This window comes from Drosophila montana, unplaced genomic scaffold (assembly GCF_035044405.1).
Source record: "Drosophila montana isolate Dmon_TW-CO22-7 unplaced genomic scaffold, ASM3504440v1 contig_3733_1, whole genome shotgun sequence".
Lineage (NCBI taxonomy): Eukaryota > Metazoa > Arthropoda > Insecta > Diptera > Drosophilidae > Drosophila > Drosophila montana.
In genome coordinates this window covers 4136429-4272296 of record NW_026998620.1, presented here as the reverse complement: position 1 = coordinate 4272296, position 135868 = coordinate 4136429, and the positions used below count along the sequence as shown (strand labels likewise).

The window sequence follows — 135868 nt, the reverse complement described above, 5'->3', positions numbered from 1 at the left end:
GGTGCAATTTGCACGCATTTCGAGTGGCCGCAGCTGCGCCAACCAGTTTAAACGCCATTGGTCATTTGCAACAGCAGCAGCAGCAACAGCGGCAGCAGCAGCAGCGCCAGCCATTAAAATGACATAGAGCCAAAGACGAAACACGCACGGAACGGATTCTGGGAGCTGCAGCCAACTGTTCCCAAGTGCCTAGACATGGATCGCATTAGCCATTCTGCCGGGCGTGCGCGCTGCCGGCGCACAATTATTAACCCAAACACATTGCCAAAACCTGCCCGGCATCTGTATGCGCATGTGTTAATGTGCGGCACAATTAAATTCAAATTAGCACAAAAACTCACTAATTGTCATTAGCCGTTAAATTAAGTCCGTTTATTTGTCTTAATTCACTGTTTGTTTGCTCACGAATCCAAAAACACAACAATCACAAAGTAACAATAAGAAAAAAGCGCGCGCTTTTCCAACACTAGTCTTACAGCGCAGCAGCGCTTATCGATAACTCCAGAAGTCGACTTATCGCTGTTATTTGACAGTTCTTTTAGTACATCTGTAACATTTGAATATGCAGGCTAAGATGTCCTCTGTTAAAATATCCATAATTATTGTGAATTTATAAGTAATTAAGTACTTTTGGCCATGATACTCCGTAAAGTATGCAATTATCATTCGCCAATATATATATTAATTTTAAGGGTAAATTTAACTCATACGTAATTTTATTTAATTGTACTTTAACTCAAAATTAGAAGTGGTGGGTAATAAGAGCCAAAGAGCGAAATCTAGTATTAATTATGAGTGTCGTACAAGATAAATAACTAATTTTAAAAAGAAAAGTTTTAAATGTGTGATAGAGAAAATGATATTTAAAATTGGTATGGTCATTCAAGAGTTTCATCAACATCTTCAAGATTTGATCAAGGTTGAATATTAATAAGTTATTCGCAAACTTTATTTGTAATTCATAGTAATAATTAAACAATTTTTTTTATATTATTTGTATTTTTAATTTTAATTACTTTTACTTTTACCTTTAATATCAAGAGCCTGCGGCTGGCTTAGCTCAAAATGAAGACTACATCCAGGCAGGTCTTATCTGTTTTGAAAAGTCGCAAAAGCAATCACATCGCATTGCAGTCAGTCCCTTTTAACTGCTTGCAAATTTATGTCTCAGCTTAAGAAAACACTAAATGAGTGCCACGCATTTTTTTATCGCAAGCGGCCGACAACAACACGGCCGTCCCAGGGCCCAACAACTAATTAGACATGTTAAAGAACTTGTTCAAGTTGTTGCTGTTGTTGCTGTTGCTGTGGAACTGTGAACTGTGCTGGGCATTAAAATGGTAACACCCGACCGAAAAGCCAGCAAGCAGCAAACACATTTAAAAATGCTCAAGTTAATTAATTGCGCAACGAATGCATACGCGGCCAAGCAGCCAGGGCATAGGACACGTCGGTAACGACCAAGCCCAAGCCCAAGCCCAAAGCCAATGACTTGATTTTTGCAGCACGATAGGAGGCCAGGGGCCTGCCTGCCTGACTGCCTCGACTGCCTGCGTGAGTTTCGCTTTCATTAAACAAATATCCAAACACTTTTGCCGCTGATGCGATGACACTGATTAGCATTATTCCAACAAGCCGGCTGGGGTTCCAGTTGGAGTTGGAGTTGGGGCCTCCAGGAGCCTCCGTTGGGAGCGGCGACAAAAGGTCTGCCAAGGCTCAGACTGCCAATTGCTGGGCCCGTTGATTTTGGCACACATTTTGTTAATATAAAAATAAACTTTGTTTGCCTCCGATAATTGGCGAAAGTTAACAATTGAAACAATTTTTGTATTAGCAGCCGCATAACGAGTTGGCATCATTTCGGGACGCGCCTATTCCCCCGGACTTCAACTGTGGGCAACTTCATTAGGGCTGCCACGCCCACCAGCCAAGAACGGCAACAACAATCAATGAGAGATGATTAATTGATCAGTCGAATGCTGGAAGAAGAATAACAAAAAAACTAAAAACGTTCAAATTAAGGCAGTATATAAATGTGAGCCAATTATTAAAACTTAATTTTGATGTAGACACCAGCACCAGACGATTCCCAATTTCACAGCCTCCTCAGCGGCACCAGGCTAATGAGCCGCATGCACTTGGCTGCCAAAACCAATGTTGATGCTATTGTTGTTGTTAGTTTTATTGTTGTTGTTGTTGCTGCTGCCATTGAGCCGTACACTAACTAATCAAGCTGTTCGGGCTGCCAACTTTGATGCATTTCCCAAATTGATGCCCCAGATTGATGGGCATGCGGCGCTGGACGCTGGACTCTGACTCTGACGCTGACTCTGGCTATGCGTCTCTCTGACATATGCAAAACATTTTGTTGAACGCTGGCGGACAAAGCCAGTACAGGCTATGCAAACAAATGAGCTGAAAATGCAGACAAATGACTAACAAGAAGGTGAAGAAGTTGCCAGCCAAGATGGCCGCCGCTCCGTCTAGCCGACACAAATGTGCGCTACACCAAATAATACACTCCAAATTCTCAGAGCGAACAAACCTATTAGATGATAACGTCCAAAGACCAAACCATAATGAATCGGCCCACAATTTAGCTCTAATAGGCGGACACTCTTCTTGAGCCTGCTTTTCCAATTTAAAAACGTTGTCGTTGGATTGAGTCTTGGTTCATTTATCCCAATCGCAACTTATTATTAATTTTATTTATTTATTTTATATATTTATTTAGTTTTGCAAAACTATCCAAATATTCGACACTAAAAAAATATTGTATAATTTTCCAAATATTTTGAATATCAGAAAATCAAATAACATTTTTTGAAAAAGTGCTCGTGGATTTAGATTTTGGCTCGGAAATTTTTGTTGTCAATTGATTTGGACCTCCGGTTCGGTACATGTTTCTTGAATTTCAAAACGAATTTTAAGCCCTAATTAATCTTTTAATTTACTTAACAATTCGAAAGTTTCAGTTATTTTTTGAGACAGCGCTATTCCATAGTAAACAAAACTTAGGATCAGGCTCAATCAAAATTTAAACACATTTCCCATCCCGATGTCGAATTTGGCCTTATTTGATATTGTTTTTTTTTTTTTCTAGAATTTAGCTGCAGACTGATTAAGCTACTAAATTCATAAGCTGCTTTTTTTAAGAAAAAAAATAGCAAAAAATATATTTTGTAAGCGAATTCAAATTATTTCAGAATTTAAGGCAAGACTCAAGTAAATAAAAAATTATAAGGGATTTCACAAATTCACATTTCAGCCAAGCTGAAGCCTCAATGCATATGCCCTATAGCGCATAGCGTAGCGTGTGTAGCGCAACACAAAATAAAATAAAGATATACAAACATTATTTCAATTTGGTTGTTAGCCGAACTCGTATTGAACTGCGCTAAATTAACCGCAGGCATTCATTTTGGGTTTCGTGTCCAAATCGAACCGAGGTTCTATGGCAGCGAGGCATTTTGATGAGTATTGATGAGTTTTAATAAATTGCTGATGAGTTTTCAAGCGCGCTCGGTTTCCCAAGCACAACAACAGCAGCAGCAGCAGCAGCCGTAGATACAGATACAGATACAGACACAGCAACAGCAACAGATACGGATACATCTGCTCAATTCTGCTTCTACTTGTTTTGGGTATCTGTAACGACTGTGGGCACATAACAAGCCTCAACGCCTTACAACATTTGAGTGATGCGTTTTTGAAAGTGGCGTCGAATTTCTCAACCGTGAAGCGCCATGCAGAGCAGCGGTAATTGAGACGCTGATGCTGATGCCGATGCTGATGCCGATGCCGATGCCAAAGCTGTTATCCCAGCTTTGAGCGCAGAGTGGCCCGGCTTGGAGCGTGGTGCGTGGTGCAGCCGTGTAGCCGTTTAATTGCCGCCATTATTAAACTCATTTATCGTGTTTTAATTTTAACGTTGAGCTTCACCAAGAGAGCAACGGCAACGGCAGCGGCAGCAGCATCAGGTGTCTGACGGCAACGGGGCTTCACTTCGGTTGCGATGGGCTCCTCTTGCAGATGCTTTGGTATAATTAGCGTGGCCGACGGCTGCGTCCACTGCAGCTGCCATGATTTGGCGCTGATGCAGCAATTTACAAGAAAATTATGTTGTTTGCTTAATTAATAAAAGTAGTTTTTAATAGAAAGCCATTAGGCGAGCAGTCGAGCAGTCGAGCAGCCAGGCAGGCAGGCAAACGAAAGACTTAGGCAACAAACTTGCCGCTTGATTGATGAAAATGTGCGACAATCTTAGCCAGAAATCACGCTTAAATTATGTGCAAGCTTACCGAAAAAAAACGTGGACTTTAGCTCACCTGACCAAATTTGAGCGAAACTCTTCCCAGTAGCTGTGCACTCCAGCAAATCCTTTTCTTTCTTTTTTAATGAAATCCGGTGCGATGTCCGCGTTGCCCGCACGTTATTTATGTGCACTGCACTCGCTGTGCTCAGCGTTTTCACGCCTCTTATTTATGTGAGGGTCGCCGAGCAAATGGTTCCCATGCCCAACACTTGCTGGAGTTGGACTGCATATCGCTCGCCTACGCGGACCTTGGCCATTTGCCTGCTCTGCCAACTTATCATTAGGCAACGGCTTTTCGGTATACATATCTGGTGTTGGCCAACTAGCTACAAAAATAAAACATAATTAATGGTCGTGTGTCACACTTTCGAGTTCATCAGAGTCGCGGGCAAACCTGAATTTCCTTCATCTGGTTTTCACTGTAAGCGGATGACGTCCGCCAAACTGTCGCATAAAATAATATAATTAACATAATCATAATCAACAAAGTATAAACGTTAAATTGAGGCTAATTACTTTATAACCGACACTCAACTGCGAAACATCGTCCACGGCGATGACGACGACGTCGAATTAAACAAAAAACATGCTCACTTGTGGCAAACCCGTTTCAATTATGGAGAATCAAGCGGACTAGCGAGTGCTCAACATAGGTACAACCTCAACCCCGGCCCCAACCCCGTCCCCAAGCTCCGGCCCCGGCCCCGACACTGGCCCCCAAGCTCCGGCCTCCGGGTCTCTGGTGCTCGTCAACAACTGCCCGCCAACCGGATGGGCCAGAAGTGTGCGACAGTTTCACATGAGTATGAGATTTGATTTCATTTTCGTCCAAATGGAGCTATGACCACGTTTTTAATGTCCGATTGTATAAACTGCAACTGTGTGATTATAATCCATTACAAATACACACAACACGAAATGCATACACTGCCAGAAATGGGGGGTACTCAATTGTGCTTAATTGTTTTAAGAGACTTTTTTCTTTTAATATATTGTCAAAGTTATTAATTTATTAATAATTTTATTTTTGTAATTAATATTAATATAATTTATTATGTAGATTAATACTTCATTTTAATATTAATACTAATGCAATATTTAATATTATATTATTATTATTATTATTATTATTATTATTATTATTATTATTATTATTATTATTATTATTATTATTATTATTATTATTATTATTATTATTATTATTATTATTATTATTATTATTATTATTATTATTATTATTATTATTATTATTACTATTATTACTATTATTATTATTATTATTATTATTATTATTACTATTTTTATTGTTATTAATATTAATATTCTATATTATTATTAATATTATTATTAATTACAAAAAGTCTAGGATGCCAACGCGAATGTTGTTCCGATAATTACCTTAAATAATAATTCAAATCAATCAGATAAATCAAGCATTAATAATCTGATCAGTAAATCAGCCAATAATCCATTAAGTTTCCGCCCACTTCAAGTTCATTTTATTAGCCAAATGGCATAAGCAAAATAATATTAAATTAGGCCAATATTATTGTTTTTGCTTTTAAAATACTTTTGCCTTATAGACATAAAATGTTTATTTTAATAGAATAACTTATTTACATTTAACTTACACAATTTGGATAAAAATGTTTTTAGTTTGTATCCGTGTTATTATTACCCGACACAGCTCTTTTTTTTTGTGTATTCATATTTATATTATTTTATAACAAGATTTAACTATAAGAGTTTCAACAATTAACTAACAATTTTTCCGCAGTGAAATATGCAGAGACGGTAGCCAAAGAAATGTCAGCTAGTGCAACTGTTTAGAGACCGACTCCTCGCATAAGCACATTATGGCGGCTAGTTGGCAGAGCTGAAAAGAAGTTAAGTTAACTGTTTTAAGCTTTTTATGACAAGCTCATGAATTCGTGTGCAATTGTAAATGCGCCATATAATTTACAGATAATTATTATAATTACAGGTTATTTTTCAGTTAACATCCGAGAACTCGTATTTTCTGTTTGTTTGTTGTTGCGGCTGCGCGTGGTTGCCTAGTTGTTGTTGTTGTTGTAGTTGTTGTTGTTGTTGTTGTTGTTGCTGTTGTTGATGCTGGCCGAATGCCCGCAGGCGTCTATCAAGTTTTATTTGCTGTACCAGCAATTGTTGCTGTTGTTGCTGTTGTCATTGCATATGTATAACTAGCTGGCAATTAGCTGAGATTTCAGCTTCAAAATTATTATCAAAAATAAACATTTTTACGCTTTAATTAGGTTTTTTAATTAAGCATGAAATTATGTGCTTAAGATCGTTGCGCATTGCTTAATACGAAGTTGGTCAATTAGCTAAATGCCAGATCAAGTAAAAGTGTGCCCAATTTGATGGATATCAAAACACTTAGGCAACGAACTTTTCAAAGAAATCTTAAAAATAGAGTTGAACCAAGAAGCATGAGGATTAAGTTTTAAAATTAAATTAGTTTTGCTAGTATAATCCATTGGCATTTGAAAATTGTAATAAAATTGGAAATTAATTTTGAACCCCGACTATTGGCTTAATTAAAATGATTTTAATCGCACAACGGCTTGGAGTACGTGAGTCATTTAGTTACTCCGCTCATTTTAGCTCATCTCATAACTCCAGGGCCAATTATGCGTTATGGTTGTGGCATGAAAAAAGAGCAACAAAAGCTGAAATATGTTTGCAGTGCTCATAAATAAATTTGGCAGTCAAGAAACAAAACAGCAAAAACAAAAAAAAAACCACTCACAATCTATGGACGTTCCAGGGCCGGGCGCGATAAAAATCGCTGGCAATTTGTTAAATTTAACGATTTTCAGCACAAGCGGAACAACAACGATGAATACAGCGAAAAACTGTGCCGAAAGTTGGCCAGCCGCCGCCTCCTGCTTCGACTGTTTTATGGCCAAATAAATAATTAAAATGATGCGTGGTGTTAAGTGCCGCCACGTCTTTGCCCAAAAAAAAAAAAACTGGACAACAGTGCAAATGCAGAGCCACACGCAGCGCGTTCATTTCTTTTGAAAATTTGTCATAAATTTATAGCTTTCGCGCGGGTTCACTGTACCTCGCCGAACTGGGTACACGGCACGTACGCACTCTGACACTGCCCCCGGTCCGGGCTTAATTGCTTGTCATGTGGCACACATTTCCAACGCAAATTGGCCGCCAGATAGCCAAGATCTCTGTCGCAGACCACACAACGTTCCATTCTAACGCTGGCAAATTCGTTGCCAAATTTCAAACTAACTAGGCCTATGTAGGCCCAACTGCTCGTTGCGGCACGCCCTTTAACGTTGAGCTGGTTTCTGGCCAGAACGGCAATTAAAATTAACCGCGCCGTGTTTTTAATGAACCAACTGGGCAACATTAAACTAATATGCTTTATGGCCGCTCGAGTTGTCCGGCGAATGTCACTTGCTGCAGCTTCTTGTCTTTGGGATCTTTGAATCTGGAGTCCAACATGTTTTTTTATGATCATGTGCTCGTGAAAACGCAACCCGATGTCGGCGTTATCACTTTGCATCGCCAGGGCACATAAAAACCTTAATCAGCGCTGATCTACGGCTCACTTTATCCTGCGACCGACCGAAGCAGCAAGTGACACGTCTAGGAAGTCTGTTATGAGGTTTCCAAGTAAATTCTGTCAAATTCTGTTCATCTCTTTTATATGGGAATCGACATTAAATTGCCGCAAAATGGCCCCCAAAGCATGTTGCCGGATGAATTATGTGGAAATATTAAGGCACGTGAATGAATTTCATAACGAATGAAAGTTACCTAAGAAATTTCTGATTTCAGAAGGACAAATATTGAGACAGCAGATAAAAAACAAATATGAATGTTCGGGAGTGTTCGACTAGAAGATATGCTCAACCAAATACCCTCTAAAATCGAACTTCCTACTACAGATTCACATAAAACTGTCCATACACATATATACACAAAGGGTGTATATACCATGGCTATACCTCGATTTTTTTCAATATTTCGGGAAGAAAGTTATCAGAAAAGTTAAATATTCTGGATCTGTGTATACGAAGCTGGGATCTCTAGCTCTTAGAACCATAATATCACAGATAACAGATATGCTCTTAAAACTTAATCTGAAAAATCTATCGACTCTTATCGATAATGTGGAAGCAGACCATGCTATCGATAATTGACAACAACCTTGATCTGCGTGTGTCATAAGGAGACCTTACCTTCCAAATATAAATTTTCTAGCTCTTTGATAGTCTTTTATGGTCTTTGAGACCGACGAACAGACAGATAGAAAGACAGACAAGGCCAATTTCATCTCGCCTCTTCCTTCTGCCTGATAAATACATTTGCACAAAACCAATATAATTTTTCCTCTCACTCAATGAGTTCCGGTTATACATATGTGCTTGCCTTGTAATTTATTTATATTATAGTTCTAAACTGAAATTAGCCGAGGAGTGCCAGAATTGATGTCAGTAAGCTATTAATATTGTCCAGCTGTGGACTTAGCACCGACAACAATAAAGTGCCCAATGCGTCAAGCGAGAGGACCTTAAGTACATCTTGTAGAGTGGCTACCACGGCGTCTTCAAGGCAAACAACCGGCTGGAGCAGGTTGCCGCCCACAGTTCCAACCACGCCGAGAACATCGCCGACTGCACCCGCTCCAGCTGTGGGTGGGATCACGAGGTGCATCGACAGCTGCCAGTGATAAACCGAATCCTGCAGGATCAAAACAAAAAACTACAATTCACCAGCACTTACCACAAGCAAAATAACATACTTCAAAATGGCAATCATATTTAAAACAAAAGGGAACTGTCTTTTTTTTAGACGACTTGCCGTATTTATAGGCCATTTACCACTAATTTTTACAATGTTATGAATGTCACGATTGTAATACTGTCACGCCTAGATAAGAAAACAAAATGCAATTTGTGGAGAATAAACTTTCTCAGTCATCTAGAGCTAATGTAAATTCAAAGCGAATACTTTCCGATATCAGCTCCGAATGCCAGATTTTATGGCTCTATTAGCGGGCGTCTCATGAAGATCACGCAAAGGCCACCAGAGCTCATAAAGTTTACTACCTTCGGCTCCAGCTGATCCGCACATATAGAGTCATCTCTTTCCCGGGCTGTTGTTGTTGTTGTTGTTTCTGCTGCGAATAATTTTTAGCATACAACATAAATAATATTTTATTGGCAATTTGGTTGGAAAATTAATGTGCATACAGTTGGCAACTTTGGTAATTTATGCAAATAAAACGATCGTAAATTTGGCATTAAAACGCTTATTAAATGATCGTTTATTAGCCAAGGCCCAAGCACAGAACACTTGCGAAAGGATTAGCTTGCACCGCGCCCTCCTCGCCCTGCCCCCCCCCCCTCTGTTGCATGCAACAAGGTTGCGATTTGTAGCAGCCGCATAAATTAAGTGATTAACAGAATTGTTCCTAAATGTTGGCAGCTACTTACAAGATTGATATAATTTACGAGCCACAGACAGACTGAGAGCGAGAGGGGGAGAGCGAGAGCGGGCGAGAGGGGGGAAGAGCTATTGATATATGTACATATGTGGCTGGGCTGCACTTGATATGTGGCTCATTGGCCGGGCAAAAAGTGTCTATAACTTCTGGGAAATGTGGCCGGCTGGCTGGCTCGCATATTGTATAATGTATTAGCTGGCGCATTGTGTGTTAATTTGACAACGACAACAGGCTGGCATTCCTTGGGAACGGCGGCAGCAGCAGCAACAACAACAACAACAACAACAACACTTTGCCGCCATGGCGACAAACGAGCCTTGTTGCTGTCAAAAGTCAGAAATATAACCATATAAAATCAGTCGGCATGACCATTGAGCTGCTCGCTGCTGTCTCAGCTTCTCCCTCACAGTCCGGCCATCAGCATCATCATCAGCATCATCATCATCATCAGCAGCATCAGCATCATCATCATTATCATCATCCTGAGCATCAGCGCAACAGGATTAGCAAAATTAATGCGGCAACCGCTTTAAAATATCTCTTTCCCCATCTCTCTCTCTCTCTATCTCTCCTTGCCCAATGAAGCTGCGATCCGAGCTGTCAGCGCTTGGAGTCCTCAACTTATCAGTCCGCAATAATCAAACAGTTTTGCTTCTCTCATAATACGTTTAGTATTTTCCACGCGTTGTTGGCCTAGCTGAATTTCACAGGAAAGTTAATGGCACTTGGAAGAATCCGCATTTCATGTAATTTGGCCTAACTGAGTCGTATTTGACAGCTTGGCTAGAAAAACAAAAAAGGGATAATCCAGAGAAAACTTATCTTTCTAATTCTCTGCAGAAAAAAACAAAATGTTGACAATCGCTTAACATTTTTTTATTATTATTGTTATTATTATTATTATTATTATTATTATTATTATTATTATTATTATTATTATTATTATTATTATTATTATTATTATTATTATTATTATTATTATTATTATTATTATTATTATTATTATTATTATTATTATTATTATTATTATTATTATTATTATTATTATTATTATTATATATTATTATTATTATTATTATTATTATTATTATTATTATTATTATTATTATTATTATTATTATTATTATTATTATTATTATTATTATTATTATTATTATTATTATTATTGTAAAATCATAAAATATAGACGAATATGCATTCAAAAATGCTTATGCAGCTTCTTATAGATGCAGCACTTCTTCTTAATCTTGCGAATACGACACACTACTCGGAATATATAGTATAAGTATGGCAAATGTGTGTACTATATGCCAAAATACAAGGCCCTTACTTCAAAAATGAGTTTATTTTTAATTTTGGTGTAAGGGGAGGTGTGGAGGGAGGTGTCCAAAAAGTAAAATATTCATAATCTCTTTATATAATGCATTTTGTCGTATATACTCTCGGCATACATTTAGTATAACTAGCTCTATTTGTTTTTGAGTTACGCTTAAAAAATTAAATCAAAATCGATGTTTATCGATCATTTGAAAATGTGACGAGATATCGACAAGAAATGACAAACTCGTTTTGCGTATGTTATATCTATTTATTTCAAAAGTCAACTCTCTAGTTTTTGTAGTATTTTTATGACAGACAGACGAGCTTGGCTAAATCGACTCAGTTTGTCGTCCTGTTGAGGAATATATATATACTTTATAGGGTCGAACATGTTTCCATCTGCCTCTTGCATACATTTGCACAAAGTCATTATACAGGCTATAACAACAATATTCGAATTACAATAATAGTAGTATTAAATAATCAGGTTTACTTCGCAATCATTTGAGATTTGTGCTGGGAATTAAGTTCCCTTTTTGATTTATGTGTGAAACTCAAAATAAAACAATTTGCAAGGGAAACAACGGCTTATAAGCTAACCTATAGCTTTCTTAAAGAACACCTTCAATGCAGCTAGATGCTTGGGCAGGTAAAAATGTCTCATTCATAATCGATTATTGTATTCGACGTCGTGTTCATTCAGAAAACAGTCACAGCTCAGGCGAACCACTCAAAAAGGGGACTTTGTTGGACGTATCTGCAGAGAGGATGATGGAGATGGAGATGGAGATGACTTAATAATTGAAATTTATCAAAATGAATTAAGTAAATCGTCTTTAAATTTTAAATGCCACATTAATTACGACGTCTTAGAGACAGAGAGAGAGGCATTTAAAGAGTGCCTGACAAATGAGCCAACAATTTATAACTACCCACCGAGGCAGTCGAGGGAAACGCAAAGATCTTTCGTTTCGAATTTATCACAGAAAGTTAGACAATGCAATCGACAGAGGGCAAACTGAGAGGCAAACCTTTTCAATGTCACAACTGAGGCCAATAAATTTTGAACAATTTTACAACGGCCAATTCATAAATTTATTAATGAATTAAGTTATAAGATAATTTACAGTTGATGCCGATCGAAACGCAATCTGCTGAACAAAATGATCATCACCGCCGATCGCTGCAATATATCAACTCTCGTCTCGACGTGGCCCAAGCCGCGACCTAATCGAATTGTGGCCCAAGCAGAAGCAGAAGCAAAAGCAGCAAAGCCACAAAACCAAAAGGCAACAACTACAGTGAATTCTTGGAATTGGAACCGGCCAAATGGGCAAGGGCTGCAAAAATTTAAATGAAGCTGTGCATCGGACTCGAACTGGAACTGGGAACTGGGAACTGGGAGTGCGGGAGGGGAGACGGGCTGTGGCCTGGCAACTGGCTGCAGTTTGTCTGCCTGGCTTATTGCTGGCCGATTTCTATGCGAGCAGCACATGATTAGCTGCGTTGGCTGCCTTGGTTCCATAATCGTTATCAGCGGCACCATCATCGACAACAGGCTTGGGTTTTTGCATTTTATTTGATTGTTGTTTTTTTGTTGCTTATAAATTGGAATTTAAAATTAATTAAGTTGTCGTTTTGCGCTTTTATCCAATTTATAACTAATATGACACCGATTATACGAAATATGTTCGCTAATTAACGAACAAACACCGCAGCCTGACATACACCATAGGTGCCCCTCATCTCCCTCTACCTCTCCCCCTCCCCCTGCCCCACCAGCCTGACACTGGCTGGTCATCTAACTGGCCAGCAGCCAAGGCAGACAGACAGGCAGCAGCAGCAGGGTCCACTTCTGCCTGGCTGCGATCTTTGGATCGTGTCCGCGTGCTCGTAATCTGCTCGCTGAAGACGCGTTGTAAATTGTCTGACAAAGCTTATTTTATTAATTTAAGCCATAAGCGTTGGCCTCGTGTTGCCGTTGTTGTTGTTGTTGCCGTTGTTGCCGTTGTTGTTGTCGTTGTCGTTGCTGCTTTGGCTTTGGCTTGTTTGTTTGAAGCTCCTTTTGCATACAACACGGCCAAAGCATCGCCAATTTATTGCGCATCGTAAAAAGCCGTTTGCGTTTTAATAAGCCATGCCAAACACGCGGCGGCTGTTCCGTTCCGTTGCGATCTTTTGGCTCAGCGATTGTTAGCAGCAGAAGTGGAAGAGGCGTCGATGTTGACGACGTTTTGGTCATTTGGCTTTAACCAGTGGACAGCGCATTGGCCCAATGCGAGCCTAAACTCTCTCACTGCATTCCACGGCATAACGAATTGGACTGGCTTTGGGTAATCGAGTGTGTATATGTGTGTGTGTGTGTGTGCCTGTCGAGCAATTGGGCAATTGAGTGACATTGGTTTATGGAGACAAGGGGACGCATAACGGCATTTAATGAACAGCATTATGGCCAAGCCAGTGTTGGCCAATAAACATAATAAAGTTATTGTCAGCTAAGACGGCGGCCATATAATTGAGTTATGACACTTGTTAGTTGTCAATCAGCGTCCTTATGCGAGGAAATGGTGTGCATTTGTTACCTTAATTGAAACTTAACTTAATACAACAGAAGAGAAAGAAAGAGTCGTAATTCAATATAGGAGCCGTACTTATTTACTTTTAATTAAATATATAAATGAGCATAATCCTTCTCAAAAGAGAATTGTGATTTAATGGCCACAAGTTTCATGAGTTTATTTTATTTGCTAATTAATTTTTTAGGAATAAGGAACCGTAACTCTTGCATTGCTGATATGACTTTGATTCGCTTTAGAACACTCTCTCTCTCTCTCTCAATCCCTCTCTCCTTGCTCTTATTACACTTTCTATATCATAGACTTCTCCCTGTTCTTGTCTCTCCGTATATCAAACATCCTGTCGTTCTCTTAAAAAATGCGATTCTATTCGATTTTCATCATGTTATATCTACAGATGTTTCTTCTCTCTCAATCTCTCTCCCTGCTCTTATCACACTCCCTCAATTTCCTTTAATCTTTATCTTTCTCTCTCCCATTCCCTCACTATCCTCCTCTTTTATTTTGTAATCTCGCTTAGTCTTACTTACGATCTACCTTTCTGTTTCCACCTCTTCTCTTGTTGCATTTCTATCTGTCTTTTACTCTTCCTTACTAAACCTCAAATTCCGTAAGCATTAGTTTATTTTGTTAATATCGTCGCATAAAATGGCGATATTTAAGACAGGGAACGTATCTCACTTATTCACTCTCTATCTACCTCTTTCTTTCTCTATCTCTCTCTCTCTCTCTCTCTTTCTCTCTGTCTATATGTCTCTCTTTCTTTATCGCTCTTTCTTTCACTTCCACTCATGCTCTGTCCCTGTATTTGTCTTTGTCACACTCTCCGTGTATCAACTACCCTGTCTTTATCCTAACAACTGCCTTTCTATGCGATTTTCACCAACTTACGTTTACAGATGTTTCTTCTAGTTAAATAAGCAGCTGACCTAAACCTGACCTCTAAAATACAATTGAAAGCAAATTGAACCTGCTCAATGTGAAGACAACCTGATTTCAGATTGGAAAGCAATATGAGCTCTGCCCTAATACTTGGCCATAACAGCATAAAAATAAATATGTCAAAATTAAGTAGGCAGCCACAAATTCACACACCACCAGGAACAGCACAAATCGACAATAACAACAAGCTTGCGATAAGCTGGCCTCAATGGATGAACCACAAAACAAATGTGGAAGGGAGAACACGAAACTCTTCCTTGGCAGCGCATGTTGTTGCCGAGTGAGCGCCCATAAAAAAGGCGTTGAAATCAGTAAAAATAGCCATGGTTAAGAAATAGTGCTGCCAGCTCTGGCGTTCAGAGCAAACAACGCTTTGGCATCAAGATGGGGCCATTGGCCAGTTGGCCAGTTGGCCAATGCAGAGAGGGCCGAGAGCTAACAGGCGCGTAGAGTTTGTAAGGACGAGATGGGCGCAAAAATCGTTTACAAATAAATCAGAAAGCGATAAATAAGGATTTTGTCTCGTAATAACTCAGCGGGAGCCATTTAACATGCAATCATAACGAATCGATGCTGAACGCTTTAGCGGGCCCGGGCCCAGGGATATGCAGCCAGGAGCATGGGCACGGGCCAGGGCCAGGGGCAGGGAAAGGGGCAGAGTACGGAGCCAGCAACACGCTTTCACACCAGGCAGCCGAGTTGGCAAGTGTGTGTCGAATTGTTGTTGACTTGTTGCAGTTGTCGGTGCTTCTGCTCGGTACATGCCTCTACTGCTGTTCCCATCCCTGAAGAGGGTATATTGGTTTTATGCAAGTGTATGTAACAGTCGAATAAGAGGCCTCTCCGACTCCATAGGGTATATATTTTCTTATCAGCACAAATAGCTAAGTGGATCTTGCCATGATCTTGCTTCGATATCACAGACTATAAGAGCTGGAGAATTAAAACTAATTTTCGATTTCCAGATTAGGTTTTTGTGACCATATCTTAGAACTTATAAGAGCTAAAGACACCATAGATCCAGAATACTTAACTCAATTCTCAATTCATCAGCCAGTCCAAGATGGCAAAGAACTGGTTTATTTAGTACGCCTTGGCTTATTCTTAATTTTATATGCCACATTTAAGCCCTGAAAATATCATAAAGATCGAACAAATGAATTTCCCATAATGCTGGATTAAGAAATAAATACGCACAGGAGCAGCTTTTTGTGCCTACAGAAAGGGGTTCGAATAATCCAGCTTAGAGTATCTACCAGTCGTGCACTTCCGTCTATAGCACTTGCTAGTTATTGTTGTAGTTGTTGTTGTTCTCGCGCCTCTGGGCATGGAAATAAAGTTGCAAACAGGAACGCAAAACTTGTGGCCTGTCCCATCGTCTGAGCCCTTAGCACAATGACAGAGGCGTTCGTGGTTTTTATGAGCAAGGTTTTTTTATTATGCCTGCCCCTATCAGAAAACATGCCCAAAAACATGCACTTGGCTGCACTTCATAATTCGACCAACGACACCAAACTTCCCATTCCCATTTCATTGGATTCTTCCGATTCGGCTGTGCATGTTGAGACTGCGTAAGGAACAACAAGCTGGCTTAATTATGTTGTAAAACAATCTGCCCACATTTGGTGTACAAATCCTGCGTCCTTCGACTCTAATAACTCTTTGGCCGAGGTAAGTAGTCAAAATTACTAAAGCCCAGCGTTGACGCTATGCCCACAACAATGGCTGCCAGACACGCAGCCGAGGCGTCTACACGATTTTCCATGACTAATTGCCAGAAGTGTGTCGCAGGAAAAGCGGCCCACTAACGACCCGGTCGAGCCTCAGCCTGGGCCTGGGACTGGGCCTGGGACTGGGCCTGGCCAACTGACAGGTGAGCTGCCAGGCTGACTTGGCTTATGGGGTCAGGCACGCATACGTGTGCATAAAGGACTTATCTCGATGCAATTGCAACGGCAGTTAACCTGGCTAACAAGAAATTAAATTCCATTACGCGCTCGTAAGTCAATTGCTCAGCACTGGCAATGGGCTCAGGTTTAAGTTAACCAACACACGACAGCGGGCACATTGGTACAAATGCATTTAAATACAAGACTTTCTTGAAAAATAAAACAACTCAAGAGTTTCTAATTGGCAAACGCGTTTACCAATCAGAAATCATTTAGCAAAGACAGGAAGCGAATGTTAATTAGAATATATTTAACTGTCTGTTAATTAGAAAAAATTTAACTAAATTTTTAAATATTTTCTACTTTTTTTAAAAAAATAGTTTTGATGTTTAAAAAATATTATATGTATTAAAAAATTTGATTCCACTTAGAGTTATAAAAAATTAAGAATTGTTTCTATAAATTATTTTTGTTAAAGAGAAATTATAAATAATAAAATAAAGAATGATAGGTAAAAAATATAAACTTTACCTTATCGAAAAATATATATCAGATTGTAATAAATAAGAAAATTTTAATTTTCAAGCAATATATATATTATACTGAATGTTTCTTGAATATAATATGAGAGTAAAAAGTAATAATTATTCATGATTTATTTGTACTTTATATTATTTCGGAATTCTTTAAGTCTACGATAAAAAAAAAAAAACAATATAAAAACTATTTAAATATAATACTAAATACAACATTTTTTACTTTACTTTTCAATCCAAGCGAATAATTATATTTTATAATTTAATAAAATGTTTTTTATAAAATATTAACTAAATTGTACTATTTTAGTATTTTCAAGTAAAATATTCTTTATTCACAACAAATAATATATAAGTATATACACAATTTTTTAATTTTTTACTTTTCCTGGAAAATTTTTTTTACTTATCTTTTCAATCCAAGCGAATAATTATATTTAATAATTTAATAAAATGTTTTTTATAAAATATTAACTAAATTTTACTATTTTAGTATCTTCAAATAAAATATTCTTTATTCAACGAATTTGTATGCCATTCAAAGTACAATTTCTCTAATCGTTGAACCACTGTGCAGTCGGCCCAAACGCACACAGCTAATGAAGAGGTGGTAATTTATGTGGCTATATTCACCTGTTCCTAGACACGTTTTAATAAGCCAGTGACTGAGCCATGAATGGGAACGCGCTGGCCAAATGGAGACGTAGACATGGCTAACCTGGCAGGTCTTTAACGTGGGTCTAACAGCCTCTAGCTGAACGTCGAGTCTGAGCCAGAGCCAGAGTCAGAGCCAGAGTCAGAGCCGCGGCCAAGTGCAGGATTAATTAATTGCTTGCTGCTGCTGCTGCGGCTGCTGCGGCTGCTGCGGCTGCTGATGATGTCTGCGGCACACATGACGTATACGTGACATTTGAGAAATGTTCAGCCGCTTAATGTGCGACATTTTGTTTGTTTTTACCAACTGCTAACAACTTTTGGCAGCCTGCAGCAGGCCCGAATGTCAACTCTTCTCTCTCCCTGCATGGCTCTGCTTTGCATATTGCGCAGCCAACTTATAATGATGAGCATCCATCGCTCCATTGGGCCAGACGACAGCGTTGTCAAATGACTTGCGTAAATTTATCGTAAATGCCATCAACGGTAGCGACTCGGCCAGCTCCCTTCCGCATTCGACATGCGTTTGGGCCAGTTCGTTTGGAGAGTCAGTTAGTCAGCTTGGGCCAGCTGAGCTAATCCTCGTTAATCCTTTCGACTGCACGGCTGCACATAAATTTAACTCCGTTTTCTGGTTGTAGTTGTAAAGGTGTCACCCCGCCCCCGCAACAGGTATACATATGATATGCTAATGAAATGCAGCGCAGTGCGAAGCTCCTTTTGAGCCCTGGGCATGCGCCACTCGCACAGCGCAATTTGCATGGAAGCTCAGAAAATGTGCAAAACGAGAATTCAACTTGAACGAGTTGCGTGTTGTTCTGGTTCCATCTGCAGCGCTTGACACATTTAATTGGAAGTCAATTGCCGGGCAGGAAGTACGATTTGTTCAAAATGCCAAATGTATGTTGATGGGGTTGACACTTGTGCATATATATATCGTAATAATCCGAAAGTAAACCCTTTCCCAGTTGGCCAATATATATTTGGTATTTATATCATTCGCATTATTATTAATAAATATAGAAATATAAGATAAGGCTAATTGACAAAAACTAGTTCCTCTTGGAGATTATCAGTCAAATTGAACTAGTTCTTTGTTTTCTAGAGAAATATTCAAAAATTCCATTTATTATTAGAAACCTAGCAATTTTTAAATAATTATAACTATATAAATAAAAATAAATAAATATAAATAAAAAAATGTTTCGCTAATAAATCTTGCAAATTAAACCTTTTCCCAGTTGTCCAATATATATTATATATTATATTATATTATTATATTATATTATATAAAGAAATATAAAATAAGGCTAATTGATGAAAACTTTTGCTCTCAACTCGGGACCTAGTCCCTAGTTGGAGATTATCAGTCAAAATGAACTAGTTCTTTGTTTTCCAATAAAAACCTTTAAATTTGTTAATAATCTTATAAAATAAAAGAAATGTCTCTCTAACAATTCTAGTCCCTGTTCGGGCGCAATCGCCTGCTGTAAAATGGTTTCCTAATTCTAAGCTCAAAATTGTTCCTAATTTTTAATTGTATTAAAAAATATCAAATTATGAACATTAGACAAATAATTGTTAAATAATTTTTTTTATTATTTCCAGCTAGTTTGAAATTTCTGTTGTTCTAGCTCAAAAATTACCCTAACATATTATCCAAACTGTGCGCCTAGGCCAGGTCGTACGGAACGGCGGCAAACGGCGCTCCACTTGAACACACTTGGGTGACATTCAATGGAGCTTGGGCTTGTAGTTTGTGTCTCATTGTCATGCCCAGCTTATTGATTGGAATACAATGGATCCTTAAAGTGTGCTTACAAGCGCCGTAACTCAAACAAATTGCAGCCGCCTGCAAACGCCTGACTGAGTCGGAGAAGACAGCGACGACGACGACGACGACGTGGACGGGGAACGACACTGATCAACAGGCGCGGCGATGTGGATGCACCAGGCAGAAGCAGCCCAGGCCCGGTCTGGGCCAATGCGTTTTACATGATGGCTACACGACAAGACAGGAGCGGCAAGCCGGACGGACGGACGGACGACCTGCTGGACTGCCAGCTTAACAAGAACACGATAAGCCCGCGCCCCAATGTTGTTCTTGTTGTTGTTGTTGTTGTTGTTGCTCTTTGGCTGCTTTAAGTTATTCCAAGCTCGCCACGAACACACGGACCAGAGGCGCTACTGACGCGCTTATGTTAAATTTACCAAACAAGCGATTTGTATGCAATTTCGCGATCGCCTCATCCAACGGTCGGAGCGGGGGGAGGGGGAGGGGGTTCGGACTGAAATCCAAATCCCAGCGAGACATCATGACGTCGTGGATTTGGCGAGGGCTGCCATGGCAGCTATTGCTATTGTCTTGGGTTGTTGTCGTTGTCTGCCTCTCCGTCTGCGCCTGCGTCTCAGCCGCTGCTCCCCTTCCCGATCCCGATCCCGTCGCCTTTGCCTTCGCCTTTGCCTGTGCCTGTGCCTTTGCCGTCGCGATGTCTAGTTTATTGGCGTGATTTTTTATTTGCATTCGAAATGTTTGCCTGCTGCACTCAGCGAGTTGTTGTTGTTGTTGCTGCTGCTCCTGCACGTGATGTATGCGACGCGGCCGCCCGGCACACAATTGCCATAAGTTTGTGGCCGCTCCGCAATTATTTGCGGAATTCCTTTTCGAATATATATTGACTCTGACTCTGACTCTGACTCTGACTCTGACTCCCAGTGCAGCAGACTGCCAACTGGCGAACTGGCGGACGCCTTACGTGCCAGTGTGCATGTCCACCGGCTGCGCCACGGACTAGCTCTGACAGCCATACAAGGAAGCTTAACCCAATGCCAGCTCTGCGTCGTCGCCGTCGTCGTCGTTGTCGTGGATTGGGTTGGGTTGGGCATTTCTGGTCTCGCTTCGATCGCTGCCAACCGCCTGCTGACGGCTTGTGGTTTATTCTTCTGTTCATTTGTCATGCATTTTCGGTTTTTAGTGCATTTTTTAAATGCATGCAATTTGTGAAGTGTTTGCCAAAGCGTGAATTGTTGCTGCTGCAAATGTGATTGAAGAATTGTTTGATCATCAAGCTCTAAAGATTGATTGATTGACAAAACAAGTGTGTTGATTAATAATCGATGAGGGTAGCTTGAATACGCAGATCTTTAATTAAAATTATATTCATCCTCCATTTCATCTAATTTCATTATCTAAAAATCATTCTATTAAAATATAAGTTTTTGCATTTTTTCAAATGAAATTTTTAATTTTGGACTATTCTATATATATATAGGAACAATCAAAGTTACAAATATGATATTTGCTCAACTTTTGAGAGAATGAAAGAAAGTTTCTCAAAAGTAAAAAAACTCCTAATTCCGAAATTACTCCTAACTCCTAATTACTCGACATGATCAAAATAAGTAATATCCATTCTTATCGCTTTTTGGGAAATCAGAGAATTTATTGACAATTTAAAATAAACGAAACCTGCAAATTTATACCCTCTAGCTCTTATAGTTATTGAGATCAACGGGCTTACAAAAACTGTCGGAATGGGAGACAGCGAGATTATCGAGCATATCTCTATATACTCGGCTGTTGATGGTACGCAGGAAATGCCGCCTTCTATTTATAATATAATACACTAGCAATCGAATATTATATACAATCGGAACCAGAGTTACATATTTATATTATTAAAGCTTTCCTTACTTACAAAGGGATTTCCTTTGGTAATCAAATGATGAACTTTAAGCGAAATGTGCATTGTTTATTAAGTTTATTTGGTTCTTTCTTAATATTTTCTTAAGCTTTACAGAATGATGAGTAAGAATATCATTTAATTTAATTATACATTTAATATATATACATTTTTGGTTTAATGTAGATAGGTATCGCTTACTATTCCACATCCATTAACAAAAGTACATTATTTTATTCTAACTTTCGTTGGTTTATTTATTATTCCAAAAAGAGATTATTTAATGCTGATCCGTCGAGCTAAAATAAATTGTACATATTTTTCTTGATGTTGTAAAATTAAAAAAACATAAACGTTTAAATTCATCTAATGTCAGATCGCCACACATTACTATAACAATAAAATAATAATTAAGACCATAATTTAAGCTGTCAATTGCTGTTGAATTCCACAACATTTTTTAATCTGACAAGGAATATGTGCTATTGATTTATTTACGCAAAACCAATTAGACTCTCATAAATTTGAAAACTAATATATATTAATAATGTAAAACAAATGTGACAAAAACTATACACAAACAGGAATATATACTTTATGAGATCGGAGATGTTTCTATCTAAATGTTCCCAATATTTGCAGAAAATTATTATACCTATTTTAAACATTTTTAGGCTCAGGGTATACAAGAAACACTTTCGAAAATAAGAAATAGTTATTTATAATTTCAGATTATAATATCATTCTGAACTGGCATTTCTATTAACCGAGATTTTCTTATAAGGAGTGTCTACTGTACTAAATGTTAATTAATTAATTAATAATTAAAAATATTCCCTGGCCTGCTCTCCATTACCTAAGTTCCACCCCAACTGCTGCATATTCGTAGGACAACTATCAGATTTGGTTAAAGAAGCATTTCCAATCGAAATATGAAATTACAGCCATGTGTGTATCAAATCAATCCACCCACTCGCATTAACACCCGTTTTGCCAGATGCAATTTTCCAATTGCGGAAAAGCCAACGGATCACAACTGCGGCCCGGCTGCTTGGCATGCATAAAGAGGCGCCTCGTGTTCCACTACCTGTCCTGGCCTGGCCAACTCAATTGTGCAACTGCCCCAAGTGTCAAATTAGACAAAGAGCAGGCGCAGACTCAATACAAATTTGCAACTGGCAACTTGCAAATGAAATGCTCAATGCTCAGCCCGTTGCGGCTTGGCACACACGCTGCCGGGCACACAGGTAACTGGCGTCTAATTTTCCACGAATCGAATTCAGGTGAGGGGTGGCTTTTGTTCTTTGTTTTCGTTTTTGTTTTTGTTTTTGATTTGCATTTGCATTTGCATGTGGGTGGTCAGCAAATTGCCAGAACGTGAGCACAATTTTTAAATTAACGGCAAGTGGTTAGAACGGCAGCAGCAGCGGGCGGCGGACGGACGGACGGGCGGACGGACAAGCGCATTCCAACCACAAAACTGTTGCAATTAATTGCATAAAAAGTTCTAAACCGTCAGCATTTCCCGACTCCCCCCCCCCCCCCTACACCCAACTCCCGCTCTACGGCTGATAGAACGAACAATGGCGTCTACGACAACAACAACAACAACAACAAGCGTGGCCATAATCGGAGCCACATCGTCGTCATGGTCGTGCCTTTCAGTTTGAAACGTGATCGATAGACTGACTACTACTAGCCCGGGCCCTGGCAACATCAGCAGCAACAACAACAACAACAACAACAACAACAACTGCAAATTGGACTCTTTTAGCCGTAGACGTAGACGTTGCCAAATGTTTTTGGCCTTAGTCAAATTATGTTCTTTGCCTCGTTTGATAATGAAACTGCAAATTGAAGTCGTTTTTGCTGTTGTTGTTGCTTTTATACCCATTGCTAATTGGTAAATAGGGTATATTGTTTATGTGTAAGTGTATGTAACAGGCAGAACTGCATTAACAGCCGAGTAAATTGAGCCAAACGTATGAACACGTCGATCTCTGAGACTATAAAAACGAACTAGACTGGAAATTTTAGGCGTAGATCTCAGAGACTATAAAAGCTAACTAAACTAGAAATTTTAGGCGTGGATCTCAGAGACTATAAAAACTAACTATATTAGAAATTTTAAGCGTATCTCTTCCTATCCCAATTATCGATAACTCAAGCTGTTTCTAAGAAATCGATGAAAATCGATCAGAATAGAGTTATTTTCACTGGGATGTAGATTCTTGTTGACAGACTGAGATTATTATTAAAAAAAAAATTATGTACATATTTTTTATTATACACTTTGGTATGTACAAAATGTTCTATGCTATAATTATGGCCTGACTATTTTATAAAGATCGGACTATAAGCACCGAGGTTAATCAAGAATAGCCGTTGTCGCATACATAGTACTGGGATGAAATATAGAAAAAGAATTATATACCATAGCCTAGAACTTTGGTATGCACAACATTTTACTATTGCTATACTTAAGCCCTGACTATTTTATAAAGATCGGACAATAAGCACCGAGATTAATCAAAAATTGTCATTAGGGTACAAAATAAAAGAAGCCGTCAGCATAAAAAAATATATATAAATTTAGTATGCTATATTAAGGACCTGAATATTTTATACAGATCGGACCCCGAGGTTAATCTAAATTTCTTTCGCATACTTAGTATAGGGTCAAAGACAGAAAAATCCGTTTGAATCTGTGGGTATCTCCTAGTCGGGCATTTCCTACTAGAATATTCTTACCTCTGGTAGTTGTTGCTTTTGTTGTCGCTGCTTCATCTCAAACTGTTTGCTCACACCGTCTGGGGCAGCGATTTTGCGCATCGCTAATGATTACGTGTTATCGTGTTCATAATTTTGCATAAAGCTCTAATGACGGCCTCTGCTGGAGCGCAGTGTGTGCATCCAAGCCATCCAATCCAACCAAGCATGCATCCAGGCAACCATCCGTCCAACTATCGATCGATTCAGTGCTTCGGGTTATATGGTTTAGATCATGGCAGCGGACACTAACTAGGCTCATCATGGAGCGTTAACAAGCTCATTTTTTTTCAAACCTGACGTGCCGAGTGCCCAAGCGGACACGGGGAATCAGCGGACCGGAGTCGCGGCTTGGCCAATTTTGTTGCAGTTACCCCGATCATAAATCGTTAATAATGGCATTTATTGTGCTATGCAGCAAACACTTGAACTATTTATAAGCAAAGGCATTAATAGTATAAGAATGCGAGCAATATTTGGTGCCATAAATTAACATATATTATTGGCATAAACATAAACAACCAGAAATAGCCCATTTATGGGAGGTTAATATAGATAGAGCTCTCAAATTTGTACATTTTCGTTCTCATATACGATATCCAGCTCAAGTGTACTTTATTTAATTCAAAAATTGACGCATTTCATTCAAATCTTCTTATTTTTAGACATGATTTGCCATTCTTAATCTGCTACTTACTTTCTTAAATGACGCGCGCCTTTCTATGAGATTCTCATGCCCTTAAGCAACCACAAGAAATTACATTGCCCTTCTATGTGATTTTCATGAGATCAATTAAGGCTTACATTGATTCGCATATATATTAAAGTGTTCATAAAATAGTTATATTTTTCAAGTTCTGTTCTCTCTTTTACTCGCGTATTCCACTTTAGATTTCTACCTCTATTGAATACTATTAGGTATTTATTTCTTAAATAAGTGACTGCCAGGGAAATCTGATACGTCTGTGTATATTTAAAAGTTATGATGAAATTTTCTTTTAACATATTTCTGGTCTTCAACCTTCTGCTGTAGGTAACAGTAACACATTGTCTTAATTTTCACCAAATGATCGGAGTGACAATATCAACAAACAACATTGGATCTTTTTTCATCAGCCAATCAACACCTACAACAAAATAGACATAGCCCATAACCAGGGTAAAGTACTTTGCCACATTGTCCAAATGGATACGAACACGTTTATCCACGTTGATTGAACTAAATTTTCATTAACTGGACTGCCCGTAGACAAAACGTTTTCCCGCTAAAAAAAAAAACCTACTCGAAGCCGGGCTCCGAAACGAAGTCGAGAGCATATTAAATTGAATTTTTATAGTTCTCACAAGGCATGAAAATTCATGGAGCCGGGCATTGGGAACGGATCAGCCATAAAACTGAAATGCTCGCCACGATCAAAACTGCTGCAGCAGTGTGTGTGTGTGTGTGGGGGTTAATAAATGGGCAATCCCCCCACCCCTCCCCCTCCCTCTCTGAGAGGAGAAGCGCTGCTAAATTATGGTTATTTAAATAAACAGCACACGATTTGATTTGGCTGAGCAAAAGTGTTGCCGTGGCCGCGAAATGCGAGCGCCTTTTAAATTGGACAAGGGATCAAGTCTGGAAATTATGTTGTAGCTGCGCTGATCGTGCAGCCTGGCGCAGGCGATAGATTCGTCTTGGGGGTTGTGCCATCAGGCCATGATTGAGTAACGCCCAGGACTGGCACTGGGCCGTCTAATTATGACTCCAGCTGCTGAACGCTGATTGCAGCAGCCGCAGCAGTCGGAGCAGCCGGAGCAACCGGAGCAGCAGCAGCATGAATCCCGGCATCATTAGCTGATGAGCAGCGTAGACTCTGATGGCTTTTGATAAGCAAACACATAAAATGCAATGTGCGTCTCGGCCATACGGCACATGACCTTTTGTCCGCGCCAACTTTTGGCCAGTTCTCTCTCTCTCTCTCTCTCTCTCTCTCGCTCGGGCGTTGCGGCGTTTTGTTTATTTTGAAGCTATAATTTAAGCGGGTAATTGCACGCTGGCGGCCAGAATTTGTAACTAAACTGCAAATTAGCAGCCAATTCTCTGGCCGATTAATAACCATAATTATTGGCTCAAACGCTGACGAGCGAACGTCGCATCGCAGACGCAGCAGCAACAAAAAAAGACGATGCTGCTGGATCTGGATCTGGATCTTGATGTGGAGGAGCTCGGTTTTGGCCGGGCTCTGTGCAAATTGCGCCAACTCGGCCTGGCCAATTGCCAATTCGTGATACAGATACAGAGAGAGACGCGTATGAAGATCGGGAGGAGGCACGGCAGCAATTTAAATTGTGAGCGCGTCTGGCTTAATTACATAAAACTGGCAATACAATGCACGAGCTTCGGATCTGGACATGGCCGCCGGCGCACTCGTCATTGCTGGATCGGATCCTGGACCTGGTCCTGGTCCAGCCCTGCCTTGATGGGCATGTGTCTAATGAAGGGGTCTAATTAATGTGCGTAGCTTTTTTGGCTTCATCGGGGCAGTCGGAAAAGTGAAATTGCCTAACGTGTTGAAATGCAATGAGTCCAAGGGATTTGGGTAAATTGCAGCCAGCTTGGCCTGGGACCCAGGACAAATTAATAAACGTCGATGCCCAATTAAACTGTCTGCCGTAATGCACGCTATAAATTGCAACTGCATGCAGCCAGTACGAATAAAGACATCGCATTGCCAGTTGCCAGGTCTAAGGCAGCCAATTATCAATAAAATTATTAACTCTGCGCCGAGGTCAGAGAGACGAAGAAAAATTTACAAGAAATAATGGCTTTAGTCATTGAAAATAGGTAGCTATAACCAAAGGCTATTAAGGCAAAACCAAAGAAAATATAATTATACCAGCATCTCTTTTACTATTTGTATTCTAAAATTTCTCAACACAGAACAGCTAAGCACTGTTATTTTAATATTAAACAACTATATCCCCCGATAATGATTTAAAATGAAATTTACTTTTTACCTAATGATGCAGCAATATGCAATAAATTTTAATAAATTAATCTGTTCGTTATTTAAAAATATAAATTTAAAAACTCCATTAACAGCAGCTAGCATAACAGTCGAAATTCAATTTCGATATATTATCAAGTTTAACAGGAGCTGAATATTGCGTTAGCGACTCGCATTTGCGTTAACATGACTGGTTCTTGTCTTTGCTATGAATTTAGCGAACTTCACTTTGAAAAATGAGAAATATAAATAAAGTAATTGAAAAACAAAAACGTTAAATTCGCATGCTTTTAAATTTTCTTTTATTATAAAAACATTTATGTATATAAATAAAATTCAATTAGATAACAGCTGTCAATACAATATTTTGTTTTGTTATGCTTGCCGTTGATAACAGCTACAAATAAAAGATAAGCGATATCAAAACGGTACACGCCTTTGTTTAGAAATGACACAGTACAACAAAAATTACAATGTTACAGAAATGTGAAGAAAGGCACAAGTTTTTAGTTTCGAGAATTAACATCGAATGTTAGAAGTGGACAACTACAAACAGAGAACTAAGCGGTCGTTTGTGCTGAACGACAGAAGGCACTTTGACTTAACACGTTTTGGTGTAGATTTGTGTGATGGAAGGCTGGGCAGTTCGAGGCTGCAGCTCATCCACTAGACATTCTTCTTCATGGTCATCTCGTGTGCGGTGCGCAAGCGACGTCGCAGCTCATTGGGAAACCGTTCATAGCATTTCTTGCACACCGGCTTCTCATCGTACTCGTAGAATTTTGATTTCTGCGTCATTTTCGTATCGCACACGGAGCAGGCAAAATGATGCACGCACCACGCCTTGTTTAAAGCGGTGAAAACTAGAGGGAAAACAATTAAGATGTTATTTATGGGGATGTACGAATGGTGCAGAAGTTAACATACCATCTCCACCAATGACCTGGTTGCACACAAAGCACAGATTGCCAAAGAGCTGATGATAATGCGTCTCGCAGTATGCGAGACCGCGCTTCTCGTAGTGACGATGACCCAGGAAGGGCTTCTCGCACTTGGCGCACACGAAATGCTCGACGTGCCAGTGCTTGCCCAGCGCTGTAACCACACGCTCCTCAATTGGTCGACGACAGGCGCCGCAAATGGGAATGCCCATCTTGTCGTGACAGCGTAGACAATACAGTTCGTTCTGTTGAAATGAAAACATATATAATGTTTAAAATGATCAAATTGCAAGTATTGCTAGTACCCACCATATCGTTTGCGGCCAGGCCCGGGCGACTCTTGACCTCGCGCGCTGTGGCATCCAATTCTGTGCCGCAGGCCGAGCAATTGAAGTGATAGCCATGATAGACTTCGCCCCGGAAGCGCAACGGCTCCTCGTCAATCAAGCCGCTGTTAAATTGTGGATTAGTATGCAGTTAAAAATATTATAAAACACGTCCACTTACTGACACTTTTGGCACACATAACGACCTGTTATCTCGGCCTTCACCTTGGCATTGCATTCATGGCATAGCGCACGATTCTGGTTGCGTATGAAGCCACTGTCGGCCAACTCTTTGGCGCACAGCTGACAGCGGAAGCATTGTGGATGCCAGCTGGCGGACATGGCCTTGATAACACGCCCGATAACAAACTCACCGCACTTGTTGCAGCAGGGCGCAAATAGCACATGGAAGTCCCGTTCACAGTACTTGCGTCCCTCGAACTCGTAAAAAATGCCATCCTGAAACGGTCGGAAGCACTGAGCGCAGCTGTAAAATGGAAAGTAGGCAAACGAATTAGAGATTGACTTCTAATAACATTACAGTTAACTAATTGCATATGTGACTTCTCCCAGGAGACACTTAAAAGCTTTGCTGACGCACAGTTGTTTAGGGCGGGTGTCTCTTTTAGCTAATCAATTATTTTAGGCCTGATTTTCTTTCTTACCTATAGCGCTTTACACGCTTTAAGTTTCGTCATATATTGCTTATATTGACAATTTACTCTACAGGGAGTATATAGTATCGTGCACTTACACAAAGCACTGCGTATGCCAAAGCTCGCCGTTGGAGTTGACAATCTTTTCGGTGGGCTCGAAACCGTCGGCGCATCTCGTGCAATGCATTGCACCCAGCGACATGTTGATGGCCTGGACTCTGCAAGGTCACAAAAGAACAATTGAAGATTAGCATAAATATAATAAAGGGCAAACTCGATTAGCAAGCAGTTACACTTCAGCTTTGGAGTACATCATGATGATGGCTTAAGCGCACAACTGTAGGGCAGCGTATGAGAAAGGCAACTGGAAACGGAGACGTTTGGGGGACAAACACTTTGCGTGGCTGGCTTATCAAGTAAGCGAACAAGCATTGTTGACGTTGCTGAATCATATTTCTGACGAATGTACAAAAAGCTCTGCATTCCTTGTGAACTGAGTTTGGCAATGTACTAAAAAGTAGCTTTGGTTTGTAGCTTTTGCAGTTTGGGTGTAGACAGTTGAAGTGCAGTCGTTAAACGTTGCAGATGTGCGGAGGATCAGTAAATGGAATCGAGTATCAATGGATTTGCATGGTTTGAATTGCGCGCCACAGCAACAGACTCAATACGCACACACACACACGCACACACGTACACGCACAAATATTGCAATAGGTAAACAACACACAGATACTCAAATGTGCGGCGGCGGCGTCTATAAATAAATTTGAATGTTGCCATGACGTCATCGATGGAGTAAACATCTGGTGCTTTAATACCACGAAAATGCAGCTTGTGCAGACAAAAAACACCGTGCAGATGTATCACAGATACAACAAATATAATGATACGCATAATTACATTTAAAGTGCGTTTTACGATGTGTTTTTTTAACAATTTCATTTTGCAGCACCTTGACCAAATAAATGAATGATGCGAGCGAATATTTGGGTCACAATTTTTGCACTGGACCCCACATGGGCGTTATGATGATGTAATGTCGTTAATATTCAATTCAATGAAATGTTCTTCTGATTCGCTTACTGAACGGGCGGCATTTCTGGTAATTGGCTTTCACTTGTTGCAGCTCGCCTCAATCAATGTCTACGTACGCGTTCAACGTTTTTAGCTCACTGAAAACGGCAAACAAAATATCAGAAAAGTGTCTCTTCTGTTGATCAGTGTTGATAATTCAGCCATTTTCAGGCTGAATCCGGTTACTTGACTATATTTTGATGAGATTTTCTCTCAATTTAGCTTGTGCTGTTAGCTAAAGTGGCCAACACTTGTATTTGTGTTTGAAGCCAACAACAACAACACAGGTCTTGCCAAATTGGGCGTACGTCTCAATTTTTAATCTTTTACATTGTACATTTGATTCGTGCACATTTTCAATTTATGTATCAATTTAACAAATCTTTTTACCTATTAATGGCACAAAATGTTCAAAGCAATATTAGCTTTTTAATTAATATTCTCACTCAAGTATAAGTAGTTGGTAGAGTTGTATCGAAATTTTCGGAATATGTTCAATTGAGCGACTGGCTGAACGAACGAACAAAACCAACTAGTTCAACTAGTTCGTTTCTGTTACCTTTGTGTCATCTATGGCCCCTAAAGCACGACGTGCGTCAAATTAACAATGTTAAAAAAGCATCGGTCACTTAGCGGCAAAAACTTGGTTCTAGAACCAGAATAACACATTTATCAATGCATTTAATTATGTTTTTAAGTAGAAACCCAAATATGCAATTGAAATGCAGAATTATAAAAATTATATTTTTTACTGTATGCATTCATTTGTTTGTGAATGTACATTTTTAATATGGGTAAGCCAAGGGGTTAAATGTTCCTAACCAACCTACAAAATTGTATGTAAATTATATGTATCGATTTAAATTTCCGTTTGTTTTCAATATAGTCATGGAGACATGTCTTCATATGTTTTGTTATATATACGGACTTGTGTTACACAATGTAATGAAAGTATTTTATCATATTATTTCCTTTTTATTATATGTTTATTCATTAATTCATAATAAGCTGAACAGTTTTGAGTTTAAATAACGTTGTTAAATGGCCTCTCGAAATATATTCTTCGTATCAATACTATACTCATTTTGGTACTGTTAGCATGGTAAGTCTTATTTGTAAGTTATTTAATTTATTGGGCAATTTGATGCAAAACTAGATAGGTCCAAAAAAAGCGTAGCCTATTGGAACCGTCTTTATCTACGGGACTTACGCTAAGCAACTACAATTTAAATAAATAAATAAAAAAAATTTGCCGGGTTTCTTTTAAATAAAACCGGTGTTAATAACAGTTGAGAAAATGTAATGTCTTGTCGCTGTTTAACATACATGTTAAATATGACATATGAATTAGTGTGACCAAAAATCTTAAATTGGCAGCCGGAGAAAAAACGAAAACAACCGGAAAATAAAGCAAGAAAACAGCCGGCAATGGATCTCGAATTAGATATTATAGATTCCTTGGATGCACTTGGGTACAGAAAAGTAGAGCAGGAGACTCTGTGCCAAGCCCTAGACAGCGGCATTGGCAGCGGGGACTTGCGTGAACTGATTTATTGGCTAGCCAATCAATTGCATGTGCTGCGGAAGACCGACGAGCATGTAGCTTCTAGCAGCAAGGATCACAGCGAATTTGCATTCGAGCTATCGCTGCTATTGACTGAGCTGGGTTGCCCGTACCGCCAGTTTGTAGCGGTGCCCATGTCGGAACGTTTCCAAACGCGCACATCACTGCTGCATCTACTAGATTACCTCACCTCGGAGCTCATGGCCACGAAGATGTCGCTGAAGCTGCAGCCCGTCGAGCCGCCCAGTAAAAAATCCAAAACTGAGTCGCACCTACAGGAGACGGTGACACAGCTGACGGCAGACCTGCAGCTGGGCGAGCTGCCAAAAAACATCAATGCAAAGCAATTGTTCGAGCGGCTGACGCCTAAACTGGAACAGCGACTGAAGCAGACGAGCCCGGCGGTGATCAGTGAGCCATTGATGCGTACAAATAAACCCTTGACTGATGCTCAGTGGCGTGTCTTAGAGAGCATGCACAGAGATCTGGATGCGGAGTACAATCTGCGGCGACAAATGATGCTAACGCGATTGGAAGCGACAGTTCAAAGTTTTCAATGGTCCGAGAGCATGAGGACGCGTCAGGGCGAGATTGGAGATCGTTTTCAGCGTAAGCTCAAGGAGATTGAGAAGCTCCAGTATGGCGGAGATGATACCAACATTGTGGCGCTGCTGGCGGCGCGTGCGGATTTGGCGATTATTGAGAAGACGAGCTCAGCGAATGTGCGCAAGAATACGGCTTCGAAAATAGAAAAACATGTGATTGGCAATGTGCCGGATCGCGGTGGACGCGCTAATGAGCACGCGCCACCGCCGCCAGAGATGCCTTCCTGGCAACAGCAACGTGCCGGCGGACCCGGAGGTGGTGGCGGAGGCCGTGGTGGTGGTGGTGGCAACTTCCGTGGCGGACGCGGTGGCGGACAAGGTGGTGGCCGCGGTGGCGGACAAGGTGGTGGACGCGGTGGCGGACCTCAAAACTGGCAAAAACCGCAAAATCAACAGCCGTACCAACAGCAACAGCAACGAGAGCAATGGACTAACAACAGCGGACGTGTTCAGGGCTCTGGCTGGAATCCTCAAGCTGGGGCACGCGGCGGAGGTGGCGGCGGCGGCTACCACGGCGGCGGACGCGGCGGCGGCTACAATCAACGTCAGCAGGGGGACTATCAACGCAGTGATTTCCGTTAAGCTAAATAGACGACCGCATTGCAGTGTCAATTTCGGCGTGCGGTCATTAATAACTACCAAAATTGATATTTATTTACGATAGAACATTTCATAGTTTTTCCATTCTCCCTACTTGTCCATCACATAATTTAACATATTTTGCAAAAACACACATAAATGAATCCAAATGTTGATTGTTAATAGGGAGCAATTAAAAATAAAAACTATGTCATCTAGAACAAAAATCTCGCATGTCGTTTAACATTTGAGGTTAGCTTTTTTTCACTTTCAATTTTATTAATGCCGATCTAATTTTGCGTTTTGTTCGATTTGCCCTACCAAATTGTATGTCCGTCACACAGAGACGTCGATAACTGCTAAATGTTGGGTAAAAAAGGGGTATAAATATTTCTAAAATATATAAAAATATATAATATAAAAATAAATATTTCTAAAATATTTATTAACACTATTTCCACCAAGGTTTTGTCTATGCCTATTTCAACCAAAAGGTGTCTTTTGACACTTTAGCTAATAAGAGAGGTACAAATTTTCAAAATTAATCTCTTTTTATTTTTATTTGTCGAGGATTATGCTACTACTAAATTAATTTAACAATTAATTAATGAATTATCAAAAAGAAAATTTAGAAAAAATTGCTACTACAATTGCCTTCTCCCACGGGGGAATTCACGGCGCAGAAGGCGTCCAGGAGGTCACCTAAGGCCGTAATTCATTACGACTTTTACTTAGTTTTTATTTATCTACTTATTCTTAATACCTAACTTGATTCTAAGCGCATTATAGGACACTCTTGAGTTCCGATTGGCCCTTGTTAAAATAAAACTATATATATAAAGAAAAAAATAAAATAAAATAAAATACAAATTATTCAACTAAGAAAATAATTTCAAGTTAAAAATGGAAAAGGTGTCTTTTGACATCTTTGGTAGAAATAATGTTAAGTTTGGCTTTGGGAACAAGTAGTAGAGCTACGTCCATGGACAGGTAGCCAAGCATCAAACACGCGACACTCAATTGCCATTGAGCTCCAGCACAATCTGGTCATCATCCATCCATCCAGCAATTAACGTGTTCAATCAGCATGAAATCCGTGTCGAAGTCAACCGAACGACAAACGATATAGACGGGCCCACAGAGCGTCCAGTTCAGTTAGGTCAAAATATTCATAGAGAACGGAAGCTTTTTCCCCAGTCACATTACAAGTCCTCATAAACCGTTTAAAGCAATTAAGCGCCATGTTCCGCTCCAAGCCCATTCTGGCATTTATGCTATTAAATAGCATTTTTGTGCCTGGCAGCGCACAAAATTTGCTGGATCGCCTGAGACCCGTAACCGCGCCCGCGAATCTGACGCGCATCGATGATATCAAAGTGGTGTCCGGCACTAAGGTGAAGCGCTACGAACGGATGACCGTGCCGCTGGGTGGGATTGGTCCGGTTATTGGTGGCATTGGCGCTGCCGCGCTGCTCAGCCCGCTGTTGCACCCGCAGCCGGCATACCTGGGCTACGCCTATGTAGGTATACGCTTTTTTCTTTTACACAGTAATTAACAGATGCTTCTTTGTAGGTACCGCAGTGGCAGGCGGGCGCCAAGCTCATGGGCGAGGGCGAGTCGGCGTCTGCCGCCGGCATGATCAGCTTCCAGCAGCTGCCCTACAACAGTGACATCAGGGTGACCATCAATGTGACTGGACTGCCGCCCGGAAAGCATGCGCTGCACATACACGCATACGGCGATGTCAGCGAGGGCTGCAAGTCAACTGGCGGACAGTTTCCCAACAACTTCGTAAGTCGCAACTGTCTGTCTGTTCTGCTCGGAGATTCACATTTCCTCTTGGCAGCTGGGCAACCTGGATGTCAAGCCAGACGGCAGCATATCGGCCGTATTCATGAGCATTTACCTGCAGCTGTTTGGCTTCAATGGCATCGTCGGCCGCTCCGTGGTCATACACAGTAAGCCAATCGATTTGAACACGGCGCTCAATGCGGAGGTCTTCTCTTCCGCGCTGACCGTGCCCAATGCCTTGGCCTATCAGAACGAGGAAATGTCGGTGGGTCCACCCATCGCCTGTGGGGTCATCAGTCTGATGAGCACATCCAACACAGCCTCGAGCGGATCCCCCGCGCCAACCAGCCCGCCAGCGCCGCAAGGCGATGCCTAAACTTTTGGAAAATCATTTGAGCAGCTATTAAATAATAATTCATCAATTTTCATATTAATTCACAATTAAATTAAAAGTAATTTTTATAGGTAGTTAACTGTCGACAACAATTTCAGCTAATTTTGTGGAAAAGCACGAATTGGCACTGAAAGTGAACTTATCGAAATAAAAAAAATAAAATTAAAACTGAAAGTTAACACTTATCAGACACTTTAATCATCACAAACGGCTCTGAGCTTGGGTGTAGGAGTTAGGTCTTAGATTAAGGTGTATCAGGCTTGACCGACTTGCTCCACAGTGCTATTTGGGCTAGATATGACCAGCTGGGCAGCAATATATTCCTAGACATTACTGGACATGCCGCTAGACTCTTGCCTCCCCTCACATGTCTGCTCTTCAGCTCTATGCACAAATATATTTCGTTTTCTCGGAAACTATTGGATTTGTTTTAAACCAAAGACCCGAAAACAATGGGCCAATTATATTTTAAGTGAGTGAAAGACTGTCCACTTTTTCTCTTGTGATGCTAAAACAATTTTTAAGAGATGCGCCTGAATTAATTTAGTTTCCCTTTGAAATTGTTTTTTCAATTTTGGCTAATACCAAGCCAATAAACTTTATGTGCACTGCTCATTGAAAACTATTGAAATCATTGGAAACCGATTTAAATTTTTAGAACAAAGTATTTTTTTTCAAATTCAATTCTGCATGTCTTGAAGATTATGGCTTCCGCGGCTTTTGCGCCCGAGTCAATTCTTATTGACTATTCTATTCTTCATGATTGACCTGTGCATGATTATAACTTTTAATAACGTTTGTAATAAGGATATTAATTTTAAAGAATTCCTCTTGTAAAGAAAACCAGGTCCCTGGGTAGCAACATCCAATTTAAATCCAATTTCAACTTAGATTAAATTGAGCTATTGGCCAAGATACATTCCGATCTTTTTTTCTTTATATATAAAACTGTTTGTGCTAACTGACAAGCCGTAAGAGATATTATAAGGTCCACGCTAAGGCGGGGTTTCGGGAAATTTCAGCATTTGTTTACAACTTTTCGTTTACCAACCGATCGACCTCGAACTTTGTTCAAATTTATTTGAGGCGTGATTCCCCCTTTTCGAAAAATTCAACCCTCCTTGGTGGAAATAGGGATCAAAAATTTGGTGGCTGAAGTTACGGATTTAAATTCATTTCCAAGTATCTTTATGAAACATCCTTTGAGACATATTTCAAACTTTTCGCAAAGTCCAAGCCACTTCGTGTGTGATTTAAACATTTTTTGGGCGAAGTCTTAAATTTTGGCCGATCGGATTTTAAATTATTTTTAAACCTCTATTAAATAGAAATTTGACGAAAAAACGGGTTTGTTTACTATCCAAACGAAACGTGTTTATACATCTCACAAAATATATATATTTCGGGATAAAGTTTCGCATTACGGAACTAAAATGGGCCAAAAATTCGATGGACTTCAAACTGGTTTTAACATACCAATTTAAAAGATAACTTAGGACAAACTGCTCCACATCCTACGGCTAAAGTTAAAATTTGAAGCAAAAAACATTGGCCGGGAAATACCAGCTAGTTAATAATAATAAAGAGTATCTAAAAGTCCAGTACAATTGAGACAATCGTTCTTAGTCTCCAGCAAATTAAACACAAATAAAATGCAGCTCAGCTTTTATTAATGGCACGTGCTGCGCATGCCCAACTATTTGCGGACATCAAGTTTGGATTTCCAAACTTTCTTCGGGCGCTGCACTAGGCCTTCGGGCACAGTTGAAGGTTGAGTCTTGACATGATTGCTTGGAATAGGTGTGGGCGTGAAAGTAAAAGCCATCTAATCAGTGCGCTTCTTGGGGCTTTGCTATGCTGCTGCTCTCTGGACTTGGGACAGGCTCAGCTGCAGCCGAGTGCCAAAATTGACTGGATCACGTTTCCTTGGTCGCGCCACAACAGAACCAACAAGCCAACCCAGCTGGGCGCGGGCCTGCAGCTAAAGGACGACTACGATCCAGCGGATGTGTCCAGTTTCAGCGGCTTCGAGCGGCATCCCTGCCGTCGCGTCTGTCAGCAGGGTCAGTCGCAGAGCTGCTATTACCAGCTGGTGGTGCACAACTATCGCCGCCTGGGCGCCGAGTGCCAACGTTGCCAGTTTGATGAGCGTGCCTGTGCCGCGGAGAATTGCATCTACGGAGATGGCGTCTCCTCGCCTGTTATGGCCGTCAACCGCATGGTGCCCGGCCCGGCCATAGAGCTGTGCGAGAACGATACCGTGGTCGTGGACGTGCTGAACTACCTGAATGAGCCCAGCACGATGCACTGGCACGGCGTACACATGTCGCGCTCACCCGAAATGGATGGCGTTGCCCATGTCACCCAGTATCCGGTGGAGCCGGGCGAGGTGTATCGTTATGAGTTTCAGGCGGATCGCAGCGGCACCCTCTGGTACCACAGCCACGTCGGCTGGCAGCGCGGCTTCGGTGTGGCCGGGAATCTAATTGTGCGACAACCGCATCAGGCGAATCCGCATGCGCGTCTCTACGACTACGACCTGGTGGAGCACGCCCTCATGGTGCAGGACATTTTCTACGACTACAACATTCAGCAGGCGCGCAATATTCTGATCAATGGCAAGGGACGCAATCATCTGAGCCAGCTGCCGGATCAGGATGCCAGGCACCGCTACGAACGGCTGCGTGTTACGCCCGGCTATCGCTATCGGATGCGCATCGTGCTCAACGGCGTATTCAATTGTCCCGTGGAGTTCTCCATTGAGCAGCACAAGCTGCTGATCATCAGCACCGATGGCAACGACATTGTCCCCGTGCTGGCTGATGGCTTCTTTCTGACCTCAGCGGAACGCTTTGACTTTGTGCTGGAGGCGAATCAGTTTGCCAAAAACTATTGGATACGCGTACGTGGCTACGAGCAGTGCGAGGAGCGTAAACTATATCAGGGCGCGGTACTCAGCTATCGGGGAGCGGCTCGCAGCGAGCTGCCCCAGGGTGACATATTCGATGGTCAACAGGGCAGGGAGCTGGACGAACCTCCCACCTATATCAATGATTTCCGTTTCAAGCCCCTTAATGCATCGATATCAACATTACGCAAGTCGAATAAGGACAAGGATGTGGGCACTGTGTCGCTGCGCTCCGTGGAGCCGGTTCCCTGGTCAAGTTATACCAAGTTCTTAACACATTATTCCAGTTTGAGCATGCGGCAGGCACCAAATGGTGAACAGCTCTTCCAGATCGACGAGATTAGCTACAATTCGCCGGGCATCTCAATGCTGCAGGGACGGCATCTGTACCAGGACGATGGCTACTTTTGCAATCGCAGCTCGCTGGCCACGCTGGGACGCAATTGTGGACGGGAAGTATGCGAATGCGTGCATGTCATACGGCTGCCCGCCTATCGTCCCATTGAAATGGTTGTGGCCAACCATATGGATGCCACTCATCCCATACATCTGCATGGCTTCACCTTCCGCCTGGTCGGCCAGGGCGTGCTGGGCAGCTTAAGTGACCTGAGAAATGTGAGTCAGCCAGGTCTACCTTTAGAGAGCTTCGCTCTAATATTGCTTCCTCCACAGATACGCGAGCTGGACCGCCGTGGACGTCTGTCTCGTCTGCCGGATGACTATGCGGCCGTGGCTAAGGACACCGTGCAGGTTCCCGGACTGGGTTACGTCATTTTGCGCTTCATCTCGGACAATCCGGGTTTCTGGAGCTATCACTGTCACATCGAATCACATGCAGTGCAGGGCATGGCGGCCGTGCTCAAGATCGGCGAGAACTATCAAATAAAAAGCATTCCGGCTCGCGTGCGCTGTTGAATCACATAAATAGATCTAAGCAATAAATGGGAATATAATTATACCGTAATTAGAGTTTGTGCTCCACTTAAATTTTGGCAAATGCTATTGGATCGGGCGGGTCCAGAGGTAGTCGCTTATCGGCAGATTAGGCTTAAGTGCCCGGCAGAGGTCTTTAAAAGGCCTGTTCTATATATTTAGAGCGAACAGTTCCAACCGCAACATGGCCAGAAACCTCATCGTTATTTTGTCGTCTCTATGCATTTGGACAGTTGCTCAAAGTGCTCCTCCGGGTCTACACCCAAGTGTCTTTGAGGGCTCGGATTTCTACCAACTCTTTAACGATCCGGAGGGACATTTAAAATTGAACCCCAGACTGAAAACGGTAAGCTGCGATGGAGAAGCCAAAAGCCATATTTGAGGATAACAATAATATTTAGGATGATCGCATTAGAGCGCACGGATATCCGGGAGAACTGCATTATGTGCCCACCAAAGACGGTTACGTGATTGGATTATTTCGCATCCCCCATTCGCACAAGCTGCAAAATCAGGATAAGTATCGTCCCATTGTGCTCATGCAGCATGGCATATCGGGTAGCTCCGACAATTGGATCGCCATGGGTCCCGATAATGCCCTGGCCTTTCAACTGGCCGATGCCGGCTACGATGTCTGGCTGGGCAATGCACGCGGCAATACGTACTCACGGAACCACTCGTCGATGTCCACGCAGCATCCACATTTCTGGCGCTTCAGCTGGCATGAAATTGGCCACTTTGATATTGCGGCCATGATCGACTATGCCCTGAAAACAAACGGACAGGCACAAGAATCCATTCACTATGTGGGCCACTCGCAAGGAACGACTGTTTTCCTAGCACTTATGTCCACACGTCCCGAGTACAATGAGAAAATCAAGACAGCCTATATGCTGGCTCCGGTTGCCTTCATGAACAACATGGACAGCCTGATGGCACGTGCGGTTGGACCCTATCTGGGACATCACAATACTTACGCCCTGCTGTTTGAGTCGCAGGAGTTTTTACCCTATAATGATTTCATACTGTCTTTTACGTATAACACTTGCGGTCCGGATTCAAGGTTTCGCGACTTTTGCCGCGTCTTCCATAACAGCAGCACCGAAGGACGCTCCAACTCGGTGAGCCCCAAGCTAGAGTCCAATTGGAATCCAATATTTCATATATTTTCTCCATAGAGTGCTGTTGCGATCAATGCCTTAACAACTCCCGCCGGTGTGTCCACGGATCAGTTCTTGCACTACCTCCAGGAACAACAGTCCGGACACTTTAGGCGCTATGACTTTGGTAGCAAGAGAAATTGGATGGAATATAATTCGGAAGTGCCTCCGGACTACCCAACCAATCTAATTACGTGTCGAACTCATCTTTGGTATTCGGATAACGATGATATGGCCGACGTTGAGGATGTCCTGCGTTTGGCTGAAACATTGCCCAATAGGGAAATGCATCATATGGAGGATCCAATGCGGAATCACGGCGATTTCGCGACTAACTGGGAGGTGCGCAAATATATTAATGATCCAATTGTTAATATCATGAACCAATTTGAAGGGCCCCTCTAAACTTTTATTGATATGTAAACATTTACTGAGCTAACTAAAGTACATAATGCTGGATACTTTATAATTCCCTTTTAATGAATAGAATCAAGTGCATGTTTTTCAAAAGCAAATAAATATTTATTATTTTATGGACTATTCGTGGGTCTATAAAAATTGAGTTATGTACACACAATTCATTGAGGTAAGTGATAAGAGAAGCATTTTAAATCTGATAAGCGCGGGACGTACGTCATTTTTTTGAGTATATAATACTTGCTGGGAATAATAATATACAATAATAATAACAACACGCTTTCCTATTTTTTTTTTATACCGGTAAAGACGAATCTGAAGTAGCTCTTATCACTTTCCGTTTTATGTGTGAGCTGAAAGCTGAAAGTGATAACAGACGTAATGAATCCTGAGCTTGGTAAAAAATGAGTAGCATAAAGATTATAGAACAATTCAATTTCATAGCCAGCTCATAGTAATAAAGATATTGGGTTACGATTTTTCAGACTCGAATGTAAGTTAAAAGATTTTTTAAAATTAATTTGGTAACAAGTATTTGCTACAATTTGGATTTTATTGTGAATAGGATTATGGTAAAAACTATTAAAAACTAATTTCGAAAAAAACAATATTAAATTTATACATTAAAAAACATTAAAACAAAAACAACTCATCTACATATTTTTTTTAAAAAAATTCCAAATAATAAACTATACAAATGACTTTAAATTTTATTTTAATACCCAGAACAACTATTCTGGGTTTGTTATTTGTTAAGGTTTTCTACTGCTGACTGTTAAAAAGCAATGAAAAATAATAATATAATATATCATAAAATAAATTTTTTGTTGACTGTTGCATAAGTACTTACGTAAATTAAGATTTGACGAGATTTATTGAGCATACCAGTCTGTAAGTTATTGCAAAGAATCAAATGCTCATACTTATATTGTGATACCTTAGCCCCATTGAGTAATAAATATATTTATTTTTGTTATATTTATTATTGTTATTGAGTATTAAATATATTTTTTATTGTTATATTTATTATTGTTATAAATATATTGATTACTCAGTGGGCTGGCAACTAGCGCAAATTGCTAGAATAACTGTATACATGTACACACACACACATTCATGCGCGTCTTTGAATTCTATCAACAGCATTGCAATTGCGATTGTATTGTGTTTTTTCTTATTGGGACTCAATTTTTGGTGTGGGTATTAACTAGAGTTAGCGGCAAGTAGTGCGGTATGTTGCGAGTTCGGACCCTGCCGAGGAAACTATTTTTTTTTGTTTTGCTTGTGGTGGCTGTTGAGTAGAGGCGGCAGCAAGTAATGCGATCAGTTGCGAGTTCGAAGCTTGGGAACTTTTTTTTTTTATTTATTTTTATTACTACTAAAGCAAAGGAGCGCGTAGCGCGAGTCGCATTTGGAGGGTTTACGGTATCCCTTAGTCGGGTGCTCCCGACTAGAGCCTCTTAGTTGTTTTTCATTGTCGAGTCGCTTGTTTTGAATTTGGGATGTTGCTGTTTCTAATAGAAAAAGTTCTTCAACAGCAGAAGTAACGGTAGACAGCCGGTTGTTGTATTTGCAATTTGTGTTTGTAACCTCGGTATCTCGCATCAAGTATTTTGAAAATGAGCTTTTGAAACCAAACACGAAACGTGCGTCAGCTGTTTAAACCAGTGTTGCCAAAAAGATAATAGCTAAAAAATCACCCTTTACTTGGAAAGCTAGCACGTGTGCTAGAGGTCGACCCCAGTGTTCTAATTATTGAAAAGGGTGCAGAGGGGAAGGATACGATCCTGGCACTGACCACTAAGCTGGATGTCACCTCGTTTATTGCATCCGGCAATGACGCCAAGCAAAATGGCACCGGAATTGGTGATCATTAGTGCCCCGGCGAAATCGAACGTTCTTCGCTTTCTATGTGATTTAATAATTAATAATCAACAACTGTGTGCAATTAATATTTGATATTTTACCTATTAAAAATAAGGTCTACTCCATTTGACGAGATTTAGCGAGATTTATTGAACATACCAGATTGTTAGTTATAAAAAGGATCAAATGCTCATCTACTTTGATACCTTACCCCAGACACAAACCACAAGAATGCGAAAGCTTTTTCTGTGAGAAAACGGCCGTTAAATATTTATTTATTTATTTTTAAATCATGACGTGTATTAAGAGCGAGTGAAAATAAACAAAAGAAAATATAAAATTGTCGCAATATTAGCAATTATACACACACGTAAAAATAAAATATATATCCAATACACTTACAGTTCAAACAACTCCTTTTAACGGAGTTTAACATTTACCAACACTCCGCTCACATTTTGCAGCACTACTTCTCTTGCGTGGCTATATATATAAATGCGTATTTATACATATGTTCGCCAGAGTAGACACGGATCTACTTGAAGCAACAACAACGCCACGCTATCTCTCACGTGTATTTTTACTTAATTATTTACTGTGATTTGGTAGCCGCATATTTAAGTTTTCTGAGCAATTATAATTTATAGATACGCACAGTGCTACCATAAACAGGTAAAATATAAATCCGAAATGATAAAATCCATATGTAAACATTGTAAAATAGGGCATTAAGTAAATAAAAATATACACATTGGATAATAATATTAAGTGGATAACAAACACAAATGTGCAAAAGTTGGCCTGTATTCCAATATGTGTGTATGCAACTATTGATAAGAGAAATTTCCCGGCTTCCCGAGTTCAATGCACTCGCAATGCATTTGTGTGTACCAACGGATAGTATATACATACATTCCATTGCCGGTTAACTTGGTGTAGAGAAAAACCTGTTGCAAGGAAAAACTAGCCGAACACCTCTTGATACCAATTATTCCCGATGAAAACTGATGACGCATGAAAATTTGAGTTAACTTTAACAGGAAAAGATACGAATCTTGTAGATTGATGATGCCAAGATGACATGGTAACAATACCAGGCACAACGTGGTTTTATATACATATCAAAGCCCAATTTCAATTTCATAATAAACTACAATGAGACAGCAAAAAAAAAGGGCTGATAAGAAGAGATGAGTTCAGCGACTGCCTGACCCCGGGCATTCTGCCAGATGGTGTGAGCTAAACAACTCATTGAACGAATTATTTAATTGCGAGCAGGCAGCGGAACAGCACGAAATACGCACTGCACATTGACTCATTGGTCTTTAACTAATCCACAGCAATGTCAGCGAATAAGACTTACGAGCGTCCGGCCGACTTCATTGATCCTGGCCAGCCCTCAAAATGCACATGGCATTTGGGTACCAAGGAGCAGACGCCCCATACGCAGCGTGGCTTTGGCCACCACGAGAAGATCTCACCGGATATTTTGACAGTGATCGGCAGCACCCCAATGGTCAGGCTCAATAGTATACCCGCCAAGGAGGGCATCCAGTGTGAAATGTGTGAGTATGCCACAAGGGCACAGATTTGTATTAATGCAAGACAAGTGAAAAATATTAATTGTAAATTCTGTCTAGTATACTTTTTCCAATTGTGCTAATCTATTCGATCCGCGTATTTTTATAAAGCTTTTTTTTAATTTTTGCACGAGCACATGTTTCATAATTGCGACTGATTAACTTTCACTATCTCATGTTTATAAATTGAATGTTTCCTATAATTAATTTTGTTAAAATTCAACAGTCATTTTTCAAAGTAAACTTATTTCTGTTTTGTTTAATTAGATGCGAAATGTGAGTTCTTGAATCCGGGTGGTTCGGTCAAGGACCGAATTGGCTATCGCATGGTTCTGGATGCAGAGGAAAAAGGACTTCTGAAACCGGGCTTCACTGTCATTGAGCCGACATCGGGCAACACTGGCATTGGTCTGGCCATGGCATGTGCCGTAAAAGGCTACAAGTGCATCATTGTCATGCCCGAGAAGATGTCCAATGAGAAGGTGTCTGCACTGCGTACACTGGGTGCCAAGATAATTCGCACGCCCACGGAGGCGGCCTACGATTCGCCGGAGGGACTCATCTATGTGGCACAGCAGCTGCAGCGCGAGACACCCAACTCTATTGTGCTGGATCAGTATCGGAATGCTGGTAATCCGCTGGCCCACTATGATGGAACTGCCGCTGAAATACTCTGGCAGATGGATAATAAAGTGGATATGATTATTTGCGCAGCTGGTACTGCGGGCACCATTAGCGGTATTGGACGCAAAATCAAGGAGCAAGCTCCCAATTGTGTCGTTGTGGGCGTGGATCCATTTGGATCGGTGCTGGCGAGCCCACCAGAGCTTAACAAGACTGATGTACAGTTTTATGAGGTGGAGGGCATTGGCTATGACTTTCCACCCACTGTCTTTGACGAAAAAGTAGTCGATGTATGGACGAAGGTCTACGATGCTGACTGCTTCCCCATGAGTCGTCGCCTCAATGCCGAGGAGGCTCTGCTCTGCGGCGGCTCCAGCGGTGCCGCAATGTTTGCAGCTCTGGAGCATGCACGTACTCTTAAGCCCGGCCAGCGTTGTGTGGTAATCCTGCCCGATGGAATTCGCAACTATATGACCAAGTTTGTATCCGACAATTGGATGGAGGCCCGTGGCTTCAAGCAGCCAGTCAATGAACATCGACACTGGTGGTGGAATGTGCCCATATCGAAGATACAGCTGCCTAAACCAATCGCTCTGCTTAAGTCCGACTCCACTTTTGCTGATGCCATTGCGCTTATGAAGCAGCACCGTGTGGATCAGCTGGCCATGATAGACCAGAAAGATGGGTATGTTACATTACGAACAATCTGCTTCTTATTCCTTCCTAATCGCATGATCTCTTTGCAGCAGCGTGCTGGGCGTTGTGACTCAGGAAACACTCATGAATCAGATTGTCAGCATGAATCGCAAATTAAATGAGCCAGTGATTAAGGCCCTTAACAAGCGAATCATTCGTCTGACTGAGACTGAAATACTTGGCAAGCTAGCACGTGTGCTAGAGGTCGAACCCAGTGTTCTAATTATTGAAAAGGGTGCAGAGGCGAAGGATACGATCTTGGCACTGGCCACTAAGCTGGATGTTACCTCGTTTATTGCATCCGGCAATGACGCCAAGCAAAATGGCAACGGAATTGGTGATCATTAGTGCCCCGGCGAAATTGAAACGTCTCGCTTTCAATTATATGTAACTTAATATACTTAAACCCCAACAATTGTGTGCATTTAATATTGATATTTTACCTATTAAAAATAAGGTCCACTCGATTCGTATGTGTTTTCCATTTAGCAACATTTTGTTACTTTTAGCCCAAATCAATATTCGCACGTATTAGAATTTCTAATTTCTATATCATGAAATGTAGACCCTGAATATTGAATCTATTTTTTTACAGATAAATTTTAGATTGTTTTTTTATCTTTCCATGAGCATTATAGTAGGGTGCAGCCTTCCAAAATTATATATAAGCTTTATCGGTCATATGATATTTGCCTGCAAGAGTATTTAGTGTTCCATGCTTAAAAACAAGTTAGAAATTTTTAGTTGAGAGTACAACTAGAAGATACCCTGAAAATTCTTCTTCTTGAACTGTTTAGCATTTACGAGCAGCTACAAAATTTGTGACTCTAAATCTTAAAATCTAAGATTATATACTCAAAAATAAAATATTTTATATCGATTATTATCAATTGCTTGGAAACAAGGAACACTTTATATGATCTACTACATAATAATACTCTATAACCCCTACTGCCCGAGCAGTAGGAGGACCTACGTTCAAAATTTTAGGTCTCTTACAGGTTCTGAGATGTGGCTAGATCGACTCGACTATCGAAGGTGACCAGGAATATATTTAATTGTCTGCCTGTTACATACGCTTTCACAAAATCACTTTACCCTTTTTAAGCATTCTGAATGGGTTCAGGGTATAATAACGATTCTCTTTAGCAATCGTTTGAAACAGACATTCTGCAGAAAACAATTGTAACAATAATAAAACTCTTAGAAAATGGGTTTGGGTGACGGGAACTGAAATATCCACAACATGTTCCGTTCCCATAAATAGACGCCACAGAATGGGTTAGACTTCAGTTCGTAGCGACTGTTGGAGAAGTCATGACAATGATTGGAGTATTGGTTCTATTAGTTTCTCTGGCAACAATTGCCAATGCAGTGGACTACTGTGCTCTGCCCACATGTTTGGACAAGCACATTGCCTGCAACAACAAGGGAGTAAGTTGTTATCCTTATCAAAGGATATCCAAAGTAAGCGATTACATTTTATCCCGCTGCAGAACTTTAGTGAATCGTGCCCAACGGATGTCCGAGAAGTTACGATTGAGCCCCACCAGAAGTTGATCCTTAGCCTGTTCAATGAGCTGCGCAACAACATCGCCGGAGGCAAATTTGAAGGCCTTCCCAAAGCTTCGCGCATGGCGAAGATGGCTTGGTGCGAGGAGCTCACTCACCTGGCCCTACTCAACGTGAAGACCTGCCAATCGCTTCCCGATAAATGCCGCAGCACCGAACGCTTCGCATACGCCGGCCAAAATAATGCTATATTCAGTTATAGCGGCGCCGAGTCTGAGTACACCGATGGAGAAATTATCAAGGAGCAGATTGAGAACTGGTTCAACGAGCGCAACAATGGCTCTCCCGAAATTCTTGCTAATTTCCCCGAGGAGCTGCCCAACAAAAATTTGGCCAAGTTCACCATCGCCGTGGCCGAGAAGAACACCCATTTGGGCTGCGCTGCCGTTCGCTTTTCTCGTGATTACTACAATCACTTTGTGCTGACCTGTAATTTCGCCACAATGAACATCATTGGTCAGCCCGTGTACACTCCCGGAGAGAAGGCCACAGCCGGTTGCAAGAACCGTTATGGCGCTGCCTTCGACTATCCCAATCTGTGCTATGCCAAGGAAATTTATGACAACGAGAAGATCGTTGATAATATTAGGGTGTTTTAAATACAGGTTGGGTGACCTGAATATCTAAATGCACTGATATTATCAAGCCATATTTACCCATAATAAAAACTAATCGCAAGCAAAATAACAACTTATATTCAACTTTTATAGGTTTCTCTTCATGCTCTACATATACTCAAAGTATTTATAAATATTTTTCTTTTCAATATTCATCAATTTACATTAGCTAGTTTGTTTTGAAATTAGTACAATATTCAAAGACTTCAAATGAAATAGGGCGCATTTTTCTAGCAATCCCAAAGTAAAATGGATAAACATAAAAAAATAATAAGTTTCCAATTGATCTTAAATGATAATATACATAGCTAGATTAACGCCACAGCTTCTGTTTGCTTTGGGAATTCAAAATTAATAAGTTTCCAATAGATCTTAAATAATTATATACATGGTTAGATTTACGCAACCGATTCCGTTTGCTTCAATGCTTTAATGTGGTCCTCGACCTTTTTATGAGACTTGGTCGTCAAATGCTGCAAATAATGCTTCTGTAGCTTGAAACTCTGCTCGCAAATGTCACAGCTGCAAAATGGATTGATTTGTAAATATTAATATGCTCAAAAATTGATCAAATATTTTGCTGAAACTACCTAAAATCACGGCTCATTGTATGGACCATTTGATGGGACCTGCAATCGCCTTTGGTCACAAACGTTTTTTCGCAATAGTCGCATTGAAAAGGACGCAAACTGCCAGCCATATGTACTCTGTGGACACATTTGTTTATATATGAGAGTCTGTATCTCTAGAATATATTTTTTACTCACCTCTCGTGTGTGCTTCGGTTGCTGCAGTGCCGAAATGATTTGCCGCATGCATAACGACATGGATATGGACGAACATTGTCGTGTGTGCGCTGGTGATTGTTCAGTTCGGCTGTCGTTGAAAATGCTGCACTGCATAACTTGCACTTATGGGGTCGGGTACCAGAGTGACGAACAATATGGTTTCGGAGATTAAATCCAGTGGTGAAATTTTTTCCACACATGTGGCAAATATGTTGGTCAGCCTGTCCATGAACTCTTCTCTTATGCTTCTTTAGGAAATGCCTACTATGAAACTTTTGTCCACACTCTTCGCACTTGTATCCAAAATAAACTCCTATGCTCTTTAGATGTTCAACGAGAGGGGCGGAATATTTAAAATCGTGTCCGCAATGCTTGCACACAAATCTAAAATCATATACTTGCTATGTATAAAAAAATATATATCTCTATATATAAACAAACCTAGTATGAAGTTGCATGTCATGACACTGATGCATATGCATCTTTAGTAAATCCTGACTAGTAAATGTCAATCCACACTGATGACACTGGTATTTATGGTTTCTTGGCTCCTTTTTGATTTTCTTTTTAGCCGATGGTGATGGCGGCGATGGTGTTGATACTAAGGGTTGAACGTCTACTGCTTCATAATATTTTTCATCATCTGAAATGTCGATTTCTTCCAGTCGTTCTTCTTCTATGAGTAAATCCGAATTACTGGGACTGTGTGGCATATTGGACTCTGAACATGACATTATTTCTTGTTCGATCTCTTCATCCTTTACTTGTACTTTGATTAGGGCTTGTGTCTGTGACTCAATGCAAACTCTGCGAAACTTAGAAGCAATCTCCAGACTCTGCTGGCAGTGTCCGCAAATAAGGTCCGAAAACTCTTCATCTTGTTTCAGCTGGAAACAAAAATGAACGATTTAACCTATCATAAAAAGCTTTTCATCACACCGTTACTTACAATCAGATCTGTCAGCGCTTTGATTTGGCACAGAAGCTGATGGTTTTCTGGTTTAAATAAATTCTTTGCGGTGCGATGGTCTATTGTTTGCGCGCATGTTCTGCATACATCTTGCCTTGGACTCTTTGGATGAATTCTCTTCTGTTAAGAACCGACCTTTAGATATGCGATCAAATATAGACACAAGTGTGTAACATACATATGCGAGTTCCGAAGTCAATGAAACAACGTTAGCATCATCTTCAACATCATCATTATTGTCGTCGATGTCGGCCTCGTCATTGTCATCGCCGTTATGAATTTCGTAAGCGCTGTCCAAGTATTCAGCATCAGTATACTCGGTGTAATCATCCAATTCAGTGTTGGTCGTAGTAGTATCGTCTAATTGAATCGAGTCCGAAGATGGGCTAAAGTGTTTAAGGTGAAGTGGGCTTTCGTTGGGATCAGTACATCAAATACATACTTTCTCTTCCTTGTCAAATCCTGCAGGAAAGCCATATCATCGGCAAACTCCCATTGAATGTCTGGTGTTTCTAGGGGATCGGTTTCGCCTTCATTGTCCTCACCATCTATCTTAATACGGGTATATGCCGTCTTGCAATGGTAGCGGTAGCTCTGGCGCAACGAGCGCCAGGCGACCTTACATTCCTGTGCTGTTTATAGAGAAGTCAAACCAATTTTATGCAATGCTACTAGCTTAAATTTTAAACTTACGGTCTCGGCGCATTTCGGCACCGACTGACTGCCAAGCCGCTTTAATACTTATAAGATCGTTGTGTTCACTGTCTTTAAGATCCCAGAGTAGACGTCTCACCCTCACTGCAGCTATAAGCCGTGACTTATCCTCATTTTTAAAGCGAAGGCACTTCTTGCGATGAATACCACGACTTCTGATCATGTTGACAATTTTAAGGCGAAGGAATATGCAAATTAAAAATTCCCGCTTTACAGCCGACAAGCATGTAAATGCGGTATGCTCGTGTTGGACGGTCAATATTTGAAACAATTATTATTTCTATCAAATTGCAATATTTTATGTGGTTACAATCGAGACTCAACTAATTAATTCATTTTTATTAATTTTTTATATTTTTCGCTGTAAGAACAGCGTACGCTCCTTTGAGAGTAAATTTACTGGATAAAAAAACATTCACACAAAATGATAACAGCTGTTCAGTGTCATTGACAATCACACAGAAGCAATTGTTGTAATGTAGTCCATTGTGAACACAATTAATTATTTTTATTTATTTTTTTTATACAAAATAAACATATGTAAAACAAATCTTCAAAAAGGCACTTTAGATGTAAGGCATCTAGTCACCAGCGGTTTTGCTTTTATGCAGTTTGGTCCGTTGATGTAATAACAAATGTGAAGGTCGTAGAAACCATTGGTCGCAAGGCTCACAGCTGAAAAATAAATAAGTTTATGAATATACCCTGTAAAATATAATAATATTCGTACTGATAGTTTCGATGATTCACATGCACACGCTCGTGCATTTTTCGAACTGAAGTGGATGTAAAGGCTTTATCACAATATTGGCAAGCAAATGGCCGTTCGTTTGTATGAGTCCTGTAACAATTAAAAATGTATTAGCGTGGACATTTCAAAATATGCTTAATCAAACCTTTCATGAACTGCTTTGCTACTCGTGCCCCGAAATGTTTTGTTACAAAACCGACACGAATATGGTCTTGCGTTGGTGTGCAAAATCTTATGGCGCTGCATCTCGTTTTTGGTATAGTACCTGCTCTTACAAATATCACATTCAAATTCCTTTGTCCCTGTGTGGCGCAACATATGTAATTTTAAATATGTGGAACATCTAAATTCTCCGCCACACTGTTCGCAAATCCATGTTTTTGAACTTGTGTGCCTGTCACTAGGTTTTTTGGGTGTGTTTATTTTCTTGCACTTAAAGAGACGCTTACTTTGTATGGGAGTCTCTGATTCTTTGATGTGAATATGGCTTTCGCTATTTAATTTTATATTTGCCTGGTGTAGTTCATCATGGCTATTGTAACTTTCTTCTATAACACTTATTTTGTCGAAAGCTAACACTGTAGCCATATCCGTTGTGCTATTTATGATCTTTATTTTTTCCGCCAATAGTTTCTTATGAGTATCAAGGCAGCTCGCGCGAAACTTTACAATTTGATCCAATATGGATTTACAGCTAATGCAAATGTGTTCCGGCAGGGTGTTATCATCTTCAATCTGAAAATGTTTAAATAAGGAAAAGCGAAAAATAAATAGAAATATTACTTACCAGCATGTCAGTTATGTCTTCTATTAGAGTTACTAAATGGTAGCTGATTTCCTCGAAAAGCCTTGTGTCGAGCTCCTTATTTATTGTTGTGCCACAAGTACGGCAAAGTGTGCGCAAGTCATTCATCGTGTGTTTAATTGAAAACAAAAAGCATATCTACTTTTTAAAAGACGATTGTTTTTAATTTCCGCGCAAATAACAAATGGGTACGTAGTGCACAGCTGGCAGTCGTATTTTACAGCTGTTTCCAAAATTCGTAGGTGCACACAGGCCAATCACAATATTTAAATAGACAAACGAAACAAGATACCACAATAGAGGTGTATTTACTATGCTATTGTCTCTTATATATAATTTAGAATACATCTAATTAGAATAAAATCTTACCTTTTTTAATTACTGTTAACATTAACAGTTTATATTGTTTTTCATAATTTATGACATCAAATTAATTGCATATTTTTAAAATTCTACCATTTTTTGGGTGAATGGCATTTTTAGTGCATTTTAGAGACATTCACGTGTGCACACTTCTAGAATTTTAACTTTGTGTACGGAATACATTTAAAGAAATATTAAAGCGAAATGTCAATTCACTGCAGAACTTGTAGGGAACCGATTTTCAATCTCAAACCCAGAAACATTTTTAGTCATGAAAATGAAGATATTCGGCACAACATCCTCGCCATTACTGGCATTAAGGTAAACAACTTCATTCCGCGTCGGCGTCTTTTTATTGTGTAAAGCGTTTTGAAACAAACTATTATTTTTAGTTGTTTTATGATCCGTGCTTGCCTAGCCATATATGTTCCTGCTGTTATTTGGACTTAAGTCATTCAATGGCATTTCGAGAGCGCTGCTTAGAGTCGGAAAAGCAACTGGCGGCCGTAAAGAAAGAAGGAGCCACTAAAACCAAAGTGTTTGCAGTACACTCCAGGCAGATTGATCCATTGGATGACCAAGATCTTAGTGAAGATGAAATTAAATTTAAAAATGAATTCAACGACACACTTGACAACCCCGAAAATAGTACAGCCTCAGTTCGAAAAGAAGACAAATTAAAGATAGAAGAACGACAAAAACTGTCGACTCCAAGCCATCTATCGCCTCGAGTACGTCTTATGCGTTGTCGAGATCCAAGTGCACCTCGCCAAACAGCAACCCACCCCGCAAAATCAGTGCATACAAACCCGCCAAAGAATGGAATGCAGCCGTTTGGGTCATCGTCACATCCTGCTATAGTATCAAGGTATACGACAGCTCGGCCAACGGCATCTATAGCTCCAAGGCCGTCGAAGAGTATAAGTAAACCAGGTGTACAACAGAAATATCAACCACCTCCTCGCCATGATGAAGTAAGAAAACCATATAGATATAGGCCCCCGCCAGAAGAGAAGAAATATGTATGTGACCAGTGCGGATGGGTCTTCCGCGATTTGAGCAACATGAAGGATCATGCATTGCGACACTCGGGAGTAAAAAAGTTTGAATGCGAGGAGTGCCGCAGTAAATTTTTCACCCGGCCATTATTATTGCTTCATATACGTGTGCATCACAAAGGCGAGAAACCTTTTGTATGTAAATACTGCGGCATGGGTTTCCGCAACAGTCCCAGTCGCTGTCGGCATGAGCGGTGAGTAAAACACATAGTATATCTTTTTGGCATTTAACTAATTTGTATTTGAATTTAACCTTTAGAAAATATCATGCAAACGAATTACCTTTCGAGTGCAGCCTTTGTACCAGAACGTTTATAAGCAAAATAAGCTTGGAAAAGCACAGACTAGTGCATATCACTGGAGAAGCAACTCATAGGTATATTGTTTAAAATCTCTTTTAAATCTTTTATATATTTTTATTATTATTTTTTAGCTGCAAAACATGCAACAAGTCCTTTAAGGGAGCACAATATCTAAGAAATCATTACCTTACAAAGTTCCATCTGAGAAGAGTTAACCAGATGGTAAAAGATGATTTTGATGAATCGGAAATGACTACGATCAGCGATGAAGATATAGACTTTGATTTTGCCGATTCTATTATTGAAGAACTCGATGAATAAACCAATAACCGCAACTTTTTAATTTGTTTTTTGCTACACTATTTATTCAATTATGTATTGGTAACCTACTACTACAATAAAATAAAAAAAAACCCTTAAGAGCATTTTTATATAATACCTATTATATAATTTTAATAAATATAACATATAAATTCGACATTACCAGTTCAAATATTTTGTCGAGCTACACACTCGGCTGTTGTTATCGAAATTTCCATTTAGCCATTCACCTGTTCACAAAAAAAAACTTAAATAGAATAACAGCCCTGCTCTACCAAGAAGAAGGCTACCTTGAATTAACCCGAAAAACATTTGATGTAAACTAAAGGTTGATAAAATGTCGGTTCAATGCAGAACGTGTGCAGCGAAGATTTTTAATCCTAATGCCAAAAATCTCTTCGAGCAAGACGACAATGAGATATTGCTTAATATCGAAACTCTAACTGGAATCCGGGTAAACATTTGGCTCAACTTTGTAAGAAGATATGCATATGTACGTCTGATATCTGATTATAGTTGAATGAGGACCAGCATATGCCTAAGCACATTTGCACCTGTTGCCATTTGGACCTGTACCATTCGATAGCGTTTCGAGAGCGCTGCCTAAAAACGGAACATTATTTGCAGAATGCAAATCAAAAGGCGACGAAGTTAGACCCGCTAAATACAGCACATACAGAAGTTGGTTCAACAAGTGAAACATCAAGTCAACCGTTTAGTGCAATAAAAATAGATCATACAGATAATCACATACTGAAAACACCAGATGCAGAAATATTAGGTCGACACCCTCCGCAACATCGCATTCTTCGCGCTCGTAAACCAAATAGTAATACTAGAACAGAAAAGCGTATAAAGAAGCGCAGAAAATATTCCTATGTTCGGAATTTTGCTAAAACATCGCCTGTTACCATAGCACAGCCTGATCCAAACCCTGAACATCGTCAAGAAGCTGAAAGCTTAAAAACTTCACCACGCTGCAGTCTTAGCGATTGTGAACAGAGTCCTAGTATATTAAAGGAAGAGTCAAATGAATTGAATGCCTTTGACCAAAATGAAGAGTTCCAGGAAGCAGAGCTTGAAAAGTTGTATCCTGCACGCAGTTCAGCTAAGGTGTCCTCTGTTGCCGTGTCCTTGCCGGCAGAGGATAATAGCATTACGATCAATGCACAAAGCAAGAAGGATAAGCCAAATTTGAAGCCACCTGGGGATCCCAAGGTCTATATCTGTGACCTTTGCGGTCATCAGTCCACAAGTCCAAAAAACTTGGATATTCACATACTGCGTCATAAAGGTGAAAAGAATTTCGAATGTGAGGAATGTGGCGCAAAGCACTACTCCAAATACCTACTACAATTGCATATTCGCGTGAAACACCAAGGCGAGATGCCATTTGTATGCAGATATTGTGACCAGCGGTTCTATTCAGGCAGCACGCGTACACGCCATGAACAGTGAGAATTTAAAATACACCAATTTATAAATTTAACTGAATATTTGTCTTTTACAGAGTACGGCATATAAGAAGTTGGTCGTATGAGTGCAAGATTTGTGGCAAAAAATACAACACAAAATCGTGTTTGAATAAACACGAATTCCTGCACTCAGGCTTGCGACCATATCGGTATGTTTAAATAAAGATTTATTAGGTGTATGTTCTGAATGAAATTCTATTTTTCAGTTGCGAATTGTGCAATGTGGCGTTTCCACGAAAACCAGGTTTAAGGATTCATTGCCGCACAAAACAGCATCAAAAGAGGGCTAGCGAAGCGTTAAACAGTCAACTTGATGGCATAAAAGATATAGCGGTTCCTGAGGGAACTATTGTGTTTCCAGACTCAATAATAGTCGAACTTGATGTATAAATGTATATTGTTATAGCATATATAGTACCATCTGTTTGCCATTCACAACGAAACGTATTCAACAGCTGTACCTTTGCCATTCACATTTTTTGTCTTCGTTTGTATGATAATAAAAACACGCCTGCCACGCTTGGGTAGGGCAATTGAACTGTTAAAATGTCTACGTTAGTTTTGTGTAGAACATGTGGAGAAAAGATCTACAATCTCAATGCGAAGAACCTCTTCGATCGGGAAAGTTATGAGATGTTGGACAAAATCGAAACACTGACAGGAATCAGGGTATGACTGCGTTTCAAAAACATGGGTGTGGATGAGTTATCACGTTTTGTTTCAGTTAGATGATGATGAGGATATGCCCAAACACATTTGCGCCTGCTGTTATTTGGATTTGAACCATTCAATAGCTTTCCGAGAGCGTTGTATTAAAATACAACAACTTCTACATAGTGGAGTGGAAGCAAATGCAGCTGCACTAGATCCACTGAATACCGCAGAAGGAAGAGTTACACCTACGCCGACTAAGAGCAAAAAGCAACCGCAGCGAAAAATTGTACGTGCTCTCACGGAACCATGCCGTACCTCTCCACAAAATCAAATTGTTCGCGCACGCTCACCAAAACAACAATTGAGCATCAACACAAGAACGAGAGATTCTTCAGGTCAGCTTAGAAGACGTGTTATCATATTGGGCCGAGCACAGGAAACACACTCAGAGGCAGATTGCGATAAGACTATTAATATTTTAAGTCTTGCCAAAGCATCTTCAGTTGGGAAAAACAACCGCATTGCAATGGAGGAAGCTCAGCAATCAGCGTCAGAAGATTATGATAGTGCCACATCCGATGGATCCAGAAACAAAACAAAGTGTAATGCGAGTCAACCTGGTATAAGCAAGACCTACGTCTGCGACCAATGTGGCAAATGCTTTACAGATTCCAGCAATTTGAAAGTGCACATATTGCGGCATACAGGTGTGAAGAACTTTGAGTGCGAGGAATGTAACACAAAGTACTTTACACGGCATTTACTCAATTTGCACATACGCGTTAGGCACCAAGGCGAAATGCCATACGCATGCAAATATTGTGATCAGCGTTTCTTCACGAGCACCAGCCGCTGTCGGCATGAACGGTATGGGTAATACTGTATGTATTTGCATTGCATTGCATTACTATTATTGTCTTTCTTATGCAGTGTAAAGCATACACGGAAATTAACATATGCCTGCAGACTTTGCGGAAAAACGTATCTCACAAAATCCTGCTTAAATAAACACGAATTCCTGCACACAGGCGAACGACCATATCGGTATTGTTAAATTACGTTTTTAATTTCTCTATCGTTTACAAGCCGATATTATCTTTCAGTTGCGAAATATGCAATGTGGGATTTCCCCGAAATACGAACTTGAAAATTCATTACCGTTCAAAGCAACATCAAAAAAGAGCCACCGAGGCGCTGGATAAACAATTCAATATTATTGAGGCGATCTCCGATGTGGAATCTGACATTGATTCAATTATTGAAGATTTTGATGTTTAAAAAAGTTTTAATGTGACGCAGTCGAAAACAATTGAAAAAACACGCACGGCCAAGAAAAATATTTGACAATATTTATTTTTATACAATATATATTTTTTATACGTATTTATTTATATTGCAACACTATTATTAAAAAGAAAAATAACTAAGCTTAGTCAAAGTTGCTGCTCTTATTATCATCGATAGCCACAATATCCTTATCTGGTTTGATTAATTACAACTGTTAATATATGTACATATGCATGTCTCTATTGGCATATATATTGGTTTTGTTTTGATGTTTCTTATCAATGTTTGTTAAAATTGTATAAACTATTTAAAATTAAATAAACTAATTTAAATCAAGTTTCCCTTTTGTGATATGTGTATTTTTGTTTTCTGCAAAACGTGTAGAAACCAGATGCATGGCTGGAACCCAAAAAATCTTTTAAAATATTCAAATAATAAAACCTTGCCGGAGCATTTCGGGAGCGCTGTTTAATGAATGAATTTAATGAATTCTTAGCTAGGAATAAAATTGATCAGCTCATGAATATGATTATACGTTGATTATGATATGATTATGTTGTTGTAAATAGCTTTAAACCGAAACCAACTGGTCTCGCGAGCGAAATAAAAAATGTTGTGACTATTAATTTTAATACAATTTCAAAATACTGTTTCTTATTATTCAATTGAGCAGCCATTCACCTGGCTTTTGTCTAATATGCTATTCACAGTAAACGAAGAATTTTGTAAACAGAATAACAGCTCTGTCTATATGGCTTACAGGTGCCACAACATATAAACAAACCCAAAATAGTATTACAAATACCGTCTTATAATGTCAGTTGCATTTATATGCAGGACTTGTGGCAAACAGATCGACCGTCTCCACGCCAAAAACCTTTTCGCAGATAATGGCGATGAGATTTTGAAGAAAATACAAGCCTTAACTGGCATTTGGGTAAGGATTATTGTTTCGAAGCAGACACCAAAATGTATTCATTTGAATAAATTTATAGTTAACAGATGAGTTAAATATGCCAGGAATGATTTGCGCATACTGCCTGCTGGACTTGAAACATGCCATAGCATTCCGAGAGCGTTGTATAAAAACCAACACCGTTTTGATGCGTAAAAACTTGGAACAGAAACAGACCAACCATAAATCCATTTGTCCATTTGTCTTAGAGCATAGCTCTAAAAGCAATGACAGTGATCCGCTATCAAATGATAATAGTGGACTTATTGAGCTCGAGGATGGAGAAGAACTGAATTGCGATGAAACAGGGTCTGCATTTACCCAAAAGTCGCATAAAGTGCCACAGATGCCGCCCAGAATTTCACGCGTTTCGTGTCCGCTCCGTATTTGTTCAAGTGAAGATAAGAAATCTGTGCCGGATATTCATCCGAAAATTACATCTCATATTCAACCCCGGAGATATTTTTGTAGACAATGTGGCATGAATTTTGATGACAAATCAAATTTTAGCCGACACCGTCAAAGACACTTGAATGATACGACAGACGAAGAAAATATCTTTCAGACCGCTTTTGACTTAGCTGAGACTGTTTTTGATAATGAACAGTCTTTACCATTTGTGCCTAACACCCACAACTCTTACAGAGGATTACAGAGCTCCATCCAGACGAATGAAACAATTAAACCATCGAAAGCGAAAAAGAATAGAGTAAGTGAGATCCAAGAAGAGAGCTCACCGTCCAGCAGCGCGTCCCATTCGCCTAACAAGAGGATTAGGAGGTTGGGCAATTATTTCTGTGATCAGTGCGGCAGGCATTTTAATGATAAGGCCAACTTAAATCGACATCTGCAGAGGCACATGGGAGTTAAACAATTTGAATGCCAAGAGTGCGGACATAAGGATTACACACAGCATTTAATCAATTTGCACCAACGTATACAGCACCAAGGCGAAAAGCCTTATGCCTGTAAATATTGCGGCGAACGTTTTGCGAACAGCATGGCACGATTACGACATCAACGGTACCAATTATTCTTCATTTTACGTTTTCTTTATAAAATTTCGATTTTTCGCAGGAGCCACATGGAGTATTTGGAATCAAGTGCAGAGGTGCCAGCATTTACTTGTAAGTTATGCAACAAGTCTTTCAGAAAGAAAAGCATTTTGGATACTCACGCTGTCGTGCACACTGGGGAACAACCTTTCTGGTATATATAAATACACGAAGTTTTCTTGTAATTCTTATTGAACATATTTTAACTTTACAGCTGCGATATATGTAATGTGTACTTTAATCGGAAGTCAAGCTTACGTGCTCACTACCGCTCGAAGTTTCATCAGACAAATGCTACGCAAAAACTAGACAAGACTGGAGTTGATTCAGAATAAAAAAATTAAAATTGTTTTTAACCAATTGACTGTTTGTTATTAAATTACTGTTCCCGCCAGTTGGTAAGTTATCGGTGATTTGAAAAAATCGATCGCATATCGATAGCATACTGCAGGGCTAGTAGTTGTTTGCCAACCCTGGCACTAGGTCTGCAATGCGACGTCACAAATAAAAATAAATTATAGTAAAATGAAGTGTGCGGTGCAAAACTGCGCCAACAAGTTCAAGTCAAGACAAAAACACTCCCAGCAATTGAGTTTCTTTAGCTTTCCAAAAAACCCGGAAATTTTAAAAAAATGGGTTGCGTTTTGTCGCAAATACAACAAAGAGAAACTAAAGGCTCCTCTGAAGAGCGTCATTTGTAATGAGCACTTTAAAGAGGAGGATATCCAAGGAGCATTACAATTTCAAATGGGTTTGTCTTATTGTTTATAGCTAACTTAACCTTCGCCCATCAACTTTAATTGCGATTTGCAGGCCTGTGCTCAAAGAGAACGCTGAGACCAGGAGCCGTGCCTTGCATCAACAAAAACGATGAAAGTGCTGTTGAACGAGAGCGATCTGAAAAGCGAAAGAACAAGAAATTGGTCGCCGAGCTGCTAGAGGAGGCGGCAGCGCGAGAAGCAGCTGAAGCCAGCGGAGCAATTGTCATAGCTCCAGACTTTATCCGAAATACTGGCATTGTCTCTGTGCCCGACTTTGTGAGTGCTACTGGCAATGCCTTCATTCCATTTACACCGACGCCCAGTGAAAGCGATCCTTTAGCCGAGGAAAGGGCAGAGTTAGATTTGTGCACAAAAAGTAGCAGCAATAATGAAAAACTAAGTGATGAGATTAGGTGTCGCACCTGCTATATGCTTTTTGTTGTTGATGAAAATACTAAAGATCTTTGCGACGAAAAAAATGCTGTGATGTTATATCACATTGAAGTTATTACCGGCATTTGGGTGAGTGTCTTTTAATTTCACCAAGTTGAATATACAAATATTCGTATTGCAGGTCCAATGCAAAGAGGGAATGTCACCGTTCATGTGCTCAGGATGCGTCAATAATCTGCGCACAGCCATTGATTTTCGAGAAACATGTATCCGGGCAGAACTGCAGTTTACAGGGGGCAACGTTGACGAGTTTCCGACTATAATCAAAGAAAACGGCAAAGAAATTTTGAATGCACAAGATTCAGAGCTAGTGCAGATTTGTGAGAATGATGCAAAAGATGATTTTGTTTCGGTATTTCCGGCGGAAGATCAAAATGGTGAAACGACTGTAATTGAGCCTTTGTCCCTTGCAGCGGGACAGCAAACGACACTGACAATACGTTCATCGGCTGCAGATCCAAGTAGTATTGCATTGGGTGCACAGATTTATGAGGACCTTCTAAATGAATATAGGGGTAAGGATAAGCTTGCTCGTCCACGACAAAGAAAGGCAACGACCCAAAGGCCAAACGCCGTAAGAAATCGAAAACGAAAACCTCGGGAACCAAAACCGAAACGTCCAAAACGCACAAAAGAGGAAAAAAATCGTATACGTCGTGAACAAATCAGAGCCATGCCACTAAATCATGTATGCGATCAGTGCGGCGCCTCTTTTCGTGTGAGATGTAATCTAACGATACACATGCTGCGCCATACGCGGACAAAAAACTATCCCTGCTCCGAGTGCCCTAAGAAATTTTACGATGCCTATATGCGAAATATTCACATACGGGTGAGGCACAGAGGAGAACTGCCATTTGAATGCAATTATTGTCGAAAAGCATTTGGTTCATCTAACACACGTTATCTGCACGAAAAGTAGGTGAATCTTTGACACAACAAATTGTGCATCATTAATATACAAATCGTCATTACAGAAAGGTTCATGGAGCGTCTCCACGTATTCACAGGAATGTGAATCGCTTGAACAAACGAATTGAATTGTCAGATGAGCAACAGGAGCAGCAGCCGCAGAATGAGCAGGACCAAAAGGAAATTGTTCGGCACTTTTGTTCGTATTGCGACAAGAGCTATGCGAATAAATATTCACTAAATTGGCATAACAATCTGCACATCGGTGCCAAGCCTTTCAAATGCAAATTTTGCGATATGAGCTTTGCAGATCCCCAATCGAAAAAGAAGCACGAAATGAAGCACGATAGTAAACGTCCATTTGAGTGCGACATTTGTCTGAAGGGGTTCTATGTACGCAGTAAGCTAAAGGAACATGAACGTATTCATACTGGTGAACGACCCTATAGGTTTGGCAATTGATTGGTAACTTAATATAATTATACCTAACATATATATTATATTTGCTTTCAGGTGTGACGTCTGCAACGCTTTCTTTCGATATAAATTCAATTTATATTCGCATCAGTTCAGTAAAATGCATAAGGAAAATCTGCAAAAGCCGACAAAGATTGAAATCGTCGATGAATCAGATTAAACTAGGAATATAGACTATCAATTGTTTTAAGTTATGTAAAGTACACTGCGCATTCTTTTAATTAATTTTATTAAAAAAAATACTCAAATTGACTAAGTTTTTTTTTTTTCATGATATAGCATTCATATTTAGTGATTTCTTTTGTTTTAGTTGCGACTTTTTGTTTTTTATACGCGCGTTGGCAATATGATTTGATGAATTTATATGCTGGGTTAGGTTGCCAGCACGCAGAAACCATAGATCACAGACGTCACAGCTTTTAATAAAAATAGGACAAGTTTAAAAACTTTAACAAGGTTTTTAGCTAATTAGACTTACTGAAATGTGCGTTCACCTCGTTTGATGAGCTCCGTTTTTGACTGCGGCGCTCGACCTTTTTTGCAAGCCTCACTGTAATCAAGGTATTAAACATCTATGTGCCCCTTAGTTACATTTTACTTACCGTTCGTGGCGCACTCGCGAACTGTTTGTACTGTATTGTAGTCCGCAGAAGGTGCACTCGTAGGGACCTTCAGTGTGTTTCAGCTGATGGCGTCGCAGAAGGTGCAATGTGTAGCACTTTTCGTTGCATTCCGGACACTCGTAGTTCTTGGTGCCAGTGTGCCGCAACAGGTGCACATTGAGATTGCTGCCATCTTTGAATTGGCGACCACAGTGCTCACAGATGCAGGGTCGTGCCGATGCCCATTGTCGCTCGCGATCCACAATGCGTTTCGGTTGTTTATCGTTGGTCAGTTTAATGTACATAGTTCTCTTTCCCACACGCATTGTATACTTGCGGGAACCCAGTTTAGATTTTCTATGTGGATCAATGTGCGCTGGACTCTTTGGGTGTAATTCAGGCTCGGCTTGGGTGGCAGCATGAGGAGATGCATCAATATCCTCATCAAAAGATATATCCGCATAGCCATCGGAATCAGGCTGATCTCCATAAAAACTTTCGCTCGTTTCTTCAAAGTCTTCCTGCAGCTGATTATCAACATCATCGTCGATCTGCTGATGTTGTGCGGGCGTTGTCTCCACCTTTATATCGACAGCTACAAGCTCTGGTTCCTCAATACGAAGTGGGTCAGAAATCTTGGCTTGGTCTGATGTTACAGGAGAAATATTGTTTGAGCTCAATTTGGCCTTACGTTTTACGATAAATGCTTCAATTTTTGAGCAGCGTTTGCGAAAGGAGTTAACCTTCTTTACCAGCGTTTGGCAGTCCTCGCACATATAGATAGGAAACCCGGCGACATTTTCCAGCTGAAAGAAATTGAAATTAGTATTTGGATTGGCTTTAATACGTTGTTTCATACCCAACAGTTTGTTATGGTGCGCACACAGTGCAAAAGGCGACGACCCATGGGAGAAAAGATGTTGATGCAACTTTCTGCGTTCACCGTTTTGCCACAGGTACGGCAAAAATCTTCCATATTTATTAAATCTAAAAAAATCTTTTGATTTGTGAACAGGACAGAAGCTGACAACGCGACCGAATATTGAATCTGAAAGAATACCGTTCATTGATAAAAAGAAATATACCAAAAAATACGATTATACTGTCATAAATATACTGATGTCGGGATTTTGCAATTATATCAATATGTAAACACTGTATTTCTTTCAACAGTTATTAAATTTTGATTAGAATAACATCATCATATTACAATTCCAAGAAAATATGATAAAATTTTGGTCTAAAACAGGCTTACAACAATTTTAATTTATACACCTATGCATAGATTAAGATTTTTATTATTCAATCTCGATGTTTCTGGCGGTAATTAATTCTAGCAAAAAGTAAGACTTGTTTCTGAATATGATTAATTTAAAAGATTTGTGCGAGAATATAAACAAATTTAAATTAAGTCACGTTTATCAAGTTTATTTGTTTTTTAGGCGACACAACTGGTTGTCACCGCTGAAAAAATACCGCAAGAAACATAAACGGAAAATAAAAAATTGTTAGATGTCAACCTTAATTTAAGGAAAATCATTAGCTATTTACATCTAAGACATTAATAACATATACAAGAGCAAACTTTTTTTCAGTCAAACTCTCGCAATAAATTAATATTCGTTTCTCTTAAGGCATGCAGTTTGGAACGTAAATGAGCCTTTAAATGAGTATTTCTTTGAAATGTTTTGTCGCATATTTTACAGCTGGAAAGTTTGAAAATAGTTATAAGCATAAATTCAAGGCTCTTTGAAGTAAAAATACTTACTAAAATGATCGCACGCCATTGTGAGTCAAATCATGTCGCTTGAGAGCAGATGTGGAAATAAATGATTTATCGCAATATTCACATGAGTACGGACGCACATTAGTATGGGAGCTAAAATATACAAAAATGGTTTCCTAAATAAATGAACTACACACTTGTCACCTGAGGAGCAGTCACCGTTCATGGATTACACGCGTTGTGCTGCTGTTGAAAGTCTTATCGCAGTACTTGCAGGCATATGGCCGCTCACCGCGATGCACGGTCCGCTCATGCAGCTGCAGCAGGTGTTCGGTGTAGAAAAGTCTATTGCACTCTTTGCACTTGAAGTTCTTGACGCCGGTATGTCGCAACATATGCAATTTAAAGTTGCTTTGGTCAGTGAAATGCCTGCCGCACTGATCACATATGCAGTCCCGACGCCGCTGTTGCCTCCGTCGTTCGACAATTTGCTCCTCCGTCAGGTTCTTCCAGCTGATGTAGGTTTTTTTGACTTTGTGTGATTTAGTATCTAAGCTGCTACCATTCGACTTTTCTTTGTATGCTTTCTTATTTGCGCTTTCACTGGTTTCTTGGGGTTTGATCAGGGCATTGGTAAAGCTTCTAGTTTTGCAGCTCTTGAAACTAGGAGATGTACTTATGTCGATGTAGCTATCATATTGACTTAAATCATTGTCTGCGCTTTCCCGAAACTCTTCGTTTGTCCCTTGGCTATCGCTACTAAATGCGCATATACTGCGCATTTCGTTTGGAACGCCTGTAATCAAATAGTCGATATCTTCGGTGAAGCCGTCAACAAAATTAGCTTCCATATCATTTGAACTGTCCTCTTCATTTTCATGAAACTCCGCTAACTCTTCTTCCTCATCATCGAAGTCATCCTTTGTTCTATTGCTTTTAATTGATACTTCCTCGATATTAGTATTATTTTCCAGTTTAATATTATCATAGCTGTTGAGTTCATAAACTAATTCCGAGTCTCCTTCCGAAGAGGGTTCAACCTGGACCTGGGTGCTCAACAGTTGCTCTTGAGTCTTGATGCAGCGCTCTCGGAATACTTTTATATGATATACGGCTTGTTTCAAGTCAAGAAGACAGCAAGCGCATATGTGGGATGGCAGCTCTGGACTGCTTTCCAGCTGTAAGCAAAACAAATATTAAATGCATGTAATATATATTGAAGCATAAATCTTTACCGCAGTTCCAGCTACTATTTCAATGTTCGTTAGGATTTCAGAGTTCTCACACTCAAAGAGATTCTTGGCGTTCATGTTGTAAATTACAGTTCCGCAGGTACGGCATTTGAGCGTCATTTTTTATTTTATGAAACTTAACATATTAATATTTTAATTTTTTAGTAAACAAACAAATGCTTCAATATACAGTTTTTTTTTCCTTCTATAAAGGGAAACAGCTGTTTATTGGATACTAAGAATCACTGTGAATGCATTTCAAATAAGAGGAAGCAAGAATTTTAATTGTGAACAAAATATTCGCTTTCATGTTTCAGCTGAAAATTTGTTTTTAAATATAAATTAATAGATTACAGAAATCCAAGGCCATCCACGGTACATTTGCAATATGTGCCTTATGGACTTGGGATGCGCCCTAAAGTTTCGCCAAAGCTGTATTATCTCGGAAAAGCAGTTAATCGAAAACTTAATTCAAAAATAGTTTTTTGCGACCCAAAAGAAATCAACTTGAATACGATTTTGAGGATTTAATTGAGGAAGTCCAGGACGAAGATAGTTACTCAAAAAGTCAGTTCTTTCTTACAACCATTGAAAAATGTAACGCCGATATTGAAGAATTTGTTGACCAGCGTCCAGTAATTGATTTTAGGGAACAGCCTGAGTTGAATGCTTACCAAGGAACAGCAAAATGTAAAGCAGAGAAAACTCCGACGAAAAGTGTTCGCAAAACTTTGAGAGCAGACTATAAATAATATAAGCAACTTTCTAGAGCATAAGTTCCGGCATACGGGCATTAAGAATTTTATGTGCAAGATACATAAAGGCCGATGATTGAGTTACATTAACACACATCAATTTTGTAGGGTTTTGCCGAAAACTTTTCGCTACAAAAAAGGAGTTGATCCGTCACATTCGTCAACACACAGGCGAGCGTCCCTACGCATGCAGCTACCGTTCCACTAGATTTGCGAATATTGGTACAGTTCGTCAACACGAGAGACGCCACATTAAAAGTCGTCCTTGCGAGGGTTCCGAATGTAGTAAATGGTTTTTCGGCTCGAGTTACCTTAGCAAGCATCGCTTGATACATAAAGCAGTGCCACGCATATACAATCAGCTGAATCATCATAATTCTGTTAGCCTGTCGATATCTATTCAATCTAGTCTTCGAATTTTACGATCACCATATATTCTTATTTATTTATTTTTATAAGCTTCATAATTTAGTGATCCTGCTTTGGTATAAAACAAGGCATCAATGAACTGATCTATGTCAAGTTTCATCAAGCTCAAGAACAAAGTCTAGTTTGAATATAAATGGCAGATGAACAACGCTACAACGACTCAGCTCCTGATTATATTATATATTGTGCGAACAGAAAATAATTCTAATACGCTCTACACGGGTATAAGATTGTGAAAATGTAATGAAGAATATGAACTGTCGCAGTCACAAACTGAAGGCTCAGGCAACAGATTACCCAGTTCATTTTGATTTTTAATTGTATTTTTCTGAGAAAGATGTGAATTCTTAAATTTGTACTTTTTATTTACAGTAAGGATTTTAATTTAACTTATGTAAAAACTAAATAATTGATTAATCCGTTGCGAATGACTAATATATCTCAGAATGACGTACCGCATCGGTAGTCTGCAGAGCTCTTTCAGTTTGCTGATGGGTCATAGTTCCGATGTGCTGCTCCAGCTGGTGTTTGCGGGAGAATGTCTTATTGCACGGCAAGCATCTGGGAAAAAAAATATATTCAATTAAAATAGGGTTTATCAAAATGTGGCGAGACTTAGCCATTAGATTTGAACATATGCAAAAAGACAAACGTACAAAAAGGGTTTTTCGCCCGTATGCGTCAACATGTGATTCTTGAGGACATTCGAATAAGAGAACGACTTGCCACATGTTCCACAGGAAAAGGGTCGCTCGTTTGTGTGCGTTCTGTAAGAAAAATAATATTAATAATGTAAACAATGATAAATTATTGCCTTAGCCAGCACCTTTCGTGGCGTATATTTGAGCTGCGATCAGCAAATGAGCGGGAACAGTATTTGCACGTAAAAGGCTTTTCGCCTGTATGCACTCGTATGTGCCGATTAAGCTCTGAGGGTCCGGCGAACGTCTTAGCGCAGATCCTGAAAAAGGAATTTTAAAATGAAAAATTAGACTAAAGCATTAAACAAATATGGTAAGCTGCCAGAATGGAATCAGTAAAAAATTAATTCTTCAGCAAATGAAATTTAGTTAAGTAATGATAATTACGCTTTATACCCTTGCATCAGGAGTTATCATTAAGGTAATTTATTCCTGATACTTCTCGGTTTTTGAGCTATCAATCTCCTAACTTGGCATAGATATATAATATGAAAATCGGACGGACTAGATACATTAAATAGGAATCGGACTGACCGGACCACGTTTTTTTATAGCTAACAAAAAAGCTTTTGTTTAAAAACACCAGAGTTCACGGATGTTATGCATCTTAACTATCGGCGACATATTTAAATTTGTATATGTAGCGACGCTCTCCTTTAGTTCCCAACATTTGGGGCAAATCTTGTCAACATTACAGCATTATTATGGAACAATCGGACTAAAATCGTTGATGGGCTAAGTGTAAACATGTATCGCAAGTCCTGTATCTGGAAGGGTATTTATTCTGCGACACCTCAAAGACAACTCTTACAGCTTGGTTTCGTTATCGTTACTCAAGTAAATCATTTGCAAGCTTGTGCTGTGTCAGCTAGTCTACAAACATACTCGCATTCGAAAGGCTTCTCGGACATGTGACGACGCATGTGAATATTGAGGGCGGCTCGCTTCGAGTAGATATTACCGCATATTTCACACATGATGTTTGTAGAGGTGTCCTCATTTGATTTACTGGCCGTGGCAGCAGTAGCTGGTTTCGCCTGGCCATGCTTCAGCCCTGCATGTGTTGGATTCCGAGGCCGTCCCCGTCCACGTTTGCCATGCCTCGATTTTCGCACCTTTGGCTTTCGCAGACGCTCACTGGGATCGTAGTCACTGTCACTGGCATTGCCAAGCAATATGTTCTTGTCATCCAGATCTCGAGTCCCCTCGAAATCATCGTAGGCTGCGTCAGTTTCCGCCTCCTCGATTGTTTCTTCCAAGCGCTCTTCTAACATAGCATCGAATTCAATATCATCGTCGGGATCGATAAACTCGTTGGTAGCCTCGTAAATGTACTCCACAGTATCACTTTCAATTTGTGAAGGATCATCCGTGGGCTCCAATTTTAATTCAGCCTTGAAAAACTCAACAATCAAAATTACATTCAAGCCATTTACATTTACTTAAGTGGACTTGGAGATTATACCTTCACAACGCTACTGGCAAAGGTTCGCTCGCTTTCCTGGCACAATTCCCGAAATTTATAGGCGCTGGTCAGGCTGCCGACGCAACTGCAGCAGAGAAGGCTTGGCATATCCTCTAGTGGCGGTAGCTATTTGTTGAATGTAATTGACATGATGAAAAATGTGCAGGTTGATGTATGTATATGTCTGTGGGCGTACCTTAATGCTTCCGATTTCCTCTATTTTCCGAACTAGGGGACATTGGACGTCCTGTTCGTCGTAGAGTGGTGTCATAGTGTCAACATTCATGTCTTCTGTTAAGCATATTCGGCATATCATATATTCTGGCATGCTTTGATATTTTTTTTTTGCTAATCTCTTAACAATAATAACAAGACAATATGTTAATAAGGCGTCTTTAATTTATTTGCAGTTTGTCCTTAGATTTTATTTTTTATTTTTGACACTAAGCGAGTGTGACCACATTATCTAACCACTTTTTTGTTCGGTATTCTATTGAAGAAGCGACTTCCATGGTGAATGGCGATTTTTTGCCATTCCCATTGTCTGGGATGCGATTTCATGATTCAGGAAAATCAAATATATGGTCTACCAGTCATTTTGCACAATATATACAAAAAATCATCGTTTCTATTGAGCCTTTCTTATTTTCTAGAGCTAAGAAAAGGAATTTTCTTGAACTGCCAGGCATGAATCTTAAGCTAGAAACATGTTTTAATAAAACGCTAGTTCTGCTAACAGGTAGGCACAGAACGCGCGTTTCGGCTGCAGTGAGAACATGTCAAAACTGACGTGCTGGGTTATAAGCTCTGCTGTGGCGCAAAATGAACGGGTGTGTTTTAATTGCGTTTATATTGTAATTGTTAAGTATTAAGAATGGAAATTTGCATAAAATGGACCATGTGCCGCACCTGCACAGCCGATACAAGTTCCCAGCTGCGGCCGCTCTTCGAGGATGTCAGATTAGCGAAGCAATTGGAAGAATATGCTGGAATTGTGGTAAGACCCACGCAATTTGAAATTTTATGAGATTATTTTCATAACGATTATATACAGGCGAAACCAGACGATGGGCTGCCTGATCAAATATGCACGGATTGTATTAAGAATCTTCAATCGGTGCATACATTTCTAATCGGCTGTCGCCGGGCCGATGCGCATCTAAGAAATGTTGTACGTCGCACCATGTCCTCTGGCAGATGCTTTCCGAGTATCTCCTTAGATGAGGACGCAGATGACAGCAATCCATCGAAAGTGGGGAAGGATGCTCGTGGTCCCAAACAAAGCATATCTCAACGCAATCTACAGCAGAAAAAAAGATTGAAAACACAACTCATGAAGAGTTTATTAGAGCAAGAGACGCCTCATCCAGAAACTATTGAAGCACAGAGGCTATCGGACGAAGATTTAAGTAGCTCGCCAGATAATAAAAATGAAATGCTTGAGCTCATGTCAGAAAAGCAAACTGTATTGGAAAAGTTGGCAGACACATCTGAAAAGAACGACGAGGATTATTTACTTGTCGTCAGCAAATGTGTGCTAAATCTGACTGAAGGCGAGGCGACAGACAACGAAGGCAATGAGTACATCATAACAGATGTGGCGGAGAACGATGAAGACGATGATGACAACGATTACGGACAGCCTGATAGTTATGCAGCTGAAGTTATTGAGCCAGTTACACAATCTGGGACTCAAGCGGTGAACCGTCTCGCTGTGGACAGCCAGTCCGAATCTGAAGGAAAACCTGCGCTGAAATTGGAGCGGTTGCAAATAGAAGAGCCTGCTTCGGCTGTTGCTTCTCTTACGGTTGACCTGGGAGCTGCCTGTCAGCTATCAAGTTTTCCCAAGCACAGCTGCTCCATGTGTGGCAATTCATTTCCAAATCATACACAGCTTAAATCGCATCTGCGCACCCATCGCAACGAAAAGAAATACGAATGCGAGTAAGTTTATACTGTGACACCGTCGAATGCAATTATTTATATATATCCATACTTACAGGCTGTGCTCGAAACGCTTTAACGCCGCCTGCAATCTAACAACTCACATGCGTACCCACACGGGCGAAAAGCCATACGAATGTGACCACTGTGGTCGTCGATTTGCGGACCGCAGCACCCATCGAAAGCATGAACGGTACTTAATTTGGTGTTTAATAATTTAAGCATTTTCACTAACTATCGCTTCGTGACTTACAGAATGCACACAAATGAACGACCATATGCATGCGACATTTGTGCCAAGACCTTCTCGCTGTCCACGACATTGAAGGCGCACGCCCTTTCGCACTCCAAAGAAAAGCCACACAAATGTCTGACCTGCAACAAGGGCTTTCGTCTGCCGCATCAGCTAAAAGCTCACGAAAGAACGCACGTTCATCGCTACGAAGTGGACATAATGCTGTATAATCAGGATGAAGGCGACTATTCCAGCAGCTAAGTGTTGCTCGAATTAAACATTAATTATAATTTCAGTTATTAAATAAATTGCTCCTATGGTAGCTGTATCATCTATTAATATTATCACTATCTTATCGGGTATAGTACGCGAAAGAGAGCAAGAAATATAAATACAATGATTCCAAAAATAAGTTCAATAAAGATATGGTATATATATAGTACGAACTATATACAAAAGAATATCAAGGCTGTTTCATTCAATGAAGTCAACAATATGGGACAATACGAATTTAATTATGATCTACTGATACATCAATGTTGTTTAATCCACTATAATTTAGAATATCTTAAATTATTCCAGATTCTCCTGGCTCAGAATGTAGCTGCTGGAGCTGGCGAAAGCCTGCTCCTCTTTGCTTCTGTGTGTCAGCGTCTGCAAATGTGCCTTCAACTGGTGCATTAATGTAAATGACTTGGAGCAAATGTTGCAGCTGCAAAGATTATACAAAATAATATTAACAAATATATAAGCGATAAGTCCTTAGGAAGTTCTCTTCTCACTTGAAGTTCTTTTCGCCAGAGTGCACCAAGCTGTGGTTCTTGAGGATGGCCGTGTGCGTGAACGTCTTGCCACACTCCTTGCACTCATATGGCCTCGTATTGGTGTGCACACGCTCGTGGCGAACCTTCTCGCTGCGGTCGTAGAAATGGCGGTCGCAGTACAGACACTTATAGGGCCGCTCCCCGGTATGACGGCGTATGTGTGCGCGCAGTTCGCCCATTTGACGAAAGGACTTACAGCAGATTCTGGGAAAAATATGAAACGTTAATTGGAAAATCTTTTCTACCTTGCCAGTAAATGAAACTTACTCGCATTGGTGCGGCTTGTAGTCGGTGTGTGCCATCATGTGGGCCGTGAATGCAGCCTTCTTCGGATAGACATTGCCACACAGATTGCACATATATTTCGTGGGCATGTCCTCAGTCTGTTGCTCGTTTTTCGAGAGCGGCTCGCCTTTAATCTTACGCTTTGATTTTAGCTCACTGTCCGGTTTGCGAGGGCGACCCGGCTTGCGTTTAGCTGTCGTGGTGGGCTTTGGTTCAGGCGATGGCGTTGGCGACAAGAACTCATCATTATCATCATCATAATCGACATCACAATGCTCCATCTTAAGTGGTAGGTCAGCTTCCGCTGTTTGGCTTTCGTCTGGATATACCAGAGTAGGCTCGACTTCTATGGGTTCGCCCTCGTCAGCCTCATACGCCTCCAGCTCGGTTATTATTTCAGGCAAATAGTGCTTTGGGCACTCGTCCAGCTCGTCCGGCGGCATTGCGTCTGCAACAATGCTATCATCGTCATAGTCGACAACATAATCGCTACCCATCCCAGGGGAGCCACCAGACTCCAGCTCTTCGTTTGTGTGGTGGCGATCGAGCGTTTGCAGCTGCAACGTCTCGTACAGATATTCCATGTAATCGCTGTTGCTGGCGTCGATCTGGTCGTCTGGCTTCTCATCATGTAAGCACGAGCTCTCCAAGTACACTTGCGAATTGAGGCACATTTGCCGAAAGCTGAACCACATGCGCACAAAATCGCAGCAGCGTTCGCAGACAAGGGATGGCAACTGCATTGACCGGCGTATCTGTAAATAGGCTTTTTAGAATATGTGTCGACCTCATTCAGGCTTGGTTTACTCTAATGCCGCAACAGTACTCAATACTCCTGCTCAAATGCTGCTTATCAAAGGCTGCGCTGTGGATGCCTTCATCTTCGCCCTCAGTATTGTCGTTATCAGCATCGTTATTTTCTGTGGAAAGTGCTTTCATGGTGCTTTCGTCGTATTCTCCTAGGCAAACACGACATTTACTTGCAACGGCCGGCGTCTTTTTTATTGTGTCCATCGGATGTCTTTACACAGGTCGAATGGTTTTGTGGGCCACTTTTACCTCGATTTTCAACAAATTTTCTTTTGTTTACCGTTCACGATAGATGGTCGATAAGTTGTTGTGGTAAAAAATGGCGCTACCCGCATTCAATCGAGTTGGCAGCCCTTAACGCTCGGTATGCAGCGCAAAAATTGATATGATAAAATGCTGAGCAAAAAGACAACCAAGTAATTCTTATAGTTCTATTATTAATATTTATATATTTAAGTGTGTTGCAAGTAAGTGACTTTCTTATGCAAAGAAGTGTATATGTAACCCTTGCTTTCGTTGGGCTGTTTATGATTAAGTCGAATATATGTTGAAAAATGTATACACATATATTCTTTTTCAACAAATACGACTTTTAGCTGCACCCAATAATCATATTAGAGATTAAGTTTTTAATATAAATACATTTAGAACTAAAACTACACAAATTTAGCGATGTTAAATCTACAAATATGGGGCCTAGAACGGGTGTCTAAGCTTTTGGCTTCTCCACCCGGCCGCTCTTCACACCGTTTATCTTTGCAGCCTTTTGCCCTTGTTTCGACTTCTTTAGCTTCCTTTTCTTGTCCAGGGCGCTGAAGTCAACTGTATCGGAATCATCCTCGCCACCGTACTTCTCCAGCAGTCGATCCATCAGCGAATTATAGTTGGACTCGCGTTGATTTTTGCGTGACAATATAAGTTGCTCCAGATTCCCGCTGCCGGACGATTCTTGTGCCGCTTCAGCGTCCTTCTCGCGACGGCGCTGGATGCGCTCCTTAATGATTGTGGCCTCCTTCGATTCCCGTGCATATTTCCTGTGGCGTTTATTACGCTTGGCGGCTGGCTCCTCGGTGAATATCTTATACTCGGGCACCTCGTCGGCTGCTATCATGGTGGCAACAATTTCCTTGAAACGGGGCTCGTCCTCGACTTTCATGAACGGCACATGGTTCATAATGTAGTTCATACAGCCTTTGCCGCCCAAATAGGCCTTCTTAATGTCCGTGCGCTCCAGTTCGGAGCCAACATATTCCTTTTCATAATTGGAAATATCCTCCTCTGACAGCGGCTTGAATATCTTGCTCCACAAGTCTAGCCAATTGGTCAGCTTGCCCTCATCGTCGTCATCTATGATGCCCTGCTCGTCAAAAAGCGCGCGCTTCTGGGTGTCGGTGAGCACCTGGTAAATTTTAGAGAGCACTTTGAACTTCTCCGTGGATTCCTCTTTTTGCGCGTCGGGAACTCTGTCTGGATGCACCAGAAGCGACAGCTTATGGTATGCTTTTTTGATCTCCTTCTCTTTAGCGTCCTTTGCAATGCCCATTAGCTTGTACACATCACGGGTCTCAAAATACTTTTCGCATAAATCCAGAGTCGACATTGTTACCTTTAATTTTCCTGCGGCTTGGATCTTGTGTCAGATGAAAGTGCTGTAAAATGTCGATATGCTGCCAGTGCTAAAAAGGCGCCAAAACAGTCTTGGATGAGCTGCCACTCTGAGCAATATTAAAAATACCAAATTAATGGAATACAGCAAATTTGGTATTTATTAGTAGTTTATTGCTTGTTAAGTTGGCTGCGATTTGGCCCACTTCCTTTTCCGTGTTAGCTGTGAAAGAAAAAACATGCCGGTGGGTGCGAAATTTTACAAAAATACACTTTTAAACAACGAAAAATTGCAAATGCATTCGCAAAAACTGTGTGGTAGCATTCGCATTGCAATGTAGTGTATACGAAATATGCATTTGCTGTGATAATACACGCATTAAGCAACTAAAACAGTGCATCCCGCAACACCCCAGCCATATGTGCGTTCGTGGGCAACGCATGCTGAACGCGCGCATCCCCGTGTGTCAAAATGGATTGCAGACAGTTGTGAAATACAATAGCATATTGATATTGAGCTGTGTTGTGAATTTGCGAATACTCTGGCTGGAACTGTAACTGTGACACATAACCAAGAACTGCATTAGCATATTTGTTTGGCCAACCAACAGTGATTATTTTGTTTGGTTCCAATTTCAGCTAGCAAAAGATTTACTGCACCCTCTACCCGCTGAGGAGAAACGCAAGCACAAGCTGAAGCGCTTGGTGCAGCATCCCAACTCCTACTTCATGGATGTTAAGTGCCCGGGATGCTACAGAATCACAACCGTGTTCAGTCACGCCCAGGGCGTTGTGGTCTGCGCTGGTTGCGCCACCATTCTGTGCCAGCCAACTGGCGGACGTGCCAAGCTGACAGAAGGTAAACTATTTCATTACAAATGTTTTGGGCGTCCAATCAATATGGTTTCATTTCAATTTCAGGCTGCTCGTTCCGTAGGAAGCCACAGTAATTTGGGGCGCTTCTTGATGAACCACAAATTATTAATTTTTTAATAAACACTCTAAAAACGTAAAGAAACCACAAATCCGTTGAGCCGTTTTCATTCAAACACTGACAAATGCTGTCAATTTAGTAGGCGTCGCATATTTGCAAATGGATTGTGGATACAAGTGACAAACAACATTTCGGCAGCGGCAGCAGCAACAATTTTGATAATAAGTAGTTTAAAACTGCATGTACAAGCAACATCAGGCAAGGCACACAATGTCGAACTTAGGATTGAGGAGAAACTGGCTGTAAAATAGAGAAAACGCTTTTTATATAATGATTTTGGAATTTATTCTTTGTGTACGCGTGAGCTTCAGTTTATTAAAAAATTAACGAAGTTGTGGTTGACAATGTAAAATAGCGTGTTGCATTGTTTTTTCAGTCCTAACTGAATGTAACCAATAAATGTTATCGCTTTTTACTTTGTGCCTGGTCCATTACATCCGATCAATATGTTAATAAGAATTCTTATTCAATGCGGAGCTAAGAAGTGTTATAACGCATATCTTAAAATTGTATTCTGTAAGGTTCGGCATTGTGAAGAGCAGAAATACTTATAAAAAAACATTTCTGCATTGTTACAAATTCAAATGGCGCGGCGATTTATCGATAGCATGGCTGTAGCGATAGCCCACGTAAGGTCTGACACCATTACGATATCACCCTAATCGATGGTATGTTAACTTGACAGTATATCGATTTACTTAACATACTCTGTACTAGACGTGTTAGAGGTGTGCAATGTCTAATTTCACACATGCACAGATACCACGAGCTCCTTAAGTTCCCGATTATTTCTATTATAAACTTTCAAAATATGGTCGTTCTGGTAATGATTATATTAGATACATAAATAATTATATTTATGCAACTTATACTGTAGAACTATTGACTTAAGCAGAATGCTAGAAAAGGCCAAGCGGCTATGCTCTTTAACTAACAGCTTGGCTCGTGAGCATACATGTGTTGTCGTTTTGCTCACGTCCACATCTCTATACTGTTATTCGATCACTCTTATAAGAAAATGTTAACAGAGTTTTTTTCAGTGATATTTTTCTTGTTCGTGCGTGACGTCGCGCGACTGTGCCGCTGATGATTGTGTGTTTTAATTAAATCATATTTAAGAATTTTAAAACGCAAGAAACCTAGCTGGCACAGAGTGGTAACGGCAGAAGATTGGCGCGATATAATTAAGTGCAGTAGATATTCAACGCGCCGCGCAACAGAAGCGACACAACAAAAGAGAAATAGTACAAAGAAATTTGTCTTCCTGCTTTTGGCCGCTGCCGCCGCCGCTGCCACAGAAGAAGAGTGCGCAAAAAAATGCAACAAAATACGGAAGCAGAGCAATAAAAACGCAACAATAACGTAGACTGGCGATAATTGTGCAATTATTGAAAGAATTGTATATTTATTTTCGGTTGCAAGTTCTTTGTGTGAGAAAAATATACATACATACATAAAAATAAATTACTAGCAATTCACATAAGCAATAACAACAACATCCACAGCAGGCAGTGAAAAATCTCAATCTCGCAACCAAAACGACGAAAGCAGCGGCAGAAAATTTATTAAAATAAAATAATTTTTTGGCTGTTTGCTAAACATATAAATTAAAAAGGAACACAAAATTTTGAGTGAGGTTTTAAAGTTGTTATTTATGCAAAAGTGCGTCGCCCAGCAAACACATTTCTAAAATGGATGACAAATTCATCGTATTCAATGCTGCACGCGATAATAACCTGCCCCTATTGAAGGTGAGTACCTGCTCTGCAATTGCTAATTCTGCCCCTGCTGCTGATGCGTGGGTGGCTGCCTGTGACTGCGACTTGCAAGTAAAAATCACAGCACAACTCAGCTGCTGCTGCTGCTGCTGCTGCTGCAGTGCTGCCAGCCTTGTGACTAATCAATAAAATTCTACACACAAACACACTCGCACACACATACGCGCGCAATCGAGCTCTGAGCGAGAGGCAGAGAAAGAGAGTGGTTTGCTCGGCAACAGCGCCAAAACAATAACAAATACAAATGTGCACACACACACAAACACATGAATGTACATACACATGTGCTAACGTGTTTGTGTGTGTGTGTGTGTGTTTGTTTGTTTGTGGGCGTACATTTCAAGCTCCCTGCGACTGTGGCACGCTTTTTGCATAATAAAGTTCTTAAGCTTTGACTGCTTTGGCTTGACATTGGAACATTGCAAATTGCGCTGTTGCATTTGGCTTCATTTGCCCTGCGACTACGCGTAGGTGTGTGTGTGTGTAAGTGTGTGCGTTGGTTTGTCTGTAATTTTTTTTATTTTTATTTGTAATACTCTTTTTATTTATATCACATGAAACACAAAAATATTACGAGCATTTCTGCAATTTTTGACAAGAAAATCTTTACAAACTATATACTCGATGCTAATGTTAGATTTATGTTAGCTTAAAAGATTTTTCGATATATGTAGCATTTACATTTTTCCATGCTTTCAATTTTTCAATACAGTTCATTTATTTTTGACTACACCTTTACATATAATTGATATAATTATTTCGTTCATGGTCAATAAATTGCATAAGATTTAAAGTTCTGAGTACAACTTTTGTTATATTTAAGCCTTTAAAATGAGGCTTTACGCTGTGATAATTATTCTTTACATTAGCCGCAGTAATTTAACATATGACTGTTAGTAACAGCTCCCCATATGCAACCACACTACAGGCAACTGTTAGGAAGAGCGAATCAAGGCATTTTACTGACGTCAGAAATTGCAAAGAAATGTAAAGCACATTGCTTTTTTCTGTTCCGTTACATTTTGCATTGATTCACTTCCCCTGTGTTCGTTTTCGTTATCTTATCGGTATCAGTTGAAGACACAAACAAGACACACGACTACAAAATATCATTCTTTTTTTTTCTGTTTTTTTTTGCTAGCTTATTAATATTTTAAAAATCACTTTGATTCGTATTTGGGCCACGTTGTGTGATTTTTGGCTGCTTATGTTAACATGTTAATGACAGTCAAAAATTCAACAGCTGAAATCACGTTGCGTTTGGTTTCGTTAAACGCTTCCGCCATTGTCAAGTGCGTCAACTCGACTGCGCTGATATTGCCTGCCCCCGCCCCCCTCTCCCCAAGGGGGCTACATACATATGTATGTATGTATGTATGTACACTTGATTGGTATATGTACATACGGTGTACTTTCGCATCTGCATGTGCTGTCAGTTATCCTTGAGAGCGTTCAATCACCAGCGCAGCAGAGAGTCACAGAAAGGCTCGACCCGCACCGGTTTTCTTCATTTTTAGACTTCCTGACTTGGGCTCGGCTCTGGCTCCGAAAATGTGTCATTTATGGGGCTGCCGATGCTGATGCTGACGCTGTTGCTGCGTCAGGAAGCGAATTAATTGTTGTGCGTGTGTGTGTGTGCGTGTCTCCCAAAATAGCCGCGTGCCTGGGCTGAATTTGTGCTTTTATATATACATATGTATATTTTGCAAGGTGTTATTGCAGCCAAAAGCAACTGCTGCTCCATATTGAGTCAACCAGCTCCGATCTCGATCGCCCAGTGTGCAACATGTTCTAGCACATGGAACTGGTTTTTCTCGCTCTGCCGAGACTTTTTCTAGTTCGTTGGCAATGTTGCTGATGTTGTTCATGTTGTTGTTGTATTGTTGTTCTTGCTGGTTGCCTGTTGCCTGTTGACGTTGTTTATGTTTATTCCAAAAATAAAAGCCAAAACACACAATATCGTACTTATGTGGTAAGTATATGTGCATACATACATACATGCACATGTACATAGGGGTATGTATGCATGATGTATGCGCACACGAAGTCCAAGTGCCACTTTGGGCTAAAGTCACAACAATACGTATTTTGTGAAGTACGCTACGTGATCTGTGCTTTATTGATGAGGTTTGTTGAGTCAGGCAAAAAAAAAAAATTGAAGTACTTTTAATAAGATCGCAAATATTAAAGGTTTACAAAGTGATTTGTAATGAGCAAGAAATAAAACAATACAGGAAATGTTTTCAATCAAAAAATGTATAAGTTCGCAGTGTACGCATATGTTTACTTATATATGCATTTAAACCAGGTATTAAACAAAAAAACCTGTTAAAATTAGCCATGAAATAAATCGAGTTGAGTTAAAATCTGTCAAATATGTTTATGTATATGGAAATATTTAAATTTAACAATTGCATTAAATATAAAAATGATGTATACGATAGAGTTATCGATATAGTAATGGCATAAAAACTTGAGAAAAATGTTTTTGGAAATTTCGGAAAAAGTTAGAGATCCCAAACTGTCTAGAAATGACAAGGAAATAAAAGAAACTTGAATTAAAAACAAAAGTACAAAACATGTTTGAATCAGCATATCATAAAATACAGCTAAATCATAAAATGTATTAAAATAACCTGAAAAACTTTTAAACAAATGTGATGAAACTGGATTTCGGATTACTCAAACTCGGTTCTGATCAAAAGGAACCAGTTCAAAAGTCATAAAGAACATGAACATTTATTAATTATTGCCAAAAATAATTAAATTATTGTAATTTTATAAAATAAATTAAAAACGAACAAAATGATTTAATATGAGCAAATCATAAATAGATTGAGATATAAACTTGTAGGCTGGAAATAAAAAAAGGAAGGTGCAAAACAGGAAGCGAACTTTTAAATAAGAGTAAAACTACATTTAAATTATAAACCAGAACCAAATGATGAATTGCATAAGTTGAACGACCCGAATAAAATGAAACATTTTAATATCTAATATTTAAAATGTATTGTTAAAATAGGCAGAAAACAGGATTTTTAAATGATCTAAGCTGGGCTTAAATTACATAAAAAAAAGTTGTTGAACTGAGCAATTTTTAGGCTGAGAGAATGCTTTTAATACGCTCTGCAAGGTCGCCTAATAAAACATTTTATTATGGCCCTAATGAGCCGAAAGGCTTTTGTAATTATTAGCTAAGCCATCAGTTCTGATAGCTGGCAATATGTGGAACATCCATCCAAGATCGAACCATAAATTTGAATGCCTAAGACATGCCTAAAACATGCTTCAATCGTGCAAAACTAAAGAAGCGAAAAAACTTGGTTAGTTGTTTTCAAAAGATTTGCAAATGCAAAGCATTCAAATTAAGTAGATTTTTTATGCACAGATTACTAGATACATATGTGTACATATGTATGAATGTGCTCACATATGTATGTGTATTATATTTTTTTTGCTCGGTCAACAGCTGTTTTTGAGGTTGAGGCTGATTCTTTGCCTTTTCGGTTTCTTTAGTTTTGTTTTGTGCTGAACATTTGCAGCTCAAATTGCTTGTGTAAAATTGTTGCTTGCGCTGTTGTTGCTATGGTAACCTCAAAAAGCGAATTTGAATTCGAGTGCTTCGCATTTGGTCAAAGAGAGAGAGCGAGAGAGGGAGAGCGAGAGATAGCCACAGCTGAGCTTTATTTGCACCATCATTCAGTGTGGACCTACTTCTTTTTTCCACTTGTTTAACATTTAACTGCTTCTTGATTATTAGTTGCCAGTGCTGTGCGCGTCTGTGAGCCGCTCTCTGTGCATGCGTGTGCGTGTGTGTGCGCGCGCGTGTGTGTGTGTCTGTCTGTGTCTGTAAATATAAGGTCAGAGCGGAGCTCTTGCTCTATGGCTGGTTTGCTTTGACTTCAATTCTGCTGCCGTCTCGGCGTCTCATAAAGTACACGAGAGCAGCGACTCGCATGTGTACAATGTATTTACTCTCCATGTACCCGTTGTACATTAACAGCAATTAACAGCAGCAGCAGCAGCACCAGCAACAACAAAAACAACAACAACATTGCAACTCTTGTGGCTGCAGACAGTCAAAGCTGAGTGCGTGCGATAGCGTTCATTGGCTTTATCTTTAGTATTATCAGCATGCACTCGCCGCAGCGGGTATGACAATTTTGCTGCGCTCTTTGTCATGCTTATGCAGAGCAAAGTGGGTGATAATGGCTTCATATTGTCGCTGGAGTTGGAGGGGGCGGCACTTTACCCTTCTCAGCAATAAGATAAGACTTATGTATATATGTCATGCTCTATTTTAACTTAAGCTTCTAAGGTGATTGTGGCTTCGATTTTTAAGATATGATACAAAATTGCAAATTTTATGCAAATAATTTATTCTCTGAATGGACGATAAACGAAATACGCAAGCTCGAGTACCCCTAATCTAGAGCGGGTCAAAACAAAGTTTTTTTTTGCTTCTGTTACTTTTGTTTGATAATTATGTATGTAAGTATGTAAGAGAGAATAAATTTAGAAAATGTTTGATAGAAATATTACAACATTTTATAACAATATTTGATTAACGCATTTGATTTGAACTGATTATTATATAATAAATAATGATTGCCAATCTTGGTTCACAGTCCAATAACAGCTTAAAGCTCATTAGTCGCCAAATACATGCAACTATATACCTAAATATTAAGAGATACTGATCTTTCAGATTTTCTACGCTCTTAAAAGGCGTAGGTAAAATAATTGTGGAGGCAACTTTAGAGGGGGTCATCGGTGATCTACCAGCAAAATTGGTTGGCTTTTGCTTTAGAAATTTGCGAAAACTGTGCAGAAAAATAAATGTATGTGCATATGTGTGTTTGTATAACATACAACATACAACATCGATAATATATGTACATGTGTAGCAAGTTTATATGTATGTGTGAAAATGCAGGTACAGATCAGAAATGAACTTTAAAACCTTACGCTAAAGAGTATTTATACGTCGTTGCCTCTAACATAGAAATAAAATACCCTTTGGTTTGAAGAGCGTTTAGCAAGTGAAGCAGGAGAGAGAGACAGACGCACACTGTGAGAAATAAGTTACCATTTCAATTTCCCTGTACAAAATATTCAAAGGATACTCATTAATCTAAAGTCCCTATATTTTTGGCAAATTCATATGATTTTCCTTCGGGTAAAATTGAATGCGCTTTGAAAATTATTTAACATGATATGGAACTTAATATGCACATAAAAGCGTGCACTTCATATTTATTTTTAGCAGGTGACTTTTGCGAAATCGGAAAAGCATGTGTCACAATACTGACCTTGCATACCACATTTTGTAATCAGTTTTTCCCGACTTCGAAATCTTATCGACTTCCCGTCTTAATGCGCACTTACATACGTCACAAAAGACAACTACTTAAAAAAGTGCACTTACCTATATTACAAGTCTCTCTCCAATCTATCAGCTGTGTCTACAATATGCTTTTTTCGATTTCTTTCTTCAATCTATTCTAATCTCACAAGTCTCGCCAATCTATCAACTACTTCTACAATATGCTTGCTTGAACAGATATTTTTCAAAGTTACACGCTGTAACTAATCTTAAAAGTCTCTCCAAATTCCTGGGTGTAAGCTATATTTATAAAAAAAAAACTGATTAGTAAAGGTGAAAAATGTTACACATCTATTTCACACTCGTCATATTGAGCACTTAAAGCAATCCATTAACTTAACACTTGTTCACTGTTTGAGGTGACATATGGACGTTAGGTTTACTGCACAACTGAATGGCCTGTTTCAAATGCTTAAATATTTCTCGCAGTGCATTTTATCGCACATCGTAACTATTTACGATGCCGTTCCGTCGGTGCCAATGCCTCTAGGGAACTTAGGCGGGCATATTGCGTGCTACCGTGCTACGATTTACTCCATCTACATGTAACTATCTTCAAGTATAGCCATCCGTATCTGTATCTGTATCTGTATCTGTATGTGTATTGGTAGATGTATCTGTTTCTGTTTTGCTTTGTTTGTTTGTTTGGCTTATTCCGCGATCGGCGCCGTCATGACTTTGAAGTTCGTCGCACGATTAACTAAAGCAACAATGCCCACAACAATGTGAATGCCTTCTGGCTGATTATACGCCCATCATAAAGCATTATAGTATTATCGGCGGTTGTGCTAGGCGTCAGAAGGGGCTCAATGCCTATCTGCTCGTATATATATGTATACATAAATATCTATCTAGTATCTCTGCTGATGTTTGTCTGTGAGTATCTCTGTTGATATTTACCAGACCCTAACACAGACCTGAGGCTTATGCATCAGCTTTAGCTTTATAAGCGTTTCTCCTTGGGGGAAATAAATACAATTCAATACAAAGTATATTTGAAATACAGCTTGCGCTGATAAGCTAAACAGCTCATGTTATCAGTAGACAACATATTCATTCAGTTTGCATAGATATAAAAAATATGTCAATAGTGAAATTAAGCCATTAATAAAATAACTGGGAGAGTTCAAGATTGTCTTTTTGAAATATTTAATTTGTAATATAAACAATTTTTCTTGTTCAAGGAAATCGGGCTGTTCCATTTAAGTGCTTAATCCATATAAGGTTCAGTTTTTATGGCAATGTTAATTTTTCTTTATTAACTTAACCATTTTTTTTTAACTTTTTATTTAGTTTAAATTGTTAGAGCAAAATAAATATTAATGAAAATAATAGTGATAATAATCACAACGCTTAATATTTAAATTTGGCTGCGTCAAAGGCCTGGTACAGGTTTTGGGTTTTTAACATTTTCAGCTTAACAGAGTTTCGTTACATTCTGTTGGTATGGAAATAATGTTTGGTAATACAAGTTTTTCGTAGAGTATTTTTCCACGACGCATCAAAACAAAGCGCATCAAAATCGCCCCTGACCTCGACCCTGCAACGTGTGTGAACCCCAACATAAATATGCATGCACATACATACATTAATACATAAATGCATAAATACGTATATACATACCTACCTAACTTACTTTCTGCATATATACATATATATATCCCTACATATACATATACAGTTGAGAAAAAAATAATAGCACCACTACAACACATTTTGTACTTGATAAAAAAAAATTAGATTACTGTTGCGATTTTTTTAAATCTTTATTTTTTTTAAATTGTTTAGTATTCCCCATAAACAAAAAAAGTGTTACCGTTGTTAAAATTTCGGTCTTATATATTTTTTTTTTGGGATTTTAAGAAAAAAGCCCCCAAAAACAGCGAAAAAAAATATAGCACCATTAGCACTTTTTTTAGTGTATCCCCCTTATATCGCAGAATTGCCTTTGTAGAAAGCACCTGTTTATTAGTTTTAACTAAGATTTTATTGTTTCTATCATAAAAGTTAATAATAATCATTACAATATGGGACGTGGAAAGCACTGCACTGCGGAAAAGCGCTATATTATCAAAAAATTGAAATTGGACGGAAAACTTACAGAGAAGTTGGTCAATTTGTATGATGCTTTATTAAAATGATTAAAAACGCCTTAAACTATGAAAAAAACACTGAAACACGCGGACGAAATAGATCTATGAGCCCTCTTCATGTCAAAAGACTGATTCGTCAGAGCAAGAAGGATCCCTTCAAGCCTGCTACCGAGCTTAAATTGGAGCTTAAAATAAATGCGACTGTCCAAACAGTTCGCAAATATCTTAGGCAATATAACTTAAAAGCATGCAGCCCAAGAATGGTACCACTTTTAAACGCGACACATATTACTAAGCCCAAGAAGTATGCCAGGGCTCATGCAAATGGGACATCCCAACAATGGAGGAATATTCTATGGTCAGATGAGTCCAAAGTGGTTATGTTTGGTGGAAAGGGATCCCGATCATACGTTAGACGTCCAAAGAAAACAGAATACAAGCCCCAGTACACCACAAGAACCATAAAGCATGGAGGGTGTAGTGTAATGGTATGGGCCTGCTTCTCTCCTACTATGGAGTAGGTCCAATACCATGGATAAAAACCATCATGGATCAGCATGTGTACGTGAATATCATGTAGACAGTAATGCTACACTTTTCAGAATACGAAATGCTGCTCGTATGGGTATTTTAACAGGACAATGACCCCAAACACTCCAGCAAGAAAGCAAAGGAATGGTTCGGGGCAACTCTGTGAACGTTTTGGAGTGGCCTGCTCAGTCGCCTGACCTGAATCCCATCGAAAATCTGTGGTCCGGCGTGAAGAAGGCAGTTACTGCTTCCATGCCAACCACTATCGGATCACTTTGGGAAGAAATTAAAGAGTCCTGGTCCAAAATTCCCCTAAAACGATGCCAGGACTTGGCTGATTCCATGCCAAGACGCTGCGCAGCTGTTATTGCCAATAAAGGACACTGTACTAAATATTAAATGATGAATATAGTTTTAGTATTGATAGTTCAAAATTGTTAACTAATGAATTCGGTACTTATCGTTCATTTTTTTTAATTTTAAGCCCATATTTGAAAAGTAGTGCTATTATTTTTTTCTCCCAATTTTATCAATTTCAGTAAAGGTTCCTTAAATAACTTAAAAACGTTATGAATAAGGATGATTCCTTTTTTACTCCCAGATTTGTAAGAGTCGTCCCTTTCTAAAATGTGCTTAACGTTTTCTTAACGTTAAAAATGTGAGTTGGGCGACTATTTGAAAATTGCTTGTAGTGGTGGTGCTATTATTTTTTTCACAGCTGTATATACATACATAAATATATACACACATAAATATATACACACATAAATATATACAAACATAAATACATACATACATACACACATACATAAATACATTCAAACATACATACATATGTACATATATACCTGCCTACCTAACTACCTACTTTCCTACATACATACATACATACATATGTACATACATAAATACATACATACATACATACATACATGAATAAATACATACATACATAAATACATACACACATACAAACATATATACGTACATATATACCTACCTATCGAACTACCTACTTTTCTACATGCATACATACACACATACATATACACTCATAAAAATCTGCATTACTTATTGCCAGATGATTCGATTTGTCTTGTCTGCTTGATATATCGCATCAGACGGTCTCTTGTTGAACCCGTTAAAAGCACCGTTGACCTCAACACGAGAGCTCGCAGCCTTTTCTGTAGTTTCTTACACCCTTGAAGCGACTGCGCAGTCGCGCCAGTTTAGCTAACAAATAAGCCAAATAATTGAGCGACGTGGCTGATTTGAATGTCAGGCTTGTCGGTGCTTGAAGGGAGAGGAGGGGGAGGGGGGGGGGGACCTTTAAATTGTCGGTTGAACGCACCAAAGCGGAGACCAAGAGCCAGTCGCGAGTTGTGAGACATACTAGTGAGACGCGGGGACGTTGAATATCTACTACTGCATATCGACATTGAACTCGTTCAATGTCAAAATTATAATAAATTATGCGTGCACGGCAAACAGAAAATGATCGCAAAGCAACAGCAACAGCAGCAGAAGAAACAACAACAACAACAACAATGCGACCAACAGCAGCCACAATTATGGAAAGTTGTTTATTGTTTATTGTTTATTACACGGAAACAACATTTTAAATCGCCTTTTAAATGCTGGCGATTTCAAAACTGATTCGCAATAGATTTTCGCGACATTTTTTCATAGCGGTAAATTGCAAGGTAAAACGCCCGGACATACCCCCCGCCCCAGCCCGCCCACTTTCACATGATTTATGCGCGTTTGATGGAGAACAAATGTCAAGTGTGCAACATTTTTACCTTGTTTCAAATATGTACATACATATACATATACACATGCATGTCGTACATATGTACATACATATGCATGCATTTACACATGTATTTCGTTTCGTTTATTATTGCTGTCTGTTTTCACGCGGCGAGCAATTTGCGCAACACAAAAGCAACAGCAGTAAATACAAATTAAATACAAATTAAACGCACACACATAAACACATTTATATGTATATACATACGTACATATGTATGCATTTAATTTCGGGAAGTGAAATTTCAAATCTGTTTTTCGGCGAAACAAGCAAAACCAAAACAAATTCTGAGAGCAGGCGCAATTATTGTGTTCCCCTTTTTGCTTGAGTCATCCAAAAGATCGGATCTCGGAAATTTTTGAAGAGTTGACTAACAAAATCGCTGACTAAAAGTCTCGGAGGTTCTGCTTCTTCTTTGGATACGCTTTAAAAAACGTATTTATTTAGCCAATTGTTGGGCATTTTTGAATGCAAATATATGTACATATATTAAGTGGAGCCTAAGTCACATTTGGAGCAACGTTCATCAAATCCAATGAAACTGAAACTAGATTGGGGGATAGGAAAATCGAAAATACCGATTTTTCATTTTCATTCATTTCAAGTTTTTATAAAGACATGAAAAACTATTCTTACTAATCGAACCGTAAGGCGAGACGTTGCCGAAATATTGACAATAGTTTTTGGGCTTGCAGTCTTGTAAAATGCAATTAGAAATATTATTAAATGTATCTTTACAAATCATGTGCCAATGTTGCATAACGGATTTGTTTTTTTAATTTTCCTGCATTTTTAAGGTAAAAATATCTCAAAAAATGGAGTTAAAAAAAGCATTTTTGTAGTAACACATTGAAAAGCTCTTAAACCTTTTAATCCATTAAAAATATTTTTATTTTTGAACATTACATTTATTTCCGTTGACTACTTTCGAATAAGTCCAGACGCTTAATATTGTATAAATATTTATATTTATTTTTATCAGATATTACATTTAATTACCATGCCTTTAGAGAATATATTTAAGTATGTAGCAATAAGCAATAGTAAGCAATAAAATAAAATTAATTAATATGACAGTTGCACGATATTTGTAATATTCCAATCTCAGTCGCACAACATTGCTTTGCAATTGCTTCTCAATTTTCAACCAACCCGATGATAATTTATGCAAAACTTAATAGATGTCTAGACATATGTGTATACATATGTGCTGATTCAAGAGATCTTGTCGTTTAAAAAGTCTATTTATAATTTATTGTCTCTTGATGGGATAAGCACAATAAAGCTAAGCTGAAACTAGTGAGTATAAAGAGAGAGATAATAGATTTTTTATGTTTGTCGTAAGACGACGCATTCTTCCCCAATAAGTTCTGGAATGTTGCGTAGATAAATGGCGCTCCAATTTACTGTGATGTTAATCTAAATTTTCAGCTTAATTTTTCGTTTCGCTTATAAACTTATCTAAATTGTTCACATACACTCTCCAATGTGTGGTAGATATTACCTATGTGAGCTATAAGATATACATACAGTCACGGACAAAAGTATTGGCAATATTATCTAATTTTATTGTAGGATTTATCCAATGAACCGACTAATATTTGATAATTTTATATTTTTTATTAGATTATTAGCTATCAGGCAATAAATTTTAATAATTATTATATTACAACAATCCGTTTTTAATATGAAGTTGGTATTTTAATATTATTTTTGATATGGTCACACCTTTTATTGCCAAAATGTAACTCTGTAAGCACCGTTATTTGAATGTACAAAAATTTAAATTGCAGTCATAAAATTCTTATAAATTTATGAAAGCAAGGCAAATCCCATAGAGAAATCGGACACAAGTCAATTTATTATTCGGAGCATAGTCCGTAGAAAATGCTGAACGCACTCAAATAATAAGAAAGATCTAGAGAAAAAATAAGGTAGAATTAATAAACATGCTTTACCATTTGTTGCTCGGATATAGCTGAATAGAAATTGCGAAAACTTTGTACAATCTCAGTATTTTCAAGCGTAATCGGTTTCCTATACTTAATTCTTCCATAGTTAAATCAAATATGATTCCGTAGTCTTATCCTTGACTACATTTTCTAAGAGTCGATTCTTACCTTTGCGAGAAAAGCTTTTCCAATGAAAATACCTATTGATTATGTACCTTTTTATACATGTTCTATTAACAAAACTTTTCGTATTAATTACCTTTTGACATTTGCGCTTGTTGGTCACATGTCGGATTTTCCACAATTATCAATGCTTTCCATTGAATTATGTTACAAATGTGGCTCAATGCGTGGGGTCATATCAATTAGCGCATAACGCATGCCACCTGTGCTGTACAGCTAACGGTACAATTGTGACGGCCTTACGTTTTCATGTACCAGTACGCTTTGTGTGCCGGACAACCCGCCCACTCCGCCCATTGTCCAAATTGCCTACCGACATACATTATACATATGTCTGGGGCGGCACCCGTGAACTGCTGCCGCCTGTCCGGACTCCGGGCAAGGTTAAACGAGACTTTGGGGCATTTTGCCGTACTTGGCGTCATTTTGATCACCATCAGCTGTTTGTTGCATGACTCATCAGATTTCAGTTGGCGTGAAGCGAACTTAATCTCAATTGAATATGCAGCCGGGAACCTGCTACTCACACGTACATATGTACGCACATACATACACACATACATACACACATACATGCATACGTATGTTATAAATGCGGAAAAGCAAACAGCTGCGCTCGACGCTTTTGTCGTTTGTTTGTTTGAGGCTGCTGCTGATGAAAGCGAAAAGTTCAGTAGCCCACGTTGCTCTCAAGTCCAAGTCGATGGACATTTGGGATTGGGATTGGGATTGGGGGCTGGCGTTCTCCATAGCCATGGCAATGCCATAAACATTTAATGATTCACAGCAAGGCTTTGCTCCCAATATGATTGAAATATAAAGGCGTAAATTTTAATATTCAGCATGTACAAATGTATTTAAGCGCATATTTATGTTATTGTTGTTTTTATTGTATTATTGTCAAAAATGTTCAACAATTTCTATCTTTGAGAAATACGCTTTTGCCTGCTAAATGTTGCCAAAATGTGCTTGTCACGCGCACGAGCTGTTAAATGTGTAGACAAGGGGTGCCACGCCAGGGGGGAGGGGGGTATTTGGCTATTTTGTGACGCAGAATAAGCACGAAGAAAGAAAGAACTGTTGCGCTGTCTGTCTGCGTCGCTAGAGAGATCAGGAAGCGTTAACATTCTTATACGCGTGGTAGAAGAGCACAAAAATAAGTTTCTCTTTGTTGGAGCCAGAAGCTCACGCAGCGGAAGAGAGAGGAAGGGAGAGAGAGTATAATGCCAAGCCAATGACAACAAAACAAAAACGAAAAAAAAAAATGGAAAAGCATAAATAAATAAATAAAATGCCGCACGGCATTCACAAGGTCTTCTGATTGAGTGCTCCCCCAGCGGCTTTTTTGTGTGTGTGTGTGTGCGTGTGTGTGTGTGTGTTGCTTTTGTTTTTATATTTATTATTTCTCTGCGTTTCTATACTCTTGCAGAGTGTATTATTATTTTGTCACGAAATGTGTAAGGCACGGAAGGAGACCAACAGCAGAGTCGTTATAGTCATGCAGACGTAAAGCTTTTATGATGCATTTTTTGCTGCTTCGGTTTATAAAATAAATATTTAAGGGTACATCTCTATCAAAAAGCCATATGAACAAACGGTTCTTGTCTGAAAAACAGAATCTTATCAACGTCTTAGTGCTATATCATAGAACATTATATACACAATCGATCGGAAAGAAAGTTGTTTTATTTTATAAAAACCCAATTCAACTATGCCTGCAAGGGTATTCACTCTTCGGCTTTCTCAATATATTGTTTATTATATTCTGTTTATTTTTTGTATTTATTTCTGGTTTTGAGAAACTGCCAGCGATGTCGTTGTTTGGGGTTTTGATCGGACGTTTGCTCTAATTGAGACCGATAAGTCGAAAAGTTCTCTACGCTCAATCCACAATACAACTTGTCTTTGGCCCAAGGTTTTCTCTAATCATTTTGTTTCCTATCGCCCAAGGGCTTTACTAGTGGAGGAAATTAGCAATCGTTTCTATCTAAAGCACGAAAAGAGGAGAAAAAGAAGAGCATGATTGCGGATTGGTTTACTTGAAAAATCTCCCGATTTGCAGCCCAATTTCTACAGAAGTTCGGGCAATAAAAAAATGCACATTGAGCTGAAAAGAAAAAGTTTCATCAAACTGGAACACTTAAGTCAATATCTATTTGGCAGTGTGTGTTGTTTTATTGATATTGATAATGTTAACAAATCAAAATCAATGATATACCAGAAAGAAATAGAAGAAGAAAAACAATATTTGATTAGCGTTGAATTCAACGTCAACTGCTAATCGACACCTGTCCCCGGCGCAAAATATATTTGTCAAATCGATAAATCAGAACTCATTGTTCTGCTTGAAAACTTTAGACGTCTGTGCTGCATGAGCTAATATTTTATAAATATTTGTATTATTTGAAATAGGCTTAAGCCTAATCACTATTAATTGAAATTTTCAAAGAGCTTTGCTGACAATCGACTTAAGATGAGACATTACAACATCCAAATAGAATGTTTCGGTCAGAAATTATAGTTATAAATAAAATATACTCTAGACATGCAAATTATCCTCTGGCGATTCGACTAAATATATAAATAGGATATGCTCTTTCACAAGCTTAAAAAGCTTTACAACACTTTGAATACACACGATTGCTATTTATTATAAATCAGTGTTGGTAAACACAGTTGCTGTTGCGTTTCCCAATTTCAAAAACCTTTGGGAATAATTAAAACAAATTATAGTCAGACTTTAAATACAGAGATGTTCTTTGGAAATGTTTCTTTGGGAATAATTTAAAAAAAAGAGCATGATTTTATATAGATAGATATTCTATTTAAACATAGCCAACATCTTAACGGTGTGTTTTTGAGAGCAGTGTTGGTAAACGACTGAACTGGCTATCTTTTACCTAGATTCGTTAGCAATTTAATCAGACATAAAGATCAATACATATTACTGTCTTCTTATCGCACACATTTATTTTATAAATATATTAAATTTGTCGTACTTGAACTTTGGATATTAAACAAAATTGTCATAAAATGTTGGGTTTACTTAATGGTTCTTTTCAAAACAAATGAACTTTTTACAATATAAAGTTAGTTGAAAATATGGAGTTTTGCCTGAAGGCTGTTTTGCATAATTTATATACCTTTTTTTTTAAGAGGGGAACTCCATCATCAATTGGAAGTGGAAGTGTTTAACAAATATTAGAGAGATTAGTTTGAGTTATTTAAGATTGGCTGATAAACCTGTCTGTCAAGTTTTTGCTTCAATATACATATACAACCCTCTTTGATATTCCAACGTGTTTTTGTATTGCTTACAAAATTCCTTTTGAGATTAGACCTATAACAAATTGACAATAATCTTAAGAGCTTAACCTTGCATTAAACCAGGTGCATTCACAGACCAGGTGGCAAGTGTGAGTCCATATTTCAGCCATTCAATCGATTTGCATACTCTGGAGTTGAAGGCAACACGCATTACATATGACATTGTCGATAGTTATACGAAATATATAGACTCCCTGCTTTATAGACCGACTGGGCATTGCTTTACCTGCGCACACGTGCGTCTGTCCGCACACAGCCCAGCCCACAGGTGCTTTTGGCGCAGTTAATAACATAATTAACATGCATTGAAAACAAAACACGTTTAACATCATTGAAATTCAATTTCAAATTGGCATGCGCAAAAAACAAAATGTAAATAAACCAGCAGAAACTGATATCATTGCATATCCGAAGTCCTAAGACCCTTAAATTTAATTTATTTTTATTGATTTATTTCTAAGTTCTAGAGTTTAGTGCAAAAGATTTGGAAGTCGGAGGTGTCTCCTTCCAAGCGTTACAAATATCATAACAAAATTATAATACCCTCTAGAAGGGTATACGAATGATAATTGGTGTGCTGCGCGTAAATAAGTAATTTGAATAGACAATCGATTGTGATTATAACAGCTACAAAGTATATTGATCCGATATTGACTTTGACATGGGACAAGTAACAGTGCTCTTGTCGGGAATGTCGCACTAGCAGATACCCTGCACCTTCCTCTACCAACACCAAATGCAAAGGCGGTAGCTATAAAATGAAAGATGCTTCATCTGTATATCCTATTCCAGAAGCAACATGTCAAATTTGTTGACTCTAGCCATTTAAAACTAAGAAACTTGCTCAAAAAATAGGATTTTTATCGTAATTTATCGATTTCTTGGAAGTGGGACAAGTTATCGGTTATCGGAAGCAAACGTGTACTGTGCGGGCACTAGGAGGATCTACGTTCCAAATTTCAAGTCTCTAGCTCTTATAGGCTCTGAGATTGACACGATCATACAGACGGACAGAGGGACATTGCTAGATCGACTCGGCTTTTGTTGCTGATTAAGAATATATATACTTAATATGGTCGGAGGTACTTCTCTCTGCCTGTTTCATACATTTGCACAAATACATTATACCCGCTTTACCCAATTTCAAGGGAAGTAGATCCAACATGATTATACCCAACTGATTTATTAGGTCCAACTGATTATTCTGACTCTCATTCCATCGTTCTTCCAGTGTCTCAGAGAGTATACATATGCACTACAGAGAGTATCCAGTATATAAATTGTATATAGCTCGCACTCTCTGCACAAATTAACAAATTTTAATTAGCACTTTGCGTTTTTTGTCCCCCTTTTTTTGCCAGTTTCGTTTTGTTGTTAAACAGATAAATAATTTTTTTATGTCCATAATAATTGTTTATCAAATACGTTTTTAATTGCAAATGTTATTGGCTACGTATATAATTAATAACATTCTAGTAAATACTGTTATATATATATAGTTCTCATGTGAGCTTGATAAGAAATCTACTGATAAGCGCAATATTTGATTTCCCATGTAAATTGGAAGTCAATTTTGCGCTCTCAACAGGCTTTAGTTACAAATTATGTTGAGCAACATGTTGCTGCAACATTCTGTCATATTCATATGCCGTACATGTTGCTGCAGCATGTTGTGTAAACATACTTTATATCGATTTCATCTCACTTTTTGCCAACTGTTTGACTTTGTTTATATTTAACGTAGATTAAGCTTTTATTTTTGTTTTGTTTTAAGTTGGTGATTCATATTAATTTTATATTTTATTATAAGATTTTATTATTATTGCATTCTTAAGTTTCTGTACAAGTTTTTAGCCAAATTTATATTTACTTAGCATTCAGTTTTTCCTCACTTTTTAAATGTTTGACTGACTTTGTTGATATTAAACGTAGTGTTTTGTTTTAAGTTGATGCATTATGTTAATTTAATATTTTTTATTAGAAGAAAATATTAATATTTGTTGTAACATATATTATATTTATATTATATTTAAATAATTTAAATTTAAATAGTAGTTGAATTTTTCCTCGCTTTTTGCCAAATCAGGCAAAGCCTTTGCTAAAATTAAATGCAGCTTAAAGGGTTTATTTTTATAATATTTAATATGATTATTTAATTAATAAAAAAACTAATATTTGTTGAAACAATAATCTTAAACAATAAGTTTTATTTTTGTTTAATACATTACTTTTTTATTTAATTACCTGATTCCACTATGCTTAACATTTAGTACATTTACAAACTTCACATTCTGCGATTCCATTAGCAAGTGTCAGATGTCGGTAACATGTGAATGGCAAAAGTACCGCTTCTTTAAATAAACATATATTATTATAATAATATAATATTTTACATAACATCGATACGAAATTCGATAAATCATCGGAAAAACATGAATTACACGGGGCAAATGTTACATTTATTGCAAATGTGAAAAATGTGGACTTATGGGAACACGTACAGGCAACATGCTTCACATTCGCAAAGAATGTATGAAATGTTGATAGTGGAATTAGGCTATAATATTTTTGGGCCACCTTTTTGAACTGTCAATATAAATTGTTGCCCGTCCCAAACATTCTTTATCTGTATACTAATATTGATACTAATAAATTAAAATAATGAATAAGATATTAGCTAATGTGAAATATAGATTTATTTTTATATATTTATCTCTTTTAACCGCCAGACCCAGGCATATTCCCGTCAAGTATCCTTGACTATTGCTCACATATATTCATACAATCATTTGTATTATATTATAATACGAGTTGAAATAATAGTTGTATTATTTTTTCGGTCAATTTCAGAACGTGCTGTACAACAAGACGACGTCAGAAATTGCGGCTCTGATTTCGGCAAAAGTGAACGGAGCCACACCGCTGGTCATCTCCTGTCGGAACGGACACTACGACATTGTAGAATATTTATTGACAAAGTGTCGCGCGAATGTGGAACAGGTTGGCTCCGTTAGCTTCGACGGCGAGCCCATCGAGGATGCGCCGCCGCTGTGGTGTGCCGCCGCCGCCGGCCATTTGGGCATTGTCAAGATGCTGGTCCGTCGCTTCGCCAATGTGAACAGCACGACGCGGACGAACTCGACGCCGCTGCGCGCCGCCTGCTTCGATGGCCACTACGAGATTGTCAAATATTTGGTGCATCACGGAGCAGGTTTGTTGTGGGGCAGGAGTTAATTGCCAGATTGTTGTAATCGCTGTGCTTTGTGTTTGTCTCTCGCAGACTTCGAGGTGGCCAATCGGCACGGACATACCTGCCTAATGATAGCCTGCTACAAGGGCCATTATCGCATTGCCCAGTATCTGCTTTCGCTCAATGCGGACGTGAATCGCTGCAGCATCAAGGGCAACACGGCGCTGCACGATTGCGCGGAGTCGGGTTCATTGCAAATCCTGCAGCTGCTGCTAAAACATGGCGCCACCATGGACGTGGACTATTATGGTATGACGCCACTGTTGGCGGCCAGCGTGACCGGACACATGCCCATTGTGGAGCACCTGATCACGTTGCCGTGTGTGAGTCGGGTGGCGAGAATCGATGCACTGGAGCTGCTCGGCGCGACATATGTGGACAAGAAGCGTGACATGGCCGTCGCGCTGACGCTGTGGCGGCGCGCGCTCGAGGAGCGGGCACAGGAGCCGCAATTGCACAAAAAGGTGCAGGAGCCGGTGCCAGCCTACGAGCTGGTCACCGAAGTGACCACCATTGAGGAACTGGAGGAGCTGGTCCTCGATCCGGACGAGATGCGCATGCAGGCGCTAGTCATACGACAGCGCATTCTAGGACCGACGCATCCGGACACCAGCTACTACATTCGTTTCAGGTAAGCGAGCATGAAGCGGAAACTGAAAGAAATCGTATTTATATACAATTATTGTTTGCAGGGGCGCCCACTATGCAGACGCTGGCCGCTTCGATCGGTGCATCGAGCTCTGGTCATATGCCCTGACAATGCAACAGAAAATCTTGCAGCCACTTAGCCCCATGACGCAATCCTCGCTGCTCTCGTTTGCCGAGCTCTTCAGCTTTATGCTGGTCGAGGCGGGTCGACTGCTGCCCCGTGGACGCATCGTGCCGCCCATTGAGGCGGACGGCATGCTGACCATCTTTCACAAGGCCGTGCTGGAAGTGGAGCGCGGTCAGGCATTTACACTGGAGCAGAATCAACAGCAGCATCTGCTTCCCCACGCCGCCAGCAAGCAACAACTAAACCAGTCCTCATCGACATCATCTTCCTCCAGCTCATCATCAGCCTCAACCACAAGCTCAAGCTCAACGTCCGGCTCATCGTCAACCACGCTGTTGTCGGCGCATCAGCACGACTGCAATCACGATCCCAATGCACTTAGCCGCACTCTGGTCAGTGCCCTGCACATCGGTTGCCTGCTCAGCTCGCTGCTCGAAGCGGACAGCTTCTGTCCGGACATGCGGCATCAGATCATGAACGCCCTGTACCGGCTCAATCGTCTCAAGGTGCACGTTCGGTGCGGCCGCACAGCCCTGCACTATGCCTGCTATCGCGAGGGCACCCTGGTCGGTCGATATCCCTCGTGCCAGTTCCCATCGGCATCGCTGGCCAAGGCGCTGCTCGAGGTGGGCGCCGATCCGAATGCCGTGGACGATGCGGGCAATACGCCCCTTCATCTGGCCGCCACGCTACAGCCCTATGTCGAGCCATTGGCTCGCACGCTGCTCGAGGGTGGCGCACATTTGGTGAGTGCCAAAAAGTTAAATATACCTCATCTATTTTAATAACTAACCGTACGACTGTTTGCAGGACACCAAGAACGATGCGGGCGAGACCTTCGAGTCGCTGCTGGCACCGACACCTCTGCACAAAATCATCGACACGATGAAGTACACGACGCTCGCGTGTCTCGCGGCGCGCACCATAAAACAGCATGGCATCAAGTATCAGAAGACTGTGCCGCCGGCACTCTACCAGTTCATTGAGTTGCACTAGGCCCGGACACACACACACACACACACACACACTCATATATACATACAGAGCGCCCGCCCACCCGCCATCGAAGCCATGCCACGTGGATAGACATAATATACCTATACAACTACTACTACTATTACTTATAGATATATAGAGCTGATCGGAGAGCGTTACTAATGACTAGGAACTGATTTGTGATGTTTGCAAGCGAAGTGCCCAATCCTGGCGCCACGATCAGGATTGAATACGATGACGATGACAAAGATGACAAGGATGACAAAGATGACAAAGATGATAATGATGATGACGATGACGGTTTTGTCAGTTAACAACAACAAAAAACGAAAAGAAGAAAAAAAAACAAAAAACAAAGAAAAACAAAAACAACGACGACAACGACGACGACGACGACATCAACTAAAACTCAAATTCGCTGTTTATTATTTTGCTTGCAAAATGTGTTTTTTAATTGTGTTCTTGCTAAAACTTTTCTTTTGTATGTATAAATTATGATAATAATAATAATAATTATATTATGTATACGCCACGCGGCGCAGTCGGGCAGCTAAAACATATATGCACGCCTCCTTTGGGGGCTGCAGCAAAGTCCTCATAGCTGCCGCGACCCAGCCAATGCGGCGTATTGTTACGCGTATTTAGTGTGTACTGCAATAATCCTCCTCCTCCCTCCCTCCCTCCCCGGAACCCTCCTCACGCAACCCTCCTCCCGCAACCCTCCACCCGCAACTGAGCCAGAGCAATAAAAAGTAAACATTTGATATTTATTGCTTAACTCGATTCTCAGCACACTCAACGATCCTCCAGCTAATTTCTAGAAACTAAGAGCTAAGCATATGCATACGCATACATACTTGATGCACTGTAATATGACAAATGTAACGAAAATATCGAAACGCATGCGAGTTAGGGTATATATGCCCTGCTTGGAGGTGCTTGGAGGCCTTTTGGTTGTGTTTATGGAACAGAAGCAATCGTCAGTCTAATGTTATGCATTAGGACGTGTCGAATATGCACCTGCCCCGCGAGCAGCATACATAGAACTGTAGAACAGTGATGGCCAGAAAAAGTGGCTTACATTGTAAATTGAGCTTTATTTTGTAGAGAACGTTTTACACGTTTTATTCTATTCAATAAAATTTAAAGCATATTAGTAATTACATTTAATAAATGTAAATTATGTGCAGTTTTTTTTTAATGTGAAATAATTGATTGATTGAGTTGGTTTCAAGCTTAAGGCCTTATTTGCTATGGCTTCATTTAGTTGGACATAATTTATAATTATTTTTAGCTCGTTTATAAATAAATAATTTATCGGGTTTCGAAGAGGAAATCAAAATTGATCAAAGTATGATTTATAGAAACATAGAAAAGAGCTTTGCAAAATATGTTTAAATCATTTTAAGAGCATTTAAAAATTAACACGAAATTTAACAGTTTTCTTTGAAAATTGTATAAATAAAATTAAGTTTGTCGTGTTCATCATAAGTCGCAATAGTATTTTAATCAAGCGATTTATACAAATATTTATTTTGATTTTGCTCAAATATACATATATTTTCAATTTCCGATTGTATTCAGTTAATAACTCAGGAACTGTAAAAGAAGCTTGTCAGAAGCTTGACTGGCACACTGACCGCGACACTTTTTCTGGCCAGCAGTGTAGTCGTTATATGATTGAATTACATTGTCATGCATACAACAAAACGATTTACCGACGACACACACACACACACAATGTGTGTGTGTATATAAATATTTTATCTATGTTAAATTATGCAAATTGTATTACCTAGCCTAGCCATGTAATGTCGGATAATGTCGAATTTGGCTCCAGGAATCCGAGAGGAATAGTTGCATAAGAATGTGTTGCTAATACTTAGTTGTTATCTGTCTACACACACACACACACACACACACACACACACACACACACACACACACATACTTATGTTTATCTATACCTTAGTTTGCACATTTTCAATGCAAACACAAAACTGATAATTATATTTTAAAGAAATCACCAGAAACGCATTTTGATTGGGACTTACCTACATATGTATATAAAAGCCAGAGCCAATTGCTTGGAGCTCAGGCAGAATGTGGTTTCTATTGCTGGGCTTGGTGGCCATTGTCGGTGCTCGGGGCACGGACTATTTCGAGAACTACTACAACGAGATCGACATCGATGACGAGCAGGCGGAGATCAAGACCCGGAATGCGATGCGTTCGCCTCGCCAGCTGTGGCCCAGCCGGAGGCTTTACTATCGCATAGCCGGCGACTTGAGTCCGGAGGAGGCGGACAATGTGCGCATCGCGGTGGCTACCTTCAATGAGCGGACGTGCCTGCGGTTCGAGGAAGTGTCCGGATCGGCTCCGGCGGGCAGTCGCTATGTCTACTACAAGAAGTCGCCCAAATTGTGCGGCACCCGGATCGGGTATAATCCCATTCCGATTTTGGGCTCCGGCTCGCATGATGTGCAGCTCTCGCCGAAATGTTTGACCAAGCCGGGCATTATACAGCACGAGACACTTCATGTGCTGGGCCTGTACCACGAGCAGAGTCGTCCGGATCGCGACGAGCACGTCGTGGTCGAGTACGACAATATTCCACGCAAGTACTGGCCACAGTTTATGGCCACCTCGGAGTCCACGACAACCACCTACGATGTGCCCTACGACTTTGAGAGCGTCATGCACTATCCGAAGAACGCCTTTGCCAAGGATCCCAGCCAGCCGACAATGCGTGCCCTCATCGATGGAAATCCCGTCGAGCGGGAGATGGGACAGACGCGTGGTCCATCCGAGGGGGATCTATTCAAAATACGCAAGATGTACAAATGCGAAGAGTCCATGTGAAATGTTGTGTCCGGAAGAGATTTGGTTGGCAATAAAACAGATGCGCGCTTCAATCTATTCAATTCATAAAATCATTGCACAGATATATTCCTGAAAATAAGGTTTAACTTTCATTTGTTGGGCTCAGGTTATGTGGAAACTCGACTTACTACTAAGTCGAAAGAAAAAAAGTCCTTTCGTCTGAATGAAGTTACGACTCTTTTAGGATTTTTTAATGAGGATACATATTAATTATCTGAGACAAGAAGGGCTATAACTTCGGCACTTGCCCGTGGCACGTATGTTATAATACCCTTACAGCTCCGAAAACGCTTTTCAAATTGATCGGACGGGAATCATAATAGCTTTTATGCAAACCGTATAACTAATAAGAAGTCACCAGGGAAATAATTAAAAAGCATTTTCGCCGAAGTAGTTTAGATTTTGCAAGATATCTTGAAATACGTCACTATTTTTAATACAGATCTTTGGAATAAATTTGGACACGAATTGTCATCCACCAATCTTCGAACGCTATATGTTACTAAGTAGGTCTGGATGTTTCAAATAAGATTTTGAAACAAATGTCAGGTGAACATGAGATTTGAAAATCTTACAAATAGCGAGTTTGGTGCAAGATATCTTGAAAAACAAAAAAGTTTTCCATACAACCGTTTTCCGCCAATTTATCACTGTTGCGAGCCGATCGTTCCTAATCGGCAGCTATGCGATATTCAGTGAGTCCGATGTTAATGGGATTTAGCAAATAAGTATGAGGCAGCATAGTACACAACTAATAAATGCCGAATTTGGTCAAGATATCTTGAAAAACAAAAAAGTTTTCCATACAACAATTGAATCACTTTCGACCGATCGTTCCTATGGCAGCCGTGCGATATAGTGGTCCGATGTTGATAGGATTTTGCATACATATGAGGAGCATCGGTAAAACAAATAAATGACCGAAATTTGGTCAAGATCGATCGTATGATAAACAAAAAAGTTTTCCATACAACAACTTCACTTTCGACCGATCGTTCCTACTGGCAGATATATAATATAGTGGTCCGATCTCAGCTGGCTCCGACATATGTGCCGAGTGCTACAGAAACAGGCACTTCTGCAAAGTTTCATGACGATAGCCTTAAAACTGCAGAGATCTAGTTCAGCATTAAAATTGACAGACTGGACATTGCCTATAGCGACTCGGCTGTTGATACTGATCAAGAATATATATACTTTATGGGTTCGAAGATATCTCCTTCTATGTCAAAATTATAATACCCTCTGCAAGGGTATAAAAAGACGAGCAATCCGTGTTTTAAATAAGCTGGATAATTCAAGTATGAGCCCCAGGCTAATGCCAGGATGTTGTGATGTCCTTTAGTGGACAGAGTTTAATTGAATCCCATCTAAGAACAATAATAATAAAGCACAGTCAGTTTTAATAAGTAATTTCTGGTTTCAGATTTCGGTACAGGGTAGATCCTAGTCGATTACTATTGATATCCTTGTAACCTTATTTTAAGATCCCAAAAGTCTATATCTTCCACCATTTTAGAGTAGATAATCTAATATCTGCTTCAGTTTAGGTAACTATATATGAAATCGAAATCGAAATAGTCCTGCATATATATGTATTTAAAGGCACTTTTGGATATACATATTTATATTTTAAGCCGATATTGATGAACGTTTACCAACACTTGGCATAGAACAGATTAGCTGTAGATATCATTAGATAGAGAAAGAAAGAAAGAATCGAATGCGAAAGAAAACGGTTCTTTCGCAAGTTGCATCAAGATATATCTATATGAAACGGACATATCTAAAATTAAACGGATATTTATGCTTAGTATATAGTACAACTATTTCGAGTTCGAAAAATTAAGTAGCGCTACCACAAATATTAAATAGGCCTTCATAATGGACAGCTTACTGCTGTTGAAACCTTCTTTTTTATTTTTGTGCAAATGTCAAAGTCAGTTAACAGAATAGAAATTGGGCTGCGGACTATCGGCGGGAAGTGTGAGCTTTGGTTTGATCTGGGCAGACAGCCAAGGAAATTAATGTGCCCTAAGTGCTTAGCTAGTGTGAGTGCCAAGTGTCTCTTTCGGCCTAAAGGTGTGAGTGTGTGCGTGAGAGTGTGTGTGCGTGTGTGTGGGTTGAAGTGCAAACATTTCTCTCTGCCTGCACTTGCAATTGAAGTGAAATTAATTCATTTGCAACTGGGACCTAATTTTTTTGTTCGATTCAACGCTGACCATAACTTTGGTCTTAAGAGCATTTGCATATGAAATGTGCGCCGGCATGGCTTAAGAGAGTGCTCACAATGGAAGGTGCGAAAGTTCGAAAGAGCGCACTGGAAGTGTGAAGCACACTTGTTGTCTAAACTTTGCACCACTGTGCTGCCTGCCGAACGGCAAAAGCTCGCTCTCAATTGTGCGCTCTCCTTAGCGCCTTTGGCTTTGCCGACGCGTCCGCTGTCGGGCTCGTCGTGCCTTGGCCGTCGCTCGTTTGTTGTGGTGTGTTCGAGTGCTTGTTTCAGTATATTTAGTGCAGTCGTGTCGTTCGGTCGTTCTAACGGTAGTATCCAGCCAGCCGCATAGCTTTGGCCCAGTGTAAAGACAATTCACCCACACATATACAGCCACACAAACAGCCAGCTCTCATACATATGCACGTGCTGTGTGTGTGTGTGCTTTAGGTGCGACAACGAGCTGAAAGTAAAAGTTATTCAATGTGCAATGGTAAATAAATAATTAAGCTAACATAGCAGTCAAGTAATTGAAGCAAAAAATTAAGAAAGAGAGAGAGAGAGAGCGAGAGAGAACGCGACTACAAATAAATATGCAACACTAAAGTGCTTCAAGAATTGTGCGTACAGTGTTCGATAACATCAAGAAAATGCTTAATGATTTCCGTTAATCTTGTGCCGCCGAAAAAAGTGTTAAATTAACAGTTTTGCAAACGCTTTAAGTTAAGACACAACATCTCTGTGCACAGTGGGAACAGATTTCATCAAAATTCGACACACTTTACGCACGTGGGCGTGTGGCCAGCCAAGGACAGCCAAGCAAAAAATATGTTGTTTTTGATCATGAAGGCCGCAACAAAAACAACCTAGGCCCCTTTTTTCGGTTGCCAGGTTTAGATTAAAGTGCTTTTTTTTTTGTAAATACCCTTACCCCAGCTCAGAAACAGTTGCAATAAATTGAGCTTGGCAATGTTATCCGAATGTCCTTAAAGTAATTCTCAATTAAAATATACTTATTTAAAGTGTCGGAATAATAGGAGAAAAATTGCACCAAAAACCAATTTTTCAAGCAAATTAAAGTGTTGGACATCGTTTGAATAAATTAACTTATTATTTATAAGAGAAAACGCAGTAAATTAGCAAATTTTGGATTAACTTTCCGGGCTGTTTGGCGGACCTAACTGGGGCCTAAGCTGACACATAAATTAACGGCAAAAACAAAACCGTAACGATTTGCATTTCTAATAAAAATCGCTTGCCCGGCTGGCAACCCCGGGACCGCAGACAGGCCCGCAAAGGAAAACATTAAATGCACGAAGGGTTGCCAGATCTGGCACATGTGTAAGCTTTGCGAGCTGTGGAAAAACCGCTGAGCAAAAAAAAAAAAAAGGATAAAGAAATTATTTTTACGCCGCATTTTATGCTACGGTTTTCCTTTGACTGGCCAAGGGCGCAAAAGCCCATTCCCTGTCCGTGAAACCTTTGGTTTGATTTTTCAGTGTGATTTTAAAGCATTTTGAAAGGCGAACAAAGTTTAACATTATGTTTAACAATTGAAATAGGAAATTCAACTAAACCGCGACAATTACAACAACATTAGCCACGCACAGGTGTAACATTCGCAACTATAAAAAGGTAAATTCCATTTAATATTTAAGCTAATTAGCTGATAATATCGTATTTTATCGTCTGGATTATACAGATAATCGTCAAATGCCGTAAGTAATACCTAGTAAAAAGAGGAAGAAGAACACAAACTGGGCATACTTTAAGGGCGGAAAGGGGGGCTTATTTTGATGGCAGACACGTGGCCCATAATTCTGGTTTACTTAACTTAGTTTGCGGTTTATTTGATGATGACACACAGCGGTTGGTCAATGGGGGAGGGGATGACCGTGACGGTGGGCGGGAGGGGGAGAGAAAACTGGAGTAACTTTATTAAGCATGGGTCAGTTTAAGTTTGAGACGAAATAATCAATTTATTTGCGGTAAGTCGATGACTGAACACCTTTGCACACATATTCAATTAATTAATTAGTTGATTTAATTGATTCTACTTTGTGAGAGAAAATGTTCTTGAGGAACTCTTCAGATTTGGTAGCAGTCTGATATAACAGTCCGAATCTGATAAGAATGGGAGAAAGTATAAATAAAATAGTGAGTTTTTTAATTAGGAAAGAGTTTTCATGCTTAGAACATTTATTTATGTCTCTTTAAATCTCAATACAAGCTAGTAGAGTATTCTGATGTGAACAACTTGAGGAAGGAAATAAGCTAAACTTTAAATAGACATTTAATTTTAAACAGTTGGAAATGACAATAAGCTAATATAAGCTAAGCTCTCTTTAACTTATCAGTATATATATGAGGTCGATCATGTCTGCTTTGAACGGTTGCAGATTTATTAAGAAATTTGAAAGAAAGAGAAAGAAAGAAATTCGAAAGCGATTTTTACTAGAAAGGAGTGGATTAAGGGGTATTTTGACTGACTTATTAAGCACACGGTTAGATAACTGATACAAATTTTATACACTCTTCCCGATAACAGAGCAAAGAATAATATTAAGAATAACAAAGCAAAAGAGCAGAAAGCATCTCCGACCTCATAAACTTTATATATTTTTGATCAGCAGCAATAGCCGAGTCGATCTAGCCATTTGTTTGTCCGCCAGTCCGTCCGCCCATCTGTCCGTTCGTCCGCCTGTTCGTGTGTATGAACGCGTTGATCTCAAAACCTTTTAGAGCTGGAGATGGAAATTTTGAACGTAGTCGATAACTTGCCACGATTGATAGTAATCGAACTAAAATCGATATCGCCATGCAGTTTTTTGAGTTAATCTCTTAGGTTTTAAGAGCTAGAGTCACAAAATTAGCTTCTAGATTAGTACATATATCAAATATCTTTCATTTTGTAGCTATCGCTCCCTTAACCGCCTCAGCCCCATAGCTTTAAATCAAATAAATAAATCAATTGGAACTACTCACAAATTTAAGCAAAAATTTCAATGAAATTATCTGTTACAGATGAATATTCTATTATATATCACAATAATATATACTGCTGAATATTTGATCAAGATCGGAACTTATTTTTGTAAACATATTTTTATTAATGTTAGGGCAAACATGCGCTTTGCGCGATCTTCATTTGGTATTGGTAGAAAAAGGTTCAGAGTATCTCCTATTCGCGCACGCCCGACTAGAGTCCTCTTACTCGTTTAAAAGTTTCGAATATGTATTAGATGAATGTTCACAAAGGGACTCTGAAAATGAAATGTGGATCTTGCGGCTAGAATTGCCCAAAGTTCGTCTTAGCGCCTTCATCAGGTAACTAACTCATGAGCCAACTACAGTAGAAATTTCAGCTTCCTTAACTCTTAAGGTCTCAATCAGTCAGTCGGTCAGTCAGTCAGTCAATCAGTCAGGACAAATAGTTGTATGTATAGAAATATGTTATAAGTAAATCTGATATGTATAATAAAACTGTTAACGTTATTAATAAACTTCTGACTTATACAAAACTTACTTTGAATACCTTCACAACAGACATGTTTATATTTTGCTGAAGCTTAAAATGAAACTTTTCGAAAATCTGCCTGAGCCAAAACTTAGCAAGGTTGTGTTCAGCGTGCACTGAAATTTTTATTCGAATTTTTCATAAATAAAAATGTCCATTTTCGATGCATTTGAAGCCTTTTTTAATCTTTGAATATTTTCGCTTTCCATGTTATTTAAAAAAGCAAGCCAGAGCAAGGCTGGTATGAAATTGTGTACAAAAAAATAAGTCCATAAATAAAGCTTAATATAATCTTCTGGCCTTTGCACACAATACACAATTACGTAATATCTGGCAGATAGACAAAGGTTTCACGTATCCGTTCTCAGCTTTAACATTGACACCAAAACCGTTTTCTGAACTCTGCCCGAAAATGGAATAAATTGCGGAATTTGTAAATTTCCATTTCGGTTTTAAGCTTATTTGTTGCATCAGAGATTATCTGTGAATGAATATAAATATATATATATATATTTGCATATAGCTTGGGTTGGTCATTTCAAATCATCTGTATAATGTTTCGTTTTATTTTTTTGCAAAGGATTAACCGTTTTTGCCTGGCGAGAAATCGTTTTTCTTTTTTCATTTATTGCAATTATTCAAATTGGGTTTTTGTCTTTTCATTTATATTTTCAGAATATTTTTATACCCTGAACCCATTGAGTAAAAGGGGTATAATGTATTTGTGCATCTCCGACCCCATAAAGTATATATATTCTTGATCAGCATCAATAGCCGAGTCGATCTAGCCATGTCCGTCTGTTTGTCCGTCCGTCCGTATGTATGAACGCAAGGATCTCATAACCTATAAGAGCTAGAGACTTGAAATTTTGGTCGTAGGTCATCCTACTGCTCGCTTAGATCGAGTTTGATACCGATATTCGATAGCTTGCCCCGTTTCCAAGTAATCGATATCGATATCGATATCGATATCGAAATCCTGTTTTTTGAGCAATTTTGGTAAATAATAAGAGCTAAAATCATCAAACTTGATATGTAGCTTCTGGAATAGTATATACATATATATCAAGTATCTTTCATTTTATGCCTATCGCCTGTCGGAAGAAGAGGGTTCAGGATATCCGCTAGTCGGGAGCTCCCGACTAGAAACTCTTACTTGTTACAATATATTTTGTTGCGCCCATTTTGAATATTATTACAAATAATACGCGCATTGACAACAAATAGCGCAACGTGCAGAGCAAACAAATAAAAGCACGTATTGTATTTTGTGTGTGGGGCCAATAAAAAAGTGAATTTAATATGCATATGATAAATGTGAAAATGTAACAAAGGAAACGCTTGCAATGGCAACATAATTAAAGTAAATTTATACTGCCCGATGCGTATTGTTTTTAATCAAATATAATTACACGGCCTGCATATTTCATTAATTAACTGAAGGCGACAGGGCGTGGCCACCGCCCACCCCTCACCCATCCCCCGCTACTCGACAGCTGTCAACGCTGCCAATGACCCATATACATAGTATATGTATATGTATATATATACTCTCTTCCATTTGGCCAGAAGGGAACAGGATTCAGTTGCTGGAAGTGTTGCGCAGCGCCTCGATTTTATTATACCCTGAACCCATTAAAAATGGGTAAAGAGGGTATAATGTATTTGTGCAAATGTATGTAACAGGCAGATGGAAGCATCTCCGATCGCATAAAGTATATATATTCTTGATCAGCATCAATAGCCGAGTCGATCTAGCCATGTCCGTCCGTCTGTCCGTCCATCCCTCTGCCCGACCGTCCGTCCGTCCGTCTGTCCGTATGTATGAACGCAAGGATCTCATAACCTATAAGAGCTAGAGACTTGAAATTTTGGCTGTAGGTCCTCCTAGTGCCCGCGCAGATCGATTTTGTTTCCTATATTCGATAACTAGCACCGTTTCCAAGTAATCGATAAAAATCGATATCGAAATCCTGTTTTTTGAGCAAATTGGGTAAATAAAAAGAGCTAAAATCAGCAAACTTGACATTTAGCTTCTAGAATAGTATATACATATATATCAAGTATCTTTCATTTTATACCTATCGCCAGTAAAAAGAAAAAGAGGGTTCAGGGTATCCCCTAGTCGGGAGCTCCCGACTAGAAACTCTTACTTGGTATTGCCCGCGGGAGGGCGGCGACGCACTTTTTAATGGAAATTATAATGAGGCGATCTGGTTTAATTATGCATCGCGAATCCAGGCTGGTCCGGCTGGCAATCTGTCCGGTCACGCCCAGGCACTCACAACTTAATGCCCCATCAACGTGACATGCTTTGGCTGCTTAACCCACTGTTGCCCGCCGTAAAATGCTCACTCGTTGCATTTTTCCCTTGACCCACGCGGCGTATACGCAACGTGCACCTTGACACTAATTACAGCTAAAAAATATATATACTATATATAGCTTGTGGCAGTCCTGAGCCAGGTGCTCACCTTGGCTGCCCCCCCGCCAACAAATGCCTTATTGTTGTGGCTAGCTAAAGTCAAGATGTAATTCCTGCGGGGGCGTGGCCAACTTCTTGCTTACGTCAAGCTTTGACATTGCACTCCAACATCCCCTGCGGTATTCAGCAGCAGCTTCCAACGGATTCATTTTTTAGAGTTGTTGTTTCTAGTTTCAAGTAAAAATATCTTGGTCAAAATTTTAAATACAATTTATTTGTACATTAGAAAAATGTTTTTGCTTAAGATTATGATCCCTAATCATTTTTAGCCACATAAATACTTAGCTATCTTTTATAACATTTTATAACTTGACAGTAAACCTTTCTCGGCCAACATTTACAATTTTTCTTATATCGGTTTTTTTTTTGGAATCTAATATATTGTGGATGGATTTCAAGTATACCATAATCCAAAGCAGGGTATTTTGAATGTAGAAATATACGAACTTGGAAACAAAGTAAAGCTGAAATCATCATAAAATAGATAGATGAGGATTATTATAAATGACAGTTTCAGGGGCTACGACTGTCAGCATGGCCGAGTTGTAGTAGGGAAGTCACATTATGAATGGCATGCATTCACAGAGGCATACAGGTCCCATGTATGTTAACTATTATGTTAAGCAATACTGTTAAGAAGATTCAGTCACATTATGAATGGCATGCATTCACAGAGGTATACAGGTCCCATGAATGTTAACTATTATGTTAAGCAATACTGTTAAGAAGATTCAGTCTGTAAAAAGCGCTTCACATATAAATAACAGTGTGACTAAAGAAAGCATACTTACAGATATACTTAATTTAATAAATAAACCTAAAAAAACTTAATCACTTTCTCACAGTATCAATATAATATGATTTTAATTAATAGTTAACATAAACAAAAATCTCAAAATGAAGTAAATCGAAAAGGAATTTTACTTTTATAAAAATACTTTTATTTTTAGTAAAAAGTTTTCTTTTTTGATTTCCTCAGAGTTATCTCTATTATTAATATGAGTTATTTTTATACTTCCATCGAAATGTTCACATTTTGTTAATACTAACAGAATAATTTTGATCTATATATTCTATTTTACGTCAGGCATACTCGTCAATTAAACATATGATCATATTCCAATTATATATTAAGACATTCATGTTTTCTAACGACTATCCACATGACTTCAAATCCGAACTCCTTCTCGAAGGAGCACTGCAAAATTGATAGTATATTTGCGCAATTTACACAGCGCAAAAGTCAATGCTGACGTATTTTTGTGTGCGCTGTCCCAAGAAATATTCTATAATTAATTAAGAACTTGCCCAGATTAAAAAGAAATCTGAGCCCAGCTTTGCCCTTTAGCAAGTCTCCTTAGTAATTAACGAGAAAGAAGGACTATCTTCGGCACGCCGAAGATTTGATACCCTTGCAGAGCCAACCTTTTCATAATGCTCATAACGCATTGCCCGTATCTAAAAGGATAGGGAAAACAATTAAAGCACAGTATGGTCATGATATCTTGAAAAACAAAAAAGTTTTCCATGCAACAACTTAATTTTCGACCGATCGTTCCTATGGCAGCTATGCGATATAGTGGTCCGATGTTAGTAAGATTTTGCACAAATGTAGGGAACACAGTGAAACTTATAAATGGTGAGTTTCGTCAACATATCTTGAAAAACAAAAAAGTTTTCCATACAACTTAATTTTCGACCGATCGTTCCTATGGCAGCTCTATGATATAGTGGTCCGATGTTGATAGGATTTTGCAAATATGTTTGGAGCATAGTTAAACTAATAAATCCCGAATTTGGTCAAGATATCTTGATAAACAAATAAGTTTTTCATACAAGAACCTAATTTCCGACCAATCATTCCTATGGCAGCTCAATGATTTAGTGGTCCGATCCTGCCGGCTCCGACATATGTGCTGAGTGACAAAGAAAGAGGGTCATATGAGAGACTAGTTTGCCTAGAAATAGACAGACGGACAAATGGACTGACGGACATAGCTTTATCGGACTGTTGATACTGATCAAAAATCTATATACCTTATGGTGTCGGAGAAGTCTCCTTCTATGCGTTACATATTTCGAGATAAAACTATAATACCCTCTGCAAGGGTATAAAAATAGGTATATTTAGCTTTTCTTTTTTTCGAGTTATATTGAAAAATCGATACTTATTAATATATTTTGGGAATGGGAAAGGCAATATTTGTTCTGCGTTTGATATACGAATATTTCAAGACTCTAGCTTTTGTACTTTCCATACACATGACAGACTCGGCTATCGTTAATAAGCTCGTCAGTCTGATCATGAATATATATATATATATATATATATATATATATATATTCTTTATGCGCTCGGGGAGACAGAGGGGAGCATTGTCTGTTGTATACATTTGCACAAAACTTTTAAACATTTTCAACGGGCTCAGATTAAAATGATTATGGCTTTTGAGATAATTAACGATTAACAATGTTTTTAAAAAAAAAATGTAGATAAATGTTGAGTAGAGCAAAAAAAAGGAGGATATTTATCTGTGAATGATAGTTGTCGACATTTTTTTATAATTGCGAAAATAATAATTAAAATATAAAGCAAAATTGTTCCCAAGTGAAAAACTATGAGTAAAAGTATCTAATAACTTATTACAATAGTTAATAATAACAAATGATGCCCGGATATCTAATATTTTCTAATTATTTTAAGTACACCGAGTAACTTTCAGAAACTTAGGACCGTAGAAGTTTTAATTATTTGCTTTCAGTTGAGAGAAGTTTTGCTACTAATTGAAGTTCAAAAGAAGGATTAAATGGACTGCTTAAATAAATTAGTTAAGTTCTCTGACTTTCCAGTTATAAAACGCAGCCAAGAATAAGAATCATCAGATTACAAATTATATTAAATAACATAAGTAAATAACTGAGATTCAGGCAAAATATTTAAAAAGCTATTTGTGTCCATATAAGAAATTGTGCAGCAGAAATATTTTGTTTTCGCTTTGCTCTAAGCTTCTGGCACTGGGAATTCCACAAATTGTAATGATAATTATTTAAGGAAAATTACATAGATTCTCATTAAAAAATGTTTGCCAAGGCATTCGCTCCCGTTTTGATTATCATTTTTGGGCGAACATTTTCCTTGGAAGGAAACATTTGGCATTTTTCTGTTGTTTCTGTTGTTGTTGTTACATTCAGAAGGCAAACAAACAGAGGAGTCGAGCGTTTGGCTGGGATAATATATAAAATATCTACATGGCACTGTCGCAGACTGCCTGCACCTAGACAGAACACACACACACACACACACATATATATACACACGCATAGGACATACAGAGGAGAGAACGTGCCGGCACACTCACAAATTTCCATTTATTTTGCCTTTGACATTTGAATTTTTAATGAAATTCCAAACATTTTAACGCTCGCATCTCACAAACAGGCTTTTTGTTTTGCTTTCTATCGTTGCAGCTGCTGTCGACATAGAGTGCGAAGGGTCGAAGGACGAAGGGTCGAAGGACGAAGGACGAGGGACGAGGGACAATCGCAATCAGAACGCTGCGCCGGCCGGCGGCGGCCGCTAATGAAGATGAAGTGATACCCAGTGATATCGTGTTAAAGTAGAATTAAATAGAATATAAATCGCTGGAAAAATGACAGCGATTTCTCAGCACCAGCCGAGCAGAACAAATGCTAAGTAGTTTGCCAGCACGGACTAGCGACAACAACAACAACGACAACAACAACAACAGCAACAAGGGCAACTCGAGCTTGAACCGGAACAGGAACAGGAATCGCCCCAAGCAAGCCGGGCAATTTGTAAGCCGGCTCGGCAATTTCACGCATCGCGGCGGTATGGCAGGCGCTAATAAGGCGACCAGCCACGCCCCCCACAATTGTACAGTTGCCAAAAAGATGCCCACTCTCAACTAGGTTCAAGTGCGCAACAACCAACAGCAACTGAGCGACAGACCAGCGCCCCACACAAGGATCCACGAAGGACGACGTGAAATATTATGGCAACTTTTCAAATGGAAACGCGCCAGCAGCAAAAGCGGCAGCAAAAGCGGCAGCCGCAACAAACGAATTTAAAACAACGACAAAGACAACGTTCCACAGATCCAGAACCGGCAACGAATTCGAATTCGAATCGGGCAGGCGAACGGGCAGGCGAACGGGCAGGGGAGACATTCACAAATTGCACACGGCTGTGGCCCACCTGCTCGACGGTCGCCGTGGAGTGCAGCAGCAGCAGCGGCAGCAGCAGCGGCAGCTGCCAGCGGGCCCTGATAATGCTCAGCATGCTCGTGGTTGTCATCGTTGTGATATCCGGCAATGGCGGTAAGTGACAGTCGAACTTATGCTCATTCACATTCACATTCCGATTCACATTCCCATTCGCATTCGCATTCTCATTTTCCTACGAAAGTCGGCCCCTTTTTAATCAAATTTCGTGGCCCCATTTGCCGTTTCGCACAGGCAAATTGCAATTGTTGTCAAATTGATTTGACCAATTTCATTTATTGATTTCCATTTTCGGTATCATTCATTTCGCTGTCATGCCCAATGACTCAGCGGCGACTCAGTAAAAGAAAATAGAAATCAGCTCTGCCAACTTGGCATTTTTCAAATGTTTTCGCTTTGGCCTTACATAATTCTTGTTGTCGGCTTTTTTTTTTGCCGCTGCGTTTTTAGGTTAGGTAATTAATTTTGTGCGCCCGTAAAGTCTGGGGAAATCAATGTTTCGGCCAGCACGGGCCCAGGACAGGCCCAGTACAGGGCCATGCCCACGCCTTGCTGCCAGTAGTTGGGCGTATATCAAAATCCCCAGCGATTTTCATGCCCTGATTGAGTGGATGTGAGCCAAACCGTGAGTATCTGCATGAGTAACTGCAGCAGCACAGTCCGTCTGTGTGTGTGTGTGTGTGTGTGTGTGTGAGGGTGTGTGTGAGTGTGGTTGGCCTTTCGTTTCACTTTCATTTTTCACATGCCGTGTGCTCGCTTAATGACGAGCCTGCCTCTGGGCTTTGATAGTGGGCCATATGATCATTAGTCCTTAATGAACTGGCAGGTACAATGGAGTATTAATCAGATTACATGATTAAATTATATTAATTGTTGAATATCTGTTATATTTCAGTTTTAAATGCAAAGCAGGCTTTTGATTAAATAGTACAAATAGATTACCAGATTACAGAGGCCTTCGAAATTCGATATACTCCTTTCTAATGGAAATTCGGAAACAATGGAGGCTTTGATACGTTAACCCATGTGTAATATGTTAACCCAATTTGATATGTTAATTGGATTGGATTGGATTCAGTTTTAGATTGAAAATTCTTATAGATTTTTGGATAAAACCCAATAATGATATTATATAGTTCTTCGAACTCTATGTCAAGTTGGGCTATAAAGTTGACTAGTATCCTCTTATCAACTTTCCAAAATGGCGTCTTATAAGACAGCAGGGGTGTTCCGGCAGGGGTCTTCCGGCAGGGGTCTTCCGTCATGTCTCTGCCGACAAGTTCTTCCCATGTAGTATTTTTGCCTTTCTATATATTTATATTTAAAACTTAGTTATGCCTTTTTTTGTTATTACATTCCCATTTATTGTCTTTGAATATTTAAAACTTGGTGAAAAATTGTTCTAGAATTTTGTGAACTTGGCCAACCTAAAGTACAGCACAGACCAACTTTTTGAAGTCGAACAAATGCCACAAAATATGTTGGCAACAGTTTTGTCATCTGCCAAGAGTCGGGAACCCCAATCAAGCTGAAAATAAATAAATAACTAAAGAAAAAAATCAAGCAAAATAAGTTGAACGTACAAATATTCAAATAACAGACAGCACGCGACTTTTCTCATTTCATTTAGCGCATACTTTGCACAATTTTATGTTACCAACAAAAGCGACAACAACAATAAAAGCTCCGCATTCGCATTCGCATTCGCATTCGCATCCGCACAAGCGCAATACCTTTAAATATTTAAATAAGTTTCTTCGCTTGCGTTGTGTTTGGCTGACGTGTGCACAAACCGAACAACAACGAATTCTAAATTTTTGAGTGAATTTAAAAATTTAAAAGTTTTTGAGACGTCATTTCGGCTAAGACAGCAACGCCCACACACTCACACACACATACACACAGACTTGCGTACACGTTTCACGTACACACGCGCACACACACACACACAGGCGAACAAGAAAGTGTGCAAAAGTTTTGACATTTCAAATGTTTCTGACAACAACAGCGCCATGTTAATAATAACAGTGCGGGAGTAACAACAACAACAACAGCAACAACAATCTAAATTACAACAGCAACAACAACAACAGCAGTAACGGGAACAAGCAAAAGAAAAAGAACAGCAACAGGAACATGCCCTGCGGTCGGCTCTTGTTCAGAGCCGACGCTGACGCAGACGCTGACGCTGACACTGACGTCGACGTCGTAACGACCCGGCATATGACTTTTTGATTTCTGCAGGGCGCTTTTTAGCAAGTATATTGAAGCTCTAATTTATGTTGTTGTTGTTGTTGTGGTTGCTGTTCTTGCTGTTGTTGTCATTACCGTTGCGGTTGCCGAATCCCAAGCAGTCAATTTATTTTAATTTCTAGCCAGCGGCTCTTTATTTATCATGTTGTTTTTTCCAGACAGACACCATCCTGAAGCGGGTGTACCACCGGTAGGAGGGGGGGGGGGGGGTGGGGTCAGTAGGTGCCGTCTGAGACTGACGGCCAAAGCCAGTCGGGATTTGAGCATTGCTGCAACTGATTAGCAACATTGCTTGCCTTGGCAATTGACCAGCGAACGGGAAAATCAACGTAGACGTAGACGCACAGACGCAGAGACGCACGCTGCGTTCGCTGGTTATTGCTATTGCTATACTCTGTAACTTAAGAGAAAAAGAGTATATTAGTTTGTCTGTTTGAAGAGAATTTAAATATCGAGACAATTTTCGGTCACAACAAATCTCCAAAATATAAATATTTCGCAGTCTTCAAGCTAGAACATTGGCAAATTACACTAGATAACAAAAAACGTGTTTTACTTATCCAGATCAGCGTAGATTACCTAGTACTTTATTTACTAAAAATGAAAAAATAGTTTTTTGAGGTGTTTTTCGTGTTTATCCTTTCGTAAAAATATAAACCAATATATTATTCATCAACGACTTTCGTCTTACATTTTTTCGTTGTTATTTTAGGAGAAAACATTTTTTTTAAACAACACTGCTACAATTCTAGTTTTTTATTTTCGGCATGGCGAAGCTACTATTTTCTTTTATAAGGGTCCAAAAAAATAAAATTTTTATATGCATATATTTTTAAAAATAATATTTTGTTTACCGCTTTTTGTTTCTAACGAGCTGAAATTTAACTGCGAATATAAATAGCTGAATAATTTTTTTTATTTTTTAACAATTACCATTTTTAAAATGTTTATTCACGTATTTATCTGTTTCCGAGGATTTTGACACTTCGGCTTGAATATCTGGAAATGTAGCTTGTGAAAAATAAAATGGGTTTTTTTTTATAAGTAGCCATCCCAAATTAAGCCGCAAAACATGTCGAGGTACCCTTTTTCGTGAGCTAGTGTAATTTATGATTTCTCTTTAAAGATCAAGTCAAGGTTTTCTATAGTCATAAAATCTCAGTTTGAAAGAGACCGTCTTTGGGTTACGTCTTTAGCCTTATCGACCACATAAACGTACTTAATCGTAGATATTGCGAGTATATAGAGTATTGCGCAGTCAGGCATTCCAATCGAAACATTTTAGCTGGGTTGTTGTTGTTCGCTGTGACGGGCTGCTGCTGCTGCTGTCAATACAACTAGTGCCACAAACAGCAGCAAGGATATGCGTCTTATCTGCCAAAAGCACGACCAGGGGGGGGGGGCGGGGTGGCTAACAACGCAACAAACGAGCTAGATAAGTTGTGTGCGCGTGCGAGTGTCTGTGTGTGTGTGTGTGTGTGTGGCCGACAGTCTTGGGCCAACGTGCACAACATGTTTAATCTAATAAAGTCGCTGGCTGCCAACTATAAAACGGTCGCCAGTGCCATAAAAAGGCTGGGCGTAATAAGCGAATCAAGTGCCCAGGCCTCACACACACACACGCACACTTGAGATAGGAAAACAAATAAACACACACACACACTCGCACACACTCAGAAACATGTGTATGTGTCTTAAGCAGACGTATCGGCGTCGTCCTTGCTGCTCGCTGCTAAGTGATGGGATAAATGGCGCTGGATAAAAATTGGTCGTAACTGCAACAACAGCCAACAGCTACCGAGTGGGTTTCGCTATAGCCAAGCTTTGCTGTAGTTGTCCGTGGCAAAAACATGAAAATTTGATAAACGCAAAACATAAAAAGAAAAAAATACGCCACAACGAAACTTTATGTCCCATATGCGCTATGCGCACAACAAAGTCAGAGTACGTGTGCGAGAGTGTGTGTGTGCGAGAGTGTGTTTGTGTGAGTGTGTGTGTGAGTGTGTGTTTGTGTGGGTGTTAGTGTGCGGCTGTTTGTGTGCGTAATTTGCTAATTACCTAAATGGTTGCAAGGTATTCGAGCCAAAACTCGTTGAGTATGCGTGTGTGTGTGTGTGTTCGTGTGTGTGTGTGTGTGTTAGCGTGTTTGTGTTATCGATGGAAAGCAAACAATGTGCTGCATTCTGGCTTAAACGCAAAAAGTTGAACATGTGCTTTTTGGACGGGGCTAAAAAGTTGAAAACCCAGTTAAGGCTTTTATGGCGCAAATTGAACTAATTGAACAATTATGGCAACGATATTGCATATGCGAAGGTGCCCATTTAAGTTTTGTAATTAGATTTTTGCGGATTGACAGCCCGTTCGCCTGTTTACAGCAACCATTCCATTATGGGGCCATTTCAGAAAGTTAGACCCTCAGTTCATATAAGTGCTTAATATCTTTGTTAATTTTCTGGCCATAAAAGCTTTTTTGCGTGGGTTTGGGCCATATTTAAAGGGGTTAACAATTACTTTTTTCTGCTTTTACGTTAAAATAATAGTTTATTTGTGACATTGTTTAGCTTGCGACTTTAACGAATAGATTTAAATGGGAAATAAAAAGATTATTTATTTTATTTTAGGGTTTAGAGCGTTAAATATAAAATTTCTTTTGAACAGTTTGTTTGTTTGGCATTGTGAAACGGGCTTAAAATTGTTTGTATATTTTTAAATAATTAATTATATATGCTACATTTCTCTATAAATGCTTAATGAAAAGTTATTTATGTTAATTTAAGGTTTTTGGCATTGTGCGACGGGCTTACATTTTTTTTGTATATTTTTAATTAAATAAAGAAATATTCTGCCTTTATGCGCATGTACCAAAAGTCATCCAAAATAAGTTCGGATATGTTTGGAAATCTCCAAAGATGCGATTTTTACTTTTCCTTTATTATTTGACAGAACTGAAATGATTCTGGCTGCGCATATGTTGAAATTGATTCGGAAATGGAAGCCAGAACATTTCCAAATATGAACCGGATGCAATTACAATAATGATTTCCTAAACAGATGCCATGCGAGCATGTATAGCAATAGAATGTGGAGAGACAATTGTTTGCAGTTTAAAATACAAATGGTAGAGAGAGAGGGGAGAGAGAGGGGAGGGGAGAGATGGTTGTGTCATACTTTAATTGCCAATTGAGTTGCTTGTATTCATTTGTTATTTGTGCTTTATCCTTTGCAGTGCTCGCCGCGCAGCGTGACGCGTATAAATCAAAGGATATGAGCAGCAGCAATAATGCCATACCGAATGAAGGCGACGCAGCTGCTGCTGCTGCTGCTGCCGCTGCTGCTGCAGATGGCAATGGTGTTGCCGGAAGCGGAAGCATGACCAGCACAACCAACAGCAACGGAAGCAACAGAAATGGCCATGCGACAGGCGCTGGCCAATCCCTGACAACCGACAGCAGCTCCAGCTCCGGCTCCGGCTCCAGCTCCAGCTCCAGCTCCGGCTCCAGCTCCAAGTTGAACTCTGGCTCCAGCATATCAACAACAACGGCAAGAAGCGGCATAGCCAGCAGTAGTCTGCACAGGGGCAACTCGATCGCATCGCTGGCCGCCGCCGCCGGCATCAATCGGAACAGCATCGATCTGGGCGAGGATTCGCGCAGCAGTGGACCCTACTTCGACAGGAACGCCTCGAAGAATGTCACCGCGCTGCTGGGCAAGACGGCCTACTTGAATTGTCGCGTCAAGAATCTGGGCAATAAAACTGTAAGCAAAGCCACAAAACTATACCCAACACCAGACACTCAAGCCGTCAGCTCTTGCAATTGTTATGTCATTATGTGCCATCAAAATGCCATTTGCAAAGCGTGTGTGTGTGCGTGTGTGTGTGTGTGTGTGTTACATTTCGTGTTTTTTAGCTAATTAGCACGTAAACTGCGCCCACATGGCGGCATTGGCTAATTGTTCCGCTGCCAAACAAAATGATTAATTATACTGAAACAGGAAACAGATTTTACTTTACTCAACTTCGTCGTGCTGTGTGTGTGTGTGTGTGTGTGTGTGCGGCAGGAAATGCCGCAAACATTTCACAAACACAATCTTCCACTTCCACTTCCCCTCTCCCTCTCCCTCGCACTGCCAGTCAATGCCACAACACATCCGGCCTAGGAGCTCAGCCAGCCAAACAAACCTGGCTAACTATTCAAATCGACTCCTGGGACGCTTTCCACACGGTAGCTCCACAAAAACCCCAAATAAAAAACAAACAAGTTAGCGTTCAGTAGTTGCTGTTGCCCGACTACGGGCTACCCTGTACTCAGAGAACTTCAACCTCCCATACATATATCCCAGTCAAAAATATATGCATAGGAACATAAGCCTCACTTTATGCCAAGGCTGTGTTTTTTAACCCTAGGCTCGCACCATGGGCAAGGCTTTCTTGCATAACTTCGGTATTTATAGTCCGATCACGTGGAAATAAACAGATTTTAAATATAATACCCAGATGTGTGTATATACCAAAGCGCAAGACTCCATTGGATTAAATTTTATTTCAGTTAGTTTTTATTTACATTTTTTGAGGATTGGGTGAGGTATCCAAAAAGTGAAATATATATTATCGAGGTACACTAATAGAACCTACCATTAATTCTTATAAACTTCAAAAATTGCTTAAAAAACTTCAGACAAAATCTATATATATGGATGTTGTAAAAATGAATATGGAACAATATACGATATACGATATAAATTTCAGGTCCCATATAGTTCTTGAGATAAACAAATATATACAGACAGATGAACATAACTGGATCGAGTACATAAAGAAGGCCTGAATAATAATATGCATATATATGAATAATAATATAGATAATAATATGCATATACTTAATAGGGTCGGACGTGCTGCCTTCTGCCTGTTACATAAATTAGCCTCAACTAATATACCCACTCTTAAATCTATTTGCAGCGTATAAATATATGCAAACGCTTTCGTTTTGTTTGTTTTTTTTGTATGTGCTCTGGGATTTGTGTTTTTTTTGTTGCTATTTTTTTTGGGTTTTAGTTTTGCAACCTGCGCCGTAGTCATTCGGTTTCCGTTGCTTCCGCCGCCGTCGGCCCGGGCTCATTTTCCGATAATAATATGTTAGATGTCGGCATGGCAGTCGCCGGGCCCAAAATGGGCTCCACCTGCACTTGCGTTTGGGTTCGGCTGGCATAGACGTTGCCTTTGCGGTTTCGAAAACTAATTTGCGTGATTATTAAATTCGAGTAGCTGGCTCAGAGCGCCCCCCGTTCCGGCCTGTCTGCCATTTGGGGGGGAGGCGTGAAAAGTTTTTAGGCCCTGCGCTAGATAGTTTTCAGCACACGAGGATTTGGGTCAGGTTTTGGAACTTGGAACTGTTGGCAACTTCATTAGATGCCAATTAGTTGGCCAACTTCATCGATCATCGGCAGACAACCGCCGAGTTAATTAACGATTCTTTGTGCTTTGCACACTCTATTATTTATGGATTGCCACCGGCTACGAATTAATCGATTTCAGACAGTCCATGTGGACAGTTAATAAATAAAATATTATTAAGACTGGCATACGTTTGCTTTGATATCAAATTTTATTTAATTTGGCATTTTAATTTAATTTAATATATAAAAGATAAGTTGTAGAAGTTGGCTATAATAGTAATATTACCGATAGAAAGACTTTCAGATAATATTACATTAATCTTACTAACCTCAGACCTCAGACTAACTGTTATTAAATCGAATATGTATAATTAAGTATAGCTACTTATTCATTTTTCTTTTAAAAGCAAGACGCAGCCAATAAGCTTAAGTACAGGCAGAAACCTTTCCTTATATGCATATGATATACATATATATCTCTGATAATTTTTCACACAATTTCCAAGGTTTTTCGCAACCGTAAAGGCACATTAATATTTTGCGCTGTCAGCTGACAGTCTAATTAGCTTTTACCTTGTGGCATGCCACAAGCCTAAAATTGAACTTTTAAACTCAATTTCCATTTCTCTCCGAAAAACCCCAATCCACCCGGCTCCCGCCCCCCCGAAACATGCCAATGAAGTAATACATCATTGCAGCTGAGATTTACCAAGAACTGGGCAAAACTTAAGCCAGTCAACAGATAAAAAAAAAAAAATCTGAGGTCTTGAGCTATGTTAAACGGCGAAACGGATGTTTATGTTTCTACATTATTAATGGCGTTTTTCATTAGAGTCGCAGTCGGAGTCGACGCATTTTACGGCTGATGCTGATAGCAGCATGCGAGCGGTAATGAGTTTAAATGGGGCGTGGCAGCCAGCCCCAAAAACAAAACAAAAATAAAGCGCTTCTAAATAATTCAAAGAAAAAGTTTAAGCGTGTAATAATAATAGACTATGCACAGCTGTGCGACTTTGGGATACCCTGCATATATAGTAATATAATATAGTAATATATAATTTAATCATATATATTGAAGATTTTTCAATTACATTTTATTTAAAGTCAAGTGGGGAACCTTGATTGCAGCTGAAGCGAATATGCTTTGCTTTAACAATGCCAACAACAGGGTGTAAATTTACAAGCGTCTAACAAATTTTAAAGCATACTTTCGAGCGCGCTCTGCAAATTGAGCTATAAAAACGTCCAAAAGAAAAAAAAAGAGAAAAGAAATTGCCGTTGATGTTGTTTGCGGAGTGTATATTTTGGCTGGCATTGCAATCGATACACAAATTTTACGATACTGTAAACACGCATAATGCGCATAAACTTGGGCGAAAAGAGGGCGTGGCTGTCGAAGTCGCGGTCGTGGCGGCAGCTTGAGGGTTTGGGTGCAATGTGGCATGTGTCTTATAGCTGCTTAAGCATTTGGTGTTAATTACATGCAACTTTTGTTCAAGAGCCGGGCAAACTTTAGGCCTGGCACCGACGGCAGCAGCCATTACTTAGCTGTCCGTCGACGAGTTTCTTGTCCATTAACTTTGCCGTCGCTGTCGGTAGTCAGGCAGCATGTTGCCATTGAAATTGAAAATGGAAATGGAAATGGAAGTGCACACAGCTGACGTATGACACGCAAAGACGCCCCTAAATCACAGTCACTTAAAAATGTTGAGCTTAGACACACGTTAACAGCAGGTGGTTGCCAAACAGGTGTGCATTAGCGCGGGCGTGCCACTTGCCTCAAATTTGACTTGAGGCAGCAAAGTTGCCAGCGGCACGACACGGCACTCTGATAAGGGTGGGCAGCCAAAGCAACCCTCCAGCTGCTCTCTCTCTCTCTCTCTCTCTCTCATGTCACATGTGTTGCCCTGCGTCAAAGTTTGTTGTCTGTTCAAAACCCATATAAGACATTTCGAAACAAATTTGCATTTGCCGAACCCAATCTGTGGGGAAAGGAGACGCCTCAACGTCAAAGATTGCGCGTGAAATAGACTTTGTAAACTGTTTGCCCAATAAATTAAACTAAACATGCAAATTTTGCTTGCCTCGTTCGACAAATGAAATCTTTTCCCTTTTTGCCCAACTTTTGATTCAATTTCTTTCAGATGCTGCTGCAGGTCTCCTGGGTGCGGCATCGGGACATCCATTTGCTGACAGTCGGCCGATATACGTACACATCGGATCAGCGCTTTCGGGCCATACATCAGCCCCAAACCGAGGACTGGATGCTCCAAATTAAATACCCCCAGCACCGAGATTCGGGCATCTACGAGTGCCAAGTCTCAACCACGCCGCATATGAGCCACTACATCCACTTGACTGTTGTCGGTAAGTGTGTCGATTTCATTATCTAACTTTAAATTTAGGCAAATTTATGGGCGAATATTTCGACTTAAAAGTAAAACAGTGAAAGTGAGTCGAAAATGTGACTTCAGCTTTTAAGTTCTCGACGAGCTATTAGGACAATTAAGACGAGTTTCAGCTTGGTTTCAGATTCCAATCTGTGGCTGGGGAAGAGATAATGCGACGTAGCAGCAAAGGAGCAATTCCGATAAGATACTTTTTCGCTGAAATTTAGGAATAATAAGGCTTTTATCTGCAGAGTTTTTCAAGATATCTTGGTTTTCGATATGGTACTCAGATGTTGACAATATATATTGAATATATTTATGTGAGGATGTTGGAATTGATAAATGTCAAGAAATCATAAAAAGTACATTTTTTTCGTACAAGAACTTAATTGTTGACTGATAGTTAATTAATTAATAGTTAATTGAAAGGAGCATAGTTAAGCTAATAAATGTCAAGTTCCAGTTGGTTTTCAATATGGTATTCATATATTGACAAGATATTGCTTACATGCAAGTAAGGATGTTGAAATTCACAAATCTCAAGACATCATAAAAAGTACAACATCTTCTCATACAACTAACTTGTTGACCGATAGTTCTTATGCTATAGAGATCTTTAAGTGAAAGGAACATAGTTAAGCTAATAAATGTCAAGTTCGATCAATAGGTTTTCATACAAGAACTTTCTTTCGAGCCGAATCTATAGCTTCTACATAATATAGCGCTCTTCGATATTGATAAAGATTTTCCATATATGTAAGGAGCATATAAGTTAAGTTAGGATATCTTAGATTTCTCTCATACCATAATTTCATTTCCGACCGATCGCTCCTGTGGCAGCTATAAGATAAAGTGAAAGAATTCAGGTAAAGTTAGACATATGTAAAAATTGCAATAAAAAGACGCTAGGCAAACCAGGCTCGAGGAGAGGCGGACATTCTCTACATTTGGTATCAACGATTCAGAGTTGTTTAGCAGTAAGTGCCTGAAACTTCTACTAAAAACACAAGCGAGTTTGCCGAGAAAACTTTCGATTTTTTGAAACAAGCCTGATCTGTGTCTGCTAGGCCTGAAGGTCATTGATACCCTTTGTATCCACTTTTAATGGGTGCCTGGCATAATAAAGAAACAAGTAACAATTGCAGCAACTGATGTTTCGCATAAATACGCAATTAGTTAATGTAATTTGCTGAAAAATGTATCCGATCATATGTTAATTAATATTTGCACACATACAAACGTAACATGGATACACATAAACATGGAAAATAGTTTTTTTTAATAATTTCTGTGTATTTAAACCAATCTTTATTAATTTCGCAAAAAGGCAACATTCTTAAAATTGTGGCTGTAGTTCAAATTGGAAATTTTATTTTATTTTTTTTTGCCGGATTAGGATGCTGTATCGAATGTTTAATACATATTATCTGTGTATACTATATGAGTAGCTACGGCGGAAGGAGACAGACAGACATGGCCCAACCGACTCGACAAACTCATGATAGTAAAATTTATATACTTAAGTTACATTATTGCGCTTTTGTACTCGACATATTTACTTTTGGGCCCAATTTCATAAATGGCAGAGTAAACACATTCGATAATGGTTTTCCCACAAAGTAAGGCCGACAAATAATCAAGTTCAATATAATTAGAAAGAATATTGAAAGAGTTTAGTTATTAGTTGCCATAATTATTTTTCTGGGGCTTGTAATGATTCGCACTTGTACATAACATTATGGACACGGAATAATAATGATAGTTAACTACAAATGAAATATTTTGTGTGTACTCATAGTTTGTATAATATTCGACCTTTTATTATCCAAAAGAGGTTTCCTGTGTACCTAAGGCCGACTAGCAGGGTATTATACTTTTGTTATGAAACGTGTAACGCATAGAAGGATACATCTTTGCCCCCATTAGGTATATATATATATATTCTAGATCAGCATCAACAGCCGAGTTGATATATACATATATACAGCTATAGATATAGCATATATACGTGTTTCTGTTGCAGGCAGTACATATTTCGGAACCGTCCGGATCGGATCACTATATCATATAGATCAAGATATCTTGGCATTTACTATTCAAACTTTACCTCTTATACACGAGCTAAAAGTAACAAGGGTATTAAGTCTTCGGCGTGCCGAACTTAAACTTTCTTGCTCGTTGTTTTTTGAAAGCTTCTATCTTAATTTGGGAAAACAATTTGCTGTGCCTTTATTTCAATGATGATGAGCCGTGCATATAAAAATACCATTTACAAAAATGTAAGGTAAACTTTAAAAGTTGCTACTACGTCAAGGGAAAAGTTCGAGTGCTCGTTGGTCAGCGGGTGGAGAAGGGAGAGGGGGGGGGGAAGCAAAGGCAAAGGGTAGGAAAATCATGGAAAATCTTTTGAAATTGTTGCGCATTTAAATTACACTTGTATTTCTAATGAGGCAAGCTGCAAATTTGTATTTACCTAATTGCTATTTCATTTGGGCAAAAATTTACGTACCCGAAAAATCCCTTGAAGTGGGCCCATTTAATTGAAAGTGCCGATGATTGGGGTTCTATTGTAGCACGACTCGATTGCATTGTACTTAAACTAAAAACTTTTTGTTTTATTTATGTTGTGTTGCAGAGCCCTCAACGGAAATAATCGGCGCACCCGATTTGTATATAGAAAGCGGCTCGACCATAAATCTCACCTGTGTCATACTCAACTCACCGGAGCCGCCGGCCTATATCTTCTGGAATCACAACAACGCTGTAAGTGTAAGGTGTTTTTTATACTTATATATTCCCTATGTTTTTTTTGTCAATTTCGACGGGCAATTACATTTGGGGCATCATTAAATGATGAGGGATCTGAAGCGCTGCTTCAATTTAGTAACTTTTAAATTAGCTTTGCAATGGCAAGAGTTGTTCAACTTTTCTTTTTTTTTTTTTTTGGGGGGGATGCCCCCCCTATTTCGTTTTGTGTTTCTATTTTGTTGACTGCAAGAAAATGCTATTTAAGCACTATGCCAAGCGAGGGACCCCGAAAAACCCGTTGAGGCAAGGGTTTTAAATGGATTTTGGTTTCTCTCACGCTGCTGCTCCTCCAGCTGAAAATGCTGTTGTCAGTGGCATTCCGGGCGCTGTTAAAGCCACGTTTTAGTTTTCCATTTTAGGTGTTTTTCTTCATGCTTTTGGGACTTTAGTCACGGCCATGTTTTTTGGCTTATTGTATGGGGAATTCGAAAGGGTTCCTGCTGTGGCAGCCCTTCTATTGTTATGTATTTTCTATAGACCATAGCATGCTTTTAAGAAGGGTTGAGTACGGGCGAGAGTGAAAGTGAAAGTGGCACAGGGTTGGGAAGTTGCCATTAGTGCCAGTTTGGCCATGGGCAGATTTAATTTTATTGTTTTGCTTTTATTCGCAATCTTTTCTCCTTTGCCAGGCATAATTTATTCTTCTTATTTTTTGCCATGCTTTTAATTTTCCAGCTGCGTGCAACAGTGCGTATGCGTAATATGGGCACAAACAGCTTTATGACATAGAAAATGAATGTCGCATAAAATCAAACTCCATGCGGCATTGTAAAAGTCGTTCGCATACAAATTGCGATTGCTCCTTCCGCTCACTTGTCTATCATTCCCCCCTCTCTCTCTCTCTCTCCCTATGCCTCTCTCTTTCTTTCTGTTTTTTTATGCAATTCTCGTTACGTTCTCTTTGCAGATAATCAACTATGATTCGCCTCGGGGCGGCGTTTCGGTAGTCACCAACAAAGGTGAGACGACGACTTCGTTCCTTCTGATTAAATCAGCGCGTCCATCCGACTCCGGGCATTATCAATGTAATCCATCAAATGCAAAGCCCAAAAGCGTAACGGTACACGTGCTGAATGGTAAGTAAAATCAACGACAATCCAACACAAAATCCACAAGCCAACACAGAAGATAATATTCTACTTAGAATGAACAAAAAATCGCAAAAAAAATTAAGTATAATATATAAATGTACGTATGTAATTAACATTTATTGCCAAGCCGAAAACTGTATACCCTATTACAGGCAAGTGTTTTATTATTGTGTTCGAAATTTGCTAAAACTTTTCATTAAGTATTAAATGTTTATCGCATTTGTTGTCGTTAAATAATAATATTAATTAAATTTAATTTTGAATATTTTTTAGATTTTTTTTATTAATTTTTTTAATTTATTTATTTAATTTAATATATAATCCCAATTTGTATGGAATGCTTGACATATTATCTTTTCAACTTTTGTTTAAATGTTGGATGTACTGTTCTTCAGACTTTAAACAAGTTTACAAATTATTAATCTAGTATTTAACCTAAGATTTTGTTGACGTAAAAGTTGAAATCTATTTCTAATTCTTCTTTGGAATCATTAAAAGTATTTTTGAACTCAACATAGTTTAACAGTTGAGAGTTCAGTTAGGGCTGATAGACGGCAGCTATTTACGTGCCAATTTATATGCATATTATTATTTTTTAGTTTCACAATACTCTCTTTTACGCTAAGCTAACATTGTGCTAAAGTTTAACTACGCTGATAATAATATTTAACGCAAACGAAAAGCACAATGCACGAGAGCGAAACTTTGGCTTGATGGACAGGCGAATAAGTGGCAAGAGACTGACTTACTGCGTTGAGGGTAGTCCCGCCATCCCTAGATGAAGAATGCACAAAAACTTACGAAAAGTGCAGAGGCAAGGCGTGCTAATGAAGAAGCAGTCCAAAGGGCTAGGAAATACCACGGCCAACATTGCGGCGAATGCGGGCTTATGAATGCTTTGTGGCGAAAATCTGAATGCTTGAATGGCAGGGAATGAATCAAGAGGTGCTTTAAGTGATTCTCAGCCGGTTAAAATGCTGCAAAGATTAGTAAAAACTTTGCTTAATTATTGTAAGAAAAATGCACTTGAGTGAATGCCAGTGAAGTAATCCTTTTGAGGATGCTTGGCATAGTTTTTTTAACAAGTGTCAGAAAGAATGCAGTTGAGCTTTAAGCAAAAATCCATGAACTTTAATCTGAAAAGATTAACAAAGCTATAAACAATTTTAAATGGACAGTAAAAAAAGTAAGACTCAATAGTTCACTCTAGACTAAATTGAAAGAAAAGGAATTTTCCAACAAAATATTTGAGTGGGAATTTCTTAAAGCAGAAGCCCTTCCAGTGTCTATAAATGTTTGAATAGCTGTAGCTAAATTTCTTTAAAATGCGAAAAAGTGCCAAAGCTTCTCAACGAACTGTATCCCAAAGCAGGGCTCAGCCCGTCTTTGGGCAGCCATAGAAATGGCAGCTACAGGTAACACAAGCATTGACACTAAATAAACCAGGCCAAAAGGTGTCGAGTGCCAAAGGAGGGGAGAGCGTGCCCGCTGTGCTGGAAGTAACTCGACTATATATATTGTGTTTAAAGAGCGGAGAGAAAACGAAACAAAAAAGATAGAAAAACCCAACAAGTGAAGTTCACGCTTTTAACCGAAACGTGTGAAAGCACTGTGATAATATTGATCGGAAAATAGCTTCAACCAGCTGAGGGTCCTGGAATATGCTAATTGGGGGACGAATTTCTGATTGCTCTAACAATAGTTGGATATTCAATATTCGTCGCGCTAGCTGCAAAAGTGCTACAAGAAAATTAAAATTAGAATCAAAATTAAAATTAAAATCAAAATGAAAAGGAACAGTGAAAGAAAATACAGTTTTATGTTGCTCCCCCCTTCGAGTGCACAGCAGTTATCATTATGTTGGACTGTTAACAGACTAACAGAACTCCCAGCACTTAGCGCTGCCCCCCCGCCCCTCCCCGCGCACTCTGCTACACTCTTGATTTGCGGCCAGAGCTTTTCTTTTTTTTTGCTCTTGTTTTAGTGAACGCTGCGACATTTTCCCGCATATGAATGGAAATGGTGGGCGCGCGCGCGCGCGCTCGTGGCACATGGAAATTATGTTTATGTTGCGCTTGGTCTATGCTACACGCTACCCGCAGCGTGCCCCCGCTCCCCCCCCCCCCCCTCGCCATGTTTTGCTGCTGACTTTATGCTGCATGCCACTTCCTTTGCGACTTTCGCTAATGTCAAGTTGTCGTCGTCGTTGTCGCAACGGTGTCTGCTAGATAATGCCACAGCGCTGGCAGCACACACACACACACCCCCCCACACACACACACACACACACGCACACACATATAGCTGGGTGTACTCATCCCTGGCGCAATATTGTGCATGCAATGCGCGTTGTTTCCGTTAACTGCTTTGGCACACTTGTTTCTGATTATTATTATGTTTTGTCTCTTGTTCTGCTACTTTGCATTGTTCTTGTTGCCGTTGCCGCTGTTACATTTTGTTTTGTTGTTATTTTTATTATTATATGCCCGTCAACATTGTCTTGTTCTTGTTGTTCTTGTTGCTGTTGTTGTTGTTGTTGTAGTAGTTCTGCTATTGTTTTCGCCGTGTCTCCGTGCCAACAGCTTCGTTCACACACTTTGCGTCGGGCTTTGTCGCCCAATGACAGTTGCTTGTTTGCTTTTCGTTTCTCTCTTTCACTTCTTTTGCTTCACTTTTTTTTGCATTACTTGGCTTTTATTGTTTATTGTTAGCTGCCGCAAGGCCAGCAAGTGCGAGCGAGACGGCATGCTGGACGCGCAACGACAACATGAATTCCTAAAATTATGCGTTTGTGTTTGTTCTGCGTCGTGTTTCTTTCAATTTGAGTAAGAATTGTAAAGAGCGCGTGTTAAAGCAACTGTTAACGAAACAAATATATTTAGCTTTTTATTGTTTGAATTAGACATGAAGCTCAAGTGTGATCAGTCATTGCAAATACCTTAAAATAACTTAATACACAAACTTTACTCAGCATTTTTAATACATTATAAATTATATTAATAAATTATAAAATAATAATAGTTAAACTGCTTTTACATTAATTAGTGTGTTAATAATAATAAGCTAATCATTTTTGTTTTTAAAAATCTAGTATTTCACTAACGGTATTTATATTAAGTATTTAGTTTAAGTCTTCCAATCTAAAGTAAAAGATCAAATTGTAATCTTCCTATTTCTCACGGCAAATTCTCTTATTGGAATTTCGAATTTCCATTCATCAATTATATAGGAAAATCTTTGGATATTATAGGGTGTAATACTTAAATCACTTTAAGATTTAATATGATTTATAGTAGTTATATTATTGGTATTATTTGTATTTATTTTTTTTTTAATAGAAAAATAGGATGTAATACATTAAATTGATTACTTATTGGTATAATTTTAATTTAATTTAATATTTTTGAAAAATTAGATTGTCATTGTCGAATCGACATCTTCTAATTACTATTAGATGTGTGTGTGTGTGTGTAAGTGTAATGCAATAAAAGTCTTATAACGAGTACTCGAAATTGCCTATTTCTCCGTGTGCTTCTTCTTAAAGTAGTAAGTAATATCTACCGTTATGTACATAGCGTGAGTTATACTCCCCTTGAGTACGTTTCGCAGCACTGTACCCCAGATGCAACTCTGTTGCCTCAACTAAGTCGTAACTGTCATCGGTTTTGGTTTCTGGTTGCGTGTTTTCGTGCTTTATGTGTATTTTCCAGGGAATGTATGGGGATTTTGTTTGTATGTTGTATACATGTTGTTGCCCGTTTTTGGCTTTTGCAGCATATTTTACGACTTACTCGATTTTCTGTGCTTTTCTTTTTAAAGGATTTTTATTGTTTGGTGGCTGTTTTCGGGTTTCTTTACACCTTTGAGTGAGCTGATAATCTAGTTGGTGCTCTAGCCAGATTATGTGGCATTATGTCTATATAATAATCACCTGCGTTAAGCATTACCTGGCTCTTTTACCAACTGTATGAATAAAAAGCCAGAAGGACACGTGCTGAATACATAATAAAGAGTACTCAAACATACACGTACACATATTTTTACCGTTTTTATTTCACCCGATAATTGAGTATGAGAACAGCAATAAAGATGTAAATTAAACAGGTGTTTCTCATTCCGTTTCCAGGGGAGTTCCCAGCAGCAATGCAGCACGCGGCACCAGCACATCCTCCCATGTCTCCAAGTCGCTATCTCTTAGTGTACCTGTTTATATGCTACTGCAGTTTGGCATTTGTCAGGCACTCCATGCGGCCCTCCGTGCTGCAGCCGCGGCAGCGAAGTCGACCCTGCAGTTTCGACGCAGCAGCAGATGCACCCGACGAGGCAGCGGCAATGTGGCGGTATCTGGGTTGGGACACATCCTCCAGTGTATTTTAAGCCTGCTCTACTCGCTGCTGAGCGTCACATGGCGCTGGCATTGGCGGGGGCGTGGCCCCCCACAACAGCAACAACTGCAACAATCATCAACAGCAGCTGCAGGTGCAACTGCAACTGCAACTGCAATTGCAACAACAACGGCAACGTTTAGGCAAGTATATGAGGCAGACATAAGGTGAGCAGCAGCCATTCAGAATGAAAACGAAAGTAAATATATATAAAAAGAACAACACTCTCTTAGACTCTAGACTAATACTATAAAGTAAATTCACACACATACATATACATACACTTATATGATAACAACTTAGCCTAACTATCTCAAATATACACACACACACACACACACACACACACAAACACGACTACATACATAAGCTGTAACTATATAATAGTAACTACTATGTATAATCGATTGGCTATTCCGTTTTTCTATGATCCCGTGACGTATACGTAATAATTAACCCAAAAAAGAAAGCAAAGAATGGAAAAACCAAATACAGAGCCAAGTTGTCGCCTTTTCAAGTACAACTTTGTATCATATGGACAAACGGTTGGTTCTGTTGTCTAAGTTTTAGTTTCGAATCTTGTAAATAGGCAGAATCGCGCTTCTCAGCCCGCTAGTTGAGTGACGAAGTATTTGAATTATCTTTCAGGGAATTTCCCCCAAACGACAACTTCATAACTTTTTGATACATAACATTAATATATATATGGATGTGAGTGCAATAGCAAAAGAACATTCGCTAGAGACTTTAACGACACGAACACTGCTCAAAACCTCCTAAACATTTTCAAAACAAATATGAAAAACAATGGGAAAACAAGCTAAATGTTAAAATAAAAGCTACAAGTGTTTAGCGCTTTTCCAGATGCCATACTGTGACTATTCCCAATGCAAAAACTTATTTTATAAACTCAAAGAGGCGTCAAAATAAATGTTTAACGGCAAGAAACTCAACACACATTAAGCAACAAAATGAAAAAGAAAAACAAACTAAAACAAAATACAAAATAATCATAATAATTCGAAAAAAAAATCAAGTGAAAAATTTTCTAAATGTTAAACTTCAACTGCGCAGCAAAATTCAAGTACTGACTAAAGCATATACAATTTAAAAAAAAATATACACATTAAATAAAATATAATGAAAAAAAAAAAAAACACTGTAAAAACGATTTCACGACGGATGCAGCTAAAGTTAAACTTAGGAGAAATGTTTGTCTAGATGTTGAAGTCATTGTCGCAAACCAAAAGTAAAAGGCATTAAATCATAAGAATGATTCAGAAGATATATTTGAATATTCCTATCATAAGTTGCTTCATTTCCAAATTGTTTCCTGAATGTGTGTATAAATGGCATAAATATATATTATATATTTAAGCTTAATTGAGGTGCGATTGGGTTGGCAAATGGAGCTGAAGAACTGAGGATAGATTAAATATTGGTCGAATTCGTGTTGCACATTTCATGTTTTTCTTTGTTGTTAATTGATAAAAAAAAATATATATATAAAAATCCATAAGGCAAAATTAGACAAATATTATGAGAATAAAAATTGAAAACTGTTATTTAATACACCTGCAAAAGTATTATTAACACGAGTTTCAGTTTAGGTTTTGACAACTTAAAAGCGGTTTGCTGGACAATCTGTTGACAATTTTTCCATATTAACTTTCAGCCATTTCTGACTTTAATTTCAGGTGTTTTTTTAGTTAGTTAAGAATAGCTTGTCTTTACTCCCATTTCTTTTTGTTGTTGTTAATATTTGTTAAATTACAAATTCATAATTTTTGTTAATGTTTTCACTTCGAATTCCATTGAATGCAAGAAAATTGTTTTTCTATTTGCATTTAGATTTTGTCTAAAAACATGTATTTTAAAAAGATTAAGGCAAATCATTATATTATTATTATTATTTTTATTTATTACAATTTTAAGATTTTGAAATTGTGGATCTATTCAATTTGAGCGACTTTTGAACTTTAAACTTTTTGTTGCCAAAATTCAAATAAATATATTTGTTTTATATTGAAATGGTTTACATTTATTTTAGATTTATCTGAAAAAATATATAAGAAGGTTTTTCACTTAAGCTCACAATTAAAGGGTATAATAAATAATAAATTACCACCTTCTATATAGAGGTTTTGAGAAAATCGTTTCGTCATATATTGTTTGTTTTATTGAACACTTTTTACGACAAATTTTCACCTATCCACTTTCGACAAAATGTTGCCTCAGTAGCCATTTAAAATATTGGTTCCAAGTTTCAGATATTTTTAAAATCTGCCACGTTTTTAAGGCAATTTATACTTTTGGTTTCAGTTTCAGTTTGTACATTATTTTTTAAAATCTCAACAATACATATAATTCCATTGCAAGTCCTTAATCGTTTGTGATCAAAGGAGTTTTTTTGCAACTTATTCTTCTCTTTGCCAAAGGAATGACTATAAAGTTAACCTTTGCTAAAATGCATTTCCAACTAAGTTAGTTATTCTGCTGCCTTGTTTCACTTTGTAGGCGCTTTGAAAGCTGTTTGTTCAACAACGTACTTAATTTTACAATCAAGTCACCTTTGTCATAGCAAGTATATAGAAAAGTAAGCATACAAAAACTGTGCAACAGCATTTGCAATTAAAAACTAAAAAAAGAAAATTGAAAAAAAAAACCAATTAATTCAGTGTTTATATAAAGGTATATGCAATAAAACAAAAAATAATGAGAATAATAAACATTGAAAAAGTTTATAATGCTATCGATAGAAATAAATACAAAACTGGGAAATAAAGATAAAAAAAACAAAAAACGATAAACTAAAAAAGTTTCATTAAGCATGTTTAACAGCAACACAGCAACTATTCAACCCCAACTGCGACTCGCTCTCACAACAGTTTTCATTAGCTTTTCAACAACTTTAACAAACAGTACAACAAAGCCAACAGATACAAAAAAAAAAAGAAAAACTAACAAAAACTCATTCACATGAGATACAATACATTTTTGTATTTTTTTTTCAATTTGTTTAAATTTTTGTGGAATTTCATATCAAAGTAATTTTTTGCATTTAACAATATGAGCAAAGGCTGTTGAATAATAGACGCTGCTATCAATAAAAAATTAATATTTGCTCATATTAATTATTGCATATTTAAATCTTCTATTTTTTGTCCAAAAATTTCTTTAATATTTCGAATTATTTTCAAGCTTTCAAGCAAACATAACAAAACATTTCACTAACAATTTCCCAACACAAAAGTAAGTACGGCAAACTAGCTACATAAAAGTGACAAATTCTTAAGGTAATTAAGATCTAAGCTAATTAAAACGAAAACGAAACCGAAATAAAACTGCAGACAACTGACGTAAATATTGTATATGTAAATGTGTATTTATAATTATTAAAAAAAAAAACAAACAAACGCTATATATATATGTATACATACAGTATAGTCTATTTACTACAGAAAAACAAAATTGAATTAACGATGTTATTAAAGCTAAACTGAATTTGAAAGTAACTTTCAATTGAATACGAGAAAACCCCCAATAAAAGCAAAGTACGACAAAGCAAAATGAGGAAAACTAAATCATTTACGAATGTAAGAATTTAAAATGCAAAATCTTGTGAAAGTGCGAAAGAATAAGAGAAAAATATAACAGAAAACAAAAAATAAAAAGAAAAATACCTAAAGCATATTATGTCAACTGTTAATTAAGTTGTTTTAATGGCACAAATGGGTCATAAATAACGCGCGCGCGTGTGTGTGTGTGTGTAATTGTAAAAGAGTTTCAGCTCAACTATGAGGTAAATGCTAAGAAAACAAAAGCAAATCATTTTTCACGGCTGGACAGCCGAACAAAAGCCGCACAGCTGTGGGCGAGCCAAAGATCTGGCAGGGGCGATAAAATAATGAAACGAGATTAATCATACGCCCCGTGTAAGCATAATGAATGCACAGCAAAGCAATCGCTTACGTTAACATTCTGTTAACAACATGTTTCTACTCAGTTTGGATTCTGTCCTGCTGAAGCAGAAGCTTTGCCGTTACGCAACGCGTCTTTATGGTTTTTAATAAATATTAGCACATAGTTAAACACTTGAACGCACGCTGATGGAAAATCAATAAATATGCCAAGCGATGCGCCGTCGATATGGAGCGTCGCCTAATGGACGCTGCAAACTGTGCTACATAAAGTATATGTATATATATATATATATGTTATTGACGAAATGTTGCGCGTTCGTTCGCGGCATGCAGGCTTTCCGTACCAACACCATCAACATCATGCTCATCATCATCATCGGCAGAGCCATCCCGCATATCCATTAACAGCCGCGGGGGCGACCTGGCGACTTCATGCAAAACCACTCAAGGACAAGTGGGCAATAAGCGAAAAACTTTTATTGTTTTATGTCGAAAAGTTTTCTATATGTCCGTGTGTTGGTCGCCGTTGTTATTGTTTTGTGTCAAGTGCCGCCCGGCAGCCCGGCAGCATCGCATCCAGCCCTATCATCGTCGCATAATGTGCCATATATATTATGGCCAGAGGCCATATAATGCGCCATCCTATATGCATGGGCATCACAATCTCGCCATGCTTCGGTCCTTTAGCGTTTTCGAGTGCTGCACAAAATGCAATCGCCGTGCCGCAGCGCCCCATGTAAGAAACGGGCTTTCGGCCATAATACTCAATGGCTGCCGTGCAATCAAATGTAGGTGCTAATGATGGCCTGCTCATGAGGTCCTGTTGCGCAATGTGTGAACTGGAGCACGCGGTCTGCAGCTGTCCGAAAGCTGTGGCCTTTGATTTGCTTCGCTTGCAGCCCAATGATTATCAATGATTATTGATTTCGCATCGGCATTCAATCAACTGGTTGTTTGTTTCTCCCAGCATTCAGTCAATACGTAATCAGCTTTCAAATCGCATATAGACCGCTTT

At 39.2% G+C, this 135868-nt stretch overlaps 24 protein-coding genes and 2 long non-coding RNA genes across 40 annotated transcripts; 18 read left to right on the top strand and 8 right to left on the bottom strand.

The window, feature by feature from the left end:
• Window positions 1-27447: 27447 nt before the first annotated feature.
• On the bottom strand, window positions 27448-30680 carry stck (LIM zinc finger domain containing stck). Of its 4 annotated transcripts, XM_064693705.1 has the most exons (7): window positions 30556-30656; window positions 30175-30263; window positions 29190-29309; window positions 28617-28922; window positions 28419-28560; window positions 28096-28354; window positions 27448-28031 (listed from the first exon to the last, which is right to left on the bottom strand). In XM_064693705.1, exons 2-7 carry the CDS (start codon window positions 30186-30188, stop codon window positions 27835-27837), a joined length of 1038 nt encoding a protein of 345 aa, XP_064549775.1. In that variant the 5' UTR covers window positions 30189-30263; window positions 30556-30656; the 3' UTR covers window positions 27448-27834. The 4 variants fall into 4 exon arrangements, with proteins under 4 accessions (XP_064549775.1, XP_064549777.1, XP_064549776.1 ...); XM_064693707.1 differs by lacking the exon at window positions 30175-30263 and having other exon boundaries at window positions 30556-30680; XM_064693706.1 differs by lacking the exon at window positions 30556-30656 and having other exon boundaries at window positions 30175-30294.
• On the top strand, window positions 29387-30178 carry LOC135436196 (uncharacterized). The gene is made up of 2 exons (XR_010437493.1): window positions 29387-29507; window positions 29567-30178. It is a non-coding gene; the product is annotated as an uncharacterized LOC135436196 (long non-coding RNA).
• An 840-nt stretch (window positions 30681-31520) lies between the features above and the next one.
• LOC135436192 (protein FAM98A) lies at window positions 31521-33110 on the top strand. Its single transcript, XM_064693703.1, has one exon. The coding sequence runs from the start codon at window positions 31594-31596 to the stop codon at window positions 32914-32916; it is 1323 nt and encodes a 440-aa protein (XP_064549773.1). The 5' UTR covers window positions 31521-31593; the 3' UTR covers window positions 32917-33110.
• Window positions 33111-34181: 1071 nt separating this feature from the next.
• Sodq (Sodesque) lies at window positions 34182-35117 on the top strand. Its single transcript, XM_064693708.1, has 3 exons — window positions 34182-34433; window positions 34487-34705; window positions 34761-35117. The coding sequence occupies exons 1-3, from the start codon at window positions 34185-34187 to the stop codon at window positions 35079-35081; spliced, it is 789 nt and encodes a 262-aa protein (XP_064549778.1). The 5' UTR covers window positions 34182-34184; the 3' UTR covers window positions 35082-35117.
• A 1336-nt stretch (window positions 35118-36453) lies between these two features.
• On the top strand, window positions 36454-38923 carry Mco3 (Multicopper oxidase 3). The gene is made up of 2 exons (XM_064694129.1): window positions 36454-38622; window positions 38680-38923. The coding sequence occupies exons 1-2, from the start codon at window positions 36883-36885 to the stop codon at window positions 38920-38922; spliced, it is 1983 nt and encodes a 660-aa protein (XP_064550199.1). The 5' UTR covers window positions 36454-36882; the 3' UTR covers window position 38923.
• A 201-nt stretch (window positions 38924-39124) lies between these two features.
• Window positions 39125-40505, top strand: LOC135436985 (lipase 3-like). The gene is made up of 3 exons (XM_064694781.1): window positions 39125-39286; window positions 39342-40061; window positions 40119-40505. The coding sequence occupies exons 1-3, from the start codon at window positions 39125-39127 to the stop codon at window positions 40503-40505; spliced, it is 1269 nt and encodes a 422-aa protein (XP_064550851.1).
• A 2387-nt stretch (window positions 40506-42892) lies between these two features.
• On the top strand, window positions 42893-45750 carry Cbs (Cystathionine beta-synthase). Of its 3 annotated transcripts, none has more exons than XM_064694133.1 (4): window positions 42893-43055; window positions 43724-43948; window positions 44231-45272; window positions 45337-45750. In XM_064694133.1, the coding sequence occupies exons 2-4, from the start codon at window positions 43726-43728 to the stop codon at window positions 45629-45631; spliced, it is 1560 nt and encodes a 519-aa protein (XP_064550203.1). In that variant the 5' UTR covers window positions 42893-43055; window positions 43724-43725; the 3' UTR covers window positions 45632-45750. The 3 variants fall into 3 exon arrangements, with proteins under 3 accessions (XP_064550203.1, XP_064550201.1, XP_064550202.1); XM_064694131.1 differs by having other exon boundaries at window positions 42894-43055; window positions 45334-45750; XM_064694132.1 differs by lacking the exon at window positions 42893-43055 and having other exon boundaries at window positions 43649-43948; window positions 45334-45750.
• Window positions 45751-46563: 813 nt separating this feature from the next.
• On the top strand, window positions 46564-47549 carry LOC135436446 (antigen 5 like allergen Cul n 1-like). Its single transcript, XM_064694042.1, has 2 exons — window positions 46564-46717; window positions 46780-47549. The coding sequence occupies exons 1-2, from the start codon at window positions 46601-46603 to the stop codon at window positions 47452-47454; spliced, it is 792 nt and encodes a 263-aa protein (XP_064550112.1). The 5' UTR covers window positions 46564-46600; the 3' UTR covers window positions 47455-47549.
• LOC135436445 (zinc finger protein 836-like) lies at window positions 47535-50285 on the bottom strand. 2 transcript variants are annotated; one of them, XM_064694041.1, is made up of 9 exons: window positions 49924-50285; window positions 49673-49862; window positions 49409-49616; window positions 49210-49350; window positions 48702-49147; window positions 48240-48644; window positions 48063-48179; window positions 47861-47994; window positions 47535-47807 (listed from the first exon to the last, which is right to left on the bottom strand). In XM_064694041.1, exons 1-8 carry the CDS (start codon window positions 50105-50107, stop codon window positions 47871-47873), a joined length of 1815 nt encoding a protein of 604 aa, XP_064550111.1. In that variant the 5' UTR covers window positions 50108-50285; the 3' UTR covers window positions 47535-47807; window positions 47861-47870. The 2 variants fall into 2 exon arrangements, with proteins under 2 accessions (XP_064550111.1, XP_064550110.1); XM_064694040.1 differs by having other exon boundaries at window positions 47535-47994.
• A 178-nt stretch (window positions 50286-50463) lies between these two features.
• Window positions 50464-51762, bottom strand: LOC135436714 (transcription factor Ouib-like). Its single transcript, XM_064694407.1, has 4 exons — window positions 51483-51762; window positions 50841-51430; window positions 50675-50785; window positions 50464-50619 (listed from the first exon to the last, which is right to left on the bottom strand). Exons 1-4 carry the CDS (start codon window positions 51606-51608, stop codon window positions 50526-50528), a joined length of 921 nt encoding a protein of 306 aa, XP_064550477.1. The 5' UTR covers window positions 51609-51762; the 3' UTR covers window positions 50464-50525.
• Window positions 51763-51997: 235 nt separating this feature from the next.
• LOC135436713 (zinc finger protein 454-like) lies at window positions 51998-53558 on the top strand. The gene is made up of 4 exons (XM_064694406.1): window positions 51998-52184; window positions 52256-53115; window positions 53181-53297; window positions 53355-53558. Exons 1-4 carry the CDS (start codon window positions 52068-52070, stop codon window positions 53542-53544), a joined length of 1284 nt encoding a protein of 427 aa, XP_064550476.1. The 5' UTR covers window positions 51998-52067; the 3' UTR covers window positions 53545-53558.
• A 252-nt stretch (window positions 53559-53810) lies between these two features.
• Window positions 53811-55425, top strand: LOC135436676 (zinc finger protein 98-like). Its single transcript, XM_064694361.1, has 4 exons — window positions 53811-53998; window positions 54061-54998; window positions 55055-55168; window positions 55226-55425. The coding sequence occupies exons 1-4, from the start codon at window positions 53882-53884 to the stop codon at window positions 55407-55409; spliced, it is 1353 nt and encodes a 450-aa protein (XP_064550431.1). The 5' UTR covers window positions 53811-53881; the 3' UTR covers window positions 55410-55425.
• An 18-nt stretch (window positions 55426-55443) lies between these two features.
• LOC135436675 (zinc finger protein 22-like) lies at window positions 55444-57166 on the top strand. Of its 2 annotated transcripts, none has more exons than XM_064694359.1 (4): window positions 55444-55688; window positions 55744-56540; window positions 56604-56717; window positions 56777-57165. In XM_064694359.1, the coding sequence occupies exons 1-4, from the start codon at window positions 55566-55568 to the stop codon at window positions 56949-56951; spliced, it is 1209 nt and encodes a 402-aa protein (XP_064550429.1). In that variant the 5' UTR covers window positions 55444-55565; the 3' UTR covers window positions 56952-57165. The 2 variants fall into 2 exon arrangements, with proteins under 2 accessions (XP_064550429.1, XP_064550430.1); XM_064694360.1 differs by having other exon boundaries at window positions 55447-55688; window positions 55748-56540; window positions 56777-57166.
• A 542-nt stretch (window positions 57167-57708) lies between these two features.
• Window positions 57709-59330, top strand: LOC135437235 (zinc finger protein ZFP2-like). 2 transcript variants are annotated; one of them, XM_064695126.1, is made up of 4 exons: window positions 57709-57897; window positions 57956-58938; window positions 58993-59124; window positions 59185-59330. In XM_064695126.1, exons 1-4 carry the CDS (start codon window positions 57775-57777, stop codon window positions 59303-59305), a joined length of 1359 nt encoding a protein of 452 aa, XP_064551196.1. In that variant the 5' UTR covers window positions 57709-57774; the 3' UTR covers window positions 59306-59330. The 2 variants fall into 2 exon arrangements, with proteins under 2 accessions (XP_064551196.1, XP_064551197.1); XM_064695127.1 differs by having other exon boundaries at window positions 57800-57897; window positions 57963-58938.
• A 102-nt stretch (window positions 59331-59432) lies between these two features.
• Window positions 59433-61829, top strand: LOC135437232 (zinc finger protein 652). Its single transcript, XM_064695123.1, has 5 exons — window positions 59433-59721; window positions 59784-60253; window positions 60306-61102; window positions 61162-61545; window positions 61610-61829. Exons 1-5 carry the CDS (start codon window positions 59496-59498, stop codon window positions 61731-61733), a joined length of 2001 nt encoding a protein of 666 aa, XP_064551193.1. The 5' UTR covers window positions 59433-59495; the 3' UTR covers window positions 61734-61829.
• LOC135437239 (zinc finger protein 436) lies at window positions 61786-63220 on the bottom strand. The gene is made up of 4 exons (XM_064695134.1): window positions 63035-63220; window positions 62176-62981; window positions 62052-62123; window positions 61786-61989 (listed from the first exon to the last, which is right to left on the bottom strand). Exons 1-4 carry the CDS (start codon window positions 63149-63151, stop codon window positions 61842-61844), a joined length of 1143 nt encoding a protein of 380 aa, XP_064551204.1. The 5' UTR covers window positions 63152-63220; the 3' UTR covers window positions 61786-61841.
• Window positions 63221-63496: 276 nt separating this feature from the next.
• On the bottom strand, window positions 63497-65338 carry LOC135437236 (transcription factor Ouib). Of its 2 annotated transcripts, XM_064695129.1 has the most exons (4): window positions 65137-65336; window positions 64121-65079; window positions 63944-64054; window positions 63497-63881 (listed from the first exon to the last, which is right to left on the bottom strand). In XM_064695129.1, the coding sequence occupies exons 1-4, from the start codon at window positions 65251-65253 to the stop codon at window positions 63767-63769; spliced, it is 1302 nt and encodes a 433-aa protein (XP_064551199.1). In that variant the 5' UTR covers window positions 65254-65336; the 3' UTR covers window positions 63497-63766. The 2 variants fall into 2 exon arrangements, with proteins under 2 accessions (XP_064551199.1, XP_064551200.1); XM_064695130.1 differs by lacking the exon at window positions 63497-63881 and having other exon boundaries at window positions 64106-65079; window positions 65137-65338.
• Window positions 64910-65465, top strand: LOC135437241 (uncharacterized). The gene is made up of 3 exons (XR_010437656.1): window positions 64910-65081; window positions 65142-65233; window positions 65299-65465. It is a non-coding gene; the product is annotated as an uncharacterized LOC135437241 (long non-coding RNA).
• Window positions 65466-66661: 1196 nt separating this feature from the next.
• Window positions 66662-68923, bottom strand: LOC135437237 (transcription factor Ouib). Of its 2 annotated transcripts, none has more exons than XM_064695131.1 (6): window positions 68680-68923; window positions 68484-68609; window positions 67904-68421; window positions 67144-67278; window positions 66974-67084; window positions 66662-66878 (listed from the first exon to the last, which is right to left on the bottom strand). In XM_064695131.1, exons 1-6 carry the CDS (start codon window positions 68809-68811, stop codon window positions 66749-66751), a joined length of 1152 nt encoding a protein of 383 aa, XP_064551201.1. In that variant the 5' UTR covers window positions 68812-68923; the 3' UTR covers window positions 66662-66748. The 2 variants fall into 2 exon arrangements, with proteins under 2 accessions (XP_064551201.1, XP_064551202.1); XM_064695132.1 differs by having other exon boundaries at window positions 67904-68412; window positions 68680-68922.
• A 348-nt stretch (window positions 68924-69271) lies between these two features.
• Window positions 69272-71123, top strand: Zaf1 (ZAD and Architectural Function 1). Its single transcript, XM_064695124.1, has 4 exons — window positions 69272-69480; window positions 69538-70427; window positions 70486-70620; window positions 70683-71123. The coding sequence occupies exons 1-4, from the start codon at window positions 69358-69360 to the stop codon at window positions 70921-70923; spliced, it is 1389 nt and encodes a 462-aa protein (XP_064551194.1). The 5' UTR covers window positions 69272-69357; the 3' UTR covers window positions 70924-71123.
• A 34-nt stretch (window positions 71124-71157) lies between these two features.
• On the bottom strand, window positions 71158-72881 carry LOC135437234 (zinc finger protein 287). Its single transcript, XM_064695125.1, has 4 exons — window positions 72579-72881; window positions 71754-72526; window positions 71445-71690; window positions 71158-71374 (listed from the first exon to the last, which is right to left on the bottom strand). The coding sequence occupies exons 1-4, from the start codon at window positions 72783-72785 to the stop codon at window positions 71236-71238; spliced, it is 1365 nt and encodes a 454-aa protein (XP_064551195.1). The 5' UTR covers window positions 72786-72881; the 3' UTR covers window positions 71158-71235.
• A 309-nt stretch (window positions 72882-73190) lies between these two features.
• Window positions 73191-74271, bottom strand: LOC135437238 (J domain-containing protein CG6693). The gene has a single exon (XM_064695133.1). It carries the CDS (start codon window positions 74179-74181, stop codon window positions 73291-73293), a length of 891 nt encoding a protein of 296 aa, XP_064551203.1. The 5' UTR covers window positions 74182-74271; the 3' UTR covers window positions 73191-73290.
• A 2-nt stretch (window positions 74272-74273) lies between these two features.
• Window positions 74274-75595, top strand: RpS27 (ribosomal protein S27). 2 transcript variants are annotated; one of them, XR_010437655.1, is made up of 4 exons: window positions 74274-74431; window positions 74826-75045; window positions 75108-75195; window positions 75260-75595. XR_010437655.1 is itself a non-coding variant. In XM_064695135.1 (3 exons), exons 1-3 carry the CDS (start codon window positions 74426-74428, stop codon window positions 75134-75136), a joined length of 255 nt encoding a protein of 84 aa, XP_064551205.1. In that variant the 5' UTR covers window positions 74274-74425; the 3' UTR covers window positions 75137-75211. The 2 variants fall into 2 exon arrangements, 1 of the variants encoding a protein (XP_064551205.1); XM_064695135.1 differs by lacking the exon at window positions 75260-75595 and having other exon boundaries at window positions 75108-75211.
• Window positions 75596-76229: 634 nt separating this feature from the next.
• LOC135436303 (protein fem-1 homolog CG6966) lies at window positions 76230-97904 on the top strand. The gene is made up of 5 exons (XM_064693876.1): window positions 76230-76931; window positions 95094-95454; window positions 95524-96124; window positions 96186-97014; window positions 97079-97904. Exons 1-5 carry the CDS (start codon window positions 76872-76874, stop codon window positions 97262-97264), a joined length of 2037 nt encoding a protein of 678 aa, XP_064549946.1. The 5' UTR covers window positions 76230-76871; the 3' UTR covers window positions 97265-97904.
• A 1463-nt stretch (window positions 97905-99367) lies between these two features.
• LOC135436984 (zinc metalloproteinase nas-38) lies at window positions 99368-100126 on the top strand. The gene has a single exon (XM_064694779.1). It carries the CDS (start codon window positions 99368-99370, stop codon window positions 100124-100126), a length of 759 nt encoding a protein of 252 aa, XP_064550849.1.
• Window positions 100127-102672: 2546 nt separating this feature from the next.
• dpr9 (defective proboscis extension response 9) lies at window positions 102673-131919 on the top strand. 4 transcript variants are annotated; one of them, XM_064694531.1, is made up of 8 exons: window positions 102673-102855; window positions 103925-103997; window positions 111833-112702; window positions 118086-118615; window positions 122401-122623; window positions 125282-125409; window positions 126362-126530; window positions 130650-131919. In XM_064694531.1, exons 3-8 carry the CDS (start codon window positions 112378-112380, stop codon window positions 131099-131101), a joined length of 1827 nt encoding a protein of 608 aa, XP_064550601.1. In that variant the 5' UTR covers window positions 102673-102855; window positions 103925-103997; window positions 111833-112377; the 3' UTR covers window positions 131102-131919. The 4 variants fall into 4 exon arrangements, with proteins under 4 accessions (XP_064550601.1, XP_064550600.1, XP_064550603.1 ...); XM_064694530.1 differs by having other exon boundaries at window positions 103862-103997; XM_064694533.1 differs by having other exon boundaries at window positions 103862-103997; window positions 130672-131062.
• The last annotated feature ends 3949 nt before the right edge of the window (window positions 131920-135868 follow it).

Coding starts and splice junctions, on each gene's coding strand:
- stck (XM_064693704.1), bottom strand. CDS start 29,407: ATGATGTACTCCAAAGCTGAAGT. Junction 29,310..29,384: donor ATGTACTCCAAAGCTGAAGT/GTAACTGCTTGC, acceptor GTGACCTTGCAG/AGTCCAGGCCATCAACATGT. Junction 28,032..28,095: donor CCAGGTCATTGGTGGAGATG/GTATGTTAACTT, acceptor TTTTCCCTCTAG/TTTTCACCGCTTTAAACAAG.
- LOC135436192 (XM_064693703.1), top strand. CDS start 31,594: ATGGATCTCGAATTAGATATTATAGATTCCTTGGATGCACTTGGGTAC.
- Sodq (XM_064693708.1), top strand. CDS start 34,185: ATGCTATTAAATAGCATTTTTGTGCCTGGCAGCGCACAAAATTTGCTG. Junction 34,434..34,486: donor CATACCTGGGCTACGCCTAT/GTAGGTATACGC, acceptor GCTTCTTTGTAG/GTACCGCAGTGGCAGGCGGG. Junction 34,706..34,760: donor GACAGTTTCCCAACAACTTC/GTAAGTCGCAAC, acceptor TCCTCTTGGCAG/CTGGGCAACCTGGATGTCAA.
- Mco3 (XM_064694129.1), top strand. CDS start 36,883: ATGATTGCTTGGAATAGGTGTGGGCGTGAAAGTAAAAGCCATCTAATC. Junction 38,623..38,679: donor GCTTAAGTGACCTGAGAAAT/GTGAGTCAGCCA, acceptor CTTCCTCCACAG/ATACGCGAGCTGGACCGCCG.
- LOC135436985 (XM_064694781.1), top strand. CDS start 39,125: ATGGCCAGAAACCTCATCGTTATTTTGTCGTCTCTATGCATTTGGACA. Junction 39,287..39,341: donor TGAACCCCAGACTGAAAACG/GTAAGCTGCGAT, acceptor AATAATATTTAG/GATGATCGCATTAGAGCGCA. Junction 40,062..40,118: donor CCGAAGGACGCTCCAACTCG/GTGAGCCCCAAG, acceptor TTTTCTCCATAG/AGTGCTGTTGCGATCAATGC.
- Cbs (XM_064694131.1), top strand. CDS start 43,726: ATGTCAGCGAATAAGACTTACGAGCGTCCGGCCGACTTCATTGATCCT. Junction 43,949..44,230: donor GGGCATCCAGTGTGAAATGT/GTGAGTATGCCA, acceptor TTGTTTAATTAG/ATGCGAAATGTGAGTTCTTG. Junction 45,273..45,333: donor ATGATAGACCAGAAAGATGG/GTATGTTACATT, acceptor ATCTCTTTGCAG/CAGCGTGCTGGGCGTTGTGA.
- LOC135436446 (XM_064694042.1), top strand. CDS start 46,601: ATGACAATGATTGGAGTATTGGTTCTATTAGTTTCTCTGGCAACAATT. Junction 46,718..46,779: donor TTGCCTGCAACAACAAGGGA/GTAAGTTGTTAT, acceptor ATCCCGCTGCAG/AACTTTAGTGAATCGTGCCC.
- LOC135436445 (XM_064694040.1), bottom strand. CDS start 50,107: ATGATCAGAAGTCGTGGTATTCATCGCAAGAAGTGCCTTCGCTTTAAA. Junction 49,617..49,672: donor GATTTGACAAGGAAGAGAAA/GTATGTATTTGA, acceptor TAAACACTTTAG/CCCATCTTCGGACTCGATTC. Junction 49,351..49,408: donor TGACTTCGGAACTCGCATAT/GTATGTTACACA, acceptor GGTTCTTAACAG/AAGAGAATTCATCCAAAGAG.
- LOC135436714 (XM_064694407.1), bottom strand. CDS start 51,608: ATGAATGACTTGCGCACACTTTGCCGTACTTGTGGCACAACAATAAAT. Junction 51,431..51,482: donor AAGACATAACTGACATGCTG/GTAAGTAATATT, acceptor AAACATTTTCAG/ATTGAAGATGATAACACCCT. Junction 50,620..50,674: donor GTGAATCATCGAAACTATCA/GTACGAATATTA, acceptor TTTATTTTTCAG/CTGTGAGCCTTGCGACCAAT.
- LOC135436713 (XM_064694406.1), top strand. CDS start 52,068: ATGTCAATTCACTGCAGAACTTGTAGGGAACCGATTTTCAATCTCAAA. Junction 52,185..52,255: donor TCGCCATTACTGGCATTAAG/GTAAACAACTTC, acceptor TATTATTTTTAG/TTGTTTTATGATCCGTGCTT. Junction 53,116..53,180: donor AGTCGCTGTCGGCATGAGCG/GTGAGTAAAACA, acceptor TTTAACCTTTAG/AAAATATCATGCAAACGAAT.
- LOC135436676 (XM_064694361.1), top strand. CDS start 53,882: ATGTCGGTTCAATGCAGAACGTGTGCAGCGAAGATTTTTAATCCTAAT. Junction 53,999..54,060: donor AAACTCTAACTGGAATCCGG/GTAAACATTTGG, acceptor ATCTGATTATAG/TTGAATGAGGACCAGCATAT. Junction 54,999..55,054: donor ACGCGTACACGCCATGAACA/GTGAGAATTTAA, acceptor TGTCTTTTACAG/AGTACGGCATATAAGAAGTT.
- LOC135436675 (XM_064694359.1), top strand. CDS start 55,566: ATGTCTACGTTAGTTTTGTGTAGAACATGTGGAGAAAAGATCTACAAT. Junction 55,689..55,743: donor AAACACTGACAGGAATCAGG/GTATGACTGCGT, acceptor GTTTTGTTTCAG/TTAGATGATGATGAGGATAT. Junction 56,718..56,776: donor ACAGGCGAACGACCATATCG/GTATTGTTAAAT, acceptor ATTATCTTTCAG/TTGCGAAATATGCAATGTGG.
- LOC135437235 (XM_064695126.1), top strand. CDS start 57,775: ATGTCAGTTGCATTTATATGCAGGACTTGTGGCAAACAGATCGACCGT. Junction 57,898..57,955: donor AAGCCTTAACTGGCATTTGG/GTAAGGATTATT, acceptor ATAAATTTATAG/TTAACAGATGAGTTAAATAT. Junction 58,939..58,992: donor GCACGATTACGACATCAACG/GTACCAATTATT, acceptor GATTTTTCGCAG/GAGCCACATGGAGTATTTGG.
- LOC135437232 (XM_064695123.1), top strand. CDS start 59,496: ATGAAGTGTGCGGTGCAAAACTGCGCCAACAAGTTCAAGTCAAGACAA. Junction 60,254..60,305: donor AAGTTATTACCGGCATTTGG/GTGAGTGTCTTT, acceptor TTCGTATTGCAG/GTCCAATGCAAAGAGGGAAT. Junction 61,103..61,161: donor ACACGTTATCTGCACGAAAA/GTAGGTGAATCT, acceptor TCGTCATTACAG/AAAGGTTCATGGAGCGTCTC.
- LOC135437239 (XM_064695134.1), bottom strand. CDS start 63,151: ATGGAAGATTTTTGCCGTACCTGTGGCAAAACGGTGAACGCAGAAAGT. Junction 62,124..62,175: donor TCGCGAGTGCGCCACGAACG/GTAAGTAAAATG, acceptor CCTTGATTACAG/TGAGGCTTGCAAAAAAGGTC. Junction 61,990..62,051: donor CGAGGTGAACGCACATTTCA/GTAAGTCTAATT, acceptor TTTTATTAAAAG/CTGTGACGTCTGTGATCTAT.
- LOC135437236 (XM_064695129.1), bottom strand. CDS start 65,253: ATGACGCTCAAATGCCGTACCTGCGGAACTGTAATTTACAACATGAAC. Junction 65,080..65,136: donor AAATAGTAGCTGGAACTGCG/GTAAAGATTTAT, acceptor TTTTGCTTACAG/CTGGAAAGCAGTCCAGAGCT. Junction 63,882..63,943: donor AATGGCGTGCGATCATTTTA/GTAAGTATTTTT, acceptor CAAACTTTCCAG/CTGTAAAATATGCGACAAAA.
- LOC135437237 (XM_064695131.1), bottom strand. CDS start 68,811: ATGCCAGAATATATGATATGCCGAATATGCTTAACAGAAGACATGAAT. Junction 68,422..68,483: donor TTGCCAGTAGCGTTGTGAAG/GTATAATCTCCA, acceptor TTGATTGTTGAG/TTTTTCAAGGCTGAATTAAA. Junction 67,279..67,903: donor GAGAAGCCTTTCGAATGCGA/GTATGTTTGTAG, acceptor TTCCTTTTTCAG/GATCTGCGCTAAGACGTTCG.
- Zaf1 (XM_064695124.1), top strand. CDS start 69,358: ATGGAAATTTGCATAAAATGGACCATGTGCCGCACCTGCACAGCCGAT. Junction 70,428..70,485: donor GAAAAGAAATACGAATGCGA/GTAAGTTTATAC, acceptor CCATACTTACAG/GCTGTGCTCGAAACGCTTTA. Junction 70,621..70,682: donor ACCCATCGAAAGCATGAACG/GTACTTAATTTG, acceptor CGTGACTTACAG/AATGCACACAAATGAACGAC.
- LOC135437234 (XM_064695125.1), bottom strand. CDS start 72,785: ATGGACACAATAAAAAAGACGCCGGCCGTTGCAAGTAAATGTCGTGTT. Junction 71,691..71,753: donor TACAAGCCGCACCAATGCGA/GTAAGTTTCATT, acceptor TATTTTTCCCAG/AATCTGCTGTAAGTCCTTTC. Junction 71,375..71,444: donor TCTGGCGAAAAGAACTTCAA/GTGAGAAGAGAA, acceptor TAATCTTTGCAG/CTGCAACATTTGCTCCAAGT.
- LOC135437238 (XM_064695133.1), bottom strand. CDS start 74,181: ATGTCGACTCTGGATTTATGCGAAAAGTATTTTGAGACCCGTGATGTG.
- RpS27 (XM_064695135.1), top strand. Junction 75,046..75,107: donor ACGTGCCAAGCTGACAGAAG/GTAAACTATTTC, acceptor TTTCAATTTCAG/GCTGCTCGTTCCGTAGGAAG.
- LOC135436303 (XM_064693876.1), top strand. CDS start 76,872: ATGGATGACAAATTCATCGTATTCAATGCTGCACGCGATAATAACCTG. Junction 76,932..95,093: donor ATAACCTGCCCCTATTGAAG/GTGAGTACCTGC, acceptor GGTCAATTTCAG/AACGTGCTGTACAACAAGAC. Junction 95,455..95,523: donor TTTGGTGCATCACGGAGCAG/GTTTGTTGTGGG, acceptor TGTCTCTCGCAG/ACTTCGAGGTGGCCAATCGG.
- LOC135436984 (XM_064694779.1), top strand. CDS start 99,368: ATGTGGTTTCTATTGCTGGGCTTGGTGGCCATTGTCGGTGCTCGGGGC.
- dpr9 (XM_064694532.1), top strand. CDS start 112,378: ATGGCAACTTTTCAAATGGAAACGCGCCAGCAGCAAAAGCGGCAGCAA. Junction 112,703..118,085: donor TGTGATATCCGGCAATGGCG/GTAAGTGACAGT, acceptor TATCCTTTGCAG/TGCTCGCCGCGCAGCGTGAC. Junction 122,624..125,281: donor CATCCACTTGACTGTTGTCG/GTAAGTGTGTCG, acceptor GTTGTGTTGCAG/AGCCCTCAACGGAAATAATC.